General features: G+C 36.5%; 23 protein-coding genes and 1 long non-coding RNA gene across 29 annotated transcripts in view; 13 read left to right on the top strand and 11 right to left on the bottom strand.

Moving 5' to 3' along the window:
* Positions 1-571: 571 nt before the first annotated feature.
* LOC125608870 (zinc finger protein AZF2-like) lies at positions 572-1694 on the top strand. Its single transcript, XM_048779432.1, has one exon. The coding sequence runs from the start codon at positions 745-747 to the stop codon at positions 1549-1551; it is 807 nt and encodes a 268-aa protein (XP_048635389.1). The 5' UTR covers positions 572-744; the 3' UTR covers positions 1552-1694.
* A 1429-nt stretch (positions 1695-3123) lies between these two features.
* LOC125608871 lies at positions 3124-5409 on the top strand. 2 transcript variants are annotated; one of them, XR_007339465.1, is made up of 6 exons: positions 3125-3293; positions 3470-4165; positions 4239-4321; positions 4405-4494; positions 4571-5009; positions 5100-5409. It is a non-coding gene; the product is annotated as an uncharacterized LOC125608871 (long non-coding RNA). The 2 variants fall into 2 exon arrangements; XR_007339464.1 differs by having other exon boundaries at positions 3124-3293; positions 3470-4321.
* A 10156-nt stretch (positions 5410-15565) lies between these two features.
* LOC106428347 (agamous-like MADS-box protein AGL62) lies at positions 15566-16890 on the top strand. Its single transcript, XM_013869091.2, has 2 exons — positions 15566-15889; positions 16363-16890. The coding sequence occupies exons 1-2, from the start codon at positions 15566-15568 to the stop codon at positions 16888-16890; spliced, it is 852 nt and encodes a 283-aa protein (XP_013724545.2).
* Positions 16891-17956: 1066 nt separating this feature from the next.
* Positions 17957-20538, top strand: LOC125608872 (probable polyamine transporter At3g19553). The gene is made up of 2 exons (XM_048779433.1): positions 17957-19369; positions 19860-20538. Exons 1-2 carry the CDS (start codon positions 18393-18395, stop codon positions 20320-20322), a joined length of 1440 nt encoding a protein of 479 aa, XP_048635390.1. The 5' UTR covers positions 17957-18392; the 3' UTR covers positions 20323-20538.
* Positions 20539-23021: 2483 nt separating this feature from the next.
* Positions 23022-24507, top strand: BNAA05G20540D. 2 transcript variants are annotated; one of them, XM_013869108.3, is made up of 3 exons: positions 23022-23099; positions 23174-23242; positions 24060-24507. In XM_013869108.3, exons 2-3 carry the CDS (start codon positions 23199-23201, stop codon positions 24346-24348), a joined length of 333 nt encoding a protein of 110 aa, XP_013724562.2. In that variant the 5' UTR covers positions 23022-23099; positions 23174-23198; the 3' UTR covers positions 24349-24507. The 2 variants fall into 2 exon arrangements, with proteins under 2 accessions (XP_013724562.2, XP_013724561.2); XM_013869107.3 differs by having other exon boundaries at positions 23028-23242.
* A 9537-nt stretch (positions 24508-34044) lies between these two features.
* On the top strand, positions 34045-34501 carry LOC106413213 (uncharacterized protein At4g04775-like). The gene is made up of 2 exons (XM_048779114.1): positions 34045-34212; positions 34283-34501. The coding sequence occupies exons 1-2, from the start codon at positions 34045-34047 to the stop codon at positions 34499-34501; spliced, it is 387 nt and encodes a 128-aa protein (XP_048635071.1).
* A 444-nt stretch (positions 34502-34945) lies between these two features.
* LOC125608873 (B3 domain-containing protein REM10-like) lies at positions 34946-35984 on the bottom strand. The gene is made up of 3 exons (XM_048779434.1): positions 35860-35984; positions 35417-35779; positions 34946-35264 (listed from the first exon to the last, which is right to left on the bottom strand). Exons 1-3 carry the CDS (start codon positions 35920-35922, stop codon positions 35007-35009), a joined length of 684 nt encoding a protein of 227 aa, XP_048635391.1. The 5' UTR covers positions 35923-35984; the 3' UTR covers positions 34946-35006.
* Positions 35985-38641: 2657 nt separating this feature from the next.
* On the bottom strand, positions 38642-40817 carry LOC106393417. Its single transcript, XM_013834117.2, has 3 exons — positions 40272-40817; positions 39237-40109; positions 38642-39112 (listed from the first exon to the last, which is right to left on the bottom strand). The coding sequence occupies exons 1-3, from the start codon at positions 40815-40817 to the stop codon at positions 38642-38644; spliced, it is 1890 nt and encodes a 629-aa protein (XP_013689571.2).
* A 3831-nt stretch (positions 40818-44648) lies between these two features.
* LOC125608874 lies at positions 44649-46739 on the bottom strand. The gene is made up of 3 exons (XM_048779435.1): positions 46196-46739; positions 45765-46109; positions 44649-45674 (listed from the first exon to the last, which is right to left on the bottom strand). The coding sequence occupies exons 1-3, from the start codon at positions 46655-46657 to the stop codon at positions 45075-45077; spliced, it is 1407 nt and encodes a 468-aa protein (XP_048635392.1). The 5' UTR covers positions 46658-46739; the 3' UTR covers positions 44649-45074.
* A 7037-nt stretch (positions 46740-53776) lies between these two features.
* LOC125609565 (homeobox protein HAT3.1-like) lies at positions 53777-57550 on the top strand. 2 transcript variants are annotated; one of them, XM_048781063.1, is made up of 11 exons: positions 53777-53911; positions 54010-54178; positions 54281-54920; positions 54998-55163; positions 55246-55369; positions 55457-55569; positions 55646-56182; positions 56265-56534; positions 56599-56688; positions 56780-56982; positions 57354-57550. In XM_048781063.1, exons 3-11 carry the CDS (start codon positions 54352-54354, stop codon positions 57358-57360), a joined length of 2079 nt encoding a protein of 692 aa, XP_048637020.1. In that variant the 5' UTR covers positions 53777-53911; positions 54010-54178; positions 54281-54351; the 3' UTR covers positions 57361-57550. The 2 variants fall into 2 exon arrangements, with proteins under 2 accessions (XP_048637020.1, XP_048637021.1); XM_048781064.1 differs by lacking the exon at positions 57354-57550 and having other exon boundaries at positions 56780-57213.
* Positions 57360-57978, top strand: LOC106428385 (LYR motif-containing protein At3g19508). Its single transcript, XM_048781065.1, has 2 exons — positions 57360-57559; positions 57644-57978. The coding sequence occupies exons 1-2, from the start codon at positions 57368-57370 to the stop codon at positions 57695-57697; spliced, it is 246 nt and encodes an 81-aa protein (XP_048637022.1). The 5' UTR covers positions 57360-57367; the 3' UTR covers positions 57698-57978.
* Positions 57979-63117: 5139 nt separating this feature from the next.
* Positions 63118-65733, top strand: LOC125609623 (transcription factor bHLH113-like). 3 transcript variants are annotated; one of them, XM_048781156.1, is made up of 5 exons: positions 63118-64236; positions 64441-64542; positions 64641-64706; positions 65162-65263; positions 65350-65733. In XM_048781156.1, the coding sequence occupies exons 1-5, from the start codon at positions 63880-63882 to the stop codon at positions 65524-65526; spliced, it is 804 nt and encodes a 267-aa protein (XP_048637113.1). In that variant the 5' UTR covers positions 63118-63879; the 3' UTR covers positions 65527-65733. The 3 variants fall into 3 exon arrangements, with proteins under 3 accessions (XP_048637113.1, XP_048637114.1, XP_048637112.1); XM_048781155.1 differs by having other exon boundaries at positions 63739-64236; positions 64438-64542; XM_048781157.1 differs by lacking the exon at positions 65162-65263 and having other exon boundaries at positions 63126-64236; positions 64438-64542.
* Positions 65734-66280: 547 nt separating this feature from the next.
* On the top strand, positions 66281-69318 carry LOC106428373 (sodium/proton antiporter 1). Its single transcript, XM_048778926.1, has 9 exons — positions 66281-66789; positions 66906-67211; positions 67283-67459; positions 67544-67650; positions 67786-67906; positions 67991-68052; positions 68161-68463; positions 68540-68834; positions 68929-69318. The coding sequence occupies exons 1-9, from the start codon at positions 66544-66546 to the stop codon at positions 69046-69048; spliced, it is 1737 nt and encodes a 578-aa protein (XP_048634883.1). The 5' UTR covers positions 66281-66543; the 3' UTR covers positions 69049-69318.
* A 132-nt stretch (positions 69319-69450) lies between these two features.
* On the bottom strand, positions 69451-71307 carry LOC106428375 (reticulon-like protein B11). The gene is made up of 6 exons (XM_013869118.3): positions 71086-71307; positions 70582-70762; positions 70352-70493; positions 70162-70231; positions 69926-70079; positions 69451-69817 (listed from the first exon to the last, which is right to left on the bottom strand). The coding sequence occupies exons 1-5, from the start codon at positions 71156-71158 to the stop codon at positions 69931-69933; spliced, it is 615 nt and encodes a 204-aa protein (XP_013724572.2). The 5' UTR covers positions 71159-71307; the 3' UTR covers positions 69451-69817; positions 69926-69930.
* A 3607-nt stretch (positions 71308-74914) lies between these two features.
* LOC125608518 (cinnamyl alcohol dehydrogenase 4) lies at positions 74915-77083 on the bottom strand. Its single transcript, XM_048778927.1, has 5 exons — positions 76836-77083; positions 76562-76675; positions 75948-76175; positions 75397-75836; positions 74915-75320 (listed from the first exon to the last, which is right to left on the bottom strand). The coding sequence occupies exons 1-5, from the start codon at positions 76925-76927 to the stop codon at positions 75097-75099; spliced, it is 1098 nt and encodes a 365-aa protein (XP_048634884.1). The 5' UTR covers positions 76928-77083; the 3' UTR covers positions 74915-75096.
* A 1631-nt stretch (positions 77084-78714) lies between these two features.
* On the bottom strand, positions 78715-81135 carry LOC106346640 (RNA pseudouridine synthase 4, mitochondrial). The gene is made up of 9 exons (XM_048778928.1): positions 80755-81135; positions 80623-80682; positions 80385-80531; positions 80273-80320; positions 80110-80190; positions 79883-79996; positions 79672-79773; positions 79402-79513; positions 78715-79320 (listed from the first exon to the last, which is right to left on the bottom strand). The coding sequence occupies exons 1-9, from the start codon at positions 81100-81102 to the stop codon at positions 78908-78910; spliced, it is 1425 nt and encodes a 474-aa protein (XP_048634885.1). The 5' UTR covers positions 81103-81135; the 3' UTR covers positions 78715-78907.
* A 1328-nt stretch (positions 81136-82463) lies between these two features.
* On the top strand, positions 82464-83898 carry LOC106428345 (probable F-box protein At5g47300). Its single transcript, XM_013869089.3, has one exon. The coding sequence runs from the start codon at positions 82523-82525 to the stop codon at positions 83660-83662; it is 1140 nt and encodes a 379-aa protein (XP_013724543.2). The 5' UTR covers positions 82464-82522; the 3' UTR covers positions 83663-83898.
* Positions 83899-89715: 5817 nt separating this feature from the next.
* Positions 89716-92057, top strand: LOC125609541. The gene is made up of 3 exons (XM_048781019.1): positions 89716-90856; positions 90948-91345; positions 91444-92057. Exons 1-3 carry the CDS (start codon positions 89992-89994, stop codon positions 91831-91833), a joined length of 1653 nt encoding a protein of 550 aa, XP_048636976.1. The 5' UTR covers positions 89716-89991; the 3' UTR covers positions 91834-92057.
* Positions 92058-93530: 1473 nt separating this feature from the next.
* Positions 93531-97118, bottom strand: LOC106428344 (probable LRR receptor-like serine/threonine-protein kinase At3g47570). Its single transcript, XM_013869088.3, has 2 exons — positions 94147-97118; positions 93531-94048 (listed from the first exon to the last, which is right to left on the bottom strand). The coding sequence occupies exons 1-2, from the start codon at positions 96815-96817 to the stop codon at positions 93699-93701; spliced, it is 3021 nt and encodes a 1006-aa protein (XP_013724542.3). The 5' UTR covers positions 96818-97118; the 3' UTR covers positions 93531-93698.
* A 1682-nt stretch (positions 97119-98800) lies between these two features.
* Positions 98801-102761, bottom strand: LOC125608920 (phosphatidylinositol 3,4,5-trisphosphate 3-phosphatase and protein-tyrosine-phosphatase PTEN2A-like). The gene is made up of 13 exons (XM_048779569.1): positions 102592-102761; positions 101795-102305; positions 101602-101703; positions 101421-101477; positions 101245-101310; positions 100670-100846; positions 100506-100592; positions 100339-100403; positions 100189-100265; positions 100071-100117; positions 99837-99967; positions 99679-99748; positions 98801-99561 (listed from the first exon to the last, which is right to left on the bottom strand). Exons 2-13 carry the CDS (start codon positions 102206-102208, stop codon positions 99046-99048), a joined length of 1809 nt encoding a protein of 602 aa, XP_048635526.1. The 5' UTR covers positions 102209-102305; positions 102592-102761; the 3' UTR covers positions 98801-99045.
* Positions 102762-108015: 5254 nt separating this feature from the next.
* LOC125608921 (probable cysteine protease RDL3) lies at positions 108016-109869 on the bottom strand. The gene is made up of 4 exons (XM_048779573.1): positions 109281-109869; positions 108770-109017; positions 108545-108682; positions 108016-108454 (listed from the first exon to the last, which is right to left on the bottom strand). Exons 1-4 carry the CDS (start codon positions 109852-109854, stop codon positions 108155-108157), a joined length of 1260 nt encoding a protein of 419 aa, XP_048635530.1. The 5' UTR covers positions 109855-109869; the 3' UTR covers positions 108016-108154.
* A 1857-nt stretch (positions 109870-111726) lies between these two features.
* Positions 111727-113764, bottom strand: LOC125609558 (probable cysteine protease RD21C). Its single transcript, XM_048781055.1, has 5 exons — positions 113272-113764; positions 112924-113162; positions 112695-112832; positions 112105-112539; positions 111727-112009 (listed from the first exon to the last, which is right to left on the bottom strand). Exons 1-5 carry the CDS (start codon positions 113717-113719, stop codon positions 111917-111919), a joined length of 1353 nt encoding a protein of 450 aa, XP_048637012.1. The 5' UTR covers positions 113720-113764; the 3' UTR covers positions 111727-111916.
* A 17804-nt stretch (positions 113765-131568) lies between these two features.
* On the top strand, positions 131569-133219 carry LOC106428327 (U-box domain-containing protein 25-like). Its single transcript, XM_013869073.3, has one exon. The coding sequence runs from the start codon at positions 131770-131772 to the stop codon at positions 133036-133038; it is 1269 nt and encodes a 422-aa protein (XP_013724527.2). The 5' UTR covers positions 131569-131769; the 3' UTR covers positions 133039-133219.
* A 292-nt stretch (positions 133220-133511) lies between these two features.
* The window catches only part of LOC125608919 (filament-like plant protein 4), a 3062-nt gene continuing 39 nt past the window's right edge, over positions 133512-136534 (bottom strand). Inside the window, exons 1-6 of the mRNA XM_048779568.1 lie at positions 136344-136534; positions 136133-136227; positions 134715-135960; positions 134257-134608; positions 134114-134162; positions 133512-134035 (exon numbers count right to left, since the gene is read on the bottom strand). The exon at positions 136344-136534 is cut by the window's right edge and continues 39 nt beyond it. Of these exons, the coding sequence (XP_048635525.1) occupies positions 133670-134035; positions 134114-134162; positions 134257-134608; positions 134715-135960; positions 136133-136222 (2103 nt within the window). The 5' untranslated portion in view covers positions 136223-136227; positions 136344-136534 and the 3' untranslated portion in view covers positions 133512-133669. The remainder of the gene's footprint in view (positions 134036-134113; positions 134163-134256; positions 134609-134714; positions 135961-136132; positions 136228-136343) is intronic.

The following is a 136534-nucleotide window of genomic DNA, read 5'->3' on the forward strand; positions in this document are numbered from 1 at the left end:
CTAAAATCTCATTTATATTTCGGTTTAGCATTTTAATTACTTTTCTTGGTTTTGACTTTGAACCGGTCTCGAACTCGTGAATCGTGATGACGAGTGCCTTATTAGGTCCTTATTAGGTCAGCCGTGACCAAGAACCGATACTTAACAGTAAAGTTCATCGACATTTCCCTTAGATTCTTTGGTCAATTTTAGTTTACAATCTAGATTTTCCGAGTTTCTGAATTTAAAATGAATTTATCACAATGGTTTATTTGTATAAAAATAAACAATATACATAAATCTGAAGGTGTTTAAAGAAAAAAGGTGTTAACATCTGATACGATAGTTAATATAAAATTTTATCCGACTGCATTTTTGGTAGCATCTTTTTATGTTATTATCTCACACACATTCAAGAGCTAACATGTTTTTGAAATAAATTGATAAAATCCTTCTTGATATTACAATTTAAATATTTTACTTTTTATAACAATTTCATTATATATTTACTATAGTGTTTAGGCTTCTTAAGAAAGAGAGTTATAGTACTCTGACACGATAAAGAGATAAAAATATTGACCGACTTAAGACTCGTTCGCCACGTGGTTTCCATATAAAATAGAGTCCAAATTATTTCTTTAGCACTTCACTCCATTCTCTTCTCTCTATCTCTCTCAACTCAAGCGATAGACTCTGAAACATCTCTCAAGATTCTGATCTAAACTCGAAGAAAGAAGACACAACACATAAAAGACTCGTCTGATTATGGCTCTCGAAGCGATGAATTGTCCGACGAATTCTTCTTCGTTCACAGCACGGAAAGATAGAAACGAACCAACAGATGATCTTACGAACGACGTCGTTTTCATGGAGCCTTGGCTGAAACGCAAGCGCTCGAAACGCCCGCGTTCACGCAGCCCTTCCTCCTCGCCGCCTCGTTCTCGCCCTAAGTCTCAAATTCAGGATCTTGCGGAGGAGGAGTATCTCGCTCTCTGTCTCCTCATGCTCGCCAACGACCACCACCAACCCAAGACGCAACCGCCGCAAGAATCCACCACAAAGCTTTCGCACAAGTGCAGCGTTTGCGGGAAAGCGTTTCCTTCTTACCAGGCGTTAGGCGGCCACAAAGCCAGCCACCGAATCAAGCCTCCAACCACAACCGCCGACGACGATTCAACTCCTCCAACCATCGCCGTCGCGCATCCGACTTCCACCGCCATCGCACCTTCCGGGAAGATCCACGAGTGTTCCATCTGCCATAAAGTGTTCCCCACGGGTCAAGCTCTCGGCGGCCACAAACGCTGTCACTACGAAGGAACCATCGGCGGCGGCGGCGGAGGAAGCAAATCGGTTAGCCAGAGCGGAAGCGTGACAAGCACGGTTTCGGAAGAACGAAGCAACCGCGTGTTCATCGATCTAAACCTTCCCGCGTTACCGGAGCTCAGCCTTCATCATCACAACACAGTCGTCGACGAAGAGATTCAAAGTCCGTTGACCGGTAAAAAACCGCTGTTGTCGACCGATCACGACAAAGTCATCATCAAGAAAGAAGATTTCTCCCTAAGAATCTAATAATTAGTCTGTTATACTTTTTAGTTTCATTTTCATTTGTTTTGCAGATTTCTTCTTAAATTCTGGGATTGGATATACTCATATATGTTAGGGATTTGATATAAGATTTGATGAATTAATTGATTAAATCAGTTTTTGTTATATCTGCTAAAATCTCTTGAGTCCACTCTGTAAAATATATGACACGTGGTATTCCTTATGTGAACGCAAAGTATAAATAGTTGGGAGAACGAACGAGAATCCTTCCATGTGGATTCGTTGCCTTGATGAGCATTTACCACATGTATTATTAGTTTCGTACATAAATAACAAATTATAGTACTATTTTTTATTCTTCCGAATGGTTATTAGCCACTAAAACTATAATGTATACACCTAGTTCTTTTCTTTATTCATATTCAATCGTAATTAATTGCACATGCGTTTAGCAATTTCATGCATCGTTATTTAATTTTGTTGATTACATCGAATCATAAATACGGATGTGACCACGAATCTGTTCATTGGTTCTTAGGTATCTCCTTAACTTGCGTAACTTCCTTGGCCTCTAAACATTAATTTGAGCCTAATTAACTTCTTTCTACCACTTATGTTATTGTTAACTACTTAACCCTCTGATTAATTGGTTGTTTAAACTTGTTTTGTTTTGCTTTCACACTACTGAAACTGTATTTGCTAGTGTACGGTTTCACCTAACCCCCTAATGAGAACCAAACACGTTATTAAGTACAATAAACGTTATTAATTAATACGCTCGCAAATTCAATAGAGCCCCATAGCTAGGTCTTCCTTGATTCTATTTTTTTCAAACATACTTTATCAACCTATTTACCGATAAAGTAACATAATTTGTTTGGTTGTAAAGTGACTGTCATTTTGGTATCTTATACAAAAAGAGCATCATAAAACTATATTTATTTAATTTTGTATATAAAGTGGGACGTTAGGAGGAAAGCGAACCCCCAAGAAGAGAAGTAAAATATGTCAATGATAAAGAGCAAAATGTAATCTAAGATTTTTAAGAAAGATAAGAATAATGAAAATACTTAAAAGGCTTTTTTTTTGTCGACGAAAATACTTTTATATATATCAATTGAATTCATTCCGTTCGTGTTTGTTTTGCATATAAACTGTGATGTTCTTGACGTGTTGCCAAAGTATAATCTTATCCAAACACATCCTTAAAAAAACTTTTATTTAATTTTTGTGTTCTTATTATCTGTCTAAAATTAATAATATATAAAAAGGATCACTTGGTCACCAAGTCTTGGTGTCTCTGTTGATTGTACTTAACTTACAAGAATAATGGCGTCATATGTCTGGTTCGTTAGCACACACAAACACGTACCTCAAATGAATTGACGCGGAACGAAAGGAAAAAACGACAAGACATTTGAAAAACGACAAGAAGTCCACACACACAAAAGAGGTAACGATCTGGAATGGAAAGTTTAAACTTCTAAATCTATATATATATAAAAATGTTTGGTTCACTCCTGGGGTGTCCACGTGGAAACTCCTTTTTTATAGAGCCAACACGTGTCCCTTTTACCAAAGTGATCCATTTCATTGCGTACTAAATTGTGGAGCGCTGCGTTTCATTATAGACTGGAGCCCCGTATTGAAATTCACCGTTTCGTCTTCATGAACCAGGCAATGTTTCTAGGGTTTCGTCTCTTATTCCGTCTTCAACACCAAAACATTTCTTTTGTGTTCTGAAACGAAAACGATGGACTGGCGAGGTATTTCTCAGACTCACATCGACATGCTCTTCAATCTAAAAATTATTATTTTTTGTATTGAGAATTAGAAAAGTTATTGTTTCTTGATTCACTCATGACCTTCAATCTATTTCTTGAAAAGTTATAGATTCCCGATTTGAATGATTATTAAGGTTTTGTTTATTGATGTTTTTCAGGCGGAGAGAAAAATATAGAACGGCTGAGAGATCATATCCGTTGTTGAAGCTCGATTATGATGTGTTTTAGAACCATGGTCTGGAAATCTTCTACGAGGGCTGACTTTATCTCCGGAGATAGCTCGATGGGTTCGGTCACATGCTCTGTTCTGTAATTTGTTTCTTCGCTGAGGTTGAATCGAAGAACAGAGGTCGGAGAACAGAGGCTCTGTAGTGGATTTGTTTACCATCATCTACTTTTTTTCTGGAACTTTACCATCATCTTCCTTTCAACAACTTTTCGATTTGTTTATCTTTGCCAATGGGGTTGGGAATCATAATATGATGACTGGTTTGATAACTCTTCTACTTATTCTCTTTTATGCTTCAGTTGCGGGATTCAGTGAGAAAATAATAATTTTGGTTTTGATTCATCAATCGAAGATTCATATTTTGATTTTTGTGTTTTTTGCTTTTTTTTCTTAGTATTAGGATTATTGTGACTTAACAACAATGTGATAATGGGAGCATCTTTAGGAAGAGCAATAGAGCATTGTAACAAAGAACCTCACGTCGTGCTATGTTTTTTTTCTGAAACTTTTTTTTAAATGGTTGGTCAAATGGTGCATAAATAAACCAAGTGAGCTTACTGCTACGTGGGGAGTCCAGTTTCACATCAATGGGTTAAAATCCCTCCACCTCCCTCTGATCCTAAAGGTAATTCTACCGTATTTGGTTTAATGACTCGCTTGGATGAGGACTGTGTCGTTTTGAGCTTTAAAGTGATTAGGATGGCTTCTTACCAAGCGACAAAGTGATTAGGATAGCTTCTTCGAGTTGATTCACACGCCCGTGATTAGCTATCTAAAGCAAGTATGATCCATACATCATCATCCTTTGAGTAACTCTCTCTTCTATGGTTAGTTATTTGGTTGATTCTTTGTTGTTTCATGCAGTTTAACAGGGATAGAGTTCTGCTTTTACGGAGATTAGATCCAAGATTGTCTAAAGACTTACCCTCTGATCTCCAGAAGCTCCGTTGTAAGGTATGTTTTCTGACTCTTAAAGCAAAAACTGTTTGGTTTCTTTTTCTCCCCCTTGGTTAACAATATGTGTGTTTAGGCAGCGTTTGAATCACTGAAGTTCTCGCCAAGGGTTATGGAGATATGGAAGAAGCTTGCAGAAAGGATAAGGAGCAAATGTCCTTACATTACCTCTCATCTTTGACTTGAGAAAGACGTGTGGGAGAACAAGCTGCCTTACTGGTTTGAGCTCAAAGTATGATGAGATTGCAAGACTAGAAGGGATTAAGCGGCATGAGCTCTTAACAGCCAACTCTAGCATGACACCTAATGAGAGGAAACTTGCAGGTCTCTGTCCGTTAGTGAGTGAGTGAGTGAGCTACTGTTTTTTTTACAACAAATACGATATTGCATTGCCCCATGAACTCAAACCTTTAGCAAAACGAGCTTCGATAATGGCAGCAATCGACTATATAGTATGCAATGAGAGTGATGTGTTCATGGCATCTCATGGAGGAAACATGGGCTGCCCAATTCAGGTAGACACACACACACTCTTTTGGTGGTCAATTAAATGTCTGTGTTTGCATATTCTCAAGGCTAAGGTGTTGAAAACTAATCTTCCACAGGGTCACAGAGCTTATGAAGGACATAAGAAGCTTATAACACCAAACAAAAGGCAAATGCTCCCATACTTTTTGAACAAAACAATGACTGAGACAGAGTCTGAGAAGATGATGAAGAAATTTCACAGACAATCTCTAGGACAGCGAGAAATAAGGGTTAGCAAAGCTGTAAGAGATGTTACAAAGTATCCTGTTCCTGAGTGTATGTGCATTAATAATCAAACCACTCATACTATTTAAACCCTTTTTTTTTGTTGTTGCACATACGATTATTATCTTAAATAAAAGGGTAATAACATGCTCTTCGATCTTACTATAATTTCTATGCTTTATTTTGGAACTAAGATCCTATCTTCTCATTCATTAATAAGAAGCATCAAAACCCAATAGATTGAACTGATTCACATAGAGGCAGAAACACACGAGATGATTCATTTAAAACGCTTATTAATTCATAAAGCTCAAAGTCTTACAGAAAGGAACAAAAGAAACTTTGCAGGGCACAAACTTAAACGCTTATTTTCCACAGTATATCAAACCGCCTGCACCTAGGACCTGCAGGTAAAAAAGGATCAATGATCATCAAGCAGTGATCCACTATGAATCCCCCAAACGGTTGAGACTGTTTTTCCACAATTGTTTACAAATAGTGACAAAATAATATTTAATAATAAAAATTAATAAATTGTGTATATTAATTGAAAATATTTTGATTATATATTTACACTGAGTTGTAATCCAGAATTATATTCTAACTATAGTAAGATTTATAATATATTGTTTTCTGTGTATAGTTTAACAAATAACATAGTACATAGTGATATTCCTTATAGAAGTTTTAGTGTGTTTAACTCCTATATACAACGTTCATTGTCAAAAAAAATAAAATAAAAAAGCTCCTATACAGTGTTTTAAAAAGTTTTTTTATTTGGTATGAAATTTTTTTTTAATAAGAGATAATTTAGTTTTACTTAAAACAGTGAATATTTAATATTAGCTTTACCTATTATAATTTTAATAAAATATATTATATAAAATATATTATAAACATTAAATAACATATAAGAAATAGAAATTCCCTAGGATAGTTATTTTTAGGTTTTTGTCACAAAAATAATCCTCAATAAGAAAAATGACCAAAAACAATTTTATTAAAAGGCAACAATATATTTATACTATAAAGTTAACTAATCTAGACTTAATGTTAGAGTTAAGTGGTGGAGATTTGAGGATAGTGTTTCAATTTTTTTTAAATAAAATAAAAAATTAAAATTTTCAAATAAAAATGGGCTATTCCGATCATTTTTCTTATTAAAAACTATTTTGTGAAAAAAAACTTAAAAATGATTATTTGGAAAAATTGCCCTATAAGAAAAGTAATAAACAAAAACATGATATAAATAATATACAGTATATAGAAAACTGAAATATCATATAAACAAACTATTGTAAACAAGCAAAATATATCTTATCACATATAATTCATCCTCACATAAAATTTTCTAAGAGACAAAAATCATTATCGTATACATCTCTTGCAAATATAAACCTAAGACACAAACCATAAAATCGTTCGAAACATTTTTTTTAACACAATAAATCGTTGAAACTTAAAAACATAAATCACAACTAAAATATATCCCGCCCGTAGGGCGGGCCGACCCTAGTAAAATAAATTTGAATGTCAATCCATAAGGAGAAGCAACACGACAAATCGGCAAATCAGTGATCAGACAGTTACTAATCAAAACATTTCCTTTTAATTTACATGTTTCTTACTTCACTAGAGAACAAAGACAGGAGATTCATTGTATACAATTAAAGCTAACAAACGCCACTTTCTATTCTTTCTACCTTTCTCTTATATGTCTCCAAAACAAGAACTTACGTATAGAAACAGATACACCCACCTTGATCCGGTTTGAAAACGATAGGATCCGAGAGGGAAGGCCAAGGGAATGTAACCATTGTTAGAAACCATGTTGTGGGGTGGGTTGATAGTAGTCATCAATTCAGAGGATAGATTAGTTTCTACAGTTGGGAAGTCAGGTTGGTTTATATCTGGCTTAGTTGTATTATGTGCGTCTTCATGCTACAGTCAGTAACCTAACACTTTGTTAAGTACAAAAATCTCATGACAAATATTTTTTTCCAGCAGTCTCCTTCCTCTTCTTCTCTAACCGAAAGATTTAAAAGAATAGAAAATAATAATGACATTTTATGAGCTAACACTAGCAGGAACCGTCACAAAATAACATACTAACCAGCTGACAAAAGAAGATGAATGAAACATCTAACCAAGAAAGCATCAATGCAATTCTCAAGATCACAGCTACGCGGAGGAAGTCCAATGCAAGATTCTGTGTGATAAGCTAGCAGATCATGTGTTAACCTCCAAAGATACATGGAAACATAAAAAACACTTTTATGAAAGCTTCTCGGAGATTAGAAATGTTGTTGCTAATTCTTGAGTGAAACCAACAAACGAGCCATTGAGCACTCGTTTTACTTAAGTAGAAATGGTACTATAGCATATTTTCGGTAGAAGCAATGGAGCAGCCCAATTAAAGATTATATTCAAGAACCTGATCACGTAGTAAAGCTCCAAAGATATATATGTGATTTGTAATTCTTGCTAGATATGACAGATATAAGACAAGAAGGGAAGTTGTTTGTCCATATCCGAGGGGCATTCTTGCTCTGTTTTTAACTTCCAGTACTAGCAACCACACATGAGATAGATAATAACAAAACAATACATATAAAACCATGTATCTAATAATGTTTGGAGTAACCTGCAGCCTCACTTGTATCTAGATTAGGATGACAAGAATCGTTATACAATAGTACTTAGTCGGAGAGAATACCCAGCAATAGAATCTTAATAACACATGAGATAGATAAATAACAAAAAGACATGAGACTTGTCAGATTTCAAAGTCTCTTTGCACGTTTTAAATGTAATACTTGTAGGTATCTTCCACCTGAGTAAGAGTCATTCGACAAGAATCAAATTAACAACACAGAAACAATGGACCAGTCTTTTTCAAAAAGAAAAACATATGACAAGGACTAACAATTGTGTACTTTCCTTTAGCCTCCTGCATGTACTGGACCTTTTTGAATCTGCACCGAACTCGGAACATAAGAGTACACAACTGCCCAATAATATATAAAATTTCCTAGAGCAGCTACTGTGAAGATCGCGTGTTCGATCCACGCTCACCGCACCAAATGATAAGAGAATGTATATGGTTTTATTAACGTTCCGCCCAACCTCCCTCTCTTGTACTCTACACGCAGAGTTACAAGCCAATACAAGAACTCTCAAGACGACTCACTCGTCAAGAGCCAGTGATCAAGACGTACTAGTCTAGATCCTAGTTACTCAGTACTCAAAAGCTACTTCACTTTACAAACAGACTCCTATTTATAATAGACGGATGACTCGATTATCTAACGTCTGTAACTGCCTGTAACAACCCGTCACCGTTATTGATCTGACTCCATATTGTCCACGTCAGCTGTGACGTTCTTTCCCGCTTGAATACTCTTCTCTTCATGCTTCTTCTTACGATAATAGACTCTCCATGGCTTATCAATATTATCCTCTCCAATGAGGTAAGCTTTGGGGTAGTGTTCATCCCAAATCAATGCCACTTTCTTCTTCTCGTCGACGAAGAAACTCCCATACCCACACCAAAGAAACTTCCTTAACATTCCAGTGAACGGCTTCAAATCAACTTTTAAGAATTTATCCATGTCAACTCATTGGCCTCGATCTTTGTATCAACACTGTAAAATAACAGTGCAAGCTGTTCATCTCTAACAGAAGATAGAATCACAGAGTCTCCATTACGAGAGTTAGATTGCAGATCAAGACAATGTCTAAATCTCTCACTTGTAAAATCAAAACAGATTAAATATTCTCCCATCTGATCTACTTCTTTCACTCTCTGAGCAACAAAGTAATTATTTCCTTTCAAAGACAAGCCCTCACGATAATGCTGTATAGTCCAGTCACAAGTGACAGCAAGATCCCTCCATGAATCAGATTTCAAATCATACATTTCATACTGAACAGTACTGCCACTGTACAACAACCTCAAGACTTTGTGGGTGTTCTTGTTGTCGTATCCCATACAATACGTCTCGTCCGAGATGTATAATTTTCTTTTGGGTTCAATCCACCTGACTTGTCCCAAATACGGGTTCCATATCAAGGGGTTACCGTTTTTCCGAAAGCATAACAATAAGCCATCACACACCTTAAATTCACGATGTACCTTGACTCGATTTTGTTGACCCATTAGCTTTGTAGATATCTCAACTAAGCCATCTTTGTTGTTATGGACTCCCTCGAGATCGACCCTCACTAAACAAACCCTAGAATCACACACCATGACCACCATACTATCTTAAGCAGCTTTACCGCGTTGATTCTTTGTAAAGCTTTCATCTTTATACAGACCGTTCCATTGTTTGCAAGTGGATCTAGCCGCTCGCTGAGATGCTAACTGAACCCTAGAGAGTATCTCCTCTATCAAATCTTGTGAAAGATCAGAGATTCTTGTCATTGTTTCGAGCAAAAAAGAAAAATTAGGGCTTTTTAGAAAACTTACGAGTAATCTTTTTATAGAGATAAACTAGTATTATATTATAGTTTCCGGCTTGGAATGATTAAGTTTTTTTTAAAGGCTGGTTTATCATGATATTACAATTACGAAAAACATTACATAGACGATTCAACAACCGACAATACTACATGCCTTATGAGGATCTACGTCTAACTGCATCATCTGAGCCGTCCTACCAAGACTTAGTCTGACTAAATTTACTTGCACCATGTTGAAGATCTCTTGTAAGCCTTTCTTCCATAGCTGCATAATTGTTTAATAAATCGCTTTTTTCGAGAATTGAAACCTGAACTTCCTATAATGCGCAATCTGTAAAAAATTGCATAGTTTGAGATTTGAACCCCAGACCTGGAAGTAGAAGTATTTAAACCTTAAAACCTAGACCTCCTATTATTATACGTCATGACTCATATGGTTTAAGTATAGTTAGTATGAGAAAAACGTGTACTGCAGGATCATCACAATCTAAAACAAGCGGTTGAAAATAATATGTGAAAGGTAATATGTATAGTAACCATTACATGATACATAAACTATATATATATATATGTTTTAAAAGTAAATATAAATTATTCAAACAAAATTTAAACAAGTATTTTATCTATTATTAAAATTATATATCTCGAAAATCTTACAATTCATATTTACATGTTCTTACAATCAATATCTCATGTTTTTGTTGATGTAAAAATTGTCCAAGTCGTGCTATTATCATTTAAACAAAAGAAAATAATTTATAATATTTAATATATTTTAAAATTAAATTTATAAATTATTTGATAAATCAAATATACTTCATTATAATTAATTTAATTAACTAAATAACATAGATTTAAATTTTAATTTATCTATATTATATAATAAAAAAAATATTGGATGAAAGTTTTCTTTTCTAAAATTTTAGGCTCGAATGATAGCATGGGATTTAGTAGTATGGAACATGCGAACTGGATACTACAGTACGGTTTAAATACAGTTTATTCAAGAGAAAGGCAAATTGCGGAGAAACTGCGGATCATCTAAAATAAACGGTTCAAAAGAATGAATGGTGACATGTATAATGAATAGTATAACTATAGAATACATATAATATATTTATATTTCATAATTGACAAAATCAGTGAAATAAATAATTATTAAATGCTAATTATATTATAATATTTCAGAAATTATAAAAAAAAAATAAACTAAATAAATAGTTAATAAAAATAATTTATACTCCATGTGTATCATTTTAAGAGGTGTTTAAGGTTTTTGCACAAATATTAAGAAAATACAAACTTTTATGTAATTGACTTTGGTTACATAAAATAACAGAGAATAAAATTAATTCAACCAATAAGAAAAAGATGTAGTATTTTATAATTGGTCAAAAATTTTAAATGACATTAAATTTTACCTATAATTGTGAGAACATTACTTATTTTGAAACAAAATCAAAATCCTTAAACACCAGTTAAACTGATACGGAAGGAGTATCAAACAAGATGTTCTTAAAAGTATAAATAATTCACTAACCACACAAAATTTGGAGTTTATTCAAATGTGTAAGTAGACTATATTTTTCTTCAATTTTTTGGACCGCACATATTACTATTTAATTCAGTTTTATTTTTAACTCAAAACACACCACACTTTAATTTAGAAGCGACTAGTTACATATCGTTACATTTTTGTGTACCACACGTATACCACAGTAACATTAAGAACATTAATACTTAAAAATTACAATATTGTGATTAACCACATCATATTATTTCATTTTCAACTCTAGGTGGAGTTCAAAGAAAATTTGTTTAGCACTTCAATCATTCTTTTTAATTTATTTATTTTTAAATAAAAATACAAACACAAAAAGTTATAGAATGTTAACACAAATTATGGTCGGCCATGCATTCCACTCATTGTGCATTGCCACATTCAAGGCTTTTATCTACAAAAAAGATGCATTAATTCAAATATTTAATGACCATTTTACATAGACTCAACACATACTTTTTTGGAAACCTAAGGTGGGTACAAACTAGATATATGCTTATTTGCTCCAAAAAAAACTAGATATATGCTTTATGGGGTAGTTGTGATTCATCTCGTTTTTTTAAATCACAGTTTTTTAATTCCATTTGCTTTGACACTATCTAGATATTCGATGTTCGAAATATCCAGTAAATATATCTTTTAACCGGATATTTATTTCGATTCACAAAATTAAATTTAGAAAACAAAAAATATATAAACTTCGTATAAAAAATAATATATCATTATAAAATAAGATAATCATCTTTTAAAACTGTAATAATTGAATAGGGCGGAATACAACCCCAACTGCATATTTATTTAAATTTCCTACCCCAACTTTCATATGTGACCTTGTTTCCTCCCTTGGCGAAAATCCTGTTATTCTACTGTTATCTCAAGCCGAGACGTGAGCCGTAATAACTTACATAATAACCAAAACAACATAGTTTTGTCTCTCAACACAAAACGACGTAGTTTTGTATTTGAGGTTAAAATTAGGTTTTACTTCTTCTTCTCCATCGTTATTACTCTGGTTTCTCCATTCTCTTGCCAAATCATAAGTCTTGTAATCTTAAAACGATAAAAGCATCTGTGTTTCTCAAGGTTTGTCTTCACTCTCATCTTATTTTTTCAGACTATTTTCGACATTATGAAACAATAGAAATTAAATTTCTTGGAACTTTTTTGAAATTTGATTAAGCTTTTCAATGGGTGATCGAGTAAGAGGCCTCCCGAAGAGGTGTAGATGTGGAGAGGCTGTTGTAAGGAATACATCCAGAACAATTAAAAACCCAGGGAGATTGTTTCATGCTTGTCCTTTTGGGAGAGAAGGGGTATGTTCATTGTGGTATTCTTGAAGTTTATATTTTGAGTTTAGTTATGCTTGTTGTCGCAATGGTATTTAATTTAAGCTAATGTATGTTGTTGTAGCTAATCTATGTTCTATTAGTTGTAGTAGACTTATGTATGTTCTTGTAGTTGAAGTTAAGACTGATGTATGTTCTTGTTTTTATGGTAATGTGAGGTCTTGTAAGTTCATGTCTGCAAAAATGATCCTACAAAGAACATAACTTGAAATTCAACATGCATTTGTTCAACATTCTTTTGGAAACATAAGTAAATAATATTTGGAAAATAGTGTACAAACACCACAACTGACTCAAACCGACATTCATTAAGAAAAAAACAAAGACAAAAAACTGACTGAAAAGTACCACCAAAAGCTGAAAGAAACACCAACAAAGCTCTGCCAAAAACCGACTGAGAAGCGCCATCAAAGCTCAACTAAAAACCGAAAGAAGCTCCACCAAAAACCAACCTAAGCTTCTATTAGAACCTGATATTAGTCTTGGGTCTGTTGACTTGGGCCCTCTCCGAAGTCTTCACTAATAGGGTCATGTTCCTCTACTCTTCCCGTCGAAGCTTTCTTCCTTCCATACTTATGTTTGATCGGCACACCAATGTTGGGCAGTCTTCTTTAGTCCCACAAACAGCTGATGATTTGATATATCCCCCCCCCCCCATTTCTTTAGCTTGATATTCCATCCACCTTTTAGTGCATACTCCAATACTGCCTCTTTGAACTCTTCCATGGTGTCGAACACTTGTCTTAGCTCCAGCTCACCGCTTCCTGGTCTGAATCTCACAAAGGACTCGTTGTCGTCATCATCAGAATTAGGAGGAGTATTATGATGATCAAAATCCTCATCTTCATCAACAAAACTAGCCACATTATTTTCAATTCTAATATCTTCTTCACTTGGCATCACTTACTCCTCAACTTCACAATGCTATGTTGTGTTCACAAGAAATATATTAATCATTCCTCTCCATTTACCCGCTTCACACATGTTCAGAAACATCAGATCACCATCGCTCATTATCTTCCTATCCTTATGCTCTTCATTAGGGAGCTTATACCACACACGCTGTACATTTAATCCTTCTCCAAACTCTTCTGCCAATGCGTTAAATAACTCCTCCGGTTTACAGTTGATGGTCCTCACCTCACCACCAATATAACCAACATCGCCTCTATGATTCTTCACCCAATACCCTCCACATTTCACACTGAACTTCACAATTTCCCACATGCTGCAAAGAGAAGCAACAAAACTGTCAATAAAAGGCGTTTTTTACTCTCTGTGACATTTCATCGAACAGTTGATGTGCACTAATATTTCAAGCTCTTCTCTTCATAAAACACACAGAACTAAACAATATTTGACTTCCATTATCAAGTAATAGACACAGAGAAATCGAAAGACAGTTAAAATAACCAAATTGTCACCTTTTTTTATTTAATCTTAACTATTAGAATGACAAAAATAACTCGAAATTACCTCATCTTCGCTTGCTGTGAAAATGCCCAATACTATCTACCATGAACCTTACAACATTCACACACTCGCTTGAGTTCTAGACACTTTAATCTTCAAGACTCATGATTTGGCCATAGAATAGAGAAACAAGAATAATAACGTTGGAGAAGAAAAAGTAAAATATAATTTTAACCCCAAACACAAAACTACGTCGTTTTGTGTTGAAAGATAAAACTATGTCGTTTTGGTTAATATTTCAGTCACTACGGCTCACTTCTCGGCTTGAGATAACAGTATACTAACGAGATTTTCGTCAAGGGATGAAACAAGGTTACATATGAAAGTTGGGGTAGAAAATTAAAATAAATATGTAGTTGGGATTGTATTCCGCCCTATTCAATAGTTCAAGTAGTATTACGCACGAACGGGATTGTTTGGGTTGTAAAAGGCACTTTTCCCATGTTTTATGGGGTAGTTGTGATTCATCTCGTTTTTTAAATCACAGTTTTATAATTCCATATGCTTTGACATTATTTAGATATTCGATGTTCGAAATATCCAGTAAATATATCTTTTAACCGGATATTTATTTCGATTCTCAAAATTAAATTTAGAAAACAAAAAATATATAAATTCGTATAAAAAATAATATATCATTATAAAATAAGATAATCATCTTTTAAAACTGTAATAATTGAATAATTAATTTATTGAATATAAATATTATCAAAATGCAAAAAAAAATAATTATATAATACATGGCAACAAAAATTGTAAAAAAATAATTATACAATATTTTAACAATCATAAAGGTAAATAATAATTATAAAGCTTAAGAAGAATAATTGAACTATATAGTATCAACTTGTATCGGTAAGATTTGAAATTAATAGTATTACCAAGAATCAGCATTATTTTATCTTTACAATATATATATATAATTATGTACACAAGTATATAGAAAATAATTTAAATATGTAAATAGAGATATACATTGGATCAGATCGGATATCCGTTTTAAAAATTTTAGTATTTTTATTTGATTCGTTTTTAACGGGTATTGCGTATTAGTATTTGTTTTGGTTGTACAGGTACGAAAGTCTAATTTTTTTAATCGAATAAAAAATAATGAATCGAATCAAAATTTACAGATATTTTTCTCACCGAAACATCCCACACTCCATCGAATCCTACATCTGTCACTGTGCGATACATGTATTCCGCCGATTTTGATGCACTGTAACAGGTTAAATAACAACATTGCATTAAAATATCATAAATTTTATACCAATTTTGAAATAATATAAGGATTTTATTTTGTTACTTAGATGGTAAAAATAAATTCAGAACTAAAATTTAATAAAATAAAAATAAATTTATTCAAAACCACTACAAATCCTAACGGTTGCTATTATACATTCTTCTTTAAATACAAGACAGTCTTTCGCATGTTAACACCAAATCATTTTCAGTCTTTTCCCAAATCTGCAAAATGGTGAAAAAAAGTAAAGGTCGTCAAAAAATAGAGATGGTCAAAATGAAAAATGAAAATAATCTACAGGTTACTTTCTCAAAAAGAAGAAATGGTCTTTTCAAAAAAGCCAGTGAGCTTTGCACGCTTTGTGGTGTTGAAATTGTTGTTATTGTATTTTCGCCTGGCAAAAAAGTTTTTTCTTTTGGTCATCCAAATGTTGATTGTGTAATTGATCGCTTCACAAACATTAATCCACCACATCCTCGTCAACACACCGATACACAACTTAGCGAAGCCCATCGAAATGCAATTATTCAAGATCTCAACAGTCATCTCACTCAAGTAAGTGTTAAATTATCACTTATATATTTTAACTAAACGTTATTTTAAATTAAAAAAAATTATAGGTATGGAAGACCAACTAATTTACTGGATTATACTTTGTTGTTTTGTTAGAGTATTTTACAATATCACAATACTTTCTATTTAACTAATAAACTATTTAAAAACAATTGAAAAATAAAATCTTCCTCCGTCTTTTAGAGTAACGGTCATGATTTCTCTTCTTTAGAATTTATTAAGCCTATTTGGATTTTAAAACCTTTTTGAATAAATCTTTTATAAATTATCATGAGTTTAAAAGGATTAAATATGGTCGAGTGCATATAAACAATATAAACCGTGAATGACTAATATATAGATAATGTATATATTTTTCTTTATTATAAAGATTTAGTATATAGCTATTTAAAATTTTTGTTTAAAGTACATTCTAATGTTGTTATGTGGCTTTAACAAAACGATACAAAAAATAGGTAACAGAAGAATTCGAAATTGAGAAAAAGAGGGCTGAAGACTTAAAGAAAAAGAGAAAAAATAGTTATATATCTGATAATTGGTGGGAAGAACCTATAAAAGAGTTGAACTTAAGCCAGCTCACTGAATTCAAATGTGGCTTGGAAAAGTTGAGAAAAACAGTGACTACTGAAGCCTCCAAGAATTTTCAAACAATTGTTCCGCGTCATAACTTCGATGGTGGAAGTTCAAATAATGCTACTTTCGGGATTTGTGATGATCATGCAGGTAATATCGACACCAATTTAGATCTGTACAATCATCAAAGAATGGTGGCAACAAACACATTCGCTTGTAATCATCACAACATGATGGTTCCTTATCATATTACAACACCATTTGGGAATATTGGTAATGGTAATATTATTGAAGGGTTTGCTGCAGAATACAATCAAAACCCGAACCATTTATGTTTTAAGAAAGAACACATTTCTGGGTGTGACCACCATTCAGTTCATCCTCCTCGTTTCGGACATGGTTACTATTAAATTTTGTTCTTTTTGCCATAAGCACAATGTTTTATGTATTGTTTTTGTTTTGTTGTTATTTATACATTTGGGATGGCGTTAGTTTGGAAATTATTACTGCCAATGTTTTTTTTTTCAAACTTGTTAAACACAATTTTAGTTTGTTGCTGTTTTTTATATTTCAAAATTTTCCAAATTTATAATACTTTTTTCAACTTCTGTAATGAAATACATGTCATATGTATATTCTTACACTTCTCTGAAAAATTGTATAATTTCAATACCTTTACACATAAGATAATAATATTTATGGATTTTAAGAGTTTTGAGCTTGGTCAGGCCGGACCGATGCCTGGGCATTTTATCTGGACTCAAGAACCCGAACTGGAATCGATCCAAAAATATCCAACTCAAAATCATATCGAAAATTTACAAGTATCTATTGGGTCCAAAATTATTGTATCTGAAAGAACCGGAACCCAAAAACCGTCTGAATAAACATGTAGCCAAAAAGCTGATCCGAATAGATACGGCTCGATAAAAACCGATTCACTCCCTAGTTCAAAACACGTATATCGAAAACTATATTTTTTGTGTTCTATTTTATATATCTTATTTTCTGATTTATTTGAAATATATTTTTGCTAACAATCTTTATTATTTTTTGTAATATTTTAAGTAATATGAAGATTTCAATGTAAAATTTAGAGTTTAAAAATATTTTATTTTAAATTATTACTAGTTTATTTTAAGTTATTTTGTAAAATTTTAGATATATATGATAGATTTTGCTTAAATTTGATGGTGTTTGGGTATTTCATGTCTTCTTAGATCCTAAATATCGATCCGGACATGAAAATTACGGATATTTTACAAGTATTTTAATTATAGACCCAAATAGATTTAGATCCAAGAAAAACCGATCCGGACCCAAGAAAAACTGATCCACACCTAAATCAAGTACCTGTTAGATCCAAATATTTAAGATCTAAATGACTCTAACCTGAAAGGAACCAGCCAAAACTCGACCCAAAGAACTGAACGCCCAGGCTAATTAACATCCCTAGGGCCATACAATAGCAATAGTTGGTGTAGGAAAAGACAAAAGAGAGATAGAACGAATAAAAGTTTGATAGATGGCGTAGTAGTGTAATAGAAGGAGCCATGTGGCGCCTTTAATGTAATGTAATTCCCACAACAGGTCCAAAAACGATTCTACAAGATTCTTCAAATCCAACGTCACATCCAATCTTGAATCTGAGAAGTAAAGCTGAATCTTTACAATCAATTCCCATCTTCTTTCTCTCCGTTGTTCTTCACAGAAAGATACAGAGAGAGACCCTTCAAGATTAGACTCTCCAATTGAAACCCATCGTTTTAATTTGTTCCTCTGTTTTCTGAACAGAGTCTCTTCAAGGCTTCATTTTTGTATAATAAACTCTCCAAAGTTTTTTATCTTTTTGTATGTTTTCCACAGAATCACCGAGACTAGTCAAGACAAATCTGCCGGTGGTACTTGTCTGATGGGTGAAGAGACAACCGCAAACGATGAAAATGTAGCCAAGACAAAACCAAGTCCAAAGCTGACACTATTGCCTCTAGTGTTTCTGATATTCTATGAAGTTTCTGGTGGCCCTTTTGGTGTGGAGGACTCTGTTAAATCAGGTGGTGGTCCTCTCTTAGCCCTCCTAGGCTTCTTGATCTTCCCTCTCATCTGGAGCATACCCGAAGCTCTGATCACAGCCGAGCTCGCCACAAGCTTCCCGGAGAACGGTGGCTACGTGGTTTGGATCTCTTCAGCGTTTGGTCCCTTCTGGGGATTCCAAGAAGGGTTTTGGAAATGGTTCAGTGGCGTTATGGACAATGCTCTCTACCCTGTTCTGTTTCTTGATTACCTGAAACATTCCTTCCCTGTTTTGAACCATGTAGCTGCTCGAGTACCTGCTCTGTTAGTCATTACCTTCTCGCTGACGTATCTGAACTACAGAGGATTGCATATCGTCGGCTTTTCAGCTGTTCTGTTAGCGGTTTTCTCGCTCTGCCCTTTTCTTGTAATGGCTTTGCTTGCGGTTCCTAGGATCAGGCCTCAGCGTTGGCTGTTTGTGGATTTCAAGAAAGTTAACTGGAGAGGGTACTTCAACACAATGTTTTGGAATCTGAACTATTGGGACAAGGCTAGTACTCTTGCAGGGGAAGTTGAGAGCCCTGGGGAGACGTTTCCAAAGGCTTTGTTTGGAGCGGTTTTGTTGGTCATGGGGTCGTATTTGATTCCTCTTATGGCTGGGACTGGAGCTTTGAGCGAGTCTTCTTCGGGTGAGTGGAGTGATGGGTATTTTGCTGAGGTTGGGATGCTTATTGGAGGTGTTTGGCTCAAGGGATGGATACAAGCTGCTGCTGCTATGTCGAATCTAGGATTGTTTGAAGCTGAGATGAGTAGTGATGCGTTCCAGCTTCTTGGTATGAGCGAGATTGGGATGCTCCCTGCTTTTTTTGCCCAGAGGTTAGTTACTTAGTACGCAAGACTGTGTTTTAGGGTATGAATCATGCCTAGCGCTGAGCATTTGGGTTTCCTGTTCGGATCGGGATATTTGGGTTGGGGTATATAGAACCCCCGTTTAGGAACCCAATACATAACCGGATTATAATATATGTTCGGATAATGTCGGGGTCGGGTTTCTATTTTATTACAAATCCCGAAACATAACCGGATTGTAAATGGTTCGGGTTTAAAACCCAAAAAAACTGGAAAACCCTCGGAAAACTGGAAAATTGGGTAATTCGGGTTTTAATAATTGTCGATTTATAAATGATATTTTTATATAGAATTATTTTAAAATTAAAAATAACAAATATATTTGTAATTTTCAGTTCGGTTCCGGTCTCGGTTTTCAGTTTAGTTCAGGTTCGGGTTTCGGATAATATGCGCAGGACTAATCATACATTTGTAGAACTCTGTTTAACGTTCTTTGTGTCATTGTGTGTGGCCACAGGTCAAAGTATGGTACACCAACGATCAGTATTCTGTGCTCAGCTACAGGAGTCATATTCTTGTCGTGGTTGAGCTTTCAAGAGATCATAGAGTTTCTGAACTTCTTGTACGCGTTAGGAATGCTTCTTGAGTTCGCAGCCTTTGTGAAGCTAAGGATCAAGAAACCGGATCTTAACAGACCTTATAGAGTTCCATTAAACACCTTTGGAACTTTATTGCTGTGTTTGCCTCCTTCTTTGCTTGTGATTCTTGTGATGGTTTTGGCCGCTCCAAAGACGTTTTTAATCAGTGGTTTTATCATCGTCGTCGGGTTCTGCTTGTACCCGTTCTTAGAATTCGTGAAGGAGAAACGATGGGCGAGATTCATCCCAGAGGATCCAAGAAGACAGGTTTTAGGAGTTCAAACAGAGTCCCAGTTGGATGAAGAACATGGAGACGAGTCTTCTGCTAGCCTTCTCCCATGATCTCAAAAGACAGATCAACCAAAACTCTTTCATTCTTTGCATGTCTTATAAAGAGACATGAAAAGTTTGTTTTGTATAGTTTGTACGAATGCAGTTTATTTTATGTCTTGTTCAGCTTTTGGCTTAGAGTACATTAAGGTTTATGTGCAAGTTGTCTAAGATTATAGTATGATTATGTATATAGTTATTTATTCAAGTACCCCACATTTTCGTCAAGTCTTTATGGGCCTCTTAGTTTGGCCTGGAGACATGTTTTATTTACAGTACAGTACTAATTTTCCAAATCTTTATGGTATGAGACTTAGACAGTATGTTCTAAGTTCACGAAAATTCTCACTTAAAAACCATAAGTGGCTACATCATTCAGTGTCTACTATGTTTGCACTTTGTAGTGAATGTGATTCGAAACATGAAGCTGCAAATAAAATGCAGTGTTCAGAAAGAATCTAACATCTTTACCTTTTTTCGCGCTTCACTTCAGCGTTCTGACTTTGGATTTTTCTGTTAAAGCGCTTTACTCCTTTAATTTGTTCCTAGACTCGATGTTTAAAATCTTTTATTTTAACACTAGTTTATTATACTATTACAAACTATAAAAAAATATTACATTCATGATTTTACAACCAATAATTGTACCTATTTTATGAAAATTTATGTATGCACTATTTCTAACTGTCCTATATATGAAAATCTACATATGACGATTTTATTTGCACCATTATGAATATTTTTTGTAAATCTTTTATCTATTAATTTAAAAATTAAAGCTACATTTTTCACTTGAGGGGTTCTAAATTAAAATTTATAATCACATCGAATGGAAAGAAAAAAGAAGAAAACGAGGATAAGAACACTTTTTGGCAGATTCCCACCTGAGGTTGAGAGGTTCTTCACAGCAATTATAAAAAGGCATCTTTTCTTTGAAGCAGCACTATCAAAAGATGGATGTGCTCACTTCATAGATACGCCTCTCAAAATGGCTCGAACCTCAAGCGCATTTGAGTCGATGGCACCTTGATTCCGAACAATTGGAGTTCTGCATTTTGTTTTGCATTTTCTTAGTTCCTTTATTAATTTTCGGAGTATGTTTAGTAATAAGAAAAGACAAAGTACTAAATCTAAACCGAAACTTATAACATAGGGAAACATATGCTAGATCGAATACACTCAATTGGGAATTTGGGATGATAAATTTCCCAAAACAAACAAAGTTAGCTCAGTGTAACGTAACAAGATATAGATGAACAGATCACGTTCCTTTAAAATATATGATCTAGATGGTCTTTTCGTATTCTATTTTTATCAGATAAATTTCCCAATCCCACAAATCGTATCTTTATTAGGAATCATAAACTATAACAACCAATTACGTCAAGTAAGAAAATCGACAACATTTTACTAAAACTTGACAAAAGAAAAGATTAGTTGAACTGTTGTCTCTCAAAAACAGTCTCATCTTTTAAAACCAAAAACAATCTCTTCCATTGGATTTAGCATTTTCCTTATGAAGCTATGCAATGTGCATAATGGAATATATGCTAAGTTTTCTGTTTAAAAAGGTTACAACCAAATGAAGTAGTTTATATCTTTTTTATAAAATACATGCATGTTGGTTTGTAAAATTTGAAAGAAGATTGCATGGTGAAGTTTTGGAAATTAAGTAAAGAAAACAAAACAACTTATAATGAAACAACATTTTAAATTAATTATAGAAAATATTTTAGCAAAAAAAAACATTTTAAGTTACAAAAGTACACACGTATTGAAACAAAACTTTAAATACCTGAATTCATTGTGTTAATTATTTAAGGGCAATTTAATCTCTTAGCGAGGTCTTTTGTATTAGTATCAAGTTTCCATTATACTCTCTCCGTTTTTTTATATAAGTCGTTTTACAGCTATGCACGTTGATTAAGAAAACCATTAATTTATTATATTTTCTAAACAAAAATATCATTAATTATTTACCTAACCACAATTCAACCAATAGAAAAATAGAAGATATATTACCATTGGTCATACAATATTAATTATTAATAAATTTTACATAGAAAACCGAAAACGACATATAATTTGGAACAAAAACATTTCTCTAAAACGACTTATATTAAAAAACGGAGGGAGTATATAAAAGCATTACATCTAAAAAGTATCACCATCCGACATCATAATCCGATCATTAAATTCGGAACTTCTTTATAACCAACGGTACTCATTAATCGACATTAAATTATTTATTGTAATAACACAATAACACTTTTGTACTTCGATATTCTTGAAGACCTTTTGGGTTAAGTTCTCTAGCTTCTTTTATCACCTTAATATTTTATCACTAGAAAAATTGTATAGTAAATCGATTAAACTACTCACAAATACCACAGATATAGATCGACGAACATATATTAAAGACATATCGAACCCGATACGCGATTTAAACTACAAGATACTGAGATTTACATACACATACATGATACATCCATAATCTACAGCTAATTACCATGCATATTCTGGAATCTAAAACCCAAATCTCCTATCTACCACACTCGATCGATGGTAGTTTATCGACACGTCAATTCTTCTGAACTAATTTTTAAAAAAAATTCTTTTGAACTAATTACAAGTTATTTATCCTTTCTTGATTCCCCACTTTCAGATTCTCTATCCGTGCAGTTTCTAGTGTGTATATATATGAACTATAGAAGAGACCAAAGATATTTCAGATCTCAAGTCATATATTGAAAGCAATAAACTTGTACTAATATACATATTTATATAGGGTAAATAGATTAATTCCATATATACATAACGAAATTTCATAAGAAAAAGCTAATTTGAGTATTTATTTGAGTAGGTTCGTGGGTTCACACACACTGTTGATGGGAAGAACTGTGATCACCAAAGCACCAGAGCTGTTCTTAAGGTCAACACCACAACTTTCTCATCATTCTTCTTTTATTTTCACATATTAAATGCTATTAGCCACGAGATACATCATAAACGCTGAAAACAACCCCTAAATAAATCATCTTATTAATTGCTTAATCAGTAAACTATATTTTTTTCTTATTTTGTGTTTTAAACTTTCTTAAAATAAATAAATTATATTCCATCGTCATCAATTTTACAAAAAACAATTAGAAACAAAACTTTTTTTTTTTGAAATTAATAAAGTTATAATGGCCAACAGTAGACATGGACTAAACACTCGAAACCCGATATTAAAACCAAACCTGAATCTGTATCCGATTCCAGCTGTTCGAAACTAAACTTTTAACAAACACTTTTCAAAATCTAGCTTTTATACTTCATTTGTTTCTAAAAGTAGGATTTTTTAGAGTTATTTTTTGTTTCAAAATAATAGATTTTCTAGAATTTTAAGGTACTTTTAGTAGTTAATATTGATAAATTGTATACTTTTAAAAACATTAATTAAAAATATTTGAATTGATTAAATACTATTGGTTGATAGTTATTGGAAAATGTATAGTGAAATAAACAATAAATTTAATTGTAAATATTTTATATTCTTAATATGCGTGAATATTCTATAAAAAAAAATTTCGAGAACGGAGGGAGTATATAGGTAGTAGCTAGGGTGGGTGTTCGAGAAAAAGCTACGTAGGTACTAGGTAGTAATTAAAATGTGTGATCAATACGTAAAATTAATATAGACAACTTTGAGGTCATTAGTGAAAAAAGGAGAGAAGTAACTAAATAGTTTTATGCTACTGATTTAGGAGTTGGGAGCAAGTTCAAGGACGAGCAGGGATAAGCAGCAAAGCTGCAAAACCACATCCTATGGTAGTCGACTACTCTGAAGACATTTCCTATCATAGAGTGGAGATCAACCGTGGCGGCGAAGAGGAGTGGATCCCACACCCACGTACCGGAATATTCTTTCCGCCAGGACATGAGTCGGTGATGGACGGTGTCCCTGACGGTGCTGCTTCCTTCGACATGACGTTTTGGCTTAGGAACATTGACGGTGTGGACAAACCTGACCCTGACCATCACTTTCCTAACTGAAAAATGCTATAACGATCGAGTAATGTAAGAAATTATAATGGGACTATACTATGTAACTATAGCAAAATAATATCATTCCTGATGATGAATGGTGTGTACGCAACGTTTGATAATGATAATTTCGTATGATGCATGGTTGGTTTATGCAGCGACCATTAAGAGAGAATGTATCTTTTGTTTTGGAGAGTCTAGCGAATTGCGAAACGTGTAAACAAGCCATATTTACCACTAAGTTTGCTTTGATCCTTGGCTTGAGATTCATGGAATTCGCCCTACTGCGTAGTTTTGGTTTGAACACTACCTGTAGTCCGTTTTCATGAGTTTTGTTACATAATAATTTTTGAATCATTCTCCAATAAAAATTTTTACCTCATATTATTTGATTAAATTGAAGATACTATATGAATATATGATGATAGTTCAAATGCTTTGAATGCATAAAACAGTTAATGAAATATGACAATTCGATAGTGAACAGTCATAGCTTGGGAACGGTTATCATCCGCCCATGGCTATTTATACTTTCGTTTGTTATTTTCAACTTTTGATATTTCCTATTTAATCAGAAAAGTGAACACAGTAGAACCTCTATAAATTAATAATGTTTGAACTTTGAAATTTTATTAATCTATGTATATAATATATATTGCATAGAAATTAAATGTGTTTTTAGGTAGAATATTATTAAATCTCATCAAAAATGTATTGAGTGTTAAAAAATATAAAGATAATTCCATTGTGAATATAAAACAAACCATATAATAATAGGTCATTACTTATATTAAATATGTATACATAAAAATTATTAATTTATTATTTAATGAGACCATATATTTACATAGAATTTTCTAAAAAAATATTATCTTATTATTTTATCGATTTGTGTCAAATTTTAAATTTATCCAAATTGGGACCGGTAAAATTTATTAATTATAGAAATTATTAATTTATCGAGTATTAATTTATAGAAGGTCTACTGTAACTCGATTTTATTTCCTCTTGTATATTACTTCCTCCGTTCTCAAAAGTAAGATTTTCTAGAGTTTATTCTTGTTCCACAAAAATAGATTTTCTATATTTTTAAGGTATTTTTTGTATATTTTTGAGAAACATTAACTATGAATATTTGAATTGATTAAATTTTATTGATAGATGGTTATTGGAAAGTGTATTAAAAAGTAAATTATAGATTAAATTATAAATATTTATTATATTCTTAATAAACGTGAAAGCTCTAGAAGATCTTACTTTCAGGAACAGAATGAATAGCTTCTTGTACACCCACTCCCACAATCCCAAGGCCATTTCTCTTCCATGCGAGGTAAACGGTCAAAAACAAAAATATTAGAGCGTTCTAGAGTTGAGGTCCTAAAAGTATATATATACTCTTAGGACCCCAACATAACTCCCTGTTGAAGGTGCTATGACCTAACTTCTCTTAAGTGACGTCATGATAGATTAATAGTAAAAGATTGAAAGTATATACAGTAAATCATTTGTATGGGATTTATGAAGGAATCATATTGTTAACATACGACTAAAATGCTGCATCTTACAATAAATGCAGTGGCCATACTAGTTCGGCTTATTATGAACGATCTTTTGTTGTAGGGTAACAATGCTACTTGGTTTAAAAGTATAATCAAAATATAAGTTTGATAGGTGGTGCCGGCCAGTGGGTACTCTCCTAAGTGCAACCCAAAAACGAAGAGTTGTAAAGAAGGATTATTCAACGAACTGGGTTGCCCTTAAAGATGGGTAATATTACAAGTCTTCAGGGAAATAAATTCTGCAACATAACTGTCAACTCTTCAGAATGGCAGTATACACATCAATGAATGACTGAAACCCACCCGTTTCGTTTAAAATGTTTTTCTATGTACAATCACTTCCCAATCTTTGCCGACATTTTGTTCAGTTTAGCGTGTGGTTAAAGCTAGTACAAGTACATTTTAGTCTTAAAGTGCTTCACAAGTTTAGGGTGTCCATTTTTTCATATCTCGAGTGTTAACTTCATCTCAAACGTTTTCTTCTTTGAAATTGAATACAAAAATGAAGCAGAAGCTCATGATTAGTTGTCAGTTGATCATATATATTTCTAAGTTCTAAATAAGAGCACAAGCATTAGTCGGTACCTTTAAGAGAGTATCTTTAGACATTTATTTTAAATTTTTAGTTATTTTTAAATATAAAAGAGGGTTAGACCAATTAAAAGAGCACACATACATAAAGAGTACCTCAAACTTTGCTTTACAATCTCTTCCCGCAGAGACGATTCTGAGCATTTGCCACTGTCTCTCCCTTTTTAACTTCTTTTAATTATTTTAAGCACAAGAGACTTAACGAGAGACTGTCACTGATGGTGGCCTAAGTAACCTTATGTATTGTGGAATTATTATAGTGAACTGTGAAAACGACCAATTAAATAAACATCATTACCAAAACATGAACTACTTTTATTTTATTTTTTTAAACATGTTTTATGGTGAACACTTAATGGTGACCAAAAAAAATGGTGAACACTTAATTAATGATAAAGATTTCCTATCACAGTTAAAGTGAGTTATATTCCTAAACTAAGATCGAAACCACTTCAGCTATTAATGTGATCTTCAACTTCTTGGACAAGTGATCAGTTATATTCTTAAATTACCAACACTAAAGTGATAACAGACTAATTTGCTCAGAGATATATTGTTAGTTCACATCAGTAAGTAAAACAAAATACTCATCTAGTTTTAACGAATATAATTTGTTGGTTAAACTTAAAAAGGAATAGAATCCAAAGAGTTGGTGTGCAAAGGGTAAAAAGACAAATAAGAGCTGAGAGTAAAAGCAGTCAAAAACAGAGTGGTTTAGTGACAGTGAGGCAAAGCTTCTTACACATCCATGTCTCAGATCATATGCTCTAAAACCTTCCCACGTTCTTTCACATGCATGCTCTTCCATTTTTTTGTTTCTATTTCTTTATATATTATTATTCTATATATAGTAATGTGTTTTATTTCCTCGATTTTCTGTTGTCTTTACAGAAAAGTGTTGGGTTTGCCTATAATTGGTATAGGATCCAAGACTAGAACCAATCTTCTTCGCTTTTTTTCCTTCTCATGTGTATCGATTAATAAGTTTTTTCCGAAATGATAATATTATTATAAATTTAAAAGAAAATTACTAGAATGTTACACATTTTATGGTTTATTACTAGAATGTTGTACATCTTTGTTTTATTACTAGAATGTTTTCTCTTTCCTAGTAATTTACAATAAGGGGCTTTTGTTATGTTTTATTTTCTGAAACTAATTTTAAAGATCAAAGCCACATCAGTTATTAAAAATCCACATCACATCAGTTATTTTCTGAAACCAAACCGTCTCTATCACTATCACTATCATACATACGGTTTTGTCAAAAAAAAAAAGAAAAGAACACGAAGAACTGTGTTGTGTCGAAGAAGGAACCGCAAACCGAAATCGTCTCACCCTTCGAAACCCTCGTCGACATTGTTCTTTACTTCTTCGAACTCTCTCTAACTCTCTGTCGTTGAACTCTCTATAACTCTCTGTCGTTGAACTCTGTCTCGTCGGAGTTTTTAGAAACCGTCGTCTGTACGAAATCGCCTTCACCGCATTCTCATCAACGAGTTCATCTTTTCCGGTAAGATGTCGCGACGTTATATATTGTATTTTGGTTGAGTTTGTGGGTCAGTTATATATTGAGGCTGTGATATGGGTGTGTCGAGGTTTTTGTTGCGACTGAGTTAGGGTTATGTTGACTGTGCTATGGGTTTGTCGAGGATTTTGTTGTGTCTGAGTTAGGGTTATGTTGCGGCTGAGATATGTGATTGTCTAGGCTTTTGTTGTGTCTGAATTAGGGCTTTTTGTTGTGGCTGAGTTATGGTTATGTTATAACTGAGTAATTATTATGTTATGGCTGAGTTATGGTTATGTTATAACTGAGTAATTATTATGTTATGGCTGAGTTATATATATGACCTAATATATTTTAATATTATGATATGGCTGTGTTATTTTTATGTTGTGGCTGATTTATTGTTGTGTTATATGATCAGATGGATGTTAGTCAAGTCGAACCACGTGATTACCCTCCAAGACTTTACCCTTCTAACCTAGAAGGTAAAGATATCAATCATAATTTCCGTGCAGGACATTTCCCCCACATTAAAGAAACAATAGGACTCGATGTGTGGGAAGAACTGGTGAACTCTCCCATTGGAGTAGTTGCTAGGCTACTTTCACGCGAAAGCATTTGGTCTGGTAGGACCGTACACTATCTGCTATGTAGACAGCTGCGAGTGCATAAAAAGGAGATATGGTCTGTTGTGGTTGATGATGTTATCAGGTTTAGCTTGCTCGAGTTTGGTGAGATCACTGGGTTAAACACAGGTCCATTGCCAACAGAAAGTTTTGAACCTGATCAATACAAAGAGTTTTGGGAGGAGTTGAAGGTGCCGCTTGGGATGGGACCCAAGTATGATGAGCTGAAGGCAGCATTAGAGTTCTGTCCTGGTTGGAGTTTTGAAAAGCGTAAGTGGTTGGGGATGTTATTTCTTCAAGCCATGGGACTGTACTGTTTGCATCACAATTCAAGGATACCCTTTCAAAGTGCAATAAGGGTATTCGACGATGAAGCCATGAGGTCGTATCCATGGGGTCGGACTGCATACGAAGTTCTTGTTGACTCTCTGAAAACACTGTCTCCAGATGGAAAGTCATACACAGTAAGCGGCATGAAGGACGTTTTATTGGTTTGGGCGTATGAGTCCATCGTCTGTTTCGGTGAGAAGTTTGGGAGAGTGGTCAACAATGAAGACGTTCCTCTTTTGCGATGGGGTGGAAGGCGTACACGTTCAAGTTTTGATACTGTCTTGTCTGACGAAATCAAAGATCATGGCGAGGTAATGTTTAACTGCTACTTATACGACTGAGTTAACAGCTACTTAATGGTTGAGTTTATTTTATATTGTTGCCGAATTAGTCTATTTGATGGCTGAGTTTATTTTATATTGTGACCGAATTAATTTATTTGATGGCTTGGTTTTGTGTTATTTGATGGCTGAGTTTATGATAAACTGGTGTTGCAGGTCCGTTTGAGGAGAATGGTTATGAAGGAGTCAATTGAAGAGATGTTTCCTGTATGGTCGGATGAACCTGACGACCCACAACTCGTTAGGTTGGTAGAAGACATACACGCAGGTAGATACGTGAAAGGTTTCTGGGAAGTACAGAGGGATGAGCAGGGGAAGGGGAATGAGAAGAAGAAGAAGAAAACGAAGGGAGTTTCATCAGAAGCTGAGCCATCAACAAAGAAGCAGAAGAAAGAAGCTGCTGAAACGAGAAAGGGTTCTAGCGAGGAGGAAGCTGTATTGGACAAAGCGACTCTGACGAATCTTGTGAGTGCTCTGCAGAATATTTCAGCAAAATTTGACGCTTACGATTTTGACCGGAACCGGCCAGTGATGGACGAGAAGACCCTAGATAACGTGGTGAAAGCTGTAGTGCAGCAGAGTCTGAAAGTTTTGGGGGAAAGGAAAATTCCCGACAACGATGCTAAACTCTCCTCCGCCGGCGTAGAAAAATCTTTATCGGTGACATCATCACCTCGTAGGAGGTCGCCACCGGAAAAGTCGGACAAAAGTCCAGTGGTAGAACCGCAGGCCCAGGAGGAGAAGTCTGTAAAAACTCCAGTGACAGAACCGCGGCAGCAGAAAAAGCCTGTCAAAAGTCCAGAGCCGCCGCAGCAGAAAGAGAAGGCTGTCAAAAGTCCGGTGCCGCCGCAGCGGAAGGAGAAGGCTGTCAAAAGTCCGGTGCCGGCGCAGCAGAAACAGCAGAAGTCAGTCAAAAGTCCAGCGTTAGCTGAGACCCCTGCAAAGAAGAATTCGGAGCTTGAGAAGGATACAGTGGTGAGAAGGATTTTGGGTGATGATTTTAATGAAATTGATTTCATCAGTGTTTCTCCTGCAAAGATTACTAAGGATGCTAAGGATGGTAAGGATGCCAACGTTCCAGCCTATGGACGCGGCTTACGGGGCAAGGCCAAGCGTACTGTTACTGTAAAGGATGAGGCTATCGAGGATAAGAAAAAAGCACAGCGGGCAGAGGCTGCGTTGAAGAGGAAGGAGAAGCAAGAGGCTAAGAAAAAAGAGAACGAGGAGAAGAAACAGAAGAGAAAAGCGGCTGAGTTACAAAAGAAACAAGAGGCTGGGTTACAGAAGAAAAAGAAGGAAGACGAGGCTGAGTTACCGAAAAAAAAGAAGGAAAAAGAGGCTGAGTTACCGAAGAAGAAGAAAGAAGAAGAGGCTGAGTTACAGCGGTCTGAGGAATGTGTTGTGACCAACGACGAAGTTCTTGCGGAAGATAACGCATTGGCGGCGGAGTCTGATGTCGAGCCAGCTGAATTGATTAGATCTTCCGTGATAAAGGAACTTCGGGAGAAATCAGTTAAGTTATCTCCACAAGGGTTTTCATTGACGAACCTTGATTCAGCACCAGATTTTCCGTACATTGGAGACAATGGACAGACGACTTGCATGAGGAAGAACATTACGCCTTCATCAGTAATATACGACCCTTGCGCACCTGTTGATCCGGCGCGACTGGAAAAACTGAAGCAACACATTAAGGCAATTCCACCCAAACCACCAGCACCTAAAGATAAACCAGAAGAACCCTCAGCTGATCATGAGAGTGACTTCTACAGCATACTCATGCATGAAAGACCGTGGCCTGACAAAGAATATGGATGGGTGTTTGATAATGTAAGTCTTTATTAAGGCTGACTTATATATTCTATAAAGGCTGACTTATATATTTAATTCATTATATTACGGCTGACTTATTATTTTTCTTTGTCTAGCATATCGCTGCGTATATGAACGTCCTCATACAAAGGTCCATGCGAGATCCCACTCCATTCTGGTCCAAGCGGATTGGTTTCATAGACCCTTGGTTGTTAAGTTCTTGGGCTTCCCTCGATTACAGGCAGTTCAGGATGAAACCTGCTTCGTTCAAGTTCAAAGACTGTGGTTATGAAGCGTTGGTAAACGGGAGATTCCCCGAAGAATTTACAACAAACTTGAAGTGGTATGCAGATGTGGATCACGTGTACGGATGTCTTCAAACCGGCGGTAATCACTGGGTGGCGTTTCACGTGGATCTGATCAAGGAGAAGATAGATTGCTACGATCCAATCTATGGAGAGTCAACACCCGAAAGTGAGCAAAAAATGCTAAATGCTTTTAGACCTCTACTGGAGATGCTTCCCTGGATGTTGAATGAGCTTATTCCTGCCGATCTCCGAAAGCATTCTAGGAAGAGGTTCGCATTCAGACGGAGGAGCAAAAGATACATTCCACAAAACAACATGTCAGGTGATTGTGGGGTTTATTCGTTGAAGTTTGTGGAGTGTCTAGCGCTTGGTGTAACTTTTGATGGCATAAACGATAGTAATATTCAAGGGTTACGGGTGAAGATGGCAGCAGATATCCTCGAGGAAGGAGGAAATGTTGGAATGAACAATTTGTTTTCATAATGAAACTGTGTTTGTTTGTGAACCTGTGTTTGTTGTTATGTTAACTATTTGACTTTGGATAACTGCTGTAATAACTCAGTCGTATCGATTAGTAATACTCAGCCAGTACTCATTGATAACTCAGTCATACCTCAAACATACCCTAGAATCAAAATAATTAATAATTTTTCATTCGAATGTTATATATAAAGTCCAATTATCAAAATAATTAATAATAACTCAATGTGTGAGCATGATCTTTGTTGACTATACGAGTTTGGAATCGATTATAATCTTGAGGTATATGTTGTCTCTTACGAGTACCTAAAACTCTAGGCAGTGATATGAGGTGTGAGCATGATTCAAAACACGTAAACTGTTATTGTGTTATTTATTATGAATTTGTGATATTTATCATATCTTGTGGTTCGTACATCATAAATCATAACCCTAAACAATCTTATTCGGAACCCAAACCCTAAATAACTAAACCCTATACCCTAAACGGCAAACAACAAATCAGCCGTAAAGGTCTTAATAACTCAGCCTGTTAGTGTAAGTTAATATTTACATATGGCGCGAAAATTTTAGATATTTTATCTCGCGACCTTTAATGTTCTATACTTCCCCTATATATAGCCCCCTTCTCTTGCACCTTCTCGCCTTATCTCACTAGAAAACCTAAACAATATCTCTATATCGCCTTACAAAGTTATGATTGTTCCTGGTTATTCAGAAAGGTTAGAGAACAGAGTCAATGAGATACTAAACTCTGAAAATCGTGAAAACCTTCCCGTTCTATACCCTGGCCCGGGTGTCTTGCTTGACAGCGTAATCTGGTTTAAATTTCTAAGCGATCTCTCCCTGGCCATCCCGTCGATTTTAGCAGAAGGATGGGTTCATGATTGGCCGACATGGCGCGCCATTCCCGATCATTTTAAGGAACGCTGGTTTCTTCAACTCGCTGTAAGGACAACATCTTTGAATTGTTTTTGATATTAGACATAATAACAGCACTTACATTTGGAAATTGGTTTTTTGTTGTAGCGCAAACGCACGTGGGCACGAAGATATAATTTTCAAGTTTGGACAAATTTTAATCTGGTGGCCAGAACGGTGTTTCGTTGTCAGATGCGCCTCTTGAAGAGGAGGTGGGCACATGGGGGTGAGAAGCCTGCGTGGATGCTAACTAGAGTTTGGCGTGATCTTGTCCACATGTTTGAAGAATTTGGTCCTGATAATTTTGGTTTTAGAAATTGATTTGTTGTTTTTGTTTGTATTCAGCCGTCAAGTTTTTGTAAAGTTGTTTAACTCAGCCGTTAAGTTTCTATAAAGTTGTTTAACTCAGCCATTAAGTTTCTATTAAGTTGTTTAACTCAGCCGTTTAGTTTCTATAAAGTTGTTTAACTCAGCCGTTAAGGTTTTATAAAGTTGTTTAACTCAGCCGGAATTGTTTGCGTCAAACGTCAGTGTTTCAGTTAAGTAACTCAGCCGTAATACGAATTAAGATACTAATAACTCAGCCTTATATTGTAAAAATACAAAGCCATAGTTAACGCTATTTTCCATGTATTATTATGGCCGCCATTACTTAATCGAGACCAGTATTAGAGTCCTTTATTCTCTTATTATTATACGTGCGAGAAATTCCATCGTCATTGAGAATATCGAGACTCATTATTATGGCCGTCATTACATTATCGAGACTACTATTATTAGAGACCTTTATTCTCTTATTATTATGTGCATGAGAAATTTCGTTTGCATTGCATTGAGAATATCGAGACTCATTATTATACGGCTGGCACGCATGTATCGGATTATTTACATAATCGAGGTATTGTTATTTTTAATGTAACTCAGTCAATACGTCTACGTTAACTCAGCCAAAATATAGACGCTAACACAGCCGTAATACGAATTCAACTTAAGTGTTTGATAAAATAATAAAGAACCTTTCGTATTTCTTGATTTGATTGAGTATTCGTCATAATTAAAGTGCATCACGTGTGTGGAAAAATACGGCTCAAACCTAATATCGAGGCATTTAATAGTTTATTAATTTAAATTATTCCTCTTTATTTGAATTTAAAAAAAAATGATTTTATATTACTACCACTATTGTTTTAACTTTGTCTTTCACACCAATTTCTCTTTCATTCAAAGAAAATGTCTTCTTCATCATCTGTGTCTGGTAACACTTACTTTCACCGCCGGCATGTGGAAAGAGGAACGCCGAAACAGTGTTGGTGTGGTGAACCCGCTGAATTATGTACATCTGCATCACGGGCTAATCCAGGAAGACTGTACTATTGCTGTCGCAAAGGATATATTAAGGTTTGATTTTTAATTTTATTCATTATACTGTCAATGTGATACTAAGAGCTGGGCATGTTGGTGAAATCAGAGACATTTATTCAAATGGGCGGACGAGTGCTTGGTGGAAGAGGTAGAAGATATGAAATCGGTGATGAGTGACATGACCAAAGGCATATCAGATCTGAGAGTAGACGTTGGTCGGTTGGAGAAAGAACTCGGTAAAGCGGAAAAGATGAAGTGTTTGATGTTTCCAGTGGTGGTTTGTGGGTTTGGTATGGCCATATTTTGGCACTATTTCTTTGCGTAGTCATGTGTTGTAATCATAATTTAGACGCAATGTTTTTAGTAACTCAGCTATTACGTTCAATGCAACTCAGCCAGTACGTTAATTAATTCATAATCAAACAATAACCCAGCCATAATACGAGTATTCGTCAGTCATAACGTTTTAATAACTCAGTTATAACGTTCACTGCAATTCAGCCGTTACGTTAATTAAGTCACTATCAAACAATAACCCAGCCATAATATGAGTATTCGTCAGTCATAATGTTTTAATAACTCAGTTATAACGTTCACTGCAATTCAGCCGTTACGTTAATTAAGTCATATCAAACAATAACCCAGCCATAATATGAGTATTCGTCAGTCATAACGTTTTAATAACTCAGCTATAACGTTCAGTGGAAGTCAGTCGTTACGTTAATTAAGTCATAATCAAACAATAACCCACCATAATATGAATATTAGTCAGCCATAAAAAGAGACATACATAAATTTCTGGTTCGACATACATAAGTTTAGGTTCAAAATCACTCTTCCCTTTCCGGACATACACACATTAGTGGAGTAGTTTTCCCATCTCCAACCACATTGAACACAAATAAGTCTCCTATGGCGCATCTGTTAGCACGACAGAACTTTCTCCAGCCTCTTCTGATGTAATACATGCCGTCTGCTTCGCTAAATCGCAAACTCACAGTCCATGAATTTCCCTCTTTGTTGACAAGTATTATCTCTTGGCATTGTTTGTTCAAAGCAGTACAAGTCGTAGCTCCCTCAGGAAGATACTGCAAACACAGAACGTAAAGACACAGAACAGATCAAACCATATGTTAATAACTAACTAAATACTGCAAACACAGAACGTAAAGACACTGAACAGATCAAACCATATGTTAATAACTAACTAAATATGGTCTATAACTGAAAATCGACTCACAAGTTTGTCTTCTTTTAGATTCGAAGCAGTGACCTCAGCCTGAAAACAATAGTCAAATGAGAAAGAAGGAGCATCATCCGCATCGGCTTCTTCCTTGATGATGTGAGGATGTGTATACTGAATCTCACAACAGCTAGGACCAAATGGTGTGACATGAAACACCATATCTCCTTCGTGTTTGAAGATGACAATGTCACCGATTTGAAGGTCATGTGCTGTGGTGAAATCTTTCCAACCTCCGGTGAGTCTCCTGCCTTCTTGTATCACTTCCCAAGTTTGATCTGTAGCGTCCGATCTTAGTTTCCATGTTTTCCGGTTTGTCTTCCCTTCTATGTGCTGTGAGAAGAAGCCAAGTGGTATTGTCTGCAGGTCAGAAAAGCCAAAGTTAAGCAAACTCTAAAATAGGAACATATACACATGAGAAATAGAGAGTGTGTGTCTACCACGCCACTGTGGAAATCGGGAAGCAGAGGCTTCAAGAAATGAGGTTTGTGCGAATTAGGCATCTGCAAACAAGAAAAGAATGGGAAGAAAACATCATCGAACCTAAGCTGAATCCACAAATCTGCAAAAGAGAGGCTTCGGTTTTACCTTCGTATCGAAATCGCCTGTCGTCGAGAGCTTTTCTTTTTTTTTCGCGTTGGGACGAAAATGATTTCTTTTTTTTTTCCTTGTGTAAAGTAAATAATGCCGGAAAATATAACTCAGCCGTAACATTGTTAATAATTAATAATGCCGAAGAATAAAACTCAGCCGTAACATTGTTAATAATTAATAATACCGAAAACTAAACCTCAGTCGTAAAATTGTTAATATTTAATGATGTCGAAAAATAAAAGTTGGCCAAAAGAGTCATACATAATTTAACTCAGTGTCGAGTTATGTCCTGACACGCATGTCCGAGTAATTTACGATATCGAGGTCATTATATGTTTATTTTATTTGGACACGCGTGATCTTTATATTTAATATGATTTCCCTATTATATTTCCAATATTTACAAGTAAAAGATAAAGGAAAAACCAGAGTCGACTTCTAAAACCTAAAGTAAGTCTCTTTCGTCCAAAATCGATTTTGAATTATTTTTTGTATTTTGGCCTTGTTCGATTTTGCATTATTTTTGTGTGCTATGATGTATAAATTAGATGGATCTACAGCGTGGAATTCCAAGGACGTGCGACTGTGGAGCTGCTACCATTGTGTTAACGTCAGGTACAATAAAGAATCCGGGTAGAAGATTTTATCGATGTGGAGCAAATTCGGGTCAAAACCATGTTTTCAAATGGCTTGATGAAGCACATGATGAAGAGTTTGTAGTTGTGGCAAACAAACTCGCGACGATAGAGCAGGATTTGGCCGCTATAAAAGCAGAATTAGATGATATGAAGAAAGACATAACTGAGATCATAAAAATTATTGAATGTCTTAGGATGAAGTCTTAAATGTATTAGTTGCTACTACTACTTCTTTGTTTACTCAGATTCTGTACTCATAAGTCAGTCTATGTTTATGTAACTCGGATTTAACTCAGCCGTTGTTAATTTCTTCCGAAACAACAACTCAGCCGTAACATGTAATAATATCAGTCTTAACGTTTAGGTGAACAATCAAAAAACAGTCATATTTCTAACAATCAAAAAACAATCAAAACTCAGCCATAAGATGAAAATAACTCAGCCATAAGATGAAAATAAGTCAGCCATAAGATGAAAATAACTCAGCCATAAGATGAAAATAAGTCAGCCATAAGATGAAAATAACTCAGCCATAAGAAAATAAGTCAGCCATAAAAACAGAATATATAATTTTTTTGTTCGACATACATAATGGCATAGCAAAAAACATAAAAAAGATAAGATTCTGATGCAGAGACATCTTCACCACTTACTTGTGTCCCTAAACAGGCTTATCGGTTCAAAATCACGAAAGAACAAGGAAATCTCTTTGATCCAGAAACAGCGCTCACACATGTTGTCGTCCTTAGTCACATCAATGTGCCATAGGCAGAGACATTGTCGGTCCACAACATTTGCACATTGGCAAAGGTAGAAGGACGGAACATAAGTAGAAGTGAACATGGCCTTAATTTGACGGAACTCGTCAGTATGCCACAAACCCCATCCCCATTTCGCATCTCGAACAAGTTTCCCGACCCTGTCAACAGTTGCTCTTGGAATTCTCCGAAAATACTGCGCATCACCGTAAAAGATTGCTTGAGTCATAGCGTGTGTATACACTGCACGCTCATATCCTGCATCTGCTGCACGCTTGAGGAGAGAAAGGCCATAATCTTGCTCATCGTATGAGTAGAAAAACTGTACACCCTTTACATAAATTGTGCTTGGATTGTTCTCAGCGTAGCAAGTTTTCAACAACTGAGATGGCATAATGAGACCCCAGGGAAAGGATAACACATCGAAATAATGGTATACCCTACGCATCTCTGCTAACGCCTTCATCGACCTGGACGATGCTCTGAGGCGGTAGAGATCTTGGAAGGAGTTACGGGCCACACGTTCAACCACCATTGCCTGAAGATCTTCAGGCAATTCAAGCAGAGGGAAATATTCCATTTTCTCTGAGAGGACAGTTGTGTAAAAGATAGAGAGTTGAAGATGTGTAATTGTTTGAGAAGTACCTTATTTATCTGCAGTTAACGGTTGTAGTTTCGTATCGCGGCGTTTCTTATTTCTTATTTTGAGCGGGAATTTAATCCATAACTCAGCCGTGTATTACAATAACTCAGCCTTAGTTGACTTCGCGACGTTTCGTGTTTCTAGCGGGGAAGTTTTTTTCAACTGCGTTTGAATAAAAGAGCTGACATTAGAAATCACGACAATTATTAGGCGTGTGAGTAACATTATCTCAGCCAATGAAGATTAATTTCTCTTAATTTAATTCGCTACTTTCGTATTCCACTTTATAATCAATAATTACGTAGGGGCTATTACGTAACGTAGGGCAATTAAGTACGGACATTTCGTTTTTCGATGTCTGTGTCTCTCTTGAGTAATGGGAAGCGGGCAAATCAATGAAAATAAAAACCCAACCACAATACAAAAAAACCCAGCCGTATTACAACACAAAACCCAGCCGTATTACAAATAATAAACCAGCCGTTGTGCAAATCAATGAAAATAAAACCCAGCCGTATTACAACACAAAACCCAGCCGTATTACAACACAAAACCCAGCCGTATTCAAAACAACATGAAAAGCAATTGCTTATATCGGACAAGTTCTCGCATTATGTCCACTTTGACTGCAACGAGAACATATGTGCTCTTTCCTAGGACGTTTGTTTGCAAGTGCAACTTCTAAAGCAGATTTCATCCTATTTTTTTTAGGTCTTCCCGGTTGTTGACGAATAAACGGTGGAAAGCACTGTACGTTAGCCACGTTATCTGGAACAGGTAGCGCTGAGTCAACCGGCATGACCGATTCAGCGTATGCGCTAGCTAAATAAGTGCTTTTATAGTAAGGACTGCACAGTGATATACGAGAAACATTTCTTTCCTCTGCAGCTGCGATTGCGTGTACACATGGTATTTTCTCGACATCGAAACGCCGACATGTGCACTTTCGCTCAACCAAATTAACAACATTCAAAGACTCGCCAGCAGCGCCATATTTAACTTCAGTGTGATGGTCATCAATCCTTTGAACCGTCCAATCCCGGGAGGCACTTACACGTCCCTATTAACAAAACCCAATATTCGTGAAACGGCTTACTTATTATTTATAAAGCTGGCTTATGCAATATAACGACTGACTTATTAGATTTAAAGACTGACTTATTTTACTGTTACGACTGACTTACTTGTAATAGTTTCTCCACACCGCGCGTGAGTGTGGTTGACTGCGATCTGGCATCCACTCTTCGTTCAGCAAACCATCTGGTCATCATAACCCGTATCGATTCCAATATTCGAACAATGTTAAGACCTCTAGCATGCGATAATGCTCTGTTCATTGATTCCGCTATGTTCGTAGTCATCAAATTGTACCTCTCGCCCGGGAAATAAACACGTGTCCACAGTCTGACATCAGCTCTTTCGAGGTAGCCGTGGAGATCAGGATTAAGTGCTTCAATCTCCTCGAAAATCATATCAAAGTCAGACATTCTAAAACATCTCGCCGCTTTCTTCACCAGCCGAAATACATCTTTTCCTTTGTACCGTCCCAATATGTTTTTATACAAATGATAGGTGCATATTCCACGAGCAGCTAACGGATACACATTTGTAATTGCTTTCCCTATCGAGTTATGCCTATCTGATATTATCGCAAGACCCTCCTGGTCAGGAATCAACACTTTTAGTTGCGTAAAAAACCAATTCCACGAATCATCATTTTCAGTGTCAACCACTGCGAAGGCTATTGGAAAAATCTGAAAGTTACCATCCTGAGCTAGTGCTGTGAGTAGCGTCCCTTTATATTTACCATTAAGAAACGTACCGTCGACGACAACAACTTTGCGCATGAAAGGAAACCCATTAACGCTCGCACCAAACGCAAGAAACACATACATGAATCTTCCAAGCTCATCGATTTGAAGACGCGTAACTGTATTCGGATTTGCCCTTCTTATCATGTATAAGTAAGAAGGCAAGAGTTCAAAACCACACTCAGGTGTGCCCTCATCGATTTCCCTTGCACATTTAAGCGTCCGGTGTGATTTCCAATATTCCATCTGCTCACATGAAAAAACAATTTACATAACTCAGCCACATCATATCATTAAGACGGTCACAACGTAAACATAACTCAACCATAGTTTTGTAACTCAGCCATTTCTAACATAAAATAACCCAGCCTATACTCTACCATAACTCAGCCGTTTTAACATAATTACCTTTACACCAAACTGCTTAGTGATAGCTATTCCGACACTCTCAGGGCGAACGGCCGGACCAACGTCGCCGAGAAAGTTCTTGTACAACTCTCCTAAAATATCCGGTGTTGCATTTCGAGATCGATTAGAACGCTCAGTTACAGAACATGCATGATCCGAGTCGTAAATACGAATATAAAACTGCGGGGACAATCCTTCGGTAGATGCACGAACTCTCCATGTACATCCATCAACCCAACACTTAACAACGTATGTTGTCAGGTTTGATATTTCTACATCAAAATCAAATTGATGCCTCACTGTAAAAAGTTTCAGTCGTCTCTTCAAATGCTTTTTAGTCAAGTATCGTTGTCCTACCGCAAGGTCTAACGACGACATCTCCAACTTCAAAACCTCCAGATTCCCTTTAGATTCGCTCATCAAGAAGTTCTGATATCTCTTCTTGGAAGGTAGCGTTGGTGAATCTTCGTCTTCTTCGATAGGAGACTCACCGTATGTGCTGAAGTTATCATCTTCAGATGACGCACCGTCCGAGTCATCGAACATATCAAATCGACTTTCAAATTCATCATCTTCTTCGTTTTCTTTGCCTATTTCATCTTCTCCGGCTACGTCGTGTATTTCAACGTTACTAAAGCAGTCATTCTCAATTTCATCTTGTTCATCCTCCAAACTGCAACCATCGTAACTCCCATTCTCTATAGACTCAACTTCTAAAGCTTCTTCTTCTAAAGCTTCTTCTTCTGAAGCGTCTTCTTCTGAAGCGTCTTCTTCTTCTGAAGCTTCTTCTTCTGAAGCTTCTTCTTCTGAAGCTTCTACGTCTGAGCTGTCATCCTTTTTCTCTGTAATCTCCACACAGAGACGTAGTTGTTCGCTTTTCTTTAAGCTTAGAAAACATTGCAATTGTCGAGTGTTGGACACGTAAACTGGTGGAGTGTTGTGCGCCATTGTTTTCAATGTTTTATTCGAAAACATGTAGCTAAGCAGAATATGAACCTTCAAATCATTCAAACCGTAATCGTCGATGACAGACTTTGTGAAATCTTCAAGTTTAGTTTTCTCACCTAAATGAAGAACTCTACACCCTCTACTGTCGACGTTGAATACATATCGTTTTTTCATAATCCATTTACCGGAAACAATAATAACGGGATCCATTACCATATGAGAAAGATGAAGAGGATAGATAACTGAGATGATGAAGAAGAAAAGAAAGGCTGTGTAATCATTCAAAAATAAGATGAAGAAGACAACTGAAAGGTCTCGTAACTCAGTTGTAAATTGGGCGACCGTTAGTGATGACATGTCAAATCCGAGTTGATGACATGGCAGATGACATGGAACATCGGTTAATCAGCCGACAAACAAATCAGTAACTCAGCCAAAATAAGTCAGCCATCATTTTACACTTTGTCAGCCGATACATGGAAACATTCTAGTAATTAATCTTTTGACAGTAAGTCAGCCGCAATAAGGATGAACAACCATATGTCAGCCGTATCGTTACGTAAATCAGCCATCAAACGAGAACATTCTAGTAATTAATCTTTCGCTCATACGTCAGCCGCAAAGCAGCTGAGTTTACTGTTTATCCATGCTTTAACGGCTGACTAATACAAACCCAGTCGTAACAGCATCCCATAACTCAGCCGTGGCTTCAATAACCCAGCCCATCCATGTTCCTTTACTCAGCTGAAAAAAAGTTTCTCAGCCGTTTCTTAACCACGACTCAGCCAAATTTTCCAGAAATCAAACCGCCGATGTATAAGTCAGCCGTCATTTGTATCATTAAGTCAGCCGTGGTCACATAACTCAGCCGGATTTCTGTAAATCAGTTGTATTGGCAAGCTGACTTATAGTTTTAAGTCAGCCACTTTCACTTAAGTCAGTCGTATGTATTAAGTCAGCCGTAACGTAAAGATAAATCGGCCGTAACTACAAATCTATCGCTTAACAGCTGACTTAATGAAAATACGGACGTGAATTCCTCCGTGGCGCCGGTTTTTTGCCTACGTGGCAGCGAAAAGTAATGACATTCTCGTAAATACGTTTTTTCTCATAACGTAAAAAAAGGGTACGCTTGGTATCGAAAATATTCTAGTAATAAAAAAAAGATCTGTATCATTCTAGTCAATACACCTAAAATATGTAACATTCTAGTAAACTTCCCTAAATTTAAAAACCCGATAAACGAGAATACAATCTCGATTTCAACCAAAATTTATCTAGATTCAAATATCATAAACGAGCTTCGCATCAGCCACCGCTCGTCTATTCCATAATCCTCAGATAGCCAATTCCCGTTCTCAAACATTGTCGATAGCCCCGTAAAATGTGGGCTTAACCTTGTTTCCTCGGATGTCGGTGTTCTTGACACGAGTAGAACCAATCTTTGATACACCGTTGCTACTCCGGAAAGCTAAATTGTCATTCTTTCAACCAATTTTGAACTTCACTCCGGCAATGGTATAACACTATCTCATACCGGTTGAGCTATACATTTTTATTTATTATACAATCAAATAAATTATTTATATATATGAACAGCTGTTCTCATTAGTTGTGAGAATGGAGGTCGTTCATTTGATTATTCTCTTGAAACCTTTTTGATTTTATTGAAATCAAATCAAATTACATGGTACAAGTATTATAGTTTATCGTTTCTTAATCCATAAAATAGTTATGACTTTGTCCCTTGTATATATGTCGCTAGGTTTACAGACAGCATATTAATAGTTAACTAGTATTTTGCAAGATTTAAGAACGTTATCTTTTTTTTTTTTGATCAAATAAGAACGTTATCTTTTATATTTTGATAGTACAAGTAAAAGTTGGAATATACAGTATGTTGTCTAGCTATCATTTAATGATGCAATGACCTCTAAGTTTCGGTCTATGTGAACATTTGGATCATATATTATTAGCTTTTTAAAAGTGTTTATTACAAAGTAAAAACTACTTTGTTAAAAGGTTCAAATTCAAAACATGAGAGTGGTAACTTTTAATAGAGGTGGTCATGGAGTAACTATTGGGGATTTTGGTGGTATCCATGATCCACCGTTTAATTCGGATTGAATCAACTTTAATGAATATTTTGCTCAATTCTAACTTTTAACACTATTGGAATATTTATGATGATGTTATAACAAATGTCCAAGATTATTTGTGATTCGAGCACATGCTATCTGTAAGTACGTATCAAAACTAACGACAATGTGTATTATGATCCAAACTATATATTCTAAATTTTTCCAAGTCAGTGAAATACTAAATGTTCAAAAAAAGAGAGAAAAGAAGTCAGTGAAATACATCATTGTTCTTGTAAATGTGAATATATTGTATAAATGCGTATGTCCACTAACCAATTCGATGTTATATCCCTTTTTAGTAGCAAAAGGTTCACAAACCACTATTTAAATAATAATCCTACCACCCAAGATTCAAAATGTCAAATGCTAACACCCAAAGTATTTAAAATGTCAGATGAAAAAAAAAATCAACAGAAGCGCTAAAATATTAGACTTTATCCGTGACTTTTTCCTAACTTTATACAAAACATATGTTTCTAACTTTTTACCAAAAGATAAGAAAAGGGCATATCTTATAAGCGAAGGGATTGCGAATTTTGGAACATGATGTGCCCACTACAAAAGGATAACAATCATGAATCATATATTTCAATTCAACAATCCTACTTGTCAAATACTGAAAACACTAATAAATATACATTACATAAATTACTTATACTAATTATAAAAAAGTGAGAAATGAAAAGAAGGAAAACGTAGACAGTTGTGATCTGAAAAAACAAAAAAAAAGGTCATTAATTTAACCAAAAGCAGAAAGTTAGTCCCCGAAAATTGAAAGAGGGTCAAAATGGACCCTCACCTTCATTTTCAAGAACTCATCCCCACAGCATTCAATTAAATACACCAAAATAAATATTCTAGGATTTAATGAAGGTTTAAGAAGTAAGTATCTTTCATTAAATATGACACGGTTTTCAATGGAAGCATGTGTTAAACCAATTGCACAAACTATTTGTATATGAAATTGCTAAAACCATGAAAATGAGATTTTAGAGTGTGAATTGTCATAAATGTGGCCGTGTGTGTGGACTCGACTCTAGAGGGGTCATCTTACTCTTTCATTATTTTGCCAAACAAGTAGGATATGTTCACATTATTAACTTATTGAATTAATGATAAATTCAATTCCAAAAACACCAAAATGTTCATATTATCTTGATGAATGTGAAACCTTATTTGATTTATTCTCTCTAGCCTCTTTTCTTCTTTTGTTCACATTATATTCTTCACTTTCTTCTACAAGTGGATGGGATCATGGCAGAGAAAGCAGATAAGAAAAAGCAAAAAAGAAACCAAACATATCTCCATAGATTGAAAAGAAAGATGAACAATATCAAGATTCGTCGTTAGACAATTGATTTAACACACTTAATGGTAGAAGTAAAAGCAGCAGGCAATTCTCCTTCTCTTGCCTTCACCTTACTCAAAATATTGAAGGTGAGAATTAAAGAAAAACCCAAACTGAAAACCAAATCCAAACCATTATCATGTGACTAGTGAAAAAAAAAAAGAAGATCCATTTGGATCCAGTTTGAACCATGTCTTCCGTTATGCTAATAAACCTGATTCCTAATCCGATGAAGCTTGCTAAAAAGGGTTAGCTTGAGTTACCGGCATATAAACACATTGCATCTAATCTTTCTCCATCTTTAGAATCATCATCAGCTAATGCTACCTTCAAGGGTTGTTTTAGTCATAAGCTTTAGACATCAACCTAGCGGTTAGCTTCAAAGCTCCCATTCTCCAAGGCTGCAACTTTAGCCCTGTGAGCAGCAGACAACACGACAGCATTATTGCTCTTCCCTCTCTCCTCCTGTGGGTACTCGGTTCCAGAACCGGTCTTTAAATCAGCCGGCGGTATAAAGCAATCCAGAGACAAACCAGGAACATTAAACGCAACTTCCTCAATGGTCCAGCTCTCTTCCATCTTAGTCCTCGTGTGGCTCATCGCCTCTTCCCCAAACCTGAAAAGCGTCACAACCGAGTGTCCTGAGTGAGCGATCATGATCCCTTCCACCTGGCGGTAATCGTCAAGAGACGAGTTGTACGTAGTCTCCCAGAAAACAGTATCTCCACCGTTGGATTGGATCCTGGTCAGATGCGAGTCCTCAATGTGAACCAAGAGTCCAGTTTTCTGACTAAAGTAGCCGGAGAGGACGTGTCTGATAATCTCAGCTGGTCCTTCACTCCTCGCCTTGAGCGTTTCAGGGTCAGTACATAGCTTGAGGATGAAGCAATCTTCACCGTTCACATTCTTCTCTCCTATACACTTCGCCTCCGCAAACATGGCAGCAGTAGTCCTCGGATCAAGCCCCTGATTCATTCACAAAACACACACACTAAGGATCGTTCTCTTGAATCTCTCGACCTAACTTAAGTTCCAAGAAAAGTGTGGATCTTTTACCTGAAGCCCTCGGCGGAGAGGCCTAACGGGTCCTTTAGCAGAGTGAGAACCAAGCCAAGGAGTGTGTCTCCAGACAAGCTTCCCGTTACATCCAGCACGAACTTTATTACCACCAACAGAGAGCTCAACGTACCACATGTCCGGATCCATCTGCCAGAGAACGAACCCTCCACTCTCAGCCTTAGAAGGGTTCCGGTTCCTAACGGTTCTCGAAGCAGTCTCGAGCTCTGAAGTGATCATCTTGAGTTTCCCCATAGCATAAGCGTTCTTGACGGAGCTCTGAAGCTTCTGTCCGCCAGAAGAAGCAGTGTACTGTTGGAGAATGTACTGAGCAGACGATGTCTCCTGCAAAGGTAAAACCAAAAAAAAAAACGAAACGATGACGTCACTCTTCCCAAAAACGAAACCCTCTGAGAGAGAGAGAGGCTTACGATTGGAGTGTTTTTGATGCTGAGATGAGGCAAAGGATCGGAGGAAGAGACGTGAATGGGAGCGAGAGGAGCTCCCATCACTCCTAAAAGAAGCCTCAGATCATTTCTCCGACAAACGGCTGTCGCGGCGACGGAAGGAGCGCGTGACAGCTGTCCCTTGACCCAGTGGCCTAGACCCGACCCGAGCCGTTTCGAGTCTCCTACGTTCCCTCCTCCTCCTCCTCCTCCTCCTTCTTCGTCTGGATCGGGACCTTCCATCACAGGCCTCAAGCTTCCGGATCTCCCGATTGAAAGCTCCGGCTGAGACAGACAGTACCCGCCGCCGGTGGAGTTCTTCTTCCCCCAGGAGAGAGCTTTCATCGGAGAGCTAGACCGAGCGGGGCTAACTGAGCGAGACCTTGCCCTTGAACGCGACGGAGAGAGACCTCTGAGAGCAGAGAAAAATCCTTGCTTTTTCTCCATTTTTCGAAACCTCTGCTTCTTAAGCTTAAGAGCACTCGGAGAAGAGAAAGTTTTGATTTTTTTTTTTCCAGTCCTCGCAAGTGACCCGGAGAAAGAGAGAGTCTGTTTAATTTTAAGAACGGAGAGAGAGAGAGGGGAAAGCGAGAAGACAGAGATCTCCGGTGTGTTAAATGACTATTTTGCCCTCTGTTTGTTAGCGGAATCTCCAGTTGGGAAAGGCCACGCGCTGTTTGAAGATACACGCGCAGAGGATATATTCTTTCCAACCTGGCCACCCATGATGGACACGTGGACGGAGAGAGATTGCGAGTTCTCTGGTTTGACCGTACTCGCAGTAGTGTTGGAGTTTTGTGAGGTTCGTTCGCGCCGTTAAGGGTAGTGGTGGATGATGATCTTTTGATTCTGGATTTCTGAAGTTTTTTTCTTTAACAGTCGCATTAAGAAAAAACGTTGCAGCGGTAAATTAGGGATATGTTTGTTACTTTTTCTTTTAATAAACTGCATAAATTCGCTTTGTACTCCTCGTCTTACAATGTTTATCTGACCAAAAATGAATTCGCAAATTCTTTCTTCTGTACTGTTCTTAAAACATTTCTATAAGTGTTTCTTGCCAGAAATTGTTGGTCTCTTCTGATGGTTGGTATAGTAACTGTTTACTGTCAATGCTTTATAAATTTCATTTTTATGGGTTTGAAAATTTATTGTTTAAAACGCCAAAAAGTATTCTAATTTGCATAAATTTGTTACATGTACGTCTTAAAAAGCATAGCATATACAAAAAAATCGTTTAAACCACATAGACGACCAGTTTTATGCATGTAAATTTGGCTGTGACTCACTGTACTTTTAAGGTGATCATATACTTTTAAGGTGATCATTCATCTTAAAGTTCCAAAATAGATCATTGATCTCGATTAGTATTGTAATATCATAAGATGCAGTCTCCTATATGTGGTCACTCGAGTCATTTTGTCTTGGCTTAATTCAGAATACACGAATCATGGCAAAGTATACACATCTTTATTTTTATTTCTCAGCTGTTGAACAGTACACCAGTTGCAAATGGAACAAAAATTATAATCAAGTATGACATTTTATTTTATATTTATGACATATATTCGCTACACACAAGAGGATATTTGAAGAATTTATTTATTTTGCTATTGGATATATATATTATTATGTGAGTACTGTGTTTCTTCAAGAGAAAGGAACAAAAAAGAGGTCATAGGAGAGGGCTTCTTCTTTATCCGACAGAGAGAACAACCATTTCTGTGTGTTTTCATTGGCCAATTGCGTAAAGATAGCAACTCTTCCTCTTATATATGTCTCGATTAAAATTATATAATTTATTTCACAAGCTACACTTTCGTTCTGTAAATGTAGTAATGATTGTATACACTCCTCACGTCGACATGCTTAGGGTATAGTGTGAATATAAGCTAGCTTATTGTACACTTCAATACCAAAGCTTTCTCTTATTAAAGCTTCAATATCAACATTAAAGTTATGACTTATGAGTTTGATGTACAGTTAATATCTCCAAAGCTATTAATTTTGTTTGTATTGAAGTATCTTTGGGTTAGGTTTACAATATGTGCATAATGCCATAACCTCTACTTTTATAATGGGATAACAACAAACACTTAAATTTAAATGTGGAGAATATCTATAGGAAAAATGAATGAGTGCTAGTATTATTTTTGTGAATAGTCAATTAATTGTAGGGTCTCCAACATCCATCCTGATTCTTTTAAAATTTTGCAGGAATGATTCCATTCAAGTTCATTAATTCATAAGTTTCAAAAAGAAAAAAAAAGGTTCATTAATTCATGTGTGCTTTGGGTTACGTAATCTGTTTGATATCTCGTAGAGTTTTTACTTGTACAAGTGGAGTATCTCGTATAGTTATTAACAAGGTTTTCATTTCTTCCCGGACTAAATCATTAGTAATAAACACAACCAAGAGATAATTATGTAGGAACTAATTTCGAGCTTATATATATCTCATTCTCATCCCATGTGATGCGAACTTTGTAGTCTTCTAGGTTAAACGTCCGTAATATTATTCTTGATTAATTAATTCATTGTTTTTTTACTATCTAGATGATTGATTTTGATAGTTACCAGTTTGGTCACTATTTTTTTTTGTCAAAGATCAGTTTGTTACTGTTAAATAGGACTTCGAGTCATGCATCCACTCAACGCTAGAACTCCACCTCGGTCCTAACCACAGCTGAACCGATTGATGGTACCAGTACATTATGGTTCACTTGTGAAGGATGTATATATTCTTAACCAAAAAATACACTAATAAACTATACTAACACACTAATAAACTATTGATACAATCTCAATGTTTGTACGATTAAACATTACAGACTTGGTTGTCTAAGAATCAATACAGATCGATGTCATAGTATATATTTGTATTCGTTTCAACTTTTAAGCATATGTTTATTTTTCATAGTGCAACTTGTTCTATAGAAATATTGTATGTTTCATTAGCTGTACGAGTAAATATATATATATATATATATATATATATATATATAAACGTATAACTAAAATTAACAAATAAATGATAATAAACGTGTAAAAATGCTTGGTTTAATAAAGATGTTTTAATATGTTTCTAGTAGTATTTTTGGGACATGGTATAGTACATACTTTCATTGGAGGTCGATTTTTAGCAGAAGATCTAAGTGAAGATCTGGTTGATGGACTGGTTTTCCGGTCAAGCTACTTCACTGTCAGGATTAGTCGGATTCGTATGTGCTACCGGTTGATACTGTTAAGGGTGGCTTTTGTAAAACAGACTGAACTCATATCCTTCACCTAGTTAAGAACAAAATTTATATTCAGTTCTCTCATCAATTTTTTTTCTCGACTCATCTTTCTCTCTCATCAATTTTTTCTCGAGCTTTAAACCGTATTGAGTTATAATTTTGACGTCTAGTAGGTATATGAGTGCGTGTACCGCGACGCTGGTGACCTCCCTTCTCTCCCTTTCGTTTTTGCTTCTTCGTATGTCCACCCGATTATTGTCTTCCGCTTCTCTCATTTTTTTATTTTTTTTTTATCAACTCCGCTTCTCTCATTTTAAATCTCCTTTTCTGGCTTTCTTTTTTATGGTCCTTGGGTTTGGTGGCAGCCTTCTTCTAGTACTATTTCTAGAGTTTGTTGGTCACCTTTCTCCACCTTGACCCTGAGTTAGGTTTTGCAAGTCGCAACTTAGGACATCTCCAACCCTCCTCTATTTTCTCTTCAAAAATAAAAATTAGAGTAAAAATATTCTAATGGTACTATATTTCTACTTTATAATAGTATAAACCTATTTTCTACTTTATATGTAGAGTAATTTTTTTATTTTTTTGTTTATCACTCTATTTTTCATTCTAAAATAGAGTATCATTAGAACAACATTCAACTCTATTATAGAGTTACTCTATTTTAGAGAAAAAAATAAAATAAATCATTGGAGATGATCTTATGCTCTTTGATTCTTGAAGACTGTGAATGTCAAAGCTGTGGTCGATTCTTACATGTCTTCTATGATTAGTGTCATATTTCGGTGTCGAAATTTGGTCACTTGACATTTCGTTGGTAATGTTGTTAGACTATAATTGTACAGGTTGAAGAACGTCTCAAGAGGGAGTTTGGTGGTGTCATCAATCCCGCTTCTTGCATTTGCTTTTCTCGCAGAGGTTAGTAATTTGATTTTTACCTCTTGTTCGGTTGGCGCTTTAACGATGATAAAGATTACAAGTTTTGATAAAGTTTATCGGGTTCCGAAAACGACATGAAAAATCCCTGACATCCAAAGAAATAAGGTGAATCTTATCTTCTCCTGATTATCATTTACAATTGCGAACGAGATTTTAGATTTGGATTAGCGGAACGCGCTATAGCTGATTTGAGTTAAGGCCTGACTGGTTCAAACGTAGCGGTTGCGGTTGAGAGAGTTTGTGGATGCGGACGGTTGCGGTTTCTAGCGGTTTTAAGAGATTTATACGACTGGTATTGCGGTTAAAAATTGGTGCGTTTGCGGGTGACTTATGACTGGTTAACTACCTAATGCGGTAACAGTCAAATAATAAATTAACAATATTTACATTTAATATAATTATAAAAAACATCAAAAATCATAAAATTATAATAAATATAAAATTTATATTTAGAAAGTTATAATTTTAATTTTTGAAAATTTATTGAATTGTTTTTTTTATAAAATTTTATAATATTAATTAAAATATAATGCATATATTTTAATATTTTCATAATTTCAATTTAAATTTTTAATTAAATATTTTTACTTTTGTATATATATTGTTTTAAAAAAATAAAAAAAGTTTACTCTCCCGCAACCGCAAACGCTAGCTAGAGCCAGCTTTTGAATTTATGAGATTCAGAGCGGTTTGAAGCGGTTTAAAGCGATTTGAGTGATTGTTGCAAACTGCCGACAACTGCTATCAACCGCAAAAGCTGCGTTTGCGGATGGTAGCGGGAAAACCACTCGCCCCCTTAACCGAAGCTATTTTAGAAAATATTCGATTTGGATATTTTTGTTCGAAACGGGCTGGTGAATGAACTGTAAATGAACTTAAAAAAGTTTTATAATCAACAATAAGGGCATCTCCATCCCTACTCCATTTTTTCTCTAAAATGGAGTAAAAGTGAATATGGAGTAAGAAATGCTCCAACCCAACTCCATATCTCACTCCATAATGAAATTTACTCTATAAATGGAGTAATTTATTTTTTGTTTGTTCATCACTCCATTATGGAGTGGAAAATAGAGTAGGGTTGGAGTAATTTTACTCCATTTTCACTTTTACTCTATTTTGGAGGAAAAAATGGAGTTTTACAATGGAGATGCTCTAAATACATACGTAATAACCCGAAGATATTTTTAATGTGAAAATTAGTAACGTTTGAAGCGTGAGAATAGAAAGACAAACTGCATGTGAATGTCTTTGAAATTCGTTTTGAATGGTCAAACGAGCGAGCGAAGAAGAGAAAAAAAACGCATACGCGTTAACTTTTTCAGTGTGATAGTGGTTACAGCTAAGGTAGGGCTTATTTAAAAAGTATAAAAGTTCTCTTGGTCGATGAAAACCTACTAATGACGCATTTGTGTACTATAAATTCGATGGTAGGGACACTAAGACCCACGTGTAACTCTCTAGTATTTATATTGGTCGTTCTTAATGACGAAGTGGTTGTCCTTGTATAATCAAATAAAGAACCGTTGTTTCTTCTTTTCAGTTATTTTTAGTTTTTAGTATTAGAGAAACTCCGATGATGTTACCTAAAAAAAAAGGAACATTTTCGATGAGATTTTCTTTTTTTCTCTATAATTTACATTAAACTAGAGTAGTTTTTGTTCTAATAGTGTTAATAGAGTGAATATAGAAACATGTCATATTTTATTTTATATTTGAAGTGAAAAAGTAACATTCATCTATAGTTCACTCTATAATAAAGTAACACAATTACTTTATTATATAGTAACACCATTGAAAAAAAAATTACACTATAATAAAATTATTCTATTTTGGTGTAAATTATAAAGAAAAAAATAGAATATCATTGGAGACAGAGCCGGCCTCGGAATGAAGCTAATGAAGCTTGTGCTTCCGACCGCAAACTATTATGATTTTAAACGGCCGCATTTAGACATGAATTTCTTTGTATCAGAGTGATTTAGCTTGGTGTTGTAAGTGTTCTAGGTTGTAGGTTCGAATGGCTCCGACCACATTTTTTATTTGACTTCTAGCCACCTAACTACTAGAACCGGCTCTGATTGGAGATGGTCTTACTAATCAAATTCTATCAATCCCAAAACTTTTTAAAATCAAAGTTACAAGAAGAGTGTGAACTCAAGGCATGTTGGTCACCCAAAGGGCCAAACATATAGTGGACTTGTAGATTCTGATAACCAACAAGTCAGCAACTAGTTCAAGTTGGCATCCAAACAAATTACAAGTAGGTATTCAATTAACTTTCTAGGAGTTAAAAGTCTAGAATCTATCTTTATATAATATTTAATACTCACACAGAATAGTTATATTTTCTGAGCACACTATTCGAACTACTTGAACTAAAATCCAACTAAACAAAAGCGTTTTTTTAAACCAGCTAGCTGAACTACTAAGCGGCTCTTCTTGAGTAATTAAAGCGTCGATATCTTTGATACTAGCAAGAAAAATAATCCAATTAATTTTCACGTAAAACATATGCATGTCTAAAAATACAAGAAGAGATCAAGAGTTGCATGAGTGGCAAGGCAAAGCACAAAGAGAAGGACGAAGTCCATATCCAAGAAACTTAACAAGAGAATTTATTGGGCATTTTCTCTTGGGTGGTACAGTCTTACAAGAACAAACTAGTGATAGGATTCAGTTATTAGGAATCCTAAGTTACCACCGCCTTAAATTCTCAAACCGAAATGGTTATGTAATTTGTCTAGACGCGACAACCAAATTGGTCGATGATTGCGATTCTTGAAATGAATGCAATCTTCATTCGTCGATATGCTCGATGATGTCTCTGTCTAATCATACTATTTCGTCCTACAGTTTCAGCAACACGACACATAGCTTCATAATTAACAAAGACATTAGCGTTAGCGCCATGAGTCATGACGTCTATACCTTTTTAAGTTTTTTTTAAACATCTATAACCAGTACCGTCTATAACCATTCATTTAAAATTGTATATACCTAAAAAGAAATAAGGAACTACCGTCTAGATGCTATATAATGGCCAGAGATCTAATATAAACTTATATATAGCTTTGGTAGCTAGTGTGAAATCAATCAAGCATTATACATTAATTGTTAACTATATTGTTAGCACAGCGGCGTTTAATAGTACAAGAAAACAGTCTAAGATTTGTTAGTTTATGCCTACTAAAATAGTGTTCTGATCCAATGTAATAAAATCAAATCTAAATAAATAGAAAAGATCCAAAGATACAGAAATCATAGAAAACAAGAACGAAAACAAAGCATATGAATACATGTCTAAATATTCGAGTCAAATATATCAGGCCCATTAATAAATATAGAGGCCCGATAAGATGAAACACGCACCGTTTGTTCGTCCCCTTCTGTGCAAAAGGCTTCTTTTTTTTTTCTTTTCAAACTCATCTCGCTTCTCTTCTTCCACCCAAGCAACCAACCACCACCGAGTTTCTTCCGTTTCGCGGTTATTAAAAAAATCACATTTCGCGGGCGAGGGAACCAAAGGGTAAAGTTTTTTCGTTTATTTCCGCGGCTTTACCTCTTTTTCAATTATTATTTTTAATTTCGTGGAAAATTAAGAGCTGAGTTTTGTTATCGGATCAGCTTATAGGATTAGGATTCTTGGAATCGCTCATTGTATCGACTCTCTCCCCCTCCCATCGCGCATCGTGTTAGGCAGAGCGAAATCAAGGATCATCGATCTGTTTCTTGTCTTCAAAATCTACACTAAGCAAAATCCCAGAGAATAATTACGAAGCTGCCATCTTTCTTTGTGAGCTTATTGCGTTTTTGGTTATATCAATTCAGATCTATGAGCTTTTTTGTTTCACGATTCTGATTTATTTATTTTCTTTTGCATCTCTATTTTGTTCAGTAAATAAGTTGGAGACAGGTTTAGGAATCTGATCAAGTATATATATCTTCTTGGAGAGGAGCATCATAAACATGGATAGAGCTAATAGAAGGAGAACTAGGAGTAATGGATCTGGTTTGGATCAGACTAATGGAGGAGAGGTTACTCCAACTCCAGAGGCTGAAAGTCACATGAAACATCTTGAGGAATCGGCGAAAGATGTAAACAGTAATGGACAGGGAATGATAGCCAATGGGGTTTCTGGTGAAGAAGAACAAGAAACAAGAACCCCTGTAACCGTAAAGAAGAGCTCTGGTACTAAATTTACAGGCTCGCATCGTGAACTTGTCCTTGGTCTTCCTTGCCGTGGACAATTTGAGATCAAACGGAGTTCCAAGAAGCTAGGAGGTAGTGGTAAAAAGAATGTGCTGGCTTCAAGTCACAAGAGAGCTCAGAGATGTAAAGAAGCTGCTTCTGTTCATGCTAATCTTACGCCTGTAAATGAATCAAAGAAAAGGAAGAATTATATTAATAAAGTAGAAGTTAGAGAAGATGATGAGTACACAAGGATCAAGAAGAAACTTAGGTACTTTCTAAACCGGATTAGCTACGAGCAAAGCCTCATTGATGCTTATTCTTTGGAAGGCTGGAAAGGTTCAAGGTTTGTCTCTTTCTAACCGTTTTTGTTTTCACCTTTGTCCTGTGTGAGATTGATATTGATTATGTGTTCTTTTGTAGCGCGGAAAAGCTAAGGCCAGAGAAAGAGCTTGAACGAGCCAAGAAGGAGATTCTACGACGCAAGGTTAAAATCAGAGAGCTTATTCAGCATCTGGACACACTCTGCGCCGAAGGGAACATTCCAGAGTCTTTATTTAATTCTCATGGAGAGATCTCTAGTGAGGATGTAAGACCAAATATTCATTCCCAAACTCAAGCTTTGTGTCTCTAGAAAGTACTTGCTAATAGGAGCACTTGTTTGATTTCAGATATTCTGTTCAAAATGTGGTTCCAAGGACGTACGTATTGATAACGATATCGTACTATGTGATGGGTTTTGTGATCGAGGCTTTCACCAGTACTGTGTTCAACCACCTTTGCGTAAAGAAGATAGTAATCACTTCTGCCTTACGTACTTGGTATTGTGTTTTTGAGCAGTTCTTGTTAGTTTTTTTTATTAATTGTTTGTCTGTTTTGTAGTTCCGCCGGATGATGAAAGTTGGTTATGCCCCGGATGTGCTTGCAAAGATTATAGTTTTGAGTTGCTCAATGATTCTTTAGGGACAAAGCTCTCAGTCAGCGACAGTTGGGAGGTATATTAGACAATGTTTTAAATGTTAAAAAGAAGTATAAACTTTAAAAAGACACTTGACTTGACACTTTGTGTAGAAAGTATTTCCTGAGGCAGCAGCAGCAATGGCTGATGGTGGAGGTCAAAATCTGGACTGTGATCTTCCTTCTGATGATTCTGAGGATGAAGAGTATGATCCGGATGGTTTGAATGATAATGAAGGTGATGAAGATGGCAGTGATGACGACAGTGATGAGTCTGAGAACGAAGATGGAAGTTCTGATGAATCTGCATCTGAGGAAATGATTGGATCATTTAAAGATGCAAATGATATAATGAACCTTCCATCTGATGATTCTGAGGATGATGACTATGATCCTGATGCTCCAGCTCGTGATGAAGATAAAATGCAAGAAAGTTCAAATTCAGATGATTCAGACTCTGATGATGGTGAGACTTCCTCCAAAGGCGATGAGTCTGATCAGCAAGATGAAGTTACGCCACGTGGGAAGCCAGGAAGAAAGAAATCTAAGCTCCCAGATGTTTCCATCTCAGAGTCAACAGATGCTGGGTTTGGTGAAGATGTTCCCGGGAGGAGGAAGGTTGAAAGGCTGGACTACAAAAAGCTCTATGATGTGAGTGTTCTATCACATTTTATATACTTAATCTTCTACTTGGTTTTTCAGAACCCTATGCTGATATATCTTATATGTGCAGGAGGAATATGAGAACGTTCCTACGTCATCAAGTGATGATGAGGATTGGGATAAAATAGCTGGAAAAGAAGACTTCGAGTCAGGAGATGAAGGGGACACCGTGCCTCTGGAACAGCCTTCCAAAGCAGAAGATCAGACTTCTACTCAGAAACCGAAAAGAGAAAATAAAAAGGTAACTTTGAAAGCGCCACCAGAAGCACCAATAGAAAATGGTTGCTCTGGCCAAAAAAGCAGCTCTGCATCATGTAAACAGACAAATCCCAAAACTCAGGTAAACAAAGTATAGTTTTCTTTACGCCGAGGCATTACAGCTTAACGTTTCGTCTTTTATGCAGAGATTATTCGAATCTTTTCAAGAGAATCGATATCCAGACATTAGCACAAGGGAGAACTTAGCCAAAGAGCTACAGATGACAGTTAAACAAGTAAGGAGTTACCTCCTAGTAAATGGTTTCTTTCTCTCTTTTTTTAGTTGATTTCATTTCAGCTTATAAGCTGTGTTTATGTACTGTATAGGTTAGCAACTGGTTTAGGAATACGCGTTTTTCAACAAGCAAAACAATGTCTTCAAAGGAAGATGTTGAGAAGTTAAGAACATGTAAGGAACGTGAAGGTGAGACATCTGTTGCTGGAAGTAGCAAACAAACCGAACCAGTCACAGAGAATAAGAGTGGAGCATCGGAGTCAACTAGTAGTGGATCAAGAAAAAGAAGGAGAAGGTAGATTTTGATTCTTAATCATGAAGGGTTTTAATTAACTTGTGCATCTGAAGACCTCGAAGTTGTAGCATTGCAAAAATCAGTGATGCTAAAGTGAAAAAGTTGAGGCCAAAGAAAGAAATATTTCTTCAAAAAAAAAAAATTGGATAGGTCAATTTGAATTTGTATGTTATAAATTTATGATTATGAAATTTTTTGTTTAGAAATGGATAGAGAAACCGGTTTACTATTTATAGAAATGGTCTACTACAACAGGTTTGCGATCATGAATTAATAAAGTTTAACCGGTCTTAAATGTCTTTAATCAAGATGGGCCCATAATGGAATGATAAAAAGCCCCTTAAAAGCCTATATTGTGTAACGTGCTGCAGAAGGTAAGTGGGAAATGAAGAAGGTGCTGAGAGTATACGGCGGCGTTTTGAGGCTAGTGCGGCTTTTGCCGGCGGACACAAGGCCATACTACGCCAAGTACGCGAGGGAGAATTTCGTTAACTACCGTGACGTCGACGTAAGCGAAACACCCCTTGATGAACTCTTCCAACGAGCTTATAATCACTCACTATGGGTACTCAAGAAGGTGCATAGATTCCTTTTTTGTCCTTTGTGAACCGTAGATTCTAGATACTCTTTGGGTTGCTTATTAGTTTCTAACCGTTTGCAGTATTCAATCGACGAATCTGCGGCCAAGAAGTTGAAAGAGATTTGTTTTGAATGATCACGCACACCATCTGTTCGACGTTATTCCCATGAGAGATTTCGACAAGTTTTTTTCCTAAGGCTTCAATGATTTGTTAAATGGGTACCATCAAGTATACTACTTTTGATCTTAGTCTCATAGCTGTATCAAGAACAGAGGTTGCTCATGTGTCTTTTTCTTTCCTTTTGTTTCTCTTGACTTTTGCTGCAGGCATTTGTTGACTGCTCAATCAGTCATGTCTTGTTTGAGTAGTTTCTTGTTTGTTTGCTTCATCCTCAATAAATTGATATAATTTTACATTCTTATAGTCAAAAACATCCCATTACTTGACAAGAAATAATATCATCCATTTTTAGTAATGAAAGAAACTCATCATAGCGAAGTGGCAGTGATGTAATAACGAAGGAGAGAGTAGGGATTGTTTGGGTACGAGTGATTCATCATGTAGCTAAGGACAATACACTGTGACGGTAGAGTATTAGTCCACACCTAAGTCTTTAGGTCCTTGTCGGAACTCGAAAATGGTTACATGAAACGAACCTAACCAAACCAAAGTGTGTCTGAAGATTGTTTTTGCTTCTCAAGAGTCAGAACTGTAATAGTAGAAAAGCTCTTTGTTTAGAATGCTGAAAAACGTACTTTGATTCACTGAAAGACATGGCTGTAATATAGCCTTACAAATAACTAGAAACAGATAGGAAACGAAACTTGCGCTAGTGAAACAGAGTAACACAACGTGAGCCATATTACTCGGTCTCTTTGTTGAAAACAAAACAGAAACAAAGACTAAATCAAACTTAACTAATCCAATGGCTGTAATGCTCTTATTCAATCCAACGGTTACCTTCACTTCATGATTAATTTGCTCCAACAAACCCTCCCTAAACTAAGCTTGGTGAACCAAACTTAGCTTATCTGTTACTGAGCAAATTCCAAGCTGACTTCTCAATCTTTCAAACGCCTCCAGCTTCAAAGGTTTGGTGAAAATGTCGGCCACTTGCTCTTCTGAACCACAATGCTCCAGTTGTATTTCTTCATCCTTTACCATGTCACGCAGGAAGTGAAAACGAACCCCAATGTGCTTGCACCTTCCATGAAAGACTGGATTCTTTGATAGCTTAATTGTTGAAGTATTGTCACAAAAGATGACAGTGCTTCCATCCACATTGTAGCCTAGTTCTCCCAAAATTCTCTTGAACCAGATAGCTTGACAAGCACAAACTGAAGCCGCAACATACTCCGCCTCTGTCGTGGAGAGTGTGACAATCGGTTGCTTCTTAGATAGCCAAGCCACAGCTGCATTATCCATAAGAAACACATAGCCAGATGTGCTTTTCCGGCTGTCGATGTCGCCTGCAAAGTCACTGTCCGTATACACCTGAAGCTCTCCAGCTCCTCCTCTCTTGTACCAAATCCCATAGTCCATTGTGCCTCTTAAGTACCTTAGAACCCTCTTGGCAGCTTGAAGATGCAGTGTTGTAGGTTTAGACATGTAGCGACTTAGTAAACTTACGGCAAACTGCAGATCCGGCCTTGTCGTTGTGATATACATGAGACTTCCTATGATTTGCTTATAGAAAGTCTCATCAATCCTCTCTCCATTCTCGTCCAAGTCGACCTTGCCTCCAGGCACCATTGGGTTGCGCACTGCATTGCAATCTTCCATCTCAAACCGTCTCAGAACCTCCATAGCATACTTTGCCTGAGACAAGTGAATTCCCTGACTTGTCTGCAATACTTCTATGCCTAGAAAATATCTCATCTTTCCAAGATCAGACATGTCAAATTCCTTCTCCATTGACAACTTAAAATCTTTCATCATCAACAGATCATCACCGGTGTATATCAAGTCATCCACATATACACTAACGATGAGAATGTTACCTTGCTTGTTACGTTTGATGAACAGAGTTTCTTCATTCTCTGACTTCTCGAAACCTTCTTTGCCAAAGTACTCCTCGATTCTACTGAACCAGGCCCGTGGGGCTTGTTTTAACCCATATAAGGCTTTACACAGCTTGTAGACCTTCTCTTCTTCACCTTCTATCTCATACCCTTCTGGTTGTTGAACGTAGACGTCTTCTGTTAGTACTCCGTGCAAGAAAGCTGACTTTACATCGAGCTGAAAGATGTCCCATCCTCTCTGAGCTGCTGTAAAGACAACGGTCCTGATGGTGTCCATGCGTGCAACAGGTGCATAGACTTCAGTGTAATCGACTCCATGTTCCTGCGCATAGCCTTTTGCCACCAGTCGAGCTTTGTACTTGCTCACCTCTCCAAGCTCGTTTAACTTTGTCTTGTATATCCATTTTACTCCAATGCACTTTGCTCCATGAGGTAGGTCTGATAACTCCCAGGTGTGATTCTTCTCAATCGAGTCTACCTCTGCATCCATCGCTTCTCTCCAATTGACACACTTCTGAGCATCTGCAAAGTTTGTTGGATCGGAAGAGTTGATCTGAACCATGTTTACCTCATCGTCTTCTTCATTCTCTGTGACATAATCTCTGAGGTAGCTAGGAGGCCTTGTCTGTCTTCTTCCCTCCCTGACTGTTGCTTGTGGTGCTTCTTGAACATCTTCTGCAACAGTCACTTGACCTCCAGCTTCTTCTTCTCCATCACTGTCATTTTCTCCCCATGGTAGATCATCATCATTCCATTTCAGCTCAGACTCGATGTGTTCTTGCTCCTCATCCCAGTTCCAACCTTTTGTTTCCTCAAATACTACATCTCTGCTCACCACAATCTTCTTAGTTGTTGGATTGTACAAACGGTACCCCTTTGATTCCTTTGAGAAGCCAAACATTACGCACGTGTTGCTCTTGTCGTCAAGCTTCCCTCGCTTCTCACTTGGTACATGCGCATGTGCTAGACACCCCCACACTCTTAAGTGTTCAACGCTTGGTTTGACTCCACTCCAAGCCTCTTGTGGTGTGATATTCTTAACCGCAAGAGTAGGACATCTGTTCAGAATGTAAAAGGTCCAGCTGACAGCTTCTGCCCAAAAAAATCTTGGTACCTTTCTCATAGATAGCATAGATCTCACCATGTTCATCACGGTGCGGTTCTTCCTCTCCGCCACTCCGTTCTGCTGTGGTGTGTAGGCAGTAGTGAGCTGTCTCCTGATTCCATGTTCTTTGCAGAACTCAGAGAACTCAGTTGATGTATACTCTCCTCCGCGGTCTGTTCTCAAGCATTTGATGAGCTTCTCTGTTTCATTCTCCACTTTCTTTTTGAACTCCTTGAAGTAGCTGAAAGCCTCTGACTTCTCCTTCAGAAAATATGCCCACGCTTTCCTGCTGTGATCGTCTATGAAGCATAGAACATATCTCACACCGCTTGTGGTTACCGGAGTGATAGGTCCACATATGTCAGAGTGCACCAACTCCAGAATCTCCTTAGCTCTCCATGAACTCTTCTTAGGAATGGGATTTCTTGATTGCTTGCCTACCAAGCAATCTGAGCAAGTGAACTTCTGAACGTCAAAGCTTGGCAAACCCTTCACCATCTCCTTGCTCTGTAACGTCTTCATACCAGTGTGGCTGAGATGCCCATAGCGCTCATGCCAGAGCTTTGGTGTGTCCTCGGTGGTTGTTTGCAGGCAGCGTTGTTGATCTGTCTCTCCAGTCTGATCAAACAGCATGAACATTCTGTTGGAACTCATCTTGCTCACTGCGATAAGACCTCTCTCTTCATGAAAGATCTTGCAAGCTCCCTTCTGTATAATGATCGTCAGCTCCTTCTCTTGCAGTTGTCCTAGACTCAACAAATTGTTTTTGAGTTCCGGTATGTAGTACACGCCACTGATCGTGTATGCTACATTGTTCAGTATCAACTTCACATTGCCTTTCCCAACAACCTCCATCTTCTTATTGTTCCCCAGCTTCACAGTGTGCCTGAAGTCCTCATTCATCTGAGAGAACAGGACTCGATCTCCACTCATGTGATTAGAACAGCCAGAGTCAAGAAACCATGCTCTCTTCCTCATGCTTTCGTTCTTCCCAGCATATGTCATTAACAGCTTCTCTGCATCTTCTTCAGCCTTCACATCGATCTCCTCTTCTTCCTCAATGTACGCCATTAGAAGCATCTCTTCCTTCTCATCAAAATCAGCATAATTTGCTTCTTCATCCCACATTGGACACTCATTCTGGAAATGTCCCAGACGGTGACACTTGTAGCACTCCACCGTGCTCTTGTCTCTCCCACGACCTCTTCCTCGGCCTCTCCCATTGAAGCCTCTTCCTCTTGATGTCATTCCTCTTCCACGGTAAGAACCAGTTCCACCATGAGTCACCTTCAAAGCTTGATCATCAACTTTATCAACCTTTTTGAACTTCTGTTCATGTACGGTGAGAGAGCTCTGCAGTTCATCGAGATGAATGCTCTCAATCTCCTTGGACTCCTCAATGGACACCACCACATACATGAACTTCTCGCTGAGAGTCCTAAGGATCTTCTCCACCACCTTGGAGTCGTTCATGATTTCTCCATTGCTTCTCATCTGATTAGTGACCGCTAACACCCTTGTGAAATACTCTTTCACACTCTCAGATTCTCTCATCTCAAGAACCTCGAAGTCTCTTCTCAGCTTCTGCAGCAAGGACTTCTTCACACGATCGCTCCCACCAAACTTCCTCTTCATTGACTCCCAAATGATCTTGGATGTTCTCCTATCCAGGATCTGCTCAAAGGTCACTCTATCAATGGATTGATAGAGGTAGTGCTTCACTTTGTGATCATTCTTCTTGGCTTCCTCCAACTGCTGTGTCTGCTCCGCCGTGAGCACCGTTGAGGATGATGACTCCTCGAATCCAAACTCAATCGTATTCCACAACCCTTTCGATCTGAAGAAATTCTCCATGACCTCACTCCAATGATCCCAGTGCCCATCAAACTGTGGCAACTTCATTTTCTCATCTCCCATCTTCACTCTTGTGTTTGAAGCTGTGACTTCTTTCTCTCTCAGTTTTCACACGCTAACGGAGCTCTGATACCAATCTGTAATAGTAGAAAAGCTCTTTGTTTAGAATGCTGAAAAACGTACTTTGATTCACTGAAAGACATGGCTGTAATATAGCCTTACAAATAACTAGAAACAGATAGGAAACGAAACTTGCGCTAGTGAAACAGAGTAACACAACGTGAGCCATATTACTCGGTCTCTTTGTTGAAAACAAAACAGAAACAAAGACTAAATCAAACTTAACTAATCCAATGGCTGTAATGCTCTTATTCAATCCAACGGTTACCTTCACTTCATGATTAATTTGCTCCAACAAGAACAGGCTAAAAAACAAGTTGGGCTGGTTAATAATTATGGAGTTGTGGTTTTCACCCCCTCACACGTGTCTGCAGTATTTGCACGTGTCAAACCTGGTACATGTCAGTATATTAAAATTTCTTCCTTTCTTTTGTTTCTTTGATATAGTATCTGTTGTATTATGTGAAATTGTGAAGCCATAGTGTCATTATGTTAATGATAAACATGATAATGGCAACTTTTTCAATAAACTACTAGTATATGGTTTTTCTAGTAATGTAATAGTATGGGTTTATTGAAAAATGGATATGAATGTGTGTGTGACATTAATTACATGTCTAACTTCCAGAAAGAGAGAAAAGAAGGCAGCAGTTACTAAGCCGAGAAACGAACATCAGCTTCGAGTAAATCAAATTCTACAGTGTCCTCGGGCCAGGTGGCTTTGACCAAAATTATCCTCAAATTTATAAATTTCCCGTTCTACCCCCTCCCTTGACAAGTATCGATCATGTAACCAACACTTATCTTTTCTTAACTAATACGGTAAAGAGTCGTTATATAACGATTTGATTAGGATCTGAAGTTGTAATCCAATCAATATTTTTTCTTTGCATATTCACTAATAAAAGTATCATTTTCTTTCTATCATTCAAAAACGCAATTTATGTGATTTCAGGAAAATTTTCTCTTATAAAATTTATGTATAAGCAAAAATAATAATTGGGTTTTATGTGTAAATAATATATCAACCATCAGGCAAGTCACGAGAAAAAAAAATCCATCAGGCAAGTTTAACCAGTTATAAAAGGCCTAAAAAGGTTAGAGAAACCATTTTACCAACGATTTTCTTCTAGTTCATGGTTCTCTCTTCTCTCATTTTCTTACTCAGCTTCTTCCACAAAAGTTCTAATAAATAAATAATCAAGAAAAAATCACAATGGGAGATACCGCAGAAGACCAAGATGACCAAACTATGGTGGAAGCTGTCGGAGTCCCGAGCTTCTCGGAGCTTCTTATGTTGTCGGACGGGTTTCTCAGCTCCTCTGAAGACCACCACCGCGAAGTTAACGGTGGCGATGGTGGAGAAGACAGCTTCGGTTTTGTATTCTCCGGTACAAATGGGTCAAAAATGCTCTGTTTCAGCGGAGACTGTCAAAACGGCGACGAATCGCTCTTCCAAGAACCTTCTCTTCCTTCCGGAGTATCCGTTTCTGATCCTTCTTCATGCACTATTAACACTTGCAAGAACTCGAATGACACTTGTACTAACGAGAAATCAACTAAATCTTCAAACGTAAGGCTCTGATTTTTTATTCCTTTGCGTATTTTGGTAGAAAATAAGAAATAAAAATTGGTCTTGTGCATATCTGCATGCACAAAAATCACAATGTTTTATTTTTTCGATATTTTGTGCCTTTTTTTTTGACGACATGATATTTTGTGCCTTATCAAACGTTAAAAGATGATTCTTGTGTGCCTTTTCTCTGTTGTGAAGAAGAAGAGAACCGGGTCGGGTAATGGGCAAAACATGGATCATAACCAAAAACCAAGCAAGAAATGCAAGAAAAATCAGGATAAATCATCAGTTGGAATTGCAAAGGTGTGTCATTAGTAATTACATTTTTATGTTTTATAATGTTATACAAGTTTATCTTATAATTTGTTACAGTTCATATCTAATCAATACTTTAAAAATAGGTAAGGAAAGAAAGGTTAGGGGAAAGAATTGCAGCGTTGCAGCAACTGGTTTCTCCATACGGAAAGGTAATTTTTATTTCTACTCTATACTTCAATAATTAACATTTTCATACGTATTTCTTAAACGTAATGTTTGTTTAATTATATAAGCAAAGCACTTTCACCAAATAAGTGAAAACATTTTATAATATATATTAGTATTATTTAGTTTTCCAAAAGTTAAGAAGTCGCGATTTGGGGTATAGTGTAAACTGGCATCCTATGTGAAAATAAAAAAAGACATCAAAGACTATGAAACTTGGTCATAAACTAAAGTCGAGTTGTTTTTCTTTACTCTTTATTTTGGAGCAATGAACGATCATCATTACAGTTTACATTAGTTAATGATATTGTGTTCTTTTTTAGAGGAATGAAAGAGAATGAGAATATAACAACACTCTACCCAAATAGTTGAACTTGACTTTTCCATTACTGATGTGAATCGAATGGGAAATAAATATCCATTTTTGTCACTCTGACAGACAGATGCAGCTTCTGTCTTGCATGAAGCGATGGGTTACATCAAATTCTTACAAGACCAGATCCAAGTCCTTTGCTCTCCTTACCTGATCAACTATTCTCTTGTAATTAGTCTCTATGATTTTCTATTTTATGTAAATTAAAAATTTGATTAATTTAATGATTTTCCGTCTGACTTGCCGGTGTTCAGGACGGTGGAGCTGTTACCGGAGATGTAATGCCAGGGAAGAAAGTGAGAGACTTGAGAAGCAGAGGATTATGCCTAGTACCTGTCTCGTCCACTGTACACGTTGAAAACTCTAATGGTGCTGATTTATGGTCACCTGCTACTGCTAGTATGGGTCACACTATGTCACCCTCTCAATGAATCAATGGATATTGGATTTACTTTTCTAGGCAGATATTATCATATAGTGTTTCTTTTTGATTTTTGTTCAATAACTACTATTTACAAAATTTCACCCATTTCTTTTTGTAATCTGAGGATCATCTGGGTGATCTATAAGAAAGAATCTGGTTGAACTTTCTTTAATGATTATAACACTAAATATTCAAATTCCAAGTTTTTTCTCAATGTTTCTCCAATCGCGCCTAGGAGTGGAACTGAGAGGCTAAGATTTACTCACGTTGTCACACATAACGCTGCTACCAAACTAGAACACTACTTCTGCGACGTGCAAAACGTTTTATTTTATTCCTTTTTTTTCTGAAGACAACGAATTGCTGAGCCAAGTCCACAATCCTGTGAAAGGTTTAGAGGCTTCTACGTTCAGTCTGGGTTCGAACTCCAGACTATGTAATTTTTTGCAGATGACAAAAAATCCAGGTTTAAAGTTCCGGAGAGATCGTTTTATTAATACAAACTACAAAAATAAAACTTCATAAGGTAGAAGTAGTATTATCGGTTATCGAATCGTCTATGTAATATTTTTCATAAATGTAATATCATAATAAATCAGCGTTAAAAAATAGTCCATAAACCATCTAAACCAAAACTACATAATGTAAGCTTTCTAGGATATTTTTCCAGATGAACTAATAACACTTGGTTTTATTCCTACTTTCACAAAGCAATAACAAAGAAAAAGAAAAAGTTTTATGAAACAATCTTAATCCTGATGTTTGTCTAAACTTTAAAGATTTAAATCATGTTACCTGAGGCTTAAAATATTCAAAATGGGATTACACTTTAATTTACTTTTTTAATAAGGATTAAATTGTAAAAAGACAAGATTTTGAGGATAAATTGAAAATCAAAACTCACTTCAGTCGCCAGCGACAGATAATAATCTCACACTCCTTCGCCGTACGACCGTAGATTCTTCTTCGCCTTCTCTCCACTTCTTAACTCTTTCCCCCCTCTCTCTCTCTCCGGTCTTCGCCGATGGCGGTGTTACCAGTCGGCTCCCACTTCGCGCCGCCGCACAAACTGACGAAGAGACACACCGTCGCGACTCCATCCCCTATCTCTCTCTCAACCCGATTGCCTCAAAACGTCTCCTTTTCCAAACTCTCCGGAATAACAAACTCGAGGCTGTCCAGACACAGTGTTCTCGTGAGGGCAGAGGATAAGATCAGAGTCTCTTCTCTCGAGGAACCATCTCAACCACTCGATGAGTCAGAGCTTGAGGTTTGAATTTTCCTCATTATCATCTAACAAAAGTTCAATTTTTGACAAGTACCCATTTCCTCTTATCGATCAAACTAATCGAAAGTTTATTCCTTTACGTATGATTCCACAATCAGGACTTGCTTGACGCATCAGGATCATGTGACCCTATTTGCTCAGTTGATGAGCCTAGCTCGAGCTACTTCGAAGCGAATTATCAACCAAAGACGGATATAGTCAAAGCTCTTGCTATTCTCGCGGCTGCTCTCACAGGAACAGCTGCCATTAATCATTCATGGGTCGCTGCTAACCAGGATGTTGCTATGGCGTTGTTGTTTGGAATAGGATACGCTGGAATCATCTTTGAAGAGTCTTTAGCTTTTAATAAAAGTGGAGTGGGGCTTTTGATGGCTGTTAGTCTGTGGGTTGTGAGGGGCATAGGGGTAAGTAAGAATCTACATGAGTTTGAATATTCATTATTTGTTGGATATTTGAATTATATTCCTTGTGACAGGCTCCTTCAACTGAGATAGCTGTTGCAGAGCTTCAACATGCAACAGCTGAAGTAAGTGAGATTGTGTTTTTCATACTGGGGGCAATGACCATTGTGGAGATTGTTGATGCTCACCAAGGGTTTAAGCTGGTTACTGACAATATAACCACTCGGAAGCCAAAGACGCTTTTATGGGTGGTAGGATGATTTTTATCTCTCTAGCTTTGAATGTTATCTCTGTCTTCAAAGGGTTTACTCTTTAGTTGACTTGTGGTGTTGCAGGTCGGCTTTGTGACTTTTTTCCTCAGTTCGATTCTAGACAACCTGACCTCTACCATTGTCATGGTTTCTTTACTCAGGAAACTGGTTCCTCAATCTGAATACCGCAAGTATGAAAAACTTTCTTCCTTTATGCTTCTTTTAGTTAGTTTCTTGGTTAAGTTGTTCACAGTGAGGAACGTATTAGGTCTGTAGATATAGACCTCTTAAGATTCTGAAGGAAACATGTTTTAACCAATGGGCAGACTTCTAGGAGCTGTTGTGGTAATAGCAGCGAATGCAGGAGGAGCATGGACTCCAATTGGTGATGTTACTACAACTATGCTATGGATTCATGGTCAGATATCCACCTTGCCGACCATACAGGTTCTTCTTCTCTTCTGAGATTGTGACATAATGTGACCAGAGTACCTTTCTTCCTCAAGCACAACTGATTAGTCTAGGTTACAGGGCCTTTTCATACCTTCGGCCATATCTCTTGCTGTTCCGCTAGCCCTCATGTCCTTGAGCAGGTTATAAACTCTTTCTCCCATTCTCGAACAGAAACAGAAACTAGGCTTCAGTTGTCTCGTAAATGCAGAGTGATTGATTTGAGTTTGTTTTTTTTTTGTCTTCCTCAGTGAGGTAAACGAAAAGGGACAGGATTCATCAGATGTATTAGCTTCTGAAAAGATGGCTCCAAGAGGGAAGTTAGTGTTTGGAGTTGGCCTTGGAGCATTGGTTTTTGTTCCAGTCTTCAAAGCATTAACTGGACTGCCTCCTTACATGGGTATCTTGCTGGGTCTTGGAGTTCTTTGGGTCTTGACTGATGCCATCCACTACGGTGAATCAGAAAGACAAAAGCTCAAAGTACCTCAAGCCTTGTCTAGAATCGACACACAAGGCGCTTTGTTTTTCCTTGGCATCCTTTTATCCGTTAGCAGGTATAACTTAAATTAAACTAATCTTATGAACTAGAAAACCTTTTGTGATGTTGTTCTTTTTCTATTTTTCTTTCAGCCTTGAAGCAGCTGGGATCCTCAGGGAGATTGCAAACTACCTTGATGCTAATATACCAAACGTTGAGCTAATAGCTAGTGCAATAGGTGTTGTGTCTGCAATCATAGACAATGTTCCATTGGTTGCAGCGACCATGGGGATGTACGACCTCACATCCTTCCCTCAAGACTCCGAGTTTTGGCAGCTAGTTGCGTTCTGTGCCGGTACTGGTGGTTCAATGCTTATCATTGGTTCTGCTGCTGGTGTAGCTTTCATGGGGATGGAGAAAATTGATTTCTTTTGGTACTTCCGAAAGGTAAAACATACATTCTCTTTTTTTTGCTTGTGTAAGACTGAATACTCTTAAGAGGCTCTGAGCAAGAAACTCTGTTTTTGTTTTCTCTATGCAGGTAAGTGGTTTTGCTTTTGCTGGTTATGCTGCTGGTATCGCGGCTTACTTGGCGATTCAAAGTGTTCATTTTTCGATCCCAACAACGGTGGCTCAGATCCCATTTCTCACTGGTTCGTAAGCTTGCATTGTTCCGTGTTTCTTCTCTATGAAAAGAAAAGAACAGTACAGAAGTGAAATCTCTTGCTGGCTGCAATAGTAAAAAAAACACATCACTTCGTCGACAACCAACTATGTTATTTGTTTCATATATACTCGGTTCTATCATTGCTTGACTAGTACATAATGAATCTCATCCAGTAAAATTTATGATTTTCTGAGGTTTTTATGTTTTATCTTTGGAAAGTGTAAGACTATAGTTTGAGGGAAACAAACTCTTCAATTTCAGAAATGTCTCCCATCTTTTTCAAAGTTTATTTGCTAGGTTGTTTCATTTACACTTCAACCACGTAGAAGTCCTCTTGAAGAAGCATACGTCACTTTCACGGCATATGTGATACTTCTTAATCAGTCAACTATAATCTTCAAGAAAAAGCAATTGTTATTGGACAATAACCACTCAAACTGTATTAGTGTTTTTATCTTTCTTGATTCTACTGCAACAACAATCCCACAAAGCATTCGTGTAAACTAAAAGACGAATAGTTCTCAGCCAAACGGAAAAACCCCCAGAAACTCTATGAACATAGAACAGAGGCTAAGAAGAACTTAATAAAAAAAAAAAAACCTAGAAAGCCAAATCAGAAAGAAATGAACAAAAAACTGTACTGCGATTCACTTTGATCCGCTGCTTGATCATCCTCTTAGAGCAAGCAATCCAGTAATGGGGCTCTTTCTTGTGTGTTACTTAGTCTTGTGAACAAATCAGCAGTTGTTTTCACCTTTAGCTACTGAAAAGAACAATGCAGCCGTTCAGTAAAACAGCAGTGAGAATAACTAAACCATCTTGGCCAAGTCATATGACCAGAAACGTTGTCAGATGATAAGGCTTTACTTACACTAACTACTGGTACTTCTTTTCTTTGCTTACGGGCATCATCGGAATCTTCATTGAGATACTGCGAATGACTTTAGAAGTCGAGTTCAGTTTATCGTCGATGTGGTCTTGGTACTTCTCGTACACAATAGGAACAGAAAGACTTAGAAGAATCCCTGTTATAGATAAACCAGTAACTCATATAAACTGAAAGATTATAACACTATACTCAAGGAAAAAAAAAGGTTAGACACTCACCAATGTAGACAAGAGTGAGGGAGTTGATTAACGTCCCCACATAGGATATCGCCCACAAGACCAGTGACATCTATTTAACAGCAAAAGCCAACACGAGAATGATTTAGACTATTACACAAGCAAAAACAAAAAGGATTTAAAAGAGAGAGTTCAGCCAAGTTATGAAAACTCAAAAGACTAAAGTATTAACCTGAAGAAGACGAATGGGATTTCTAGCAACGGTTATATCACTTGCAATTGACAACACACGATTGATCAAAACACGAATATCATCAGCAACCTTAACTACAAACTCCTCAGGGATCTCCATATTGGGAACTGGTGGTAGAGGTCTGAAACAAAATCATACATGAGTCAGTTTCTCATAGCATCGTTCCAATTCTTTTTTCAAATAGTGAAGCAGAAAGTCAATATTGTTACCGGTTGAGTAGGGAAGCAGACTTGGCCCATAGGAAGAGGATGGCAACAAGAAGAAGCAGAACGTTGGAGACGAAAGACAAGAGATTGTAACCAGCTCTCTCAAACAGAAACCAGAACACAGTAGAGGAGACTAGGACAATGACTGCACCAGTCCTGTTTCTCCACAGCAGTAAATCAGCAACTGCACACCAAAAAGGGAAAACTCAAAACTTCAAATTCAAGCTGTTGTGTTCTAAGGAGGCAACACACTATCTAAACGATTACTAATGTCTCTAAATTCGTCAAATTGTCAAAACGTATTCATAACTAATGATCCTCAGATGCGCAAAACAACCCAACTAAACCCTAGAGATAACCGATCAATCCAGAGTAATAAGCAAGAACGTTCTAATCGCAAAATCTCAAAGATTAACAATTGAATCGAGAGGCAAACTCGAAGAATCTCGATTAGACTCTGATGATAATCAGAAAGACGATTGGAATGGTAAAGGGAAAAAGACTCGCCTGAACCACCGCCCAGAGAGTTGTGAACAAAAACGCGTGATGAGGAAGAAGAAGAAGAAGCGGAATCGCCCATGGCGATTTATCAGTTAGGGTTGAGTTTTAAAGGCAAAAAGATCGAAGCTTTTGGATGAATTGTGCCTCTCTCTCTTTCTCTTTCTCTTTCTCTTTCTAAACCAGAGAGAGATCAAAGCTTCTTCCTTTACGCTTCCGCCACAAAGTTTAATTAAAAGGGGTTTTTTTATATTTAGTTTTCTCTTTTGGTTACCTTTCTAATTAAAAAAAAACAAAAGAAGCCTAAAGATTTCTTTTTTTTTTTTAATTTTATTATTTACAACTAAAATCACTTTGACCAATGTAGTTCTTAGAAGAGTAATTTACATAATGGGGCAGTTTATGACTTTTTATTACATCCTAGGACAGTTTATGCTACATGGGCAGTTTCTTGTGTGAAATGACATAATTTGCCCTCACAAAAGTGTAACCGTTCATGTTGTCTAGTTTCTTTTGCTTTTTCTGGTTTCTTTTGAATTTTGAAATTTGAAAGTGGTGGCCCACCACTTATAGATCCGACTACACAATTTTTATCTCACTTTATCTTCTTATTTGTTTTTACTTTAATTCTTAAATATCTCTAATTTTTTTTACAACATTACCTATAAATAATCATGGAGACGATACCAATATCCACACCGGAGAACTTGAGAGCGAGATGTCGACTCGTAAGAATTGGCATGTGAAGAACATAGTGGAAGGTAACTGTTTTCTTTGTTAACGAGGGTTTTGTTGTTTGAGTGGCAGGATGATGATTTTGTGTTTCAATTGTACAGAACCGGTGAAGGATAAAACGAGAAGCAACTGCCGGTGAGATTTTTATTGGCTTGTCTCTTTGTATGTTTTGCAGAGCCAACAGTTGTGGAAGAGGTTAATGAGCAATTTCCGGAAAGGCGGCGAACCGCTACCCAAGCAAAGTATAGTTTAATCTACTTATATTAATTTGGATTTTTTCGGATATGATTAGAGAATTGCTTATTTTAATATGATTACAAGCAGTAGAAGCTTTGTTGGTTATAAAGAAAAAAACTTGGTTATAGATGGTTATCTTGTTATCTTGTTGATAACATAGATGTTGATATTGTATTTCTTACATTGGCTATGTTTCATTCGTGTACATGTGTACACAATTTGTTTTGTATACAATATATCTCTAGTGTACACATGTACACATTATATATTGTTCGTGTACATGCAAACATTGTTTTAATGTTATTATTAAGGAAGTACAAACCCATAGGGCCAAAGACTTCCCCACCCCAGATCTTTCTTCCCAATCAAGCGCACCTAAAAAGAAAAGAAAACTGAAATTGAATAACTTTGATACATTTTTATTGCAAAAACTTCAACTATAATGAAAAACAACAAATTGAGGAAGACAACTATAAGCAATTTAGTTTACATTATACGAGTCATGAAGTTGCAGATGACAAAAAAAATACTTGCAGCGTTGATAAGATATCTATCATACCAGATTGTTTTTCTTATCATCACCATCATCAACAACATCACTATTGTCATCCTAGTCTTCTTCTTTAACACCTGCTTGAGGTTTAGATCCAAAGAGCCAAGATCAAAATCAATTTTCAATTAGCTATAATGTGTCTTTGGATATTCCATGTGGATACATGGTGGTGTACGTAGGCAGTGGTTTTTGGAGATTTGTCGTGCGTGTGTACGATAAAGTGTAATAGCATAGATGTGTACAATAAATAAAGAGATGTACACATGTACACTAAATAAGGATATTTACAAAGAGTGAGTGTTTCCTTGATATGTAGGAGACCAGTTGAGTTGAAGTAAAAAACTTAGGTGTGTATGGTTATTTTGTTGTAATGTAATGTGCATAACACTGATTTTTTTGATGTTTTGGTATGTTATTTATAGTTGTTTGTGTATCACATATTTGTGTACACCGTGGGATATGTACATGTGTACATCAAAAGTGAATCAATAGAATATGTGTACTTCTTCGTCGCTGTTAACAAGGGTGTGGTCGCAGGTGGTTGGGAGACAAAGGAGGGTTTAATGTAGTTGTACAAGGATTAAGTGTACACATGTATGAACATGCTTGTCAACAAGGGAAGTGTACACAGAATATAACACATGTTATTCCATGTTCATATACACAAATTATATCTCTTTAGAATATGTTTTATGTACTTACATAAGGATGCATCAAAATTTTGATGAAATCAATCAAATAAAAACTTAATGAATAACAACAATTTAACTGAATGAATAACGTCAATCATTAAGAAACTATTGTTGCAATCATTAGGTAGAATCCTGAAAATTTAGTTCATGTTGGTTGTGGAAGCTCGAGAAGATTTACTATGTCATAATTGAAAACATGTTAGACATTTATAATGACCTTGTCTAATAGGTTGAGTTAGATGGGATACATCCAGGGGATAATTGTGAATTACCAACGCCAAAAAGACAATAGACTTCGAAGATCCAATCTATAAACACACATATTCAATTTTGCTATCTCGTGCCGCAACTCATCTTTTGCTATGTTCTCAAGATCGTTTTTGTCCTCTGGAGCAGATGGAACATACCTATTTTTGGATGGTACAGAGCCACTAGAGAGATCTCCCGTCACTCGTTGAACAAGAAATAAAGAATGCATCGCAGCAGAGAAGTAGAGATGCGAAGTGTTTGGGTTTTCTCGTCATCTATCTCGTCATCTACATCGCTGTTCATCTACTTCTCCGTCGTCTTCAACGCACTGTCTTTATCGCCATCGTCGTCGCCGACGTCTACGTCACTATCGTCCACAACTTCTTCATCGTTTAGGTTTTTTCAAGTAAAAAAAGATACAAGCCAATAATTTTGTAAGAGATAAATATTGATCGTAGTGATATATTGTAGATCACTAGATACCAGTTTTTGGATTCTTCTGAGATAAAAATGAAAACAACGATGAAAGAGATAGATCTGGAAATTGTCTTAGTTATTTAGGAATAATATTGACCATTCGTGTTAAAAGTACAAATATAGATCTAATGGTTAAAAAATTAGACATATAAGAGTCTTGTCAAAATGTGGCAAAGTGAATCTTGGCCATCGATAGAAAGGAGAGATGTGTGGCTGAGATTGAATCCCGCCAATTGTCTAGTTTGGTTAGACATCAATTTATCTAAGAATAAACTAGATCAGTTAAGAATCAGCTAAAGGTTAGAGAAAAGTGTCTGTGTAGTAAAAAGTGACTTATTATGATATTAGAAAGATGAAAACTGACCCTGGATGTAATATTCTCTTCTTAGAATCAATTGTTCAAGATCCAAGTTCAGATTCTGAGTTTTGAGTTTGTTTTTTTTTTTTAATTTATGGATGATTTAACAACTCTTGAGTCATGAAGTTTGTAGTTATTTATTTTCTCTGTTTTATGTACTGTAACAAAACAATTATAATAAAGGTATAAAGGGTACCAGAAAATGATTAGCCACAATTATAATAAGAAGCCGAAACATTTCATCTTTTTTTCTCTTAAAAATCACTTTAAACATATGTAGTTCTTAGAATCAATTGTTCAAGATCCTATTCAGATTCTGAGTTTAGAGTTTTTTTTTCGAATTCATGGATTTAACAACTGTAGTTATTTATTTTCTGTTTTTTTTTCTCTCTCTGTGTTATGTACTGCAAGTCTGCAACAAAACAATTAGAATAATTCAGGGTACAAAAAAATGATTAGCCACAATGGTTCCAACTAACACACAAAAAAAAACAGAAACTTCTTTTTGTTTTGACAGAAAAAAAAAGAAACTTCAAATACATAAATATGCTCATATTAATATTTATTCTCTCTCTTTAAGTGAAAAAGACATGACATAAAGTTCACATTTGAAGCAAAAGTAAACATTAAATGATACACCAAAGCATTCGTTCAGAACCATTGAAAAACAAGACACCACAAACATATTAGGGCCCATATCACATTATTTAGTTACTCTTTCATTTTGTAGTTGTTGCAGCCTCCTCGACCAGATTGCTTCCAGCAACATCAACCACAAATCTGTAACGCACATCGTTCTTGTGAAGCCTCTCAAACGCAGTGTTGAGCTCATCAATCTTCACCACTTCAATTGTCGACGTAAGCCCTTTCTCCTTGCAGAAAGCTAACACTTCCTCTGTCTCTTTGATGCTCCCAATAAAGCTTCCTGATATCACTTTCCTCCCTATCATCAAAAACAAAAGAATCAAGACTTTGCTAGACAGACATCATTAATTTAAAACAAAACAAGAAATGCTAACCAAGAATGACGAGAGGGGTGATGAACTGAAGAGGAGTGTTAATAACACCCATGAGGATCAACTTCCCGTCGAGTTTAAGACAAGCCAAGTAAGGCTCCAGAGGGTGAAACACCGGTACGGTATCGATGATGTAGTCAAGAGAATCTGCGATCCTTTGCATCTCTGCTTGATCAGAGCTCACTACGTAGTCGTCAGCTCCTAGATGATCCATTGCTTCTTCTCTTTTCCTCTCTGACGAGCTTATCACCGTCACGTGATGTCCCATTGCTTTAGCTATCTTCACACCCATGTGCCCAACTCCTCCTAACCCTAGAATCCCTCCTCTGAGCCCGCTTGACATTAGACCGAAGTGGCTCAACGGACTGTACACAGTTACTCCCGCGCAGAGCAGCGGGGCAGCCTGTTCCACCGGCATACCTTCCGGGATCTTCACGACAAACCTTTATGAAACAAAGTTTGGGAAAAAATGAGATTACGTGTGGAGCAAGAAACACATGCTCTGTGTTTTCTTGTGAAACAAGAAACGTTTATTTGTTTGTGTGTGTGCTTACTTCTGATTGACGATCATAGTGTCAGCGAAGCCACCTTGAGTTGGTTTTCCGTCGGTGTAGACATCATTGTAACTCCAGATTCTCTTGTTACAGTACTGTTCAAGATCTGAGCTGCAGGGTTTGCAGCTACCGCAGCATCCTACGATAACGCCGACTCCGACCACATCTCCTACGGTGAACTTGCTCACATCTGATCCCACTTCAACAACTTCACCTACCACCTCGTGTCTGTATATCAAAATTCATTTTTAGTTGATTGGTTTTAGACAGTGAAGTGTGTGACAGGTTGTACTGTTAGGACTTTGGAGTTATCTCTAGCACGCATAGAAAATAACAAAGCTTGTCACAAGTGTATTATTTCGGTTACATGCAAACAAATTTTCACATAACTCCATAGAAAAAAGGACTTGGTTCCTTTCAAGATCTAAAACATATTGGTTATGATTGGGATCTAAACTTAAGTCAACAGATAACTATGGGATCCATTTGAACAGATGAAAAGAAAACTACAATTCTTGGAAAAGATATTAACAGCATAAGCAAAAAGAAATGAGCATAGAATAGAAAAAGAGCAGAAAAATAAAAGAGAAAAAGAGGGTCAAAGAAGAAATTACCCAGGAACCATAGGATAATTGGACATTCCAAGATCATTTTTAATCTGGTGGATATCAGTATGGCAGATTCCACAGCAAATAACCTTTATATACACATCATCTGGCCCTGTGCTCCTATTAACAAATCCAAGATTGTTTTCAACGAATAAACAAAATAAAAAAGTTCAATAACTCTTGAAGAGATAAGAACTATATTACTTCACTAAAAAAATCTCATAAAAGAAAAAGAGAACCCTTTATATAAAGAGAAAACAAGGAGTAGATAAAATAAAACCTCAAAGTGTAGGAGTAAGGAGAGAGAACACCAGAAGGATCTCTTGCAGCCCATCCTAAAGCCTTCTTTTCTCCACCTTCTACACTTCCCATTTTTCTATTTCTTTCTTGGTTTCTCTGACTTTTTTGTGTGGTTGTTGTTTATATTAGTCTTGCAGAGAAAACTGTTTTGAGAGATGTCTCTACGGACTAGGCACTTATTGGAATATGTATATATAGTGCAAAGTAAATGGGGAAGATAAAAAAGTTGTTCAATAATACCAAAGAAAAAAAGAAGAGTAAAATAGGAATATTATTTGATTTTTGGTGGGCATGCCCTTTTAATCAGTAATCTCGACCAACCAAACCTCTTATCTTTTTCTTTTCGGACCGGTGGTACAACCAAACTTCTTATATACAATACAAATTTACAACTCAAGAGTAATGAGTATGAATGGAGATAATCGAATCAAATGGAAGAAGTCTGGTTTAGTTTTTAAACGTTTTTTTTATAAAACCAAACGAAAATAAAAGGAGTAAATTAGTTTAATTTCAAACCAAGAAAGAAATCAAAATACACTCTTTTAAATATACTGATCTTCCATTACTAATAACACTTTGAAGATAGATGTAAATAAAATCTGGACCACAATAGTTGTTGAAACAGAGATATAAGCATCATAACACTGTGACAAAAAAAAAAAAGCATCATAACTAAATTTGGACATATATATATATTACAGAAACAAATATAAACTAAATGAGAAAGTTACATTAACTAATAAAACTAAATGAGAAAGAGATATGACACCAAAAGTTTAGGTGGATATTCTCTTTTCCTTATGCAATACACAACTAAATTAGCTTTTACTTTTAGTGGCGTTGCTGGACACATGTTTGCTAATATCTAATCTTATTCAAAGATAGATCTTTATATTCTTCATCAAACAGACCATATAACGTATTTACAGAGTTTTAATTGCTGCATTATTTTACAGATTTCCTATAAATAAAAATATTATAATAGTTTAAATTTATTATATAACCATTGATCGAAAAGTATTTACTTTTGTGGAATTAAGACATATTTTGTCTGTTTCATTGTAATTGTTGTTTTATATTTATGCAAACAGATTAAAAAAATATTTAATTTTACATATTTTCAAAATAAAAACATCATTACTAATACAATTAACCACATTTCAACCAATAAAATAATATATTAGAATATAAAATCAGTAAATTTTGTATTGAAATTATAAAACGATATTTATTTTTAAACAAAAAGTTTATTCTACAACAACAATTAAAACTGAAACGGAAGGATTATTTTTCAATTTATCTATAATTTTAATTGACAAAATAAAATAAAACAAATAATGGAGCAAACATTGATTGTATTCATTGGAAAAAGGCGTTTCGTCAGGTATGTAGTAGGTACTACAAATAGTGTGGTTGGTAAAAGATTCGACGCCACGTCATCGAGCAGTTTTTCTAATAGGATAATTCACAATTATTCTTTACTTTTTTTCCAATCAAAATTAATATAAAATATTTTAAAACTAACAAGTCTTTGTTTGGTTAGGTATTGATCTACTCAGTACTGTATTTATATTCATAGCGTCACCCCCTTTCGTTTTCCAGAGTTTAAACAGATTATTTTTTTGGTGAACAACCACAATTATCTAAATAAAATGATATCATTCTCAGTTTAATTATATCAATTAAATTAATAATAAATTAACCTAACTAAAGTATTTTTTTTTTTTTTTGGAACTCACCTAACTAAAGTATCTATACACCTTTTTTTTTAGCAACAAGTATCTATACCACAAGACTATAAAAGTCTGCTGCTTGTCTCGAGTCAAAACAACTCTTTTTTCTTTGGAGTCAAACAAATATAGTGACAACTAATAAGTGGAATACAAAGGGAATCGAATCTAGTTCTGCTGATAATACAAAACATGATTATGCAAGTGTATCTGCATATATGTGAAAACAATGATTCATATTTGTATGATACTGATTCAGGTCCAATAGCGACATAAAGCACGTACTTGGGGGAGACCTTAAGAACACAAAAGAATATATAGTCTAACAATTGTCACTACTTTCGACTCTAGATTTCAACAAGTTGAAGCTTAGCTGCATATGAGTAGGCAACGGAGCATCGAATTTAAGGCCATCGAGATCCGAGATATCAGAGTCCGGAGAAACCTCCAATTTCTCCAAGAGCTGACAGATGTTTGGCAGATCGATTTGCTTAGAATGGAGATGAAGGTGTGGCTGTTTTGAAGATACATCTCCACCTTCCATATCCAGACCAAAAGGAGACGGTGATGGCTTGGTCGGGGTGTTTTCAGAAGAGACAAAAGGTTCCCTGGTTTTATGAGCTTGCCAACCGTATTTATAGTCCCCGAGTATCGGTGTTCCTAGCACTTCTGCGCAGTGTACACGGAGCTGATGTTTTCTGCCGGTTAAAGGACGAAGCTCCAGCCATGTGTATCCTACAAAGCAACAGTGTGCTATAAAAGGCCAAACCATTTGATTCTAAGTTAAGTGAAACGATAACAACAGTGTACACTAACCATGTGGTGAAGATTCGACCACTCGGTATTCGGTGATAGCATGCTGAGTGGAAACGAGTTCTCCGTTGTCATTAACTGTGATACGATCAGATTTTCCATCATCCACAACAACCTACTCACACATTCCACATATGTTTTTAGCTTAGAATTTGACTCCACTAAAACAGCAAAAGCAATGTGCACAGACAAATCATCTCTTAGATCGAACCAAAGTGGACAAAACTTAGACGGGTGAAACATTCTGATAGCTAAAACAGTGTGTAAACTCACCTTTCTGAGTGGCGCTGAGATCTGTCCCCTTTGACGTCTTGGGCACCCGATCACGAGTGCCAGATATTTTCTTTTCAAGGATTTTATGTTCTTCTTGACACCCTAAAGAAATAAAGGAAAGGTCACCGAAAGAGAAATTTTTTTTTATGATTTCTACAAGAAAACTTATTTCAAAGTAAGAAAAACTTCTAAGAGAAAGCAGATGACTTACATAGGCGGAAGCACCAGATGTTTTCTCGCGGAATATAGAATGAAGAAGCGTTGCAGCTGTTTGTGTTCTTCCCAACACCAAAAGCCCACTACAGTCTCTGTCAAGTCTGTGCACCTAATACATACACCACCATACTTGCATAAGTCAAGAGATTCATAAACTTCTTCCATATAAGCTAGGACTTGACAGAAAGCCTTGGTGCACTACTATGTGATTTCGCTACTAACCAGTCGGGGAGACTCTGACTTATCAAAAGTCAAACAAGTGGCAGCGAGTTCATCGATGCTAGTTTTCACCCCAGTCCCTCCCTGTTTAAGAGAAAAAGTCTATCAGCTTACACAAGCTCCACGAACACGATGCATCAGAAAGCATGGAGTATATATGACTTACTTGAACAGCCATACCATGAGGTTTATTCAAGACAATAATGGCTGGATCCTGTTTTATCAATCTATATAAACATTTCTTGAAAAAAAACAAGTGCATAGAGTTTCAAAAGAACCTTGTACAAGACCAAACTGCAAACGAATTTGCGCTCTTCTTCACTGCAACGAAAGCGTTCTTTCTTAGCAGGAGGCGGCGCATCATTGCCTACAGACAAAGGAAGGTAAATTCTATCTCCTACATTCAAGGACTCCTTAGCTGCCACCTTTAATCAGTACCATCAGACAACATCAGCTTCTTAAAAAAAAAAGAAACAGTTCTTGTCCTAACCAAGAGACTACAGAAGAAACGATTACCCTTTTAAGTTGGCTTCTTTGTAGTTCACAACTCATAGGCACTACTACTTGTCTTCTAACCTGAATCACATTTACAAATCTCTTATCCCCTGTAACTTCAAAATCATCAAAAAATACAATCTTTACACGGACCTGTCTTAAACGAAAGAGTTTCTGTACGAGGTTTCTAGGTAGGTCGGGACGGCAACGAAGAATCCACCTCAGCGCCGTCGTTGAGCCATCCGTTGAGCCTTTGACGATGGAGTCTCCGTCGCCGAAAGAAAGCTCCTTTCCTACCGCGGCGGCGTCGATGGTGGGAGAGAAAGGAGGTAGAGTGAGCCATTTCCCTCTCGGATCATCATCATCGTCAGCGAGAGCTGTCGTGTAGCTACGACGCTGATTAGCCGCGGATAAGGCTCCGGTGGACTCCCTGATAGTAGGCGGTGGGGAACGGAGATGACGACGGAGGGCCGCGGTCGCAACTCTCCAATTGGCCGCCATTTAGGGTTTTTTAATCCCAAATTTAATTTAGGGTTTAAAAAGGTTTTCTTTTAGAGAATCTTTTTTGTGTGTGTGTGGTTTGGTTTCTGTAAACCGGCAGCTTTTCTCTAATTTCCTTAACCAAACAGTTGAACCGGCTTGATGATATTTGAATGGAGGAGCCTAGTAACGACATGATTAATTTACAAATTGATTTCAATTTCTTGTTTGGAGAGGAAGTTGGAACCCGGTCAACAATTATCTTGTAGAGTTCTGTTTTAAACTGGCCGGTTCAAATTGTTTCTGAATCAACCGGTTTTGGTGAGGTCCCCATTTTTCGTAGGTTCTAGTGCAATATGAGCTTTTTTTTTCTCTTATGAAAACCAGAACGGTATTATTTTGGTATTATTTTTGAAGTGATTTTTCCCATTCAAATTCTCACACTAAAAGTATTGACTAATGCCCTTATTATATTTAATAAATAATTAATTTATTTATTAAATTATTGATTATAAACTAACATAAAATTAGTTAAAAATATAGAATTTTTTTGAAATTTTAAATTAGATAGTTCATTTAATTGACATAATAAAAATTATCCAAAAACTACAAATTATTTTAAAATAAAAATAATATTTCTTGTGTTGTTATCCGAAAAGAATATCTTTAATAAATTTTAAAAATAATATATTGTGTTGTTAACCAAAAAAATATTTTAATCAAAAAATTAAAAAATTAAGAAGCATAAGATTTATAATTAAATACTAATTAAGTAATGAATATATTATCTTAAAAAAATTCAATTTTTTGTTAGTTTGTGTATTATCTTATTTAAGAAACATAAGAATTCAAAATTTATTTATTAATAATGAATATATTATCTTTAAGAAAATCAAAATATTTATGATACGTACGCACTAATAAAAATATATATTGTTGATGAATAATTGTCATGTATAAATAATTTAACATTTAATTTAAAAAATTTGAAGACATAAATGATAATTTATTTGATAATCTTTGAATTAATGATACATAAAAATAGCATTCATGGAGAAAATGACAAAAAAAGTTTTATTAAATGACATATATACATTTGTACTCTATGGTTAACTAATCTATACTTAGATCTAGAGTTTAGGGGTGATGTTTTGAAGACAAAGTTTCAAATTTAAAAAAAATAAATATTAAAATTTTCAAAATAAAATTTGGTCATTTTCCTCTTTGATGACTATTTTTGTGACAAAAACTTAAAATAAACTATTAATAAATAGATGTAATTATCCGGGGACAAAACACTGGTAAAAAAAAAAAAAGAAAAACAAAGATTTTGACTCCAAAAGATAAACTAAAGATTCCGGTACATTAAAAAGTGATATACTAAACGTCAAAACCCTAAATAATAAGAATTCAAAGCCACTTTCGTCTTTGGACGATCACAATGACTATGATGTCAGACCTTCCAGGAGATTTGCTAGAGGAGATACTCTGTCGCGTCCCTGCCGTATCTCTGAAACGTCTACGATCTTCATGCAAACGTTGGAACCGTTTATTCAACGATAAGCAATTCTCAACAAAGCACTTGGATAAAGCAGCAAAACAGTCTCTGGTTTTCAAGGTGACACAATATTCTAGGGCTTGTTTGATGAGTGTCAATCTCCATGGAACTCCATCTGTAGAGTTTAAAGGTGAGCTTCGCCTACTCGGTTCGCATTTGAACGCAAATCAGATCAAAATATCTAGAGTCTTTCACTGCGACGGGTTATTGTTATGTACTATCAGTAACGACACTAGAATCGTGCTTTGGAACCCGTTTACTGGTAAGACCAGGTGGATCCAACCAAGAAGTACAAAAAACTCATATGCTCTTGGATCCTACAAAGAACCTAGATGTGGAACTAGTAGCTACAAAATATTGAGCTATAGAACTTATAATGACCATGAGTTTGAAATATACGAGATTAACTCTAATACATGGAGAACTCTTGATGTCACTTCGATCTTCAAGCTATTGTATATTGGTACCAGCGTGTCTTTCAAGGGGAAGACGTATTGGTTTGCTTCCGATAGAGAAGATGAACAACTCGGCATGTTCTTGGTCAGTTTTGACTACACAACAGAGAGATTTGGACGCTTGAGTCTTCCTTGTAAGTATCCTGTAGGTTTTTTCCATGATGTGGCTCTATCCGTTGTTGGAGAAGAGAAGCTTTCAGTGTTATTACAACCAAGAAACACACGGGGGAAAGAGATATGGGTAACGAACAAGATCGATGGGACTAAAGAGGTGTCGTGGAGAAAGTTCTTAACAGTGGATTACCCCGAACGTGATTATTGGATTACTTTTACTTGTTTTTGGGTCGACGAGGAGAAGAAAGTCGCCCTATGTTGCGAGAAATGTATGTTCGACCGCAATACCAAGATCAAAGACTTGGTATACATTGCTGGGGAGGATAATGAAGTCAAACTACTTGATTTTGGAGCAGTTACATTTGGATCATGTTGGCCAGTTCTTGATTATTTTCCAAGCTTGGCCTATATCCAACCAGGTGGAGGCTTAAAGAAAAGAAAGAGAGAGAGGTGACTGCTACATCCAACATTTTTGTGTGTGCTTTCTTAATCTATCTTGGTCATGTCCTTTGAGCTGACAGTTCATTAACAAGTGGTCTTGTCCTTGGAATAGTTAATTAATGAATATTTATATATTTCATTAAAAACATATTAAACTCTTTAATTCATGTAAAATCATATTAAAAATTATTAAAAATACAATTACTTCAAAACTCTAAAGTAAATACACCATTCGCAATACGTCAAACAAAAAAGGAATACACCTTTAGAAAATTTCGATTTAATTAAATAATAATTTTGTATGAATGTTAGTTTGAACTGGAAACCTAAAATTATAATCTTTCAAGGTAAAATACACAACTACATGCATTGTCTATTTACAATTTGATTTCATTTTCTTGTTTGTAAAGGAAGATGGAACCCAATCAACAATATCTCTAAATTTTAGTTTTAAAAGCCACTTCTCGTTGCTTTTGACTTGTTCTAGAGACTAGAGTAGGCACGCAGTTCGATTTTTCGGTTAGTTAGGGTCAGTTTGTTTGGATCGGTCAAAATTTCACCGTAGTGATCCAAAAAAAATTGGATCAATTTGGTTTTTGATTACATTGGTTTCAAAATAACCGATTTTTTTAAGACACAACTTGCATTGAACTCAATGTTGAAGACTACAATGACAAGAGGAAATTAAACATCCTTTTGAAAACAAACCATAAACTACAACAACAAAAGTAATTAAATATAATAAGTCTTCATATGAAGTTATATTTGGAGAAGATGGGATCACTGGGGTTTTTTATCAACAGTACTGGCATATTGTTGGTAATCATATCGTTGAGGAAATCCAGAGTTTCTTTCGAACGTCTTCACTCCCGACTGGGTGGAACCATACGCAACTATGTCTACTGCCTAAAGTGTCTAAGCCAGATACTATGAAAGATTTGAGGCCAATCAGCTTGTGCTCGGTTCAGTACAAGATTATATCCAAGCTGCTGTCGGAGCGCATGAAACCAGTTATGCCGGTTCTAATCTCTGACACGCAAGGAGCTTTTGTCGCTGATAGATTGATCTCTGACAACATCATTGTGGCGCATGAGATGGTTCATGGCCTACGCACTAACAACTCGGTGAACGCGAAGTTTATGGCTATTAAAACCGATATGTCAAAAGCTTATGATCGCGTTGAGTGGAGCTTCTTGGAGACGTTGATGGAGAAGATGGGTTTTACTAGAAAGTGGGTGTGTTGGGTCATGGCTTGTGTGAGCACTGTGTCATATACAATCCTCCTGAATGGTCGGGAACACGGTTTTATCAGACCTGAACGTGGGATTCGTCAAGGTGACCCAATGTCCCCATTTTTGTTCATCATGTGTGCCGAAGCACTTGTGAGTGTGTTGAACAACGCTGAGCATAAAGGCCGTCTACATGGAATCCAGCTTGCAGCGGGAGGACCCTCGGTTCATCACTTATTATTTGCTGATGACAGTTTGTTACTATGCCAAGCTAACCTGATGGAGAGTGTTGAAGTTATCCGTTGTCTTAAGCTATATGGTCAGGCGTCTGGGCAGCAAATTAACCTTTCGAAATCATCAATCATCTTTGGTGATAGAGTTGAAGAGGGCATCAAAGCTGACATCAAACGAGTTCTTTCTATTGATAAAGAAGGGGGTGAGGGTACCTACCTTGGCCTCCCTGAGGTTTTCAAAGGATCAAAGAAACATATTTTGAACTTTATCAGAGAAAAACTCCAGAACAGAATCCAAGGGTGGTTTGCTAAATCTCTTTCGCCAGGGGGCAAGGAAATCCTCATCAAATCTGTCGGCCTAGCTCTTCCTATATATGCGATGTCAGTCTTTAAGCTTCCTAAAGACCTGTGTGCGAAGCTTACGTCTGCGTTAAGGGATTTCTGGTGGGGTGATGGAAGTGCTAGACGTAAACTACCATGGGTAGCATGGGAGAAGCTTTGCCAAAGTGATATTTATGGAGGCATGGGATTAAATATAAACCTGGACGTTTTATATTATGGAGGCATGGGATAAGTGCGGCTGCCAGGGGATACTTGCGTCTCAAGAAATCACTAATGTGGTTGAGCTTTTCCCTGTTTTTTCATCTTGCTGTTTTAGTACCTATTGGTACCTAGTTGTTCCTTGTTTTCTTGCTTATGTACTCCTATACGTTGCCATTCGTTGGCTCTGTTATTGAATTTCTTCAGTGTTAAAAAAAAAAAAATTTTGAATTAACTTAGAACAACGAACACGTATGCTCTCGGATCCTACAAAGAACCTCGATGTGGAACTAGTAGCTACAAAATATTGAGCTATAGGGCTTATTACTTATGAACATGAGTTTGAAATCTACGACATTAACTCTAATACATGGAGAATTCTTGATGCCACTTCGGACTTCAAGTTATTGTTTATTGGTACCAGCGTTTTTTTCGAGGGAAAGACATATTGGTTTGCTTCAGATAGAGAAGATGGACAACTCGGCATGTTCTTGGTTAGTTTTGATTATACAACAGAGAGATTTGGACGCTTGTAAGTGTCCGTCAGATTTTATTCAAGATGCGGCTCTATCCGTTGTTGGAGAAGAGAAGCTTTCAGTGTTATTACGACGTAAAAATTCACGGGAGAAAGAGATTTGAGTAACAAATTAATAAGATCGATGGGAGTAAAGAGGTGTCCTGGAGAAAGTTTTTAACGGTAGACCCCCCACCCCAAAGTGATATTTGGTTTAATTTAACTCGTTTTTGGTGGACGAGGAGAAGAAAGTTGCCCTAGCTATCTTATGAGAAATGTATGTTTGAACTTTGAACGCAAAGATTTGGTATACATTGCTGGGGAGGATAATGAAATCAAAGGAATTGATTTTGGAGCAGTTACATGCGGTTGGCCAGTTCTTGATTATTTTTCAAGTTTGACTTATATCTAGCCAGGTGGAGGCTAAAGAAAAAGAGGTGGCTCCTACATTCAACCTTTGTGTGTATTTTCTTGATCTAATCTTCGCTATGTCCTTTAAATTTTCAGTAATCCTTTGAGCAGATTTTTTAATTTTCAAGTGATTTTGTGCTTGGAATTAATTAATCAATGAATCTTTATATTTCATTAAGATGTGGCATTTATCAGAGATAGGAAGCTGATAACTGATGATGTTGTCTCCTTCGGAATTGTAACATAGGAGAGACATGTCACTCTCATACCTTTTGCCTAACTCAAACAACATAGACATAAAGTTTTGGAATCATCTTTAAAGGAGTGAGCGTGTGGATAATTTGTTCATCATAAAGCATTTTTACCCTTAAAGCTAAGAAAAGAGATGCAAATAGTAAGTTTAGTAATAGTCTAATATTAATATATGTCTTGGGAAGGAAAACTCAAGCTCTTGTGTACCTTTCTCCGCAAAGGCGCTAAGATCATTAATATCGGTGCCTCTTAAGGCTGACCCTTCAAAATAATAAACGAACCAATCGCGAGTCGCCACGTGTTGTGGGGTCCGCAAAACAGTGTTGAACCTGTTTCTTCCAAAAGCTCTCACGAGACACGGGTTCACAAAAACCAGATTATTATAATAATTTGATTTTCTTGGGAATTGTGTGAGTTTGTGTTATAAACCCCTAATGGGGATGCTCTAATGTTGCTCTAAGTTACCTCCATGAAGTGTCTAGGAGGAAAAATATCCACATCAGAAAACCTTAGTTAGAAAACGAAACAATTTACTGAGAATCAAACTGGAGCATTCTTCATGCACTATCTTTCCTTCTTCAACCACAAAGTTCATGAATCAAAACCGAAACCAAGCAACACACTGGTTGTAGAACCGGATTGCAAGTTGCCCAAAAAACTAGGACTGTTATTTGGGCTGGATTGAAGAGCAAACCGGGGTCTCGTTTGGGCCGATTATTTTATCAAAATTAGATAATAGTATTTACCTAAAGTAGTCCTAAAGTAAAAAAGTCTTTCTTTTTCTCACCCAGGTCATTCCCTTTGGATTCCAGATTCTTCTTATTTTCTACACATGCAATACTAACATTAGAAAGTGATCAATTTTCGTCTACATCATTTAGTTGTAGAGAATGGAGTTAGTCATGTCAGGTTGGGAATAAATGTTAAGATGATCTCGGGGAAGATATTATCAACGCAGGGAAAATTATCTAAATTTTTTTATGTGTTTTCAACTTTGAACTAAGAAGATATTAAAAAGATGTAAATTGTTTTTTTTTTTGCCTAAAAGAGATGTAAAAGGATGTAAGTTGTTGACCCAAAGAAAAACTGAAAACATTCACAACTTCAAAGTCCATAACTATGAGTAAAACGTATTAATTATAAGCATGTTAACTATTCGATTTCAAATCCAATAGCATGCATATATTTAGCTAAGACCGCGTTGTATATAGCATAGCACATATCTAAACTATTAAAATAACAGACTTAGACGGTCATACCTATAGTCCCTTGAATCACGGATACATGCATGCAAGTGAATTACATATAAAGCTTGTTAGTTAAAGAGGAAAATATTCGATAGTATTAATTTCGACGGAATGTTAACTCTAACAGAGGAAAAAAAACATTAGATGCGAGTTTTCTATTTTTCTTCAAATAGAAGACAAATTATAAAAATGAAACATAGCTGTAAAGGTGTTTTCATGGCTTAACTTATCATTTTTGTTTTCATCATGTGATCCCCCACCCCCAAAGTCAAAGGTTCTGCTCTCGATTGTCATTCGTCTCTTTACGAATAAACTAAATGACGTTTAGTACACGATGTACATCTTAATAAATCTATTAGCATAATGTAAATTACAGTATTACCAGGGATAAAACCAGCATAGTGTAAATTATATGTATAAACTCGCTGTTAACGTTTAACTCAAATTTTACAGGATTTACTCAAGTATAGGGAATTGTCAGCTAGGTTTACCCAAAGTAGAATTGAACTGGATCATAACAAAAACTTGAACTTTTTTTTTTTTGTTAAAGAACTTTAACATGAGTTATATATATATGGTTTACTTTTTATTGTAGAGTAAATCCCAATTAAAATGAGCTAAACTGAACTAGACTAATTTTCTCAAAGTGCAAACTTTGTTAGAAAAATAGAACATGATATTAAAATAAACGAAACAAAATTGTGGTTTCACTTTGGTGCATTTAAGAAATAACCAAATTACGCATTTAGTTTTTTTCCATTAGCAAAAAACTTTTTCATTTAATCATTAAATTTAAATAATATCTTAACTTCAGCAAAAGGCGCTACAACAAAAAGTAGCATGCGGTTCACTTTGTAGCAAAGTGATTCCCCCTAAACTTGCATGTAAAAATACATATAAGTTAGCATTAATTTAAACTTGTGAAGTTGTTATACCCATTAATTTATATTACTTGGAACTGCATAAAGTGGAATCTAAACTCTTCTTAACAATTTTGTTAGATATATCGTCATACATGAAAGTGTATCGATTGGCTAGTTTAATATGAGGTTGACTTGACGGTAAGATTGATTACCTATCACAACTAAGGATCATGCTTGTTTCTCTCTTTTGTTTTCATTCAAAATTCAATTGATATTTACAATATTCCAACAAATAATATCTTTTCGGGATCATTTAAATTCAGTGTAATAAGATCATCGATATACTGTTGTATGTTTTCCACTGTGTCTATATAAAATATTGGCCTTATTATACAATTTTGATGATAATTAGTGATTAGGCAAATAAAAACTGCTATATCATACACATATATATATAATTAACAATTTTTAACAAACCCAATTTCTAATTTTAAACCGAAAACTCAAACCAAATTGATGATCGTATTCGTATATACCATCAGATTTTAACTCAAACCTAAATTTTAACCAGATCATCTTATGATGGCACCCTCACGACTGTGAAGACATACTCACTGGTCAAGGCTTTTGATGTATACTAGTTAATTATTGTGAAATTTTAATAATTATAGTTGAGATTCTAATTGTAATCTCAACTATATTGTGAAATTTTTAGCCTACTAGTTAACATAATACTATTTTAGAGACCTATTTGCGATCAACAAAAGAGCTTGAAGCATGTATAGAAAATAATGTTGTTTTGTTATGTATATAAATTAAAGCCAATGTGTTAATATTTGTTTAATTGACCATCCTTAGAAATAGGAACAGTTATTTTTTTATATCAGGAACAGCTTACTTAGAAGATTACAAAACCCCAACTTGATAATAAAGAAATCTACATATTTATCTATATAAACCCTATCAGAGTACTTGAACCACATCAGAAAACTATCAAATCCTAAAGCACACAACAATTGAAAAAAAAAAAATTCTATCTTTTTAGGTTTGGCAATGGCTCTAGCCAAACACACAAGAGTTCAGATATTGGGATGCATACTCCTTGCATCACTCGCACTAACAATGGCTGATACACCACCGGGCATAGCCAAAAACCCGAGCCATGCAACATGTAAGATCAAGAAGTACAAACATTGCTACAACTTAGAACATGTTTGCCCCAAGTTCTGCCCTGACTCTTGTCATGTTGAATGTGCTTCTTGCAAACCCATATGTGGCCCTCCTTCCCCCGGCAGTGATGATGATGGTGGCGAAGATGACGGTGGATACACTCCTCCGGCTCCAGTTCCACCTGTTTCACCACCACTTCCTACACCTTCTGTGCCAAGCCCTACCCCCCCAGTTTCACCACCACCTCCAACTCCTACACCAGCCGTTCCAAGTCCCACTCCACCGGTTTCACCACCACCTCCAACTCCTACACCGGCTGTGCCAAGTCCCACGCCACCGGTTTCACCACCACCACCTTCTCCTACACCAGCTGTGCCAAGTCCAACTCCACCATCTTCACCACCACCTCCTACTCCTACACCAGCCGTCCCAACTCCTACACCTCCTACACCGTCTGTGCCAAGTCCTCCAGGTACTCCCACTGCACCGGTCCCTCCATATTCCCCACCTGCGACTCCTACTCCCTCCATTCCAAGTCCTACTCCTACATCTCCCGGCTCTACTCCTCCTTATGTCCCTCCGTCCTCTCCTACTCCAACCCCGCCATCCGATGGAGAGGCAGGAGCAGGAGTAAGAAGAGCCAGGTGTAAGAAGAAGGGCTCTCCTTGTTACGGAGTTGAGTATAGTTGCCCGGCCGATTGTCCCCGTTCTTGTGAAGTTGACTGCGTTACTTGCAAACCTCTTTGCAGTATGTCCTCATTTACATCCAACTCCGCTTTAATTCCTTCTTATACGATCAATAAATACATGCTAACTAATGATATTACGTTGCGATGCAGATTGCGACAAACCGGGATCGGTTTGCCAAGACCCACGTTTTATTGGAGGAGATGGTCTCACCTTTTACTTCCACGGCAAGAAAGACTCCAACTTCTGCCTCATCTCCGATTCTAACCTTCACATCAACGCACATTTCATCGGTAAACGAAGGTCTGGTATGGCACGTGACTTCACATGGGTCCAATCCATTGCTATCCTCTTCGGCACTCACCGTCTCTACGTCGGAGCCCTTAAGACCTCCACGTGGGACGATTCTGTTGACCGGATCTCCGCCTCTTTTGATGGACATGTTATCTCACTTCCTCAACTAGATGGTGCCACGTGGACTTCTTCTTCCCTTGGAGTATACCCTCAGGTCTCGGTCAAACGAGTCAACGCTGACACTAACAACCTAGAGGTATAAACTTTTTGTTATATTTGTAATATTTTTAGATAATAGTCTGAACTGAGATTCTTGATAATCAGTTAATAACTCGGTGTAACGCATTTATTCAGGTTGAAGTAGAGGGCATGCTTAAGATCACAGCAAGAGTGGTGCCAATAACAGTGGAAGATTCAAGAATTCATGGTTACAATGTAACAGAAGACGACTGTCTCGCTCATCTCGACTTAGGCTTTAAGTTCCAAGACCTTAGCGACAACGTCGATGGTGTTTTGGGACAAACGTATAGGTCTAACTACGTAAGCCGAGTCAAGATCGGAGTCCACATGCCTGTGATGGGTGGTGATAGGGAATTCCAGACCAGCGGACTTTTTGAACCTGACTGCTCAGCCGCAAGGTTCACTGGGTACAGAGGTAGCAACGGTGGCCGGAGTAAAATGGAGCTCCCTGAGATGAGTTGTGCAAGTGGCGTAGGTGGCAAGGGAGTGGTCTGCAAGAGATAGACGTTTCTTTGCTCTAAATTTTATTACTATTATACTAAAATATACCACTATACAATATGGTAAGTGGTAACTATAATATATAACTAATTAATAAATTTGTAACACGGTTTTTTTTCTGTAACAATAATATCATGGAGAAAGGAAAATGTAATTTTACTATTCTTGAACTGAATGAATTTGAATTTATGTTTAATCTCTAGTGTTTTAATAATTAATGGTTTGGGCAAATTGTAAAATATGATCATGTTAAGTTATGGAACAAAATTAGATACATGTCAATTGTCAAGTAAAAAAACATTATCACCTTTTAGATCATCTGAGTTGTAATTTATATTCTACTAGCAAAATATTGTTTCGCTAGAATATTAATTTCTTAGTAACTTTGGTTAATGTGCTACCACGTAAAGGTAGCGCATGCCGACCACTAAGACCATCATTATCGCGGTATCAAGAGGAGGGTTTTAAGCTAATTTCGGTTTTAAAATAAACGGTAAAGCTCCTCCAGTCACTTTCTCTGTCAATGGAAGAGAGTATCATATGGGTTACTATCTCACCGATGGGATCTATCCAAATTGGGCAACTTTTATCCAATCAATTCCACAACCACAAGGGCCGAAAGCTGTTTTATTTGCTCAAAATCAGGAAGCTGTCCGAAAAGATGTCGAGCGTGCATTTGGAGTATTGCAAGCTCGTTTCGCTATTGTCAAAAATCCAGCGCTGTTTTGGGACAAAGCCAAAATTGGGAAGATTATGAGAGCGTGTATCATACTACATAATATGATTGTAGAAAACGAAAGAGATGGATACAGTCTATTTAATGTTGCGGAGTTCCAACAAGTAGAAGACAACGGAACTTCACAAGTCGATCTCGGTTTTTCACAGGAAATGCCTACAAATATCGCCAATATGATGCATTCTCGACAAAGAATTCGTGATGAACCAACGCATCACCAACTAAAAGCTGATTTGGTTGAACATGTATGGCATAAATTCGGATCTGATGAAGACGACAACTGATGAAGCTTCGTTCCAATAATTCTCCTTTATTTTACTAATCTTTTTTATATTTTATTTTAATTCTATATTTAAAATATTATGTATAATAATTTTATTAATAAATTTTAAGTTGCCTAAAATAATGTTTTTTTTTTAAAAACCCTAAAATTAGAACCTTGCAATGGACGCACATATTTGAAGATCTCTTATTTAGGTTTCTTAATGTCACTTTTCCAACTTAATAATATTTAAAAATTAATTAGCACCCCTAAGTGGGTATCAAGGATAATGGTGCTCTAAGTCGCTTCACAATGAAGTGATCCCATAAAGATGGAAAACATATGCATGATTCAAATTTTTATCGCTAATAAAACGTAATGCATGTCTTGTTTCCAATTCCAATTGAATAACTTGATTTTGTTTTAGTTACAAAAAAAAACTTGATTTTTTTTTCTTAACTCTAAAAGTCTAAAACCAAGAAAAGTTACACAACCTTGGTTTCTGTGTCTGTTAAGAATAAGGATTTTAACATATACAAATGTGGATTTTGGATTATCTTTTACACAATGCGAATCATATAACTTGTATTTCCATTTTATATCATTAATTAATGTCTGTCTCCAGGTCTCTCTTCCAATACACAACCGGAAACATCTACTACTTTATCAAAGACAGACTGAAACTATAAATAAACCATGAAGTGTTTTAAAGTCGGGATACAAATTAAAGACGTACGCAACCAACGTATAATTATGTACAGTAATATTCAAGAAAAGAAGGAAAAGAAAACATACCGTAAAAATCCAAGATCAACAACAAGAAACCACAACACAATGAATGGATTTCATTATCTCATTGATTTAAACACATCAACGTCTGCCTATAAAGAACCTCTCTCTAATTAAGATTAACTCCTTTCTGGCTTCACTGGTTGCCAAACGGTTCTTCGGAGATTCTTCACAACACCTAAGTCCCACCTTAAAAACCATTATCAAGCACTCATCAAGAGGGAAACCAGCTCTGAGACCGCTATTAAGAATAGAATTGTCTGCAATGTCCAACACCCTCTCTGGCAACGCCAACTTGATGTAGCTGTTTAGGGTAACGTTTCCCCCAAATAAATCATTTGTTGGTCGTTTTCCAGTGAACATTTCCAAAAGAAGAACACCGAAGCTATACACATCACCATATATTGATGGTTGTCCTCCCATTCCATATTCTTCCCCATAATTCACAGAAACAAGAGTATAATTAAAAAAAGAGAGAGTACAATCATTTTCTTCACTCAAACAGTACTGATGTGTGATAGAGTTTTACCTGGTGGGGCATAGCCGATGGTTCCCCTGACGCCGGCCGAGCTTAGATGGTTGAAAAAAGACTCCTGATCAAGTTTCATGAGCAGCCGAGCAATGCCAAAGTCGCTAACATGGCCAGTCAGGTCTTTGTCTAGGAGGACGTTGCTGGGCTTGAGATCACAATGAGCTATAGGTTCATGGCAATAAACATGAAGATATTCCAAAACAGAAATAACATCTACGGCAATGTTGAGCCTTTCAAAGAGGGTCAAGGTTCTTGAGGGTCTACGAATCTCTTCCACTTCCTCTGGATGCAGCCACATATCTAGGCTTCCGTTCGGCATTAACTCATAGATAAGAGCTCTGAAATCGTTTCCTTGAAGATCAGTACTCGAACAAGCCGTCAGTAGTTTCACAAGATTACGATGCCTTATGTCCTTGAGGGATTCACATTCTGTCAGAAAGCTCTTCATAGCTCCACGTCTCTGAAGGTTTAGAACTTTCACTGCAACGACCTTGTTCTCTGTTGGAAGAAATGCCTTAAACACCGTACCAAAACTACCTGATCCAATCAAATTGCTGGAAGAGAAGCCATCTGTCGCATTTCTTAGATATGCATAACTTATCTTTTCATGGACAACCTCTCGTGTGGAAGAAGATGTTGAATTACTGCTCAGCTGGTTATTCTTTATTTTTCTGAACCAACATAAAGAAATATACGCCATGATGAGCACCATCAAAAGCAAAGCTATGCCTATGCTTAACTCAATGGTCACTTTCTTCGAACCAGATGAATGGCTTGGTTGTGCTTGCACGATACATTGATTTAGTTTCAGTTCCTTGATACCTCCACAGAGATATTTGTTTCCAAATACTAAAACAACAGTAGCATTCCTAAATTTTCCTTCTGTTGGCACCTCTCCCTCGAAGTTGTTAATGGATAGATTTAGATACTCCAACAAGGAAAAGTTTCCAAAATATCCAGGTATACTTCCAGAGAAATCATTGTTCGAGAAATCAAGTATTTTAGCACCCATCAACCCTTTTATATTTGGAATATCACCATAAAAAAAATTACCTTGTAGATAAAGATTCTCCAATGAGAGACAATTTCCCAAGACTTGAGGGAGATGCCCATATAATTTATTATGTGCAACAGACAGTGTGCAAAGACGTTCTAGTGGTTTAATATACTCGGGAAGAGAGCCTGTCAAGGAATTATTTGACAAGTCGAGGTAAACAAGGGACTGAATTTGCATAATCTCCTGAGGTATTGTCCCGTTCAACTTATTAGACCCAATACGGAAATATAATATGTATTTGCACTGACCAAGACTGGGAGGAATAGTTCCTTCAAAACTATTGTTAGACAAATTGAGTTTTTCTAACCAGGTGATGTTGCCTATTGAAGAAGGTATCTCTCCAGACATTCTATTTGACGTGAGGTTTAAGAACACCAATCTAGAAAGCTTTCCAATGGAACTTGGCAGTGGTCCGGTCAACAAGTTTTCGCGCAGCACAAGTTTTTGTAGGCTTACGAGATTCCCAATGCCATAAGGAATGGTTCCAAAGATGAAATTTGTTCCAAGGTCTAATTTCCAGAGGTTGGTGGACAGGTTCGTTATAGAGGTAGGCAAGACACCTCCAAGCCTATTTCTATTAACAAGTAATGTCTGAAGTTGGGTACAATTACTCAAAGCCTTAAGAAATTCAAGATCTCCAGAGGAGTAACTTCCCAAAGAATTATTGTGAAGTCTTAGTGTTTTCAAATTCTTTAGTTTTCCAAAGCTCGAAGAAATACTTCCTGTCATTTTGTTTTGCTCGATTGAAAACTCTTGAAGATTTGAAATATTTGAAAGTGTTGTTGGGATAGGCCCTGTGAAACTATTAGTTCCCATCTCTAAAAGTCGAAGTTTTGGTAGTAGATTACCAAAATCAGGCTTTAGGCTACCCGAAAAAACATTACCAAACATGTTCAAGTACTCAAGCGAGGAAAAGTTGTAGATGGAAGGAGGAAAACCGCCTGAGAATTTGTTCTCTCCTAATCCAAGATGCACCAATTGAGTCAATCTAGCTAGATCATCAGGAATTCTTCCTTCTAAATTGTTCTTTGAAAAACTAACTCGCGCGAGTGATGTCAAGTTTCCTAGAGATGCAGGTAACTTCCCTCTGAGGTTGTTTGCACCAAAATCTAAAGTTTCAAGCTTCTCCAATGATTCTAGTTCTGAAGGAACACCTCCTCCAAGATGATTATGCCATAAATCAAGGTCCAACAATCTAGAGCAGTTAAATAGATTGTCTGGAATTTCTCCTTCGAGAAAATTAAAGCTTATATTCAAATACTTAAGTCTAAACAAGTTTCCCACCTCGTAAGGGATGGTTCCACCAATAGAGTTATCAGAGAGATTAAGTGATATGAGAAAGGAAATATTACCAATAGATGGTGATATCATTCCCCTTAACTGGCATCCTCCAAGGTTCAAACGGGTTACTCTCTTGTTTTTGAGGCCGCATGTAACCCCTTTCCAATTACAGAGAGGGGATGAGTTATTCCACGAGGATAATGCATCTTGATTCTCTTCAGAAACTTGAGATTTGAAGTCGAGCAATGCTTTCCTATCAGGTTCATCGGTAAAACCATATGCTTCATGTAACATGAGAGCACTGAAAGAAAATAAAAGAAACAATCTCATTCTTCTCTCTCTCTCTTTTTGGTTAAAAGCTCTTCGTGCAGGACAGTGAATAATATATGACACGAAGCAAATGCATAATGTATTTATCTTATTGTTGTTGCTATGCAACGCTGAAGATATTCATTGGCTCACAACCACATATAGAAAACTGCAAGACTTTTTAAAATTCTCGCGTACTTGTCGTCAACCTCCTTGTCCTCGGAGTCAAGTATCCCACTAGTCTCGTGTCTTATTATTTTCCAAAAACAAGTTTCTTGGTGTATTTTTTCCAAACGGTTTATTTACAAGAAGATAGTGCAAGTTACTCTATGACTACAAGACAAGTCTTTTGTCTTCAGAGACTTGTACTCGAGCAATCTTTGCTTATCAGTTACATGAGTAATTTGAAGCAAAGGTAGCATACGAGCAACCAAAAGAAACAGTTCCATGCTTGTCACTTAAAAAAACAACACAAATAATTCGTTTTTGGTCAAAATGTTTTTGGTCTTTCTCATATTTTGCAGTAAAGTAAATAGATATATCATACATGACTGGAAAATAAGAACATTGATTGCATTATGACTGGTGAGAAGTCCAAATAAAAGTGGGAACTAAACGGGGAAACATAAATAGTAACACAACATCCATCAGGGTGCAGAGAAGCAACAAACAGAAGTAACAACAGAAGTGCTGCTATCACTGTACTGATACAAATATTAATCACATGTATTAGGAGTAGCCATGACATATCTGTGATTTCAACATACACCAACTAGCTTCTACACAGTCTTCAGCAAATCCAATTATAATAACCGCATAAATTACAGTCAAATTCAAATATCTGAGATGGCAAAAGAAATCACTTTTTCGATCTTGAACAAAGGGGTAGGCTTTTTGGGCTACATATAAAAATTTGTATTCAGCTTGAAGTAGAGGGCATGCTTGAGTTGAGTGGTGCAAATAACGATGGAAGATTCGAGAATTCATGGTTACAACGTAACGGAAGACGACTGTCTCGCTCATCTCGACTTAGGCTTCAAGTTCCAAGACCTTAGCGACAACGTTGATGGTGTTTTGGGACAAACGTATAGATCTAATACGTAAGCCGAGTCAAGATCGGATCATCGGAATACACATGCCTGTGATGGGTGGTGACAGGGAATTCCAAACCACCGGACTTTTGCACCTGACTGTCCAGCCGCAAGGTTCACCGGTACCAGAGGTAGCAACGGTGGCCGTAGCAAACTGGAGCTCCCTGAGTTGTGCAAGTGGTCTGCAAGAGATGGACGTTTCTTTGCTCTAAACTTTACTACTACTACTATACAATATGGTAAGTGATAACGATAATATTATAACTAGTTAATAAATTTGTAACACGGTTTTTTCTGTAACAATAATATCATGGAGAAAGGAAAAATTACATTTTTACTATTCTTGAACTGAATGAATTGTGAATTTATAGTATTCTCTTCTTTTTGCGTTTTAATAACTAAACGATTTGAGAAAATTGAAAAATATGATCATGATGAAAACAAAATGTTGTAAAATAAAATTAGATAATTGCCAAGTAAAAAAAAATACATCATCTTTTGGATTATCTGAGTTTTAAAATATTTTTATATTATTATTGTTTTGCATCCAACAAAATGTGCTACCACGTAAAGGTAGCATGCCGACCACTGACTCGCTTCATAATAACGTGATACTCCCGTAAAGATGGAAAACATGCATAATCAAATTATTTTCACTCATAAAACGGAAGACTTCTCTTGTTTCCAATTACAATTGAATAACTTGTTTTTTTTTCAACCTTGGTTTCTTTGTCTGTGTTAGGTATTTTAACATATACAAAAATGAGTTTTGTACTCTCTTTTATAGAATGAGAATCATATTGGCCACTTGTATTCCCATTTTATATTTCATCAATGTCGCCTCCAGATCTATCTTGCAATACACAGCAAGAAACATCTACTTTATCGAAGCCAAAGACTGTGAAACTATAAATAGACCATGAATTGTTTTATGATTCCAAATAATAAAAAGTCGGAATACAAATTAAAGACGTAAGCAACCAACGTATAATTTGGTGTAGTAACATTCAAGAAAAGAAGGAAAAAAAAAACACAACAGTAAAATCCAACATCAACAACAAGAAACCACACCACAATGAATGGATTCATCTCATTGATTTAAACACTCCCTTGTTTTTTTCTTATGTACACATCTTCCTTCTTTTAAATCATCATTCTTCAATCGCTATCAAACTCATCTTCATCTCCAAAAGAGAACACAGATGCATCAGCTGCCATAACCTTGAACTCACTACTCTCTGAGCTTGGCACGTTGACCCCTGACCCTGTGGGTTTCTCTGTCGCTTCAGCCTTGCTAACCGTTCCTTGCACCGGCTGTGATGATGATGACCCCTTGTTTCCAGAAATAGACACTTTCTCAGTCGCACGAGCCAGACCAGAGGTTTCATCTGAGCTCTGTTTGGCTTCTGGGGTTTGAGAAGAAACAGATGATGTGGTTTTGTTTGGACCAGTTGAGTCTGCTTCGTTGTCAGAGAAGACATCGTCCTTATCAGGGTTCTGTGTTTCTTTCTTAGGTGCTGGAACAGGTGTAACACCCTCTGCAGGGGAAGAATTAGCTGCTGAAGTTTCTTCAGGTGCCTTGGATGCTGGTTCAGAACTTGGTTTTGGAGGGATTGTTGAGTCAATATCAGCAAGAACAACTTCGACCATAAACCCAGGCGAAGGTAGCTTCCTCTGTATTGGAACAAAGATCAAACACAAATGAATATATATCATTTCAAATCCAAGAACTGATGGAGCAGGAGCTCAACCTAGACTTAAAACACAAAGTCAAACATTAAAGTATATTACCTTGTCAAACCCGTCAAGCTCACTGGTTTTTAGGATCACTCTGTTTTCCATCATTGTCGTGTTTAACCAGCTGAGAAGAAGAAAAAAAGAAAAGATTCGTGAGTGACATTGAAAGGAATATTATTTGGATTTGGATAACAAGGTGCGAGCTTCCTAACCAGTAAAAGTCTCCTTGGCGGTCGTGGAAATGGATTTTGAAGTCCCCAGCCAATTCTGTTAGACCAGGCTCTCCGGGTAAGGCAAAGACCATAACCCCTTTCTTTGGCGCACTGAACCAAAAGTCTTCTGGCTGCAAAAGCGTGAAAATTCCTAAATGATTATACAGTGCAAATTCACAAAGGCTTCTTCAACAAAAAAACGGATCTCGCAATGAAGTAATAACAGTGGCTTACCGATAAATCCTTGGTCCGAAGATGTTTTTTCGTGGTAAAGAGAACACCTGCATATAAGTTAGAAGCAGACATTAGCTTAGCATGATACTTGTCAATGAACAATGATCGACCAACACACCATTGTGATCTGAAATGGTGATGGATGGCCTGATCCAATAGGGACACCTGTGGAGCCGGAATCCCCTAAGCATACACCTAAATAAAAGGAATTGCAAGATGTCAACAACCAACTGTATGCTACATTAAGGTATATAAATAAGCAGCTTACTTGCGGCCTGGTTGATTTTCCCCGTTGAAGTAGGTCAATATTCGTTCAAAGTATTTCACATATCTCTACAAAATAATAATGATTAAACAGACTCACTAGTCAGAGGAAGAGCAAGTAACGTTTTAATATAGGCGGTTTAATTATATAAATAGCACAACTAGGCTTACAATTTGGCTAGGTAGCACAAGCCCTTTTCCATCCACACATCGTTTCTGATTGTAGAAGTCCATGCACTCTTCCGCAGTTGGAAAAAACTATTAAAGAGAAGGAACATGATTGGTTTCCCTGTGTTTGACAATGTTTTTTCACAATGTTTTGATAAATGTTTAACCTTCAGATACAGAAGAAGACTACATATCATAAGCCCTGTCCTGGCCATTCCCGCCTTACAGTGAACAACCACAACATTCTCTATGTCCTCCTTCAACCACGAATATGCACTTTGGCAAAATGAGGTAATCAAATGGATTGGCGGGCAATTGTGATCATCAAATGGGAAACTGGCCACCTGGAAGCAAAAATAGAAGTGCAGAAAAGATGTTTAGGGACAATAAACTGGCAAAAGAAGCAGGGCAACTAGTTTACTATTGTGCCTGCATAATTTGAATATAGCTTTGAACCTAGAAACATAAATCATTTGGAACAGAAAATTGAGCCACTTCATTGCAGCGGGTACTAACATGATAACGTCCAATAGTCTAGGTAAGATACTTGTCACAATCTTAAACAGAACCATTTTTGATCTAACTGTTCCATAAGTACCTCGGAGTTAAGTAACTTGAAACAGTGCAATGGGTGATCTATGGAGCTATTTTCCTAAGTTTTGACTAAGGTTCTAGTACTCAAAGAAATCATACGATGGTCAAATGCAAGGAAAAGAGGCAAAAAAAAAAGATATATACATACCTTCCCTTCAAATAGTGATACATCATACAACCTCTCTGAACAAAGATTATAAACCTTGTATTTTCCCTACAAGAAGAAAGAAATTAAAAGAAAGCACCTTGACTTACACTTACAAATTCTTAGAGACACATCGAGTATCGAAATGCTAAATTTTGAAAGCAAAATAGTGATACTACCTTGTGCTGAGTTTCAAGAAAGTTAATAACTTCTTCCATCTGGTTGCGGTAGAAACCCTGCATCGATATTTTGAACAAACATAGACGACCATATTAACTTCAACTAAAATCTGGCAGCAAAAACTAAAATAGAGCAAATCCAGGGGAAAGGATTACAAGCATACAAATTGACTCCTCTTACCTCGACATATCCAAAAAAGCCAGAACTCATATCACCAGCAGGAAACCCCATTGCAATAATGTTCTCTGTTATGTAAGTCAGATCCAAATCAAACCCTCCTTCCTGCACCACAAGTAGAGCAAAATAAACATCTAAATTTCAGATAAGGAAGATATCTAGCATGGAAGTAACTGGGGATATAAGTCAACTCTACCTGGTATCTTCTTTTGTTCTGGGACACAGCATGACGAGCCTTGACCTGAACTGCCTTGACAGCGTTCTTTGACGTATCAACCAAACCTTTAGTAATCGCCCCAAACAAACCGGGCTGTGCAGAAGATGAAGCTCCGTCCGTGGTCTCATCTGGTTGAGGAGATTTGGGAGACAAACGAAGCCCCAACCCGCTTGTAAATTTCGCAAAGGCGGACTTTTCAGAGTTATCAACATCAGAGGTGGAAGCAAAGGGCTGGGGAACCTTCAAGCTTTTGGCCCACGTTGAGATCCCAGAGGCAGATAGCTTTGACGCTACTCCTTTAGGTGAATCATCATTTCCAGCTTCTACAGCAACAGGAGGAGGGTGAGCATCTGGTGTGACCGTAGCAGGGAGATTCTGTGATTCAGATGACATTGTTTTCAATCTTCTCCAAAGAAGGTCTCAAAAGGAACACACTAAAGGTTGATCCTAGAATCCAAAATGTGAATAATCGATATTGCAAATCCTCTTTCTGCATACATCACATACAAAAAACACAATGAGTGAGATAATTTCATAAAATTTAATCTAAAAAGTCAGGAATATTGAGACTTTTAACATCAAAATCAAGATAAAATGTAGAGAATTGAATCTGATTTTTCACGGAACTAATTATAATCATTTGCTCTGAATATTAACTTAGCAACCAAAAATTAAATATCGCAAGCAATCAGATCACCAAAATAGAATCATATCTCAAAAAAAAAAAATGACGGAATCATTCAAAACATACAAAAGCAATAGGAGCAAGGAAGAACCTCATAGATCGAGAACCGAATCCAAAAAGAAGAAGCTCCGGGGATGAAGTTGACAAAATTTGACGCGCGCGAGGTGGAGGAGGAGGCTAGGGCTCGATGGAGAGATGATTGATAGATAGATTGGGGGAAAACAGTTTTGGATTGGAGATCCAATGTCACGTGCGAGTTCCGGTCAACAGACAACAATTAATCACAACCGTTAGTTCTGGAGACCTTTTGGATCTAACGTATATTTCTCGACTTTATATATTTAACTAGGTGGTAGGCGCGCCATGCGCGGAGTGAATAGATTAAATAGAAATTATAATTTTTAATCTATAAATATTAGAAAGGTAAAAGTTATAATCACAAATATTTCATGTTATATAATAAAAGATTGAAGGACATTGTGCATGTTTATAAAAGATAAGTTTTGATTTTTTTTTTAACTTGTGTAATTGGTTAGGTGTAATTGGAGTAAATTTTATGAAAGTAAATCTATAATAATAATTTACAACTTGTGTAATTGGTTAGATTTTTTATTTTTTATTTTAAACTTGTTTAATAATGTTTCTCAAGTAAATCTCTCAAATTTCATGTGTGATTTTTAATTAGCCATGTGAATTTAAATAAATTTATAGTAACTTTCCTATATTAATCGAAATCAAAATGCGTTTGCATATATCAGTTTTCTATTTTTTGGCTATTGCATAAATTACGGTCTTTAAATTAGCGAAAGAAATCAATTAAATTAGTAAGTTATTTTCATTAATTTAGCGATTCGATTATTCAAAAGTTATATAATTCAAGTAAATAAATAGGGAATCAATCGAAGAATTTAAATTCAAGTAAATAAATAGGAAACCAAGCCAAGCATTTAAATAAATTGCGGACTAAATAGAGATTAAAACTTTTAATCTATAAATATTAGAAAGGCAAAATTTATAGTCACAAATATTTCATGTTATATAACGAAAGATTGAAGGATATTGTGCATGTTTATAAAAGATAAGCTTCGAACTTTTTTAAAATAACTTGTGTAATTGGTTAGGTGTAATTGAAGTAAATTTTGTGGAAGTAAATCTATATGAGTAATTTAAAACCTATGTTACATGGAAACGGAAGCGGGTACGTGGAAGCGGAAGCGTAAGGAAGCGCAGAAGCGAGATTTTTTAAAATATTAGGAAGCGGGTACGTGTTGGAAGCGTATATCCATATAAATATATATATATATATATATGCAAAATTTTTAAAAAATTAGGACTAAAAATTATATGATTTAAATTTGAAATAAAACATTTATTCATTTATAATAATTTTGAAATGATTTTATATTAAAATTGTAAAAATACACATAAATTATGTTTACAAAAAATATTATATTAATTATTTTTAATACTTCATAAATAATTGACACTATGTTTCAATATGTGCTATATCTTTAATAAAAAATCTCAATGCATAAAGATAATTTATAGTATTATTTTTGATATTTGTATATTTATAACTCAATATTCATTATTATTAATTTTTTTTATTTTATATAGATTAAAACTATGGTTTTATATTTTATTGTTATACATTGTATTTTTTTTAAAACGGAAGCGTGATTCCAAAACGGAATCATAAGCTTCCAACAGGTTTTTAAAGAGAATATTTTAGAAACGTTTTGGAAGCGAGATTCCGCAAGCTTCCACGAGGTTCCGATTCCGATTCCGGTTCCGAAGCGGGAAGCGGACGTCCGATGAAGCTTCCGTGCAACGTAGTTTAAAACTTGTGTAATTGGTTAGATTTTTTAAATTTTTTAAAAAAAACTTGTTTAATAATGTTTCTCGAGTAAATCCCTAAAATTTTGCGTGTGATTTTTAATTAGCCATGAGAATTTAAAATAAATTTATAGTAACTTTCCTATATTAACCGAAACCAAAATGCGTTATGAAGATTGCATATATCAGTTTCCTATTTTTTGGCTGTTGCATAAATTACGGTCAAATTTAAATTAGCAAAAAGAATCAATTAAATATAGAAATCAAGATCTATTGGATTTGATATTCAAATGCCATCAAAACCGTAGTTATTTAATATCTTGGGTTGATTTTATTTACTGAAATTTAAATTCTTGGGTTGATTCCCTATTTATTTACTTGAATTATGTAACTTTTGAATAATCGAATCATTGATATTAATGGAAATAATTTACTCATTCCTAAAAAAATTATAGAAGTAGAATTTGCATATTCATATAAAAGTAGATACAAGGTAAATATATTCTTTTGATTTATAATATAAAACGTTTAATACCAAAACTTCATGGATTAATATGCACAAAAAATTAATGAATATGTTGTCTCCGATATACAAAACTCATGTTTATATAGGAAGAGCAACATATATCGGAGACAACATTTTTATATGAATGTTAATCACACATGAGAATGAGGTTAATTAATAAAAATGCTTCTCAAATAATAAAAAAGGGAAGTGATGCGTTTTCGTGAAATAGGTATTATAAGATCCGTGATGGTCACGCCAAATTCTTGAGTGAAATATTATATTTTCGATTAAGGTAAGTATTTCAACACAATTGAATTTTGTTTCCTTTTATACGTTTTGAATATTATTGTGTTTCCTTAATATTTTGACCAATTAAGCGTAGGTTGTAATTTGGAATATCGAGTTTGAATCGAGTTACTTGAAATTCAATTGTGTTTCCTTTTTCTTTTGACCAAATAACCAAAATATATCTGATATCCGTACGTTTAATTTTTTTTTCCAACGTTGACAAAAATGTTGCGTTATAATTAACGTTGAAAAATATGTTCATAAAACGTTGGATTATAATACGTGTTCCTAAAATAAGCAGAAAATTGTTCTTAAAATTATTCCCGTTTCTTTAGTTGCATTATAAAGAAATTTGATATTAAATGTTGCATAAGAATGTTCATAAAATGTTGACTCGGTTTCAAAAATGTTCATAAAACATTGCATTATAATATGATTTGATCTTAGTTTAAAAATGTTCATAAAATCTTGCATTATAATTCACGTAAACAAAAATGTTCATAAAACGATTTGATAGATGTCGAACTTATTTTGTTGCCTTTTACAAAAAAGGTAATATTCTGGCTGTCATAAATGCCCGTTTTTTTTTCAAATCGGATTGTAATTGTAAGCATATAGTATAATGTATATGACCAATGACATTTGGTTGTAATTATTCTAGGGAACAAAGGGTTTTTTGAAAAAGTTAGTGAGAATGCATGAGGTGATGACACATAAGAAATGACACTCATGTAATAAACATATGAGGCCAAGGTTTATTTCTTTGAATGTTCCTCCTTTAATAAGAAAGGGATTATAAGTCCTATTCATACATCGATGGATCATTTTTTTGGCAAATGAGCATTTTTTTTTTAAGTTTTTATTACAAAAATAATTTTTAAAAAATAAAATGATCAAATTTTTTTTTGAAATTTTAAATATTAGTTTAAAAAAAAAATTATGGTTTAAAGGCTTTTATACCCAAATTTGGAGTTCAAATCCTAGACTATGCAATTTCTTGCAGATTGCGCAGAAAATCCAGGTTTCAATTCCCGGAGCAAGCGATTTATTCAACAATTATGCGATTACGGAAGAAAGGCTTACAAAAGTTTCTCAACATGGTGCAAGTAAATCCGGCCAGACGTGATCTTCATAGGACGGCTCAAATGATGCAGTTAGGTGTAGATCCTCATAAGGCAGATAATATTGTAATCTTTCTCATAATTGTAATATCTAAATAAATCCCCAACAAAAAAAAAACTAAAAAAGTTATCCCAAAGAATTTTTCATCATTTTTTTTAGACGAAAACTATAGATTTCCCATTGAACCTCCTAAAATTGCGACTAGCTAACTGGAGTGACAAGCTTATACTATCATTAGTGGAGCGTTGTTTGGTTTTTTGATATCACTTGTAGGTCTGGGCACAAGCCGGATACTTGGTCTTTTTGCCTTACTCACTACTTGACTTGCCTTGTGCGAGTATTATAGAATTTTTGGCTTATACTTGTACTTGATCCGATCAATCAAGTACTTGCCTATATTTTTAATACTTGCAAATTACTTGGTAATACTTGATACTTGTTTATTTAGGTTTAAAACTTTAAAACTAAATGTACCAAAACTGATAAGTAAAAGTAAACATGGAATAAATACTTTTATTTTTCCATATACTTGTTACTTTATCCAATCAATTCAAGTAATTTGATTTAGTGTGTGTATATAACCCATTCAAAATTAGTACTTAAAATATAAAATACCTAAAAAGTAATATTTTTATTTTTTATTACAATGTGAGAAGTAAAACAAGTATTTTAATAGGTCATATATACTTTTAGAACCAATAACAAGTAATAAAACAAATAATGAGTCGAGTATTAGAAAAAATCGTAATATTTGATACTTGACTTGTACTTGCAAGTAGTAAAATTTGCAGACTTGCTACTTGACTTGATAACATCAAATACTTACTTTTTCAAGCCGAGTACGAGTCAAGTAGCAAGTATCGATCGAGTAACAAGTATCAATGCCCAGCCCTATTCACTTGGCACAGCATAACGAGTGATAGCTTTAATTAGCTTAATCAACTTCTTGAGCTTTATACGGTTGTGTAAAGCATATAAAAATAAAAGTGAGATGCTTCACGAGCTTTAATTAAGGGGACGACTGGTTTTCCTGCTACCACCCGCAAACGCAGCTTTTGCGGTTGGTAGCGGTTGTCGGTGGTTTGCAACAATCACTCATATCGCTCTAAACCGCTTCAAACCGCTCCGAATCTCATAAATTCAAAAGCTGGCTACAGCTAGCGTTTGCGGTTGCGGGTGGTTGCGGGAGGATAAATTTTTTTCTTTTTTTTTAAAACAATATATATACAAAAGTAAAAATATTTAATAAAAAATTTAAAATTTAAATTATGAAAATATTGATATATTTTAATTAATATTATAAAATTTTATAATAAAAACAATTTCAATAAATTTTCAAAAATTAAAATTATAACTTTCTAAATATAAATTTTGTATTTATTATAATTTTATGATTTTTGATATTTTTATAATTATATTAAATGTAAATATTGTTAATTTATTATTTGACTGTTACCGCATTTAGTAGTTAACCAGTCATAAGTCACCCGCAAACGCACCAATTTTTAACCGCAGTATCAGTCGTACAAATCTCTTAAAACCGCTAGAAACCGCAACCGCCCGCATCTACAAACTCCCGCAGCCGCAACCACAACCGCTGCGTTTGAACCAGTCATGCCCTTACTCAATGCCAGTCCTTGCTTTACCGCAATTCCATGAATTTCATGAGCTTTACCGCAATTCCAGCCCTTGCTATATATTTTCTTATTTTGATGAACTTTTAATCAAATAAAACAATGAAGGAAAACGTCTCTCTCTCTCTTTTTAATTAATTCTGAACAATGGAAGAACATGAAAGATAATTCTCAAAAACCCTCGATGAGAGGATGGAACAAAATTAAAGATAACAAACAACACAAACACCCAGCTTTTGGATAGAGCTTGGCAAAGTCTATCTATCTCACAACAAGGCCCAACCAATTAAAACAAATAAAACCCCCAATTTAAAGATACTTGGAGACAACAACAGACCAAATGACGAGTTGGACTTGAGTGGGTATACAGGCCGTATTGCGACTCCACAGTTCCCTGTTGAATTATGGAAGTTACGCTGGAGCTTAAGGTATCCACTTTCACCCCAGTTTGCTCCCCATGAGTTACGAATAATCCAGTAGTCTTCACCTCTTTCTGTCGTTCCATACCCCACGACTACCACATTGTGGTTTCCATACCAATGATCACATGGTCCTGTAAACACACCCTAGATGAGAAAAATAAACAACAACTTATTAGTATTGGGTTTTAAAAGAAATCAATCTTTTTTGGTGAAAATGTGAATAAGAAGAGTTACAGATTTGTAGAGTTTCATGTTTTCTGCTTCAACCATAACACTAATAGGTTGATGAGCCACAGCTTTCTTCAAAGACATCTCATCGTTATGAGGAGCATCCTCATAACTATCAATTGTAACATATCGAGTGGTAACCATCTACAGCATGGAAACAAGAGATAAGTTACCAAATTGAAACCATAACCAGAACTTCAACAAACAAAAATGGTCGTTAATTATACAAACCTCAATGGCCTTGCATGCGGCAGTATCATTTTCAGTATAAGGGTAAACTTTATCCGTTACAATACCACCGTTTTCGATGATGAATTCGAAAGCGTTGGCTGCGCTACCTCCTAAACATCCAAAGTTTCCGGAATCCCCCTCTCTGTCGCAATCCATGAGTTCTTGTTCCGACAAAGATACTAATTCTCCTGTCTTGATCTTGTTTAAACCCTCCACCGCTCCAGTCGCCGAGAACGCCCAACAACCTCCTATTTTATCAACCACAACGCAATCACAACCGAACAAAATCAAATATAATGCTAAAACAATTTACAAAAATCGCTAGACGGTAATTATGTGTTCTATAGGGGATTAGTGCATAGGCGGGCCGACTAGACCGGTTTTAAACCAATGTATTTTTAAAAAGGCATTATAGAAAATTTGTTCGTTTGCGACTGATCTGCCGTTTAGGTGAACCCCTAATCGCTTAAAACAGAGAAGACTGCTAAGATATATTGAACATCATTCATACCACAGTCGCCTTGATCTTTGACTGGAGCAACTGCACCTTCATCTCTCCAATCTACTTTGTCAGGCAAAACATCTCCTTCTTTGTACAAATACCTGTCTCCTATCACTGGATCACTTGTCACTTCCATCTTTCCCCTCAAGTGAATAGCTCGAAACTCATCATCCGTCAGATCCGCAAACCGGGTCAAACCGAGTTCGTAAGTCCGGTCCGGGACAGAGTTGTGTGCTTCTATCAACTTTAAGTTGTCTTTGAAGATATTGAACCGTCTCTCTTTCTCTCCAAGAGCGTTATAGTTCTTCCGATTCTCCATAAGCCACTGCTCGTACATACGCTGCACTTCCTCCTGGCTCTGCTTCGTCTCCGTCGCTGTAGCGCTGCCGAGAGACGAGGAGAGTAGTAACACGGAGAGGATCACGAGAGATATAGTTTTAACCATTGTTTTCTCTTTTTGCTTCTTGAGATCTCTGCAACTATTGCGCGAAGGGTTTATAGCGTGGGAAGTTTTTGTCGTCGACGATAGATAGTGGAGAGCGAGAGGGATCATAGATATGCTTTTCATAGTAGGTGCCATCATTTTTTATTATATTTGTTTGTATATTCTATTATGGAAAAACAGAAAGAAAAGTCACATCACATGTGAATAATATTGATACTCCCGAGAAATTCAGTTTTATATTGTTTTGTTTCACCGGTTACAGAAAAATAATGTCAAAAATTCAGTCTGACCTACTTAGCCAATGGTGTTCTTCTTATTAGTAAAAGAAGAGGAATGAACAAAGCATGAATTAGTGATTACTTCTTGTCCGATGCAGTATGATAAAATACTGAAATATATTATTAAATTACTTAAGAGTAATAACTTATTTTTAAAATATATAAGTATTAATTAAAAAATATAATATAGAAAACAGTTAATTTTAAATGCCGTAATTTTATAAATATTTAAAAGCATAGATATTCAAGATACTACTCTATTTTTACAAGGTTTGTGATATTTTTTTAAAAAAATTATTTATAATATATATGTATATGAAAGTATATACCTTTGATTTTGATTTAGATACCCTGAGGCTTCGAATGGTAACCCACTTCCCGCCCCTCCCTGTAGTTAACAGTAATAAAAATCTTTATATATATCATATATCTATACATTTTTATAATTGTTAGAGCAAGAGCATCAGTGAACCCCCGTTTGGGGTTCATCTTCTTAATTTTTTATTATTAAATTTTTTATTTTTTTCATTTTGTTTTTTTTTTTTTTTTTTAAAAAAAATTGACCAATCGCGGGCCGCCACGTGTCGTGGGGCCCGCGCTACAGTGATGAACTTTAGGAGAGAGGGTATCATGCACAAGAGGTGAGAAGGGACGAGTTCATCACTTTTGCTTTTTTTAATATTTTTTTTTCTCGTAAAACGTGTGAACTTCCTTTTTAAACCTCTAATGCTCTTGCTCTTAGAACCGCACCGCAACTAAACCGCTTGTCCCGCACCGCTCAACCCGCAGTCACCATTCGGAAGCTGATTTTGAAATATAATTATTTAGACCCCAATACATAAATTTTGAATATCTTATTGGAACGGATTTTGTATTGGGTTACCAATCCCAAATATTATACTCACCCAAAAAACTTGGTTAATAAGGTTCTGTTGGGAGAATTAGATTACTGTCCAAGCAATCAAGCATGTAATGGTATTTTGCTATTTTCATAGTACTATATCTTGTCCAAGAACAATGTCCACCATGAAAAGACCGTGAAGACGCATTACATGGAAGAAGGACGTGTTAATGTCACAAAAGAAGTATACTCTTCTTCCAAATCATGCATACATGTTTACCAAGGTTCTAGCTGGCTAACAACCTGGCTGAGACACTAACAAAACTTCAGGTGTGTTCTTATTTAATAAAGGAGGTTCACGTTCCAGATCCCACCTCAAAGCATCTGAAAGTCCTCACAACTGGATTATGTAGTATAAATATCTAATCAGTTCTTAAACACACAATTTACAGCAAAACCAGATCAAACCTCAGCTAACAATTCAAATGATGAGACCGACTTGGTCGGGTAAGAAGCCATCATAGCTACACCACATTTCCCAAAAGACTCATTGATGTTACGTTGGAGCTTAACGTATCCGCTTTCTCCCCAATTTGATCCCCATGAGTTTACGAATGATCCAGTAATCTTCACCACTTACGGACAACTTGAAGTAGTAATTAGTAGAATGATTAGAGCCATTCTAAGTAATTTCTCTTGATTAAATCAGACTAGCTTTTTATTGGTTATCTGACCAATCACCACTGTCCTTTTGTAGATTTAACACGCTAATTAAGTTTAGAACTGTATAAAACGAAAATGTAACTCACAAAGATGTATCTCTAACTGAATAGCATTCAGTTTATAACTTCAATAGGGTCAAATTTTATTATTCAAAGGATACGAGTATAATGCTGTGGAGCATATATCATCTTACTTCTTTCAATATTTACATAAAATTCAAATCAAACCCAAGATAAAGTATTAAAAGCTAACGTGCATGATTCAATCTTGAAGTGTCTAAAAGACAAAAGACTGAATCTTGGACATTGGGGATGGAAAGCTGAAAACAATACGATCCCTTTATTCGTTACGTCTCTCCTCAAGCGCTGCTCACAAGCACGTTAGTAGCCTTCGTGGTCGCAGTCGCTGGGCCTCGGGTCAAAGCTTTTACGCTTAACGGACTGTTTGCCTTCTGTCCAACGCAAATTTCATAAGCAAATCAGTCAAAGTAATAAAAACAAAAGAAAACAAAGTTTTTAACCCATAAGAGAGGACAAGAAAACTAACCATTCTACAAGTACCAGCCTTCAAGTCACAGACAGGGTACGCCTGAGGGCAGCAGCTAGAACCATCCTCGCAGCAAGTTGCTGACTCTAGCGGACAACATCCCCAGCTGTAACATTTTCCTTTGTACTCATAGAGACAACAACAAGTAGACTTGGCTGGACAATTGTAAGACTTGTCACAAACAACTGGTGCAGGTGGTGGTGGTTTTGGTGGGTTTGAGCCTGATGATTTGGTAGGGTAAGAAGCCATCATTGCCACACCACATTTCCCTGACGAATCTTTAATGTTACGTTCGAGCTTAATGTATCCGCTTTCGCCCCAGTTTGACCCCCATGAGTTACGAATAATCCAGTAGTCTTGACCTTCTGAGGTTCCGTATCCCACGGCTACCACACCATGGTCCAAAGCTGTTCCACATGTTCCTGTAAACACTCCCTGAGGGAAACACACAATAACATTAGTCGGAAAGCATTTCAAACTCGGATCAGATAGTATGGTAGCCAGTCGACCAGATTAGTGTATATTAAAAAACAACAACAAAGCATACACTTCAATGAATTGTAAACAAATTATTTTAATTAGAATATTACTGATTTGTAAAGCTGGAAAGCTCGGCCACCAGCTTCAATGGCAACACTAATAGGTTGATTAGCAAGAGCTTTCTTCAATGAATTCTCGTTTTCAGGAACATCCTCATAACCATCGATGGTAACAACACGAGTGTTCTTCTGCAAGAAGACAAAACAGAACATAACTCATGAGTATTACCAAAATTTAATAACCATAAACTACAAAAAAACATTAGCACTATGATCAAACCTTATCGGTATTGCATATGTTATCATCAGTAGCGGTATAAGGGTAATCTTCCTCAGTATCAATACCACCATTGCTAATAATGAACTGAAAAGCATAGTCCATGAGACCACCACCACATCCATTATTGTAACTTGTGTCACAATCAACAAGTTCTTGCTCCGACAGAGACACTAACTCCCCTGTCTTGATCTGGTTTATCCCTTCAACCGCTCCAATCGCCGAAAACGCCCAACAACTTCCTATATACCCAAAAAAATCATTACGTTCATTATTAACCGCGACTAAAAGGCAATCGCAAACGCAAACGCAATTCAAGAAACAAGAAAGGGAGAGAACATGAAGTCATACCACAGGATCCTTGATCTTTGACCGGAACAACGGCGCCTTTGGCTCTCCAGTCAACTTCATCAGGCAACTTATCTCCAACGTTATGTAGATACCTCTCTGACTTCACCGAGTCTCTGGTCCTCTCCATCTTACTCCTCAAGTAAATGGCTCGAAACTCTTCGTTGGTCAGATCGGCGAACCGGGTCAACCCGAGTTCGTAGCTCTGGTTCGGGACAGAGTTGTGCTCTTGCACGAACTTCACGTTGTCCATGAAGATTTCGAACCGTTTATCCTTCTCTCCTAGACCATTGTAGTTCTTGTGATTCTCCACTAGCCACCGCTCGAACATCTTCACTTCCTCAGAGTTCCGATGATCCTCCTTCGCCGTGACGACGCCGAGAGAGGAGGAAGCTAGTAACACCGAGAGGGTCACGAGAGCTAGGGTTGTGAATTTGATTGGAGTAGACATTGTCTTAGATTTTTGTTATATTTCAATGAGATTTGTGCAACTGTTGCGGTGAAAGTATTTATAGAGAAGTAAAGTTTTGTCTTCGAGAGGGATAGATGTGTTCTCCGTATTGGCTCTGACGTGTCATTATTTTTATAATACTATAATATAGTTTAATCTGGAAAAGAGAAGAAAAAATGTCACACATCACATGGTTTCAGGAAATTTCGTTTTATCAATACAACTAGGATAGAACCCGCGCTTAAAAGCGCGGAATTATTTTTTGTTGATAATTTATTAAGATATATGAACGACTCTTTCGGTTCGCTTCCAGATTATATTTTTAGTTTTCGGTTTGGTTTTGATTCGGTTGTAGTTTTTAGTTTTGCTTCGAAAAATATAGAAACCACTTGGTTATTTATGAAATTAGATTTGATTTATGTTTGGTTGTTTTGGTTTTTAATTTGGTTCAAATAATAATTTTAGGAGCCTTATAAAATTTCGAATTTAATTTGAACATGTGAATCTAAATAAAAATATGGAACTCTCATTCATGTTTATGATTAAGGTCTCAATAGTTTGTATTTTCTTGAAGTTTTGTCGGGCTCAGCAAAGGGGTTAGTTAGAATTTGTATAATAGTGTTATTATCTTGTTTATTTTTTTTTGTAACTGAAAAAAGAAAATGTTATTATCTTGTTCATACGAAGAAGTTAAACTTTGATCTTTCTGAATTTGTTTTTTTTGTTCTTCATACCTGAAAAAATGAGTTAAAAGTGACGAAAAACTAACTCACCGTATGCTATAACTGTCAGCAACCAAACATGTAGTTATAAACATATATCTTGATTCTTATATGCTAAGAAATAAAAAAATGAAAAAGATTCTTATTTTTGCATAACTGGCATGAGATCAAGATTTATAAAAATATAATTAGTTCTGAAGACAGTTTTGACTCCTGCTTACAAAGATTACAAATTAAAAAAAAAATTGTGTTAGAAACCAATGACAACACAAGTAAACACCAAAGCAATTGCGGTTTCATGACCACGACCTTGACACCCAGTGCTATTGAAGATTCCGGCTGGCTTACCAGTAATTTGTTGAATCCTCAAAAGGCCACCAGTTGCATCTAACAATGCCTTGAGAAGCCATCATACCGAACCTTGTTAGGAAGCTAAAGACAAACCCATCAGCCTAGGCAAGGTCGTTGGGGTGATAAGAGGAGCATCACTCTTTGGCAGTGCACTCATTTTAGAGATCCATCTTTTTGGAGCGTCTCTGGTACCTGTCAAGAACAAATTCTTAGGTCGATGTCCAGTGTGAATGTCTTGTTTCTTTGAGAGGATCCAAACTAAATTTAAGGTAACTGAAAACATGCATCAGTGAGATAAAAAAAAGTTGATAGTCTCGTAACATCATTTTAAGTATTTTGAAATGATTATTTTACCAAATTTTTATTGGACAATAATGTGGATTCACCGAATCAATCAAATGAAAACTCAAAGCACAGAACAAAACTAACACACACAAAGTAGCTAATAAAAAAACATATGGTCCAAACATTCCGATTTGTTATTACAACATCCGATGATGATATATAGAATCTGAAAGCTCCAAGTCCAACACATGAGAAGACAGCAAAAAAATCAAAGAGCTTTTCTGGGTTTTATATTGCTTTAAGCATATCCTCATCAAACAATAAAAAACCGACTTTGGATTTGCAGTTACATAGATGATTTACGTCCATAATTTTTCTTTGCAGTACCGGATCCAACCCGATATGTCAACGAAACCTACCTCTCATCAGATCCAGCACTTCGCAATATTGTCCTGTCTTTCCTTCACTCGTCGATTCATTCCTCTGATTTGCCGTCTCTTCCATCTGTCTCTGGATTTGAAACAATCCTACTCGTAATCGACGCACAATATAAAATTTGGTTGCCATTGAAAGAAGTGTCCTTGTCCTTAAATCTTCTCGAAAATCTCTCATTTTTTTTTAATTTTTCTTAGCTTTGTTCCTAACCATGATTTTACCATGAAACGTCATGTATTTGCAGGAGCTTCCGACAGAACAGACTGAGATCCCAATCTAGTATGACCCAAACACTGAGATATCAAAAAAAAAAACAATTGAGATATCATCTTCTTTCCTCTCGACACAACCCAGAAATTGGAATTAGGGTTTCTAATTTCAAAACTCTGTTAAGCATCCACGGTTTTATAATATAGATGTACATAGTTAATATTAGTAGATTAGAGTGATAAGTATAGAAATAATAGAAATGTTCATTAATAGATAAGTCCCAACATTTTCAATAAGTCCAAAAGAAATTATGCCAAGGTAATTTTCAAATAAGACTCTATTTTAATAGAGTAGATACTATATTATGTTAAGATTAGAGAGAATTGGTAATTCATAATTAGAATCAATGGGGTTAGCCTTCTTTTCTTGCTTACTTTGTGTAAAGTCACCTATTGTTTAAACTGTAGCTTATATCGAATTAAAACTTAGATAAATTACTTCTTCTGATAGTTTACTTGTTTCATTTTTACATCAAGATGCTAGATTTTATATATCAAACCTTAACACATGGTTTGTTTTCATAACCAAACTTCTCCAGCTTTAATATTTACAGGGTGTTTCTTAGTTTTGGAAAACCTAATTTGAACCTTTCACAGAGTAGTTTATTACAGACTCTTCTAACCGTTCTCTGTAGGTACCACTACCAGCCTAACCCCAATGACCCATATGTCATATGTGTTACACGCACTTTGGAAATTATAAAGTACACACATTTTGTATCAACATAAAATATAAAAAAAAAATACAATTTTGAAGTCGATGATGGTTTTATTATTAATTGTAGGTTACACCAGCCAATGGAATATTCCGTTCTCAATTATTTTATTTGTTGCTTGCACCCTACAAACTCATATATTGATAATTTCAACCCCGGAAAGTAGAACGAGGAACTCTTCGTTCCTAAGTCTTAGCTCTTAAGATCTCTATTATGTAAACCTCATTTCATATAATCTTGTTTTACCAAATAAGCAAAATATTTTCAAAAGTTACTTATATATGTGCACTGCCATTGGTTACTAATACATTAATAATACTACCATTCTTAGGTAAGTCTGTGACTATTGAAGCTTGAGTAACTTCATTCGTATTAGAAGCAAGTCAATTGGAATATGGTTGGATGTTTAGTGTTTTGTAAGAATGCAGTAGCGTCTCACGCTATATAGTTTTATAAATTATTATGGTAAAACTAAACTATTTATAAAGTACAAGCCCAAGTCCTTATTAACTATTTTGAAGATTTTAAAAGAGGTACATTCATCACAATATTATATACACTACTTGCTCAATTATTTAGAGGGAAAGTATAACATTTCAATGTTTTTTTTGTAACTATAACATTTCAATGTTCTTCCCAAGTTTTATATATTATATGTCAAGTGTCATTTTAGAACCACATGGATCTTTTTATTTACCGGAAAGTCAAGCATTGATTATGTTATTATGTTTTTGTTTAACTATAATAGTTACGGTTAATAGTTTTGGTCTCAGAGAATGTAGTTCTCATAAAGTTGAATCGTTCTTTTTGATGTTGTATAAGTCAAGAAGTGAGAAAGTTAGTTAGATAAGATCATAGATTCACAACGTGATAAATGGCCGGACAACGTGCAAGAAATTTATTTTAACTAGCGTACCGACTTACTTAATTTTTATATAATTAAAGATAAACGATGACTTATCTTTGCAAGACAAAAGGATCATCATTGATATGAAAATAATGTTAATTAAAAAGACTTTTAAATCTTTATCATACGTAGTCCGCAAATGCCAAATTGATGACCCTTGTCTACAAGACTCCGCAAAGGGGTCATTTTCTATCTTTTAGACGTTTTCATATATAATCTTTTTCCTAATATCAACGCTTACGATACAAGAGAGAAGCCCAATTGAAAAAAAAATTATTTCTGACCCGGTGACATACGTTGGATTATCATAAACTGTAGTAGACCGCTTCTATTAATTGGGCCAATACTTCTTTCATGGACTATGATTAGTCCCTTCCATTACATCCTGGGCCAATTCTTCTTTCTGATGCTTCTTTGATTCTAAGTTCTAACTAAAATAGTTAAATAACGATCGTATAGGCACCAGCTAGTCGTTTTGTTTGTTTAATTTTCTGATGCTTGTTTGTTACTAGTGTTCAATTGTAAGTAGTATACAACATTTTTATGCTTTTGTCAACTGAATATAACCGGACAACATAAAGCTTTAACTGCAAACTGAAGATGCAAGTGGAGCTTGTAGATGTCAATAGTCTTTCGTGACTGACTAGGCGACGAAATCACTGATGTTGGATGCATTAGTCGTTACTATATAAAGCATGCGGAGTGGTGGGTTACCATGTGGATGCAAGATATGCTGAGATGGAGAAAGATAAACTGAGGGTTTATGTCTTGACGTAGTCGTTGAAGTAGTTGCTGAGGCAGTGTGTGTTAGAGAGTGAACCAAGAGGCATGCGGAGTGGTAGAGACCATGTGGACGCGAGATGCTGAGCTGGCGTGGAATAAACTTGAGGAGCAAGTTTATACCGTGGAGAAAAGGCAAGATATAAACTTGGGGAGCAAGTTTATGCCTTGAGGAATAAGTACATTTCAAGAAAAGGAAAGTGTACTTATTGATATAGAAGTTGTCCATATTCATGTTGCCTTGGAGACTAGGTTTTAGGAACATGGAGATCACTATAAAAGAGCTATGGAGTCGTCTGTATTCCATAAGACACTGGCTATTATTATAGAGGAAGGGTGAAAATCCTTTAGGGGTGTTCTTGGGTCGTGCTGAAGCAGATACTGAAGTACTGACGGAAAAGAGACATGTTTGGGTAGATTAGGAATATGTCAGTAACGTGTGTTAGGGTGTTAACACTGACGTGTAAAAGCTGATAAGCAAATCTTGTAATAGATTGTTTAGGCGATTTTTAATAAAGCATAGTTGGTTGCTTATATCTTATTGTCTCTTTGATTTATCTTCTGCATTACTCAATTGTGGTGTCATCTTTGCACTAACACAAACACCTTTCCAGGACTTCAAGATTCTTGGCAAATCCATCTCAAAATCTATAGTCATCTAATAGGTCGTTTGCCGGGGTCCTTGGACGTCCAAAGCTTGTTCTCTTAGATTCAAACGGTACGCTGATCTGATATTGTTAATGAATTAAGTATGATTAATTACATGTCAATGGTAATTGGGGGGGGGGATCGACTTAATCATTGTTCATGTCATTGCTCGTATGATAAATGCATGCATCGTGTTGTTTCCTTCTATCTTAACATATAGTATCTAGATAGAGAAAGATAACAAAGAATAAAAGTACAATCCAAAGGAAAAACAAATAGATTGGATAAAAGCTTTTTTTTTTTTTGAATGAATGTTAAATTTTATTCATCAAAAAAGACCTTTATACATCTAGTGCAACCTTTAGGCTATACAAACTTGTGATTCCTATACTTCAAATTTTGTTAAAAAAACTTCAATCCCTAGCTCCAAACCAGGTTTACAAACCCCTCTCCATCCCTTTAACTCTATTAGCTTGTAAAATACTCAGCTTGTTCCTCACTCCCTTGTCAAGAATTTTCCTTAAAACTGTCCAAGGCATCAACTTCTCTCCATGCTTAACTCTGTTTCTTTCTCTCCACAATGCATACACTGCCACTTGAAATGCATACCTGAGACAGAAACTCTTCCTCCTTTCCATACCTCTCACAGTTAACAAGGGAATTATAGATGACCATAAGTTTGTGTAAGAATCCCCCATGATTCCTCTAGCCAAATTTTCCCAAACTTGAGAAGAATAAGAACACGCAAAAAACAAATGGTCTCTATCTTCATCAGCACTCTTGCAGAGCACACATATAGTGTCCACACCCTGACTCCATTTTGCAGTCCTATCCATCGTAGAGAGTCTGTTTAAACAAGCCAACCAAGTCATGAAAGCAAATTTGGGGGTCGCCTGAGAGAACCAGACACCCTGCGTCCAAATACATTTCTCCTTCTCCTCTCTAATCTGCTTCCAAGTCTCACGAGTCGAGAAAACATTCTTGTAACCTGACTCTCTTCTCCACTGACTAATATCCTCCATGTCAATACACACTCTGTCCTTTATTTCCCTCAACTCTTCCTCAATCTCATTTAAAATCACCACTCTGTGCCTCCTTCTTCGCTGAAAGCAGAACATTGCCTCCTCAACTGTGGCTTCTCTTCTAATACCCATATCAATGTACCCTCTAGCTCCAAGAATATCAAACAGAACTCCTTTCTCCGACCATCTCTCAAACCAGAAAGAAGTGTGGCGCCCATTTCCTATTTCCTTTCTATAGAAACTTTTAGCTACCTCCCTTAGTTTCAATAACTTTCTCCACATCCAAGACCCACACTGAGAATTTATTTTTACTTCCCAGAATCTCTTATCCTTCAAGATGTTAGTTTTAATCCACTTACTCCACAAAGAATCTCCAGTCAATAACCTCCAGATAAGCTTCAAACTACTAACTTTATTAACATCCTTTAACGCTCGTATACCCAAACCACCTTCCTCCCTCTCCTTACAAACATCCCTCCAAGCCACTTTCGCCCCCGTCGTCTTAAGACTAGGCCCCGACCACAGGAAAGCGGAACAAAGCTGTTCAATTTCTTTAATGCACTGCCCCGGAAGACGGAAAGCAGCAGACCAGAAGTTCACAATACTCATTAGAACAGATTTAATCAGCATAAGTCTTCCTGCATAAGAGAGAAACCTTGTGGTCCAAGTGTTAATTCGCCCTCTTATCTTCTCCACAAGCGGCTGATAATCCTGACTTCTCATTGCCTGAGACATTAAGGGTAACCCTAAGTATCTTACTGGCAAATCCCCTACAGCAAAAGGGAAATCTGATAATATATGACTCTTCTCCTCCACCGGAACCCCCGCCATGTAGATAGTTGATTTCTCCAAACTGATTTTCAATCCTGACCAAGCAGCAAACTCGTCAAACACTGCCAATGCACCTTCAATCGAATCTTTAGAACCCTCCACAAACACCATCAAATCATCAGCGAAACATAGGTGAGTCAACGAGAGAGAATGACACCTGGGATGAAACTTGAACTTCCTCTCAGTAGCCGCTTTGTCTATCTTCTTTGATAAGATATTCATACAAAGCACAAAGAGATAGGGAGATAGTGAGCAACCCTGTCTCAATCCCCTTGCACTTTGGAAGTAGCCAGCTAAGTCTCCGTTTACCTGAACTGAGAAAGAAGGACTCGTGATACACAAGCGGATCCAGTGCACAAATTTACTCGGGAAACCCAAAACCTCCAACCCCTTAAGAACAAAATCCCACTGAACCGAGTCGAACGCTTTTGAAATGTCAATTTTCATCACACACCTTGAAGAAACTGAAAGCTTATGATAATCTCTCACCAATTCAGAAGCCAAAAGCACATTCTCCATAAGCAATCTCCCTTTGACAAAGGCGGACTGATTCTCACTAACAATTCTTGGTAACACCCGCTTCAATCTGTTAGCCAAAATCTTCGAAACAACCTTGTATAAGACATTACAACACGAAATCGGTCGAAAGTCTTTCATCTCCATTGAGTCAATCTTCTTTGGGATCAAAGCAAGGATCGTGGAATTCACACCTTTTGGGAGGAAACCATATTTGAAAACAGACTGAACCGCCACCACGAAATCCTGACCAAGAACTGCCCAAGTAGCTTTAAAAAATTCACAGGGGAATCCATCAGGCCCAGGGGATTTGTTACTTGGCATAGCAAATAATACCTTTTGAACCTCATCACTCGTTACCTCAGCCTCCAACATATCACAATCCTCCATGGTGCAGCGAAACTCTAAAAGATCACGAAGCTCGTCCTCCGTAGCACCAACATACTCTGATGGCTTCATATTCATAAACTCAGAGAAGAAACGCTCCGCTTCTTGTTTGATATCCTCATGTTTGGTAATAATACTACCATTCAAACACCTTATCTCACGAATCAAGTTCTGAGCATACCGACTTCTAATAGCATTGTGGAAGGTCTTATTATTCTGATCTCCAATCTCCAACCAGTGCAGCTTTGCCCTCTGTTTAAGAAAATCCTCTTCCAGACTTGCAATATGCAACCATTTCTCATACGCTACCGCCTCTTCTTGAGCTGCACCTTCACAAGGGTTTGCTAAAGTGCTTCGCTGCTTATCACATAGATTCTCATGAGCCTCTTTAGCACGCTTAGTTAAATTTCCTAGCCCTTTACGCCCCAGCTCTCTAATATGCGGCTTCAGATTCTTCAATTTCTTGGAGAACCTATACATAGCAGAGGTGGAGTGAAATAAAACCTCGGTAGACTGCCAATACTCCTCAATCATGGGCTGAAAACCTGATAACCTTCCAACTGCATTTACATACTTGAAAGGACGTCTAATCTGTTCTTGAGGCGGCCACAACTGAATCATACATCGCATATGATCCGAACATCCTCCCGGTTCAAAAACAGAGTAAGCTGTAGAAAATTTTAGCAAAGCAGCATCATTCATAAGAACTCGATCAAGTTTCTTACAGATAATCCCCTCATCTTGCTTATTACTCCAAGTAAATCGAGGTCCTTGGTAACCCAGATCAGACAGATGACAATGCAATGCCATACGCTGAAAGTCTCTCATTCCCCTAGGTAGCCTTTCTAACCTTGAAAATCTTGAATTCTCCTCCTCATCCAAGATCTCATTAAAATCTCCCATTATCATCCACTCCTTATTTTTAAACATAGCCGAATCATGATGGTTGCAAAGATCATCCCACAACTCTTTCCTTCCTTCCACCTGATTACTAGCATAGACGAAAGTACACAAAAACTCTTCTTTATTCTCTACCCCCACTGAGCACGTTATCAGTTGGTCTGACTTATACACAGGAGTCATACGAACCTCATCCCTCCATAAAACCCAAATACGACCTCCACTACTACACTCATAGTTCATCATACTCGACCAACCTTTAAAAACCTCCTTTATTATTCTTTCTGCTTTACTTTCCTTCACCCTTGTTTCCAATATGCACCCAAATTTCACCTCATTATTACTAATCCACTCCTTGACTACAGATTGCTTTAACGGCTTGTTGAAACCTCTCACATTCCAAAAGAAGCTCGCCATATCAGTATTTTCGTCGAGAAGACCTCTTTCCCTTCGGATTTACATCCGGAGCTTTAGTCTTCTGAGCATTCCTCACCCCTTTTTGTGGCATCACCTTTTCCTTACTCCTACTCTGTTGAGCAAGAATAGTATCCTCAAGATGATCCGCCTCTGAAACCTTTATATCATCATCCACCTCCAAGATATCCTCTTCAGTCTCATCCTTCTCCCCTACCTCCTCTAATTGAATTTCACCTTCTTCCATCTTTTCAGCCTCATCCATACTTAGAACCGAGAACTTGGAAGTCGAAACCTGAATATCAGGGGCTTGCTTTGGTGATTGAGTCCTCCCAACTTTCGTTGGTGAAACTAAAGACCAAGCAGAACCTCCAATATCTTTTTTTCCTACTTCCTCATTCTTTTCCACAACTTCTTTTTCCCTCTCCTCCTCTCCTCCTCCTTGGATATCCTCATTATTTTCTTTCACATCTACTTTAGTCTTTTCCCCACTACCTCCCTGAACATCAGCTTCCTCATTTTCCCTTCTCTTGTCTTTACCATTCTTAACACAAATCTTATCTGTATGGCCCCATTTCCCGCAAAGATTGCATTTCGATGGAAACCATGGGTAATGAAACTCCACTGTGAACTCCTTCCCATCTTTAGTGAAATCAACTTCCTTCGGCAAAGTCTTTGATACATCCACATTCACAAAAACTTTAGCAACCTCCAGATTAGTACACGCAATGGTCTCTGGATGCAACCTATCCGGGAACCCCACAGTACTTGTCATGAAGCTGATGCCCTGCCAAGAATACATATGGAGTGGAACCTTTTTTAGGTGAATCCACATTGGAATCGAAGTCTCCTCCTGTTTCTCTTCCTCCGTCTTTGGAATCCATTTTGTAACCACCATAGGAACCCCCGCAATAATCCACATACCCCTCTTAAGAATCTTCTCCCGAGCTTTGAGATTTGAAATCCTAAACCTCATCGTTGTTGCATCTTCATCATAGACATCCACTTTCGAATCCAACTCACCATACTTCCATATTTTATTGACCACCATATGAACTTTCGCCATGTGAGGTGCGAGATTCAAAAACCTACCATTCACAAAATCATCCCACAGTGGCGTTGAATCAACAAGCACCTCATCAGGAATCATCACCTTATGCTTACCATCTTGAGTCGATACCTCAACTTCATACTTCTTCAAACTTTTCTTATCCTCCGCCACAACTACCCAACTCTTCGCATTTCTCGATCCCGAACTTTCCTTTTGCTTCTCAACCACCGCAGCACTCGTATCCTCATCCAGAAGCCCCGAAACTATCCCCAGAGGGCGTAAATCCCCCGGCAGATTAGCCTCATCCATCACGCGAAACTAGATTTCGATCGCCAAAATAATCTCCTCAGAATCGCCTTTTTGGAAAACGCAGCGTTTCGATTTTCTAATTCTTCTATCTACTTCTTCGCTTGTCTAAAGTTCATCGCCGTTGCCGGACAACGAACCCGGGTATCTTATTTACAGAGATAAATTTTAATTTGGATAAATAAAAGCTTCACATTACTATTGAAAATAAAAGAAGCTCCGCATCGAAACTTATCCGAGAGTAGCAGTAATTGTTAGGAATGTGGGAATCAAATCAGTTTTATACTGAAAAAGAATATTTATAAGTTGTATTCCGAGTATTGTGTGTTTAACACAGAAACATATAGACAGAAACGAATGAGCTGGGAAAAACGTGTGGGAGAAGAGAGAGCGCGTGCACCAACGACAGTGCAGGGTTGACTGGAGACCGTAGGGTCGTGGAGAGCGCACTGTTCTCTACACACGCCTGTACCCACATTTCCTCTCGACCGACAGACGACGTCGTTTAGTGTCTTTACCATGAGAAATAAAATCATTTAATCAAGTGTAGTGATTTTCATACCATGCATGGTTTTCCGTCGTCAGTGTTTAAATTATTGATTATAAAGTTCTTGTAAGTACTCAACTAATACACCAGTTAACTGTAGACTCATGGTACTGTTTTATTGTCTCGGATATGATTTTTTTAAATCGTAAAGTTATGAACAAACTGTTTTATTTTTTCGTCTTTTTTGAAAGTTGATACGAACAAATTGTTGCAATCTTGAAATCTTACAGTAATAATGCTTGTGAAATGCCAAACCATGAAGTATACAATATAGTTCAGTTTTTAACTTTTAAAAAGGTACGAAATTGAATGATCGTGGTTACATTCGTTTCTTCACTATGAAATAATGGATGATTAAAGAAAAAAAAAAGTTAGAGAGAGGTGAGAGAAACTTTCTCTCAAATCTCTCCCCACCCAAAGTCGTCTTTTCTCGAACCTCACCATCTTGATTTCGATTCCGGTGGCCGGCGGTGGTTGCTAATCGTCGGTCGCCACCCCAATTTTCTCCCCTTATCCAAACCTCAACCTCGTCGAGCTCCGATTTGCGCACTTCCTCCTTGCTTCATCACCTCTAGTTCTTCGTCGGATTGCGGCCGGATCCGGCGAACCAAACCGGTTTCTGGGTGTGTACCTAGCTTCTCCGGAGTGATGGCGAGGTCGTGGCTGGTCGGATCTCTTCAGGAGGCGTCGTTGGGATAGTAGATCTAGGGTTTGACTCGCGGTGGATCTGGGTCATTTTCACCTCGGAGGGTTCGCCGGAAGCGCAGTGTGTCGCTGTCACTGTGTCTCTGGTCAGCTTTGCTGCCTCCCATGTCCTCCCCTGTCTCTTCCTTCCGGTGCTCTCGCTAGAACTTCCCCGTCGAGCTCTTCGGATCTGTGACGAAACGCGAAGTTGAGGGCTTTGCTGGGGACTTCTCTTCCGTGTTGACTCCATAACAACCACCATGGCGTCGGATGGCTTCGGATCTGTTTGGGGGTTTCGAGATAGGTCAGGGTTTTGTCTCTGCCTCCATGTGACGGGTCTTCTCCATCTTCTCTGCCTGCTGATGGGAGCTCCGCCTCCTCCACTCTTAAAGTTTCAGAAGGAATTTGACACCCGTTCACTGCCTCTTCGTTGCTAAGCAGCCAGATTCTTCAGTGCTCTGCTCGTATGACGGGACCGGAGTCGAGCCGTATAACCTCCGCTTCCGTCAACCTGTACTTCACCGGTGCTTAATTGCTGGCTTCTTCGTGTCGGTTTGGATTATCAGGGAATGGTCTTGTTGTATTCCCGGAGTGAGCAACGTCTGGAGTGGACTTCGTAGGTTGCGATTGCCGGACCAGGGCTTGGTCTCCCCTGCTTCGCCGGTCCTCTTGTCGGAGTCGCCTTCGGGATGGTCTGCGGTCCCTCAGACTGTTCTCCGGTTGCGAACTCTCTTGATTACTTCTCTTGTTGCAGGTACCGGTGGCAAGATTGAGTTGTGATCTGCTGATACTTAACGGTTGTTCTGTTTTCTTCCATATGCCAAGCTTTAGTCTTGTCTTTAGGGACTGTGGCTAGACCTTTTAGTTTGTTTTAGAGAGTTCTTTTTAACTTTTTTTGTGGCTCTCTCTAACACTTTTGCTTTGATAAGCTTCTTAGATTCCTAGGGTTTGATTTCATCAAACTCTTGTAATCTCCCTGTATCATTAACAAGTTTAATAAAAATTCACATACTTAACAAAAAAAAAAAAAAAAAAAAAAATGGATGATACGTGTCGAGCAGCTAAAACAAGCATATTAGCATAGTATTTTATACATCAAGCATTATAAGTTACCTAATTGATTCCCATAAGGCCATAACACTGACATATACGTGTGTATGAATTTACCACTAGGCATATATACCAAAGGGCTAAAGACAACATTATTAGATCATGTATAAGTGGAAAAAAACGAGAACTGCAACGAATTGTCAAATTATATTGCAACAATGGACCGAACCTCTCTTTTTTACATCGGTACAAAACATATAGATAACAATATATTTCAAAATCAAACCAGCCGTACCAAACAAAACATCCAGCTCAGGTTAGCCTAACTAAAGATACAAAAGAAGAGAATAATAAAATAAAAATGGGCCGAGTGTGCAAGTGTGGTGAGAAAACGAGGGAGGAGAGGACGAAGCTGGACCAGGCTTCCAAACACTCCTGTCTTCATTCTCTGACCTTTGACTCTCTCCATTACCACATGCATGAGAGACCGTGACAATTATTTTGATGAGATCTATGTATATGTTGGTTTTGGACGAACTACGATTTAATCATTGGCTTATTTGTTAAATAGCCAAAAAAAAAGCAAAATTAGTTTTCTAGAAAGATGCTAGAGAGAGATACGAATAGAAAAATGGAAAGGTAGTGTGTTTTTGGTTACTTTGTCAATTTTGGTTTTTTAATGTCATTGGGTGCAATTTCCCTTTAATCATAGAGTTCACTAGATTTTTATTTTTTTTTCTAAAAATAATTGTTGAGGTGAAACTAAATTTGTCTATTTTTGATATTCTCGGTTTCTCTTTGCTCTGTTTGTTGTGCCCCATTATATTCTCTTTCGTGGCAGCGCGTGGAGTTTCTGGTGGTGGTGTGTGGCAGCGTGTTAGTGAGTGTTAGTTTCGGTATGCTTAAGCTTCGCTTTTAGATCCGAGTGCTCGTCACCCCCCAAAACGGAATGATATCGGTGGTTGTGGCCTGCTCTGTCTCTTCCACTTCTCGATAATTCTTCAGCTTTGAGTTCGTGACTAGAGAGCAGTTAACGGCTCGAGTTATGTTCGTGGTGTATTAGTTAGGCTCTGGTTCTGAGTGTGGCTTCAAATTTATTTCTTCCAGAGAGTTGTCTTTCGATTTGTTTTCTATATATTTCCAAGTTAGATGGGCAGTGGCGGAGGTAGAGGGTAATGAGGGGGGTCAATTGACACCCATGGATTTTTTAAATAATGTTATTCTTTACCAAATATATTTTGTTGACCCCTACCAAAACAGAATATTGACCCTTATGAAATTTGAATTTTAAAGAGTAGTCTAACTGTGACCCTCCTGAATAAATTTTCTGCCTCCGCCACTGTAGATGGGTGTATACGGTTTCAGTGGATTGCAAAGAAGACAGTAATATCATGTGTAAAATGCTGAATGACGGCATCGTCATCAGCCTACGGCTTTTCCTAGTACCGTCGGTGGTCTCTATTTTCTGGTATGTTTTGGGCTCGGGTTTGGATACTTCGCTAGGGTATGCTTTGTGTTCTTGTTGGAAGCTGTAGGAACGATCAAGGCGCCCTTCTCCCAGTAGCTCGTGGCAGCCATCGGATTACATATCTAGTACTTGTGGTTGGTAGGTCCAGCAGTAAGCTGCTTACTAATTTGTGTTTGCTTTCGGTATGTTCCACAAATGTTGTGTAGGTGTTACAATATTCCTTTCTTTTTTTGCTACTTATTTTCTATATATCATCTGTCAAAATAAAAATTTGGTAATAATAACTTAACATTTTAACCCAAAAAAAAAAGTTCACTAGATTTTGGTATCGACCAATATAACAACAACTCTTATTAGATCAAACACTCATATATGCATTGTTTTCTTTTACGTCTTAATCGTTAATTTTTCTGGTTGTCTTTACGCTCAATCTAATTTCCTTTAATAATACTGTCATCAATTATTAATATCATTTTCATAGCTACTATTAAAAAAAAATTCATAGCTACTAACACCTCACTCTTCGCCCTTTGAGAATTTAAAAGATGTGCACATGAATTCTAGTTTGGTTCTTTTGTCCTAAAAAAAATAGGGTACTGGTATCAAACCAAATCATTCTCGGTCACTCAGAAACAAAAATACACATAAGAAACCTTTTTAGTTGTTCCCATGAGGACAGGACAATGCAAAGACAGGAAGGTGCTGCCCTTTTGTTGTTGTTTTATTTGAAACTACCCCTTTTGTTGTTCATTTACATTAATGTCTGCAAATAAGTTAAACCAAAGTTTATAAAGAAATAATCAATAAATTAAAATCAGAAGAAGCAGATCACAAATTTTAGGTTTGTCCACCTACCGAATTTATTTTGATTTCGATGTTTGTGTCGTGGAATATTTGTCTTCGTTCGATAATTTCCTTTTAAATATCAAACCCCCTCCATTGAGAAAATTAAAACTAGAACACATTTGTTTCAGTATATAGAGTATCTTTGTACCTTGTTTATCTGGAACAAAAGTTGTTTTCTAAATGTGATTATGTTACCTAGTTTCTTTTGAAGTGATATTAGTATTTTTGTACTCTACATCTTCAAAAAAAGTTTCAATGAAGTTATTTATTGTTGAAGCTTCGATCATACTTAACTCCAACGCATCAATATATCTTAAATTTCACTACTTTGAATGAAATGGGTGAAGTCTACATTTTCAAGCGGTATATCAAAATGGATCTACGACTTACCAGTCTTGACTACTAAAATATATAATCATTGACTTATCGACCATTACCTAAATTAAATGAGAGCTGAATGTTACGAGCTAGTAACTAGTTTTTGACTCATGAATTCAAGACCATAGAATAGCTAATAGCTATGACAACTTTTGTCCCTAGTTTTGTAGAATTATGTGCTTCTATGACTTTGAGGTTCTATTACGAAAAAAAAAACCCAATAAAGCATTGATAGATGCGTGCAAAAAAGAAGTGGTTTTCCAGTATACGTAAAATAAAAAAAAACGAGTCAAAGATTTTGCTATAAAGAAAAAAAAACAGTCAAGCTTTTTAGATTTGGTTGTATTATTATGGGGGATTATCACGGGTTTGATGTTAACACAAGCAAGTGGAAGTTGTCTTGTGGTGGACCTTCCTCGTTCCTAGTCTTTCGCATTTCACTGATTTAGTTTGACCAATTTCCATTAATATTTTTAGTAACAAAATGTACTATATATATAATTCAAGATCTGGTTTTTAATTTTTGTATAATAGACATCAATGTTTTGGTGGTTGTGGCCTGGGTAGCGATTAAAAGCGATTGTAACTTGAAGCTTTCGATTGAAAAAGTTTGAAATGTCATGATTATACATAATTGTGATTTCCAGTCTTAGACATACCTTCCCGGCCGAACCTGATGCATGAAGCTTGTATATTATGGAGAAAAAAATGAGAATACAAAATACTTTGTCTTCAACCTTTCATATGACGTATGTTTTCTTAGTTTATTTTAGCTGAAATCAAGAATTGTATCTCTAACAACCTAATATTAATACTTTGTTATTTTTATTTGCGATGCCTATAATGTTTTGGACGTATAATAGAGCATAAATAAACTTGTAAGTTTATCATAACGAGATGTATAATAACTGTATATCATTCACATAAAGCTTAAGCTTCACTTCTAAGAAGCGACTTTCCCTACAAGATACACTAGATTTTGACCCGCGCAGGCGCGCGGGTGTATATTTTGAAAAATATGTTGATATTTGTTTTTCATGTAATTATTAGGATTTAGAAAAATGAATCCGAGAAACATAACCGATACCGATCCAAAGATATAGTACCAAACCCAAACATAAATTGATTAAATATTCTAATTATTCAAAATTTTGTTATTTAGAGAACCGAATCTGATCCGAACCGAAGTATTTGGGTATCCGAATTTATCTAAAAATAGATTTATATACTTATATATATTAGTTATTTTTAGATTTAACGTATATAAAACATCAAAAATGATACTTTTAAATTGGTTTAAATACTTGAAAATATATATAGATAGTCAAAAGTAAATATCTGAAATAGTTAAAGTATACTCAAATCACCAAAAATACTTAAAATAATTATTGATTTCGTATCCAAAATTTTAAATCAAGCCAGTTGATATGTTAAGCTTAAGTATTATGACATATGTTATTCAAATTTATACGTAATATATTATTTTATTTATACATTTTGAGAAATTTAAAATATATAATGATTTAAGACTTTAAAAATAATTTAAATTAATTATCCAAACCTAAACCAAACCCGCAAAGATCCAAATCGAACTCAAACCAAAATTTAGAAACATTCTAATAAGGCTGAAATCTTTGACCCCGAAAACCCAAAATACAAACCGATCAGAACTAAACCCGTATGGGTATCCAAAAGCCCATCCCTAGTCATTATTATATATCGTATTTTATCATCATATAATTAATCGTATTTTATATGTACCATCATATAAGTAATCATATAATTAATAGTATTTTATACATACCATCATATAAATAATTACATATATTATATTTTTAAAACTTAATATGAAATATGAAAACCATAATTTGAGTTGGTATTTCAAATTGGGCTTTGTATTATATTTTTCTTATATATATTGACAATATTTTTTTATAATGGTTATTGAAAAATAGTTTAGTAAAAATCCATTTTTGAATATATGTATATTTTTGAATCAATTTTTGATATAAATCAAATTTGAATGATTATTTTGATTTGAAATATGTATATAAAGTTTAAATTTTGTTTTATGGTTAGTTTAGAAAAAAAAAATTTAGGGAATTAGATTGATCCATTTTGGTATATTTTAAAAGTGGCCTAGATAACTTTCAATTTTTTTAAAAAACATAAGCTCATTATTTTTTTTCTTAATACTATTATCCTTGTTTTCAAACAAAAATATTTTTTTTAAAAGACTGCAATCCATGTTTCCAAACACTCCAAATTTGTAAAAGTCCTATTCAAGTCTCCAAACACTCCAATTTTGTACTTGAGTTTTAATAAGATAGATTACGTTGATGGCATCTTAATCATGTTCTACTAACATATTTATTTAATTAAAAATTCCAGCCGTATTTTTACAAAGTTATAAATGGCACACGTGTGGGGGCTCATAGCCAGATAAGCTCGTTCCTCATACTCTCACAACAATCACACCTTCTTCTTCTTCTTTGCAGCTTTCTCTCTGAGTTTCTGTGTATTCGAAACTCGTTTAAATGCCGAGAAGTCTAGAGCCGTTGGATCTAGGACTCCAGATACCGTACCACTTCAGATGTCCAATCTCACTAGAGCTGATGCGTGACCCGGTAACCGTCTGCACCGGTCAAACCTACGACCGAACAAGCATCGAGTCATGGGTCTCCACAGGAAACAACAACACGACATGTCCAGTCACACGCGCTCCTTTGTCGGACCACACTCTCATCCCGAACCACACCCTCCGCCGCCTCATCCAAGAATGGTGCGTCGCCAACCGCTCCAACGGCGTCGAGCGCATCCCTACTCCCAAACAGCCCGCCGATCCAACCTCCGTCCGAGCTCTCCTCAGCCAAGCCTCCGCCGCGTGTGGAACTCACGTCTCCGTTCGCTCCCGCGCCGCCGCTCTCCGCCGTTTGCGTGCGTTCGCGCGCGATTCCGAGAAGAACCGCGTTTTGATCGCCGCGCACAACGCCAAAGAGATTCTGATCAGGATTCTGTTCTCCGACGTGGCTCCTGAGCTGGTCTCCGAGTCCCTCGCTCTTCTAGTTATCTTCCCGATGACGGAGCCTGATCAGTGCGTTTCTATAATCTCGGATCCGGGTCGGGTCGGGTTCCTGACCCGGTTGCTATTCGATTCCTCTATAGAAACGCGCGTTAACGCCGCCGCGTTGATAGAGATGGTGGTGACGGGAACGAAGGCGGCTGATATTAAAGGAACGGTTTTAACCTCTGAGTGTATATTCGAAGGAGTTATCGATCTTCTACGTAATCCTACGGTAACGTCGTCCCCACGGCGAGCTCTCAAGATCGGAGTCAAAGCGCTGTTCGCGCTCTGCCTGGCCAAAAACACGCGGCACCTCGCGGTATCCTCCGGTGCGCCGGAGATTCTGATCGACAGACTCGCGGCGGGATTAGACAGGTGTGACACCGAGCGAGCTCTGGCTACGGTGGAGCTGCTCTGCCGAACGCCGGAGGGGTGCGCGGCGTTCGGTGAGCACGCTCTGACGGTGCCGCTTCTTGTGAAGACGATTCTGAGGGTTTCGGATCGTGCGACGGAGTACGCGGCGGGGGCGTTGTTAGCGCTTTGCACGGCGGAGGAGCGGTGGAGAGAGGAGGCGGTGGCGGCGGGAGTGGTGGTGCAGTTGCTGCTGATGGTGCAGAGTGAGTGTACGGAGAGGGCGAAGAGGAAAGGACAGAAGCTGCTGAAGCTTCTGAGAGACTCGTGGCCTGACTACTCCTTCGCTAACTCCGATGATTTCGGCTGCAGCGAAGTGGTCCCCTTTTGAACTTTTTTATTAATTAATTCCACAGTAATTATTTTTTTAGTCTTTTTCTTTGAGCAATTAGTAGAAAAGGAAAAAGAAAACACGTAAAGTGGTCATTTTTTAATGCAAAAAAAAAATGTGAATTAAAAAATACAAAAAGGTTTGATGACCATAATTATTTATATACTGGTTTTTTTCTTCAGTGTATGCAACTAATTTCTCTTCTTATTGATTGGCTTTTGGAGCTGGGAAAAGTTGTTAAAAAGCAAATGGAAGATTTGCTAAAAGCATTTAAAGTCATTCTATTTGTATGATGTACAGCTCTCTTGTTGAGTGCCGTGAGTTTTCTAATGAAATGTCATTATAGTGTTCTCTGCTTTACATGATGCGGCACTCTTGTTGACTTGTCTTCTTTATGGGCTTACGTATGGGCTGAAGCTTAATATATTCAGCCCAATAAAGTAGTAAAAAGGAAACTCAGTTTGGTTTTCAGGTTTTCGTGGATACATTTCGTTTTATTTATCAAAATCAGAAAAGAGTCTACACTCATCAGATCTCAGAAACACAAACGTAAACACATTACTCACCCAATATATACACAAACACAAACCAAAGCCCTTGTAATAAGAACCCTTTTCTTATATTTTATTCATCACATAGTCAAGGCAAGATATTTCTTGCTACTCACTCTTTTCTTCCTGAACAACAGCCTCTTCAAGAACCCTACTCCTTGCTTCTTTCTTGGAACCATCTCCATCTTCTCGCCTTTCGCCTTCTCTGGTTCGTACACTATCAAGGCATTGTTATTGTTACCGTCATCATGAGTAATGCTGTCATAGGATGATGAATCTTTGGCCGTTGCGTCTTCAATACTTTCTCGGAGAGAAGGTCTTTTGTGTAGAAATTGCATTGTGCTGCTAGTTTCTGTTGTCGATAGAGCTCTTAGTTGCTTCCTTAAATTGGTAATTGTTTCTTGACACTCTGATAACTTCACAGAAGCTGCCGCAACCTCCCATCCCTACAAACAAAAATTCCATCATAATCAAACACCTACGAACCCTAAATTTTTGATATTTTAGTCTGTGAATTTATGTACCTTTCTACTCACGCTTTTGTTTCTTTGCATTGGTTTCTTCGTTTCAACACTGCAAAAAAATCATACAATAGTTGATGAAATTTCAATAGCAAAAGGGAGTAATGTTGAGATCTTTATATGTGATTTAAGGGTTTTTGGTTTACCTTTCTAACTGAAGCTGAAGCTCGATGCAAGTCCCTTCGAGTTCTTCACAACAACTCTTTCTATAATCAAACTCTACTTCAAGAGAAGACAGTTTCTTCTCCGTCTCGTTGAGCTTAGCTTCAGCTATGTGTAGCTTTGTATCAAGATCTTCCTTCATTGACTTCTCAGCTTCCATCTCAGCCTCTACCTTCTCCTTACTCTCTCTCAACTCCCTGACCTCGCCTTCTAAGCTTCTGATCTTTGCCTCGGCTTCCTCAAGCTTACCTTTCAGTTCTTGCCTCTCTTCAGTTTCAACTTTCTCCACTTTTGTTAGACCCAAATGTCTCTTGATCTCATCCTTCGTCATTGGACCTGATTCCACATGAAACTAATATTACATGCTGTGGTTTCGGACCTAGGAGATTACGGGCTTCGGCCAGAACCTCCTGGTATTCAAAAAATAAAAATAAAAAAGAACCTGATTCCACATTTGATTTCCATGTGATGCAGAGAGGATCTCCTTCACCTTTCTTGCTCTCTACATCATCATCATCATCCATACATCCCAAAGCAATCTTGATGTCTTGCAACAACTCTTTAACACCGCGTTTCGATATCCTCTCTTGCTTTGATACAGCACTCAAAACAACTTGAATCCAGTCGAAAGACCCGTCGTCTTTCTCACCATCATCCTCTCCTCTTGGAGCTGCTTTCTCAGTACAAACAATAGCTAACTTCTCCATCTCATTAAAGTCATCCATAAGCAACTTCATCTCCTTTGAACCAGAAGGACTAATCACACTATTTTCACTTCTAATATCGAAACTCGAAGCACTTAGCGGCTTCTGCCCGCGGCTAAGGTCTTTAATCTCCATGTTCTTCCTCATAATGATGTCCATAAGATTCTTGTTCTCGGCTCTAACGTTACCTATCTGCTCCATCAGCAGATCGTACTTAAGCTTCCGGCTCTGAGCTTCATCTCTCATCATCAAATCACTCTTATTATTCGCGTTTCTTCTTTTCATCTCTTCCCCTTCGTTCCTCATGGAGATCGACCTATCAGGAAACTTCTTGCGGAACAGGAGTCTCAGTCTCTTGCATTCGGCTTCGAGCTCCACGATCTTGTTCACGTTCCTGAGCTGCTGTTTGTGCGTTAGCTCCATAGACTTGCGAGTATACTCTGTTTCCTCTGTTTTTACCTCAAGATCCTTTTCAAGAACCGTATACTCGTATCTCAAGAACGCGTTTTCTTTCTCCGTTGCGTCTAGTCTCGTCATCAACGCTTCGAATTCTGATTCCACTTGATGCTTACGCTCTTGCAGGCTCACCGCGAGCTCTTCTTTGGCCGCAAGCGACTTCTTTAGCTGAGAGTTCTCAGCGGTTAATGTATGAATCTTTCTCTTCATCTCAATTACGTCATCAAACGCAGATTCTTCTTGTCTTGAGCTAAAGTTGTTGTTATCGAGTCTCTTTGCGTCATGATCTCTCCCGAGAAGCTCCATTCGCTGGAGGAGCTTATCACAAAAAGGGGATGAGTCTCCTCCATCCACCAAACTCATTTCTTCATCTTTCAAGAAAATCTCATCAGCTACATCTTTATCTCCGTAAAGATTCACACGAGGATCTTTCTTAGGAGAGTTTAAGGCTACAGTATCTAGCTTCTCGTTCAGATTTTTTCGAGCTCTCTCGGGTCTAACTCCATTTCCTGGAGGAACCGTACGTGCCTAGACACCCAAATCAAATTAATCATCACTCAAAAGACATTTACTAAGCAATCTTGAAATTGAAAAGCAAATAAAGACAGAACATGAGTTACTAAACGACAAAGTTTTGCTGAAGAAAAGTATAAAAACGTTTGAAGCAAAACTTGGCTACTTCTGCAAGTGTTTATTTTACCTGTGGTTTGATGTTTCTTCTAGAAGAACCTTGGAGTGTTTCTGCTACAGATTCTATTTTCTTCTTCGATCTCCACTGGTTTGCATCCATTCTTTCTGTAAGATAGAGCATAAACTTAAACATACAACTTTGCATTCTACTGAGAATAATCTAAGAACAAGACCCAAGAAGATGTAAATGATCAAAGGAAAGTTTGGATGCAAGTTCTTACATAGTTTTATGTTAGTTGCCCAGCTTGAACAAGTGTGTGACTAATGTCTGCAACAGCAAAATATGAAGAAGAGGAGAGATGAATCTTCGCAAGGAAATGAGGTAGAGGGAAGCGTCAAAGTGACTATGTGACACTGATATTTAATTGTTTACGTTTCAACTCATAAATAAGCATTAAAGGGGCCAAAGATT

This window comes from Brassica napus, chromosome A5, assembly GCF_020379485.1.
Source record: "Brassica napus cultivar Da-Ae chromosome A5, Da-Ae, whole genome shotgun sequence".
Classification (NCBI taxonomy): Eukaryota; Viridiplantae; Streptophyta; class Magnoliopsida; order Brassicales; family Brassicaceae; genus Brassica; species Brassica napus.

Bases quoted from the DNA above. Each gene is read 5' to 3' on its own strand.
- LOC106428327 (XM_013869073.3), top strand. From the start codon at position 131,770: ATGCCGAGAAGTCTAGAGCCGTTGGATCTAGGACTCCAGATACCGTAC.
- LOC106428344 (XM_013869088.3), bottom strand. From the start codon at position 96,817: ATGAGATTGTTTCTTTTATTTTCTTTCAGTGCTCTCATGTTACATGAA. The intron at 94,049-94,146 runs GTAAAACTCTAT...ATTATGGGGAAG, and splicing joins CATCGGCTATGCCCCACCAG to AATATGGAATGGGAGGACAA.
- LOC106428345 (XM_013869089.3), top strand. From the start codon at position 82,523: ATGACTATGATGTCAGACCTTCCAGGAGATTTGCTAGAGGAGATACTC.
- LOC125608920 (XM_048779569.1), bottom strand. From the start codon at position 102,208: ATGTCATCTGAATCACAGAATCTCCCTGCTACGGTCACACCAGATGCT. The intron at 101,478-101,601 runs GTAAGAGGAGTC...ATATCGATGCAG, and splicing joins GCTTTTTTGGATATGTCGAG to GGTTTCTACCGCAACCAGAT. The intron at 99,968-100,070 runs GTAAGCCACTGT...ACGCTTTTGCAG, and splicing joins TTCGGACCAAGGATTTATCG to CCAGAAGACTTTTGGTTCAG.
- LOC125608873 (XM_048779434.1), bottom strand. From the start codon at position 35,922: ATGCCTAATTCGCACAAACCTCATTTCTTGAAGCCTCTGCTTCCCGAT. The intron at 35,780-35,859 runs GTAGACACACAC...TCTGACCTGCAG, and splicing joins CCGATTTCCACAGTGGCGTG to ACAATACCACTTGGCTTCTT. The intron at 35,265-35,416 runs GTGAGTCGATTT...CTGTGTTTGCAG, and splicing joins ATCTAAAAGAAGACAAACTT to TATCTTCCTGAGGGAGCTAC.
- LOC125609623 (XM_048781155.1), top strand. From the start codon at position 63,880: ATGGGAGATACCGCAGAAGACCAAGATGACCAAACTATGGTGGAAGCT. The intron at 64,237-64,437 runs GTAAGGCTCTGA...TCTGTTGTGAAG, and splicing joins AATCAACTAAATCTTCAAAC to AAGAAGAGAACCGGGTCGGG. The intron at 64,543-64,640 runs GTGTGTCATTAG...CTTTAAAAATAG, and splicing joins CATCAGTTGGAATTGCAAAG to GTAAGGAAAGAAAGGTTAGG.
- LOC125608870 (XM_048779432.1), top strand. From the start codon at position 745: ATGGCTCTCGAAGCGATGAATTGTCCGACGAATTCTTCTTCGTTCACA.
- BNAA05G20540D (XM_013869108.3), top strand. From the start codon at position 23,199: ATGGGAAGAACTGTGATCACCAAAGCACCAGAGCTGTTCTTAAG. The intron at 23,243-24,059 runs GTCAACACCACA...CTACTGATTTAG, and splicing joins GCACCAGAGCTGTTCTTAAG to GAGTTGGGAGCAAGTTCAAG.
- LOC125609565 (XM_048781063.1), top strand. From the start codon at position 54,352: ATGGATAGAGCTAATAGAAGGAGAACTAGGAGTAATGGATCTGGTTTG. The intron at 55,370-55,456 runs GTAATCACTTCT...TCTGTTTTGTAG, and splicing joins ACCTTTGCGTAAAGAAGATA to TTCCGCCGGATGATGAAAGT. The intron at 56,535-56,598 runs GTAAACAAAGTA...TCTTTTATGCAG, and splicing joins AGACAAATCCCAAAACTCAG to AGATTATTCGAATCTTTTCA.
- LOC125609541 (XM_048781019.1), top strand. From the start codon at position 89,992: ATGGCTCTAGCCAAACACACAAGAGTTCAGATATTGGGATGCATACTC. The intron at 90,857-90,947 runs GTATGTCCTCAT...GTTGCGATGCAG, and splicing joins TACTTGCAAACCTCTTTGCA to ATTGCGACAAACCGGGATCG. The intron at 91,346-91,443 runs GTATAAACTTTT...GCATTTATTCAG, and splicing joins CTGACACTAACAACCTAGAG to GTTGAAGTAGAGGGCATGCT.
- LOC125608874 (XM_048779435.1), bottom strand. From the start codon at position 46,657: ATGGAGAAAAAGCAAGGATTTTTCTCTGCTCTCAGAGGTCTCTCTCCG. The intron at 46,110-46,195 runs GTAAGCCTCTCT...TTACCTTTGCAG, and splicing joins GCATCAAAAACACTCCAATC to GAGACATCGTCTGCTCAGTA. The intron at 45,675-45,764 runs GTAAAAGATCCA...TGAATGAATCAG, and splicing joins CTCTCCGCCGAGGGCTTCAG to GGGCTTGATCCGAGGACTAC.
- LOC125608872 (XM_048779433.1), top strand. From the start codon at position 18,393: ATGGGTGAAGAGACAACCGCAAACGATGAAAATGTAGCCAAGACAAAA. The intron at 19,370-19,859 runs GTTAGTTACTTA...GTGTGGCCACAG, and splicing joins CCTGCTTTTTTTGCCCAGAG to GTCAAAGTATGGTACACCAA.
- LOC106428373 (XM_048778926.1), top strand. From the start codon at position 66,544: ATGGCGGTGTTACCAGTCGGCTCCCACTTCGCGCCGCCGCACAAACTG. The intron at 66,790-66,905 runs GTTTGAATTTTC...TTCCACAATCAG, and splicing joins TCGATGAGTCAGAGCTTGAG to GACTTGCTTGACGCATCAGG. The intron at 67,651-67,785 runs GTATGAAAAACT...ACCAATGGGCAG, and splicing joins CCTCAATCTGAATACCGCAA to ACTTCTAGGAGCTGTTGTGG.
- LOC125609558 (XM_048781055.1), bottom strand. From the start codon at position 113,719: ATGTCTACTCCAATCAAATTCACAACCCTAGCTCTCGTGACCCTCTCG. The intron at 113,163-113,271 runs GTATGACTTCAT...TTGGGTATATAG, and splicing joins CAAAGATCAAGGATCCTGTG to GAAGTTGTTGGGCGTTTTCG. The intron at 112,833-112,923 runs GTTTGATCATAG...GTCTTCTTGCAG, and splicing joins ACATATGCAATACCGATAAG to AAGAACACTCGTGTTGTTAC.
- LOC106393417 (XM_013834117.2), bottom strand. From the start codon at position 40,817: ATGTTCGATGACTCGGACGGTGCGTCATCTGAAGATGATAACTTCAGC. The intron at 40,110-40,271 runs GTAATTATGTTA...TCATGTGAGCAG, and splicing joins CTAAGCAGTTTGGTGTAAAG to ATGGAATATTGGAAATCACA. The intron at 39,113-39,236 runs GTAAGTCAGTCG...TTTTGTTAATAG, and splicing joins GTGTGGAGAAACTATTACAA to GGACGTGTAAGTGCCTCCCG.
- LOC125608921 (XM_048779573.1), bottom strand. From the start codon at position 109,854: ATGATGGCACCTACTATGAAAAGCATATCTATGATCCCTCTCGCTCTC. The intron at 109,018-109,280 runs GTATGAATGATG...TTGATAAAATAG, and splicing joins CAAAGATCAAGGCGACTGTG to GAGGTTGTTGGGCGTTCTCG. The intron at 108,683-108,769 runs GTTTGTATAATT...TCCATGCTGTAG, and splicing joins CCGCATGCAAGGCCATTGAG to ATGGTTACCACTCGATATGT.
- LOC106428385 (XM_048781065.1), top strand. From the start codon at position 57,368: ATGAAGAAGGTGCTGAGAGTATACGGCGGCGTTTTGAGGCTAGTGCGG. The intron at 57,560-57,643 runs GTGCATAGATTC...AACCGTTTGCAG, and splicing joins CACTATGGGTACTCAAGAAG to TATTCAATCGACGAATCTGC.
- LOC106413213 (XM_048779114.1), top strand. From the start codon at position 34,045: ATGTCTTCTTCATCATCTGTGTCTGGTAACACTTACTTTCACCGCCGG. The intron at 34,213-34,282 runs GTTTGATTTTTA...TGGTGAAATCAG, and splicing joins GTCGCAAAGGATATATTAAG to AGACATTTATTCAAATGGGC.
- LOC106428375 (XM_013869118.3), bottom strand. From the start codon at position 71,158: ATGGGCGATTCCGCTTCTTCTTCTTCTTCCTCATCACGCGTTTTTGTT. The intron at 70,763-71,085 runs GCGAGTCTTTTT...TTTGGTGTGCAG, and splicing joins CTCTCTGGGCGGTGGTTCAG to TTGCTGATTTACTGCTGTGG. The intron at 70,232-70,351 runs GTTAATACTTTA...GCTGTTAAATAG, and splicing joins ATCCCATTCGTCTTCTTCAG to ATGTCACTGGTCTTGTGGGC.
- LOC106428347 (XM_013869091.2), top strand. From the start codon at position 15,566: ATGGTGAAAAAAAGTAAAGGTCGTCAAAAAATAGAGATGGTCAAAATG. The intron at 15,890-16,362 runs GTAAGTGTTAAA...TACAAAAAATAG, and splicing joins TCAACAGTCATCTCACTCAA to GTAACAGAAGAATTCGAAAT.
- LOC106346640 (XM_048778928.1), bottom strand. From the start codon at position 81,102: ATGGCGGCCAATTGGAGAGTTGCGACCGCGGCCCTCCGTCGTCATCTC. The intron at 79,774-79,882 runs GTAAGTCATCTG...TTATTTCTTTAG, and splicing joins CATCTGGTGCTTCCGCCTAT to GGTGTCAAGAAGAACATAAA. The intron at 79,514-79,671 runs GTGAGTTTACAC...ATGTGTGAGTAG, and splicing joins TCTCAGCGCCACTCAGAAAG to GTTGTTGTGGATGATGGAAA.
- LOC125608518 (XM_048778927.1), bottom strand. From the start codon at position 76,927: ATGGGAAGTGTAGAAGGTGGAGAAAAGAAGGCTTTAGGATGGGCTGCA. The intron at 76,176-76,561 runs GTAATTTCTTCT...TTTGATATACAG, and splicing joins AATTATCCTATGGTTCCTGG to ACACGAGGTGGTAGGTGAAG. The intron at 75,321-75,396 runs GTTAGCATTTCT...TTTTGATGATAG, and splicing joins CACCCCTCTCGTCATTCTTG to GGAGGAAAGTGATATCAGGA.